General features: G+C 38.8%; 1 protein-coding gene across 1 annotated transcript; it reads left to right on the plus strand.

The window, feature by feature from the left end:
* The first annotated feature begins 41,754 nt into the window (after positions 1 to 41,754).
* LOC149282206 (fibroblast growth factor 12-like) lies at positions 41,755 to 104,565 on the plus strand. Its single transcript, XM_089498481.1, has 5 exons — positions 41,755 to 41,953; positions 59,761 to 59,871; positions 62,558 to 62,661; positions 96,254 to 96,452; positions 104,447 to 104,565. The coding sequence occupies exons 1-5, from the start codon at positions 41,755 to 41,757 to the stop codon at positions 104,563 to 104,565; spliced, it is 732 nt and encodes a 243-aa protein (XP_089354607.1).
* Positions 104,566 to 144,179: the final 39,614 nt, after the last annotated feature.

Genomic DNA, 144,179 nt, shown 5'->3' on the forward strand with positions numbered 1-144,179 from the left:
TGTGTCCCTTAAAGTTTTGGTTTTAAAAGAACCTTAACATGGAATCTAAGTTCTAAAACCTAGAAGTACATCTCATAGTTCTGTGGTATAAGGATTGAGAATAAGAAGTACTATTTTTATTTACTCCATGGAAATCTGGTATGTCTACCAGTCAATTAAATGAATCTTTTGAAATTCTGTTTCCATAAACAAGTGTAGAATTAGGTCAATCCAAGACTATAGGGTCATAAAGAAAAAGAAAAAAAAATGCATTTACTTATAAATGTACACTGTATTATTACTTTACCATCCGATCCGACAACATAGAAAGATTCGGATTCTAGTTTATTACCGGTACAAAACCTACACTATCATTGTTTTAATAAAGCATACTAAATAGGACATATACTGGATTTTTTAAATTGGATTTATTGGTCTGACTTGTAGCCTTTTCCTTCTGCGTATTGTATGTGTAGTTAACTGTACATGTTCATTTCTGTATGAGTTGTATGGGGAGGCATTCTTGCTTCTACCAGCTGATCCCTGTGAAGTGAAAGCTGGAGCAGCCTGTTGTCTAGATGCTCAGGCTCTATAGAAGGAGGCAGGGCTAAGAGTAGAGTCAGTGTTTTCCGGCTGACGTCCTCACAATGATCTCCCCAGCTCTGCCCTTTTTGGCAAACTGCCTTCATTGAAAAGTCCCAACATGTCACGTTTGATCAGTTTTTAATCCTCTGATCTCGATTGCTACTCGCAAACCAAACACCAGTCCATGTCACGACTGCAAGACAACCCGTGCACTGGGTGATGAGCTGCTGACTCCTTCACATTGTGAGCCTGTCAAGGATTCAGAAAAAAAAAAGTCAATCAATGAAGATTCTTGGGCATTTCCTTAAGAAAGGAGTGCATATGCTGCAGTGTCTATGTGGAAATCGCTTGAAACAGAACAAGAATTCAAGTGGTGAGTGAAGATGCTGAAGTCTTCTCCCGTACTATAGCTGCTTCCCTGTTACTGATTCATTCAACAGCTCTGGAGAGAATGCATTTCACTTTGATGCTTCTTTACCATCCATTAGAAGCAGGCCTGCTGGTACTGCCTCATTTACACATTCATATTCATACAGCAATGAAACCAATCAACAATTCCATTATGTGTTTATTGAGTGAATGACCATTTTACATTGTAATTGGTGCTTAACTAAAGGAGATAATGTTGAACCGACAAACTCAGGGATACATCTTAATCGGGGATAGAAATGCCTTAGTTTTTTATAAGTAAAAAATGCACAAAGTAGTAAATGTCATATTTATGTATGTTTTGAACATTGAGTAAAAAATACTCCCTTTATCAAAGGCTTTTTTTTGTCTCGAATGTGGAAGCTGCTGACTTTTAAAATGATACCGTCATTAACCGTAGATTTCTTACTTGCTATGAGAGTTGAGAAGGTACCGTGTTTTAATACAAGAATTCTGCACCTTTGAATACCCATGGGTTTAAGACTTTTAACCAAGGCGACGTGACTTTAGGTACTTTTATCGTACCGGCAGAAAAATGGCTTTCTTTTGTTATTGAAATAAAGCGATATCTGTATGTATCACAGTTACATTTCAAAGTAATCGCAGAGAATGATTCAGGACCATGGACAGATCATCACCATTTCCATATAAATGCCTTCGTTATTTCGTTTACTTTCTGTACTATTTGTAATATACAAAGCTTTGCTCTGGAGTACGTTGCCTAACCCAGCAAGTGCTAAAGATCCAGAAAACAGTCTAATGATCTCTTACGTGGTGAGTGAGTGTGGGATAGGTTGTAGGGCATAAACTTAAAAGCATATAGAACAAGAATGTTAAGTAAGCATGTATGTGATCGAAACTTTCCACTGCCTGAGCTGAATAATAAGCCATTTGTAATATGTTTTGTTGCTGTTATTATCACTTTCAATAAGTAAGCTTTTTTTAATTGAGACTGAATGTGTTGGTCTCTTGTTTTTATATACTGTTGCGATATGATTTTATACTATATGGTTTATGTGAGTAACTGAATCAGGCATATGAATTTATATATGGATTAATGTGTGCTCATGGTATCTACAGAATTTTGTGCTCATACTTTATATTGGTGCAGTTTATTAAATGTATATCATATTATAAGAAAGGTAAATACAATGTGGTTTTTTTCCTAATGTGTTACTTAAATCATATTTAAGTAAAATAGCATGCCTATTTAAGCTACAGGTTATTTTAGCTCCCAAAATCTATTTATAGGGCTTACATTTTGTCTGAGAGCGCTTGCTGTTCATGAGGTTGTCTGCTAATTTCCTATACACATTTTTGATGACTGTAAATGAATTGCATACTGACCGTGTGGGGGAGACCTCATCACTCTTACAGTTAGTATGTATAATGTGAAATTCACTGCTGTGGTTAGATTTGCCCATCAATATCTTAGTGTGAAAGTTGAAGTGGCACTGAAACTTTTTTTTCAAAATGTCATTTCCCCCCGTACGGGTGCCTAAATCTCAGCAAGCTTTGTTTTGCTTTCCCCACTGCATAGGGCTTGAGATATATTGATGTAGAAGTGTCAGAGAATGTTTCAGGTATTATGGTTTTCAGTGTTAGAAGGAGTAGCAGTGAAGCATGTAGTGAAGCACATAGCTCAGGCAAAGACCTATTGGTAATATATTCAATTAGTAGAATAAAATAGGAAATCTGACTTGGTTTCAGTAGGATTACAATTTTAAAAACAGTAAATTGGACTCTTCCTTAACTGCTCGTCAAAGTACATTTTTGAATTCCGTAGTGGAGAAGTTCCACCAAGTGACCTGTTTGCAATAAATGTGCACGAAGATCTTGTGGATTTGGGGTATTTTGGTAACATCTCTAACATCCAGCGAGAGCCACATGAATAAAATGTAGAAGATTGTTTTAAGCTTAACAACATTTGTTCTTGACTTTGCTGTATTCTAAGAAGACTTTTATTATTGAAAGAGTTCCTTAAATAAAAAAAAAAATCAAACATTTTGTGCATTGTGCTATTGTTATTTTAATAAGATTAATTGGTTGATCAGTGCTGAAGAGGAGTTGTTCACTTGCTGTCAGTCACTTGAAGCGTTAATCCTTTACATGATTTACTCTTTGAAGGGACAGTGTTATAATGAATTCAGCATAGCCACTTGATATTTTGGTAAGAATAAGAGGGCTAATCCCCTTGCTACTTTAAATCGGTGATTATAGGGTTTTCTCCTCACATATACAGTACATAATCCCTTTCTAGATTGTTATTTGTGCAGAATCCTCCTCATCTTTTATTTCTGTAAATCCAAATAATGATACATAAATCATTAATAATAATAACGCTATACGTTTGTTACATATACACCATGCTATATGGCAAGCCAATCGGAGATATGCCCATCAGCATGAATATGGCTGTCATGGGGGGGGGGACTTTCCATATGTATTTTTGAAGAAGGATGTACGGTGCACTTGAGTTTCATTCCAGGTCTCAGAACGTGACTTCCTAAGATTCTTTTCAGTCTGGGCTGATAACCGCACTGCTCTAGAACATTAAGTAGCCCATTATACATACTCGATATTCTTGTTCATACAGGCAGTGTTTCTAATAAATCTCCCAATGGCCATGATGTCGCTTTAGTTTTGACTTAATTGCATTTACTCGGCTGTCCTAAATAGTTAGGAGAAAAAGTGCAATGCAGATACTAAATATAGAAATGATAAAAGGTTTATTTATTTATTTTTATCGCTTTGCCCTTACTAGCTCACTTGGTAATAAAATTACCCACAACCTGTTGCAGTTGCCCATGTTCCTTTCCTGATAAATCCAATTAAAAAGATGCAGGAAACTGAGATAGAGATCTGTAGATGCTAATAGCGCATTTTTCAACTGAATCACAGGAAAATGTGTATATGATTACAGTTGGAAGAGTGGATATTTCAGCAAAAGACTACTTTTTCTTAAATCTGCCTGAAGGTAACATTCTGTAATAAATTACAGAATAAATTAATAAATGTGGGAGCTCTTGAAATACTGACCTTCCAGACATTTCGACCATTGAAAGGATGAATCAGTGTTCAGTGCTTTACACGGCAGTGAATTCGAAATAAAACTTTTTTTTTAAAGTTCAAAACATTTGCTACTACAGTGTATTCATACAGCGACACCAGATTCCTTACTGTTCTTACAATAGGAGAGAGTAAAAATTAAAACAATCAAAAATGGAAAATACGCAATAATATTAACATGTTAACACATAGTGGTATAGAAGGAAACAATGGTCCTGCTATTGTAAACTTACCAGTGTATATCTATATTTATCTTAGATTATATAAACTGGTAGTATGTTTTATGTTTAGACATCATTGGCTATGCTCCATTCATTTGGGTTTATGTGGAAAGAGTAGTTTTGTTTAAAAGTAGACAGAGTGGTGCAATCACCAAAGCAATCAATGGAATGGTGCCCCTTATTGCTCCATTCTTAGTCTTTTATACATATCTCAATCTCACTTGTGTAGTGTCAGAATATAATGTATTATTTTTTTTTTCCTTGGTTCAGATTAAGGCTACTATTTAACTGCAAAGACTCGTTTAAAACCCCATTCAGAAAAATATTAGCACTTAGTTCTCAGCTGTAGAGTAATGTGCCAATTTGTTAATAATATTTCTAGTTAAGAAGGGCATTTCGGAAGTCACAGTCACATTGCAGCCCTCTGGCATGTCTTTCCAAAAATGCCAGAGCTGAGATGAAGAACGCAGAGATTAAGGCAGAGAGGCTTTAATAATGTATTTTATTTTAGGATGTATATGATAAATCTAAAGGTTACCTAATTTTCCCCATGATAATTCAATAATGTGGACCTTTGGAATATCCTGTATTTGCCAGGAAATGTCGGTAGGATCCATATGTGTTTAGGACCCTGCGGATTTTGTTCAGACACTTATGAAGTCTTTGCTTCAGCTCAATACTTTTAGTATATCCACCAAATTTTTGGCCAAAGTGCTACTGACTATGCCAGAGGTTACAAAGATGTTAAGACTGATCCTGGAAAGACTTTCTGACTGTAGATACCAAACCATGATTATGCCCAGGTGAGTAGAAACCAAAACTTGGGGATTAGTTTGCATACCTCCTAGGAGGATATATTTTGACTTTTTGATTTATGAGAATTATTACCACGCAATTGCTAGATAAGTGTTTCAAAGGTTAATGGTCCACGTTGGAGAGCAAACTACTAAACACCCAATGCTTCCCTAAATTTATAAATAATGTATATGGCAAACAATTAGGTGTTGTTTTGGTGTGAAGGCCACATTGAAATAGGTGTGAACAAACATAAAGAAATCTTTTAGATACATGGTGAACAGTTGACTGTGAAATGTGGGAGTAGCAATGGCTACAATTAATTTACACTAATTTCAAAAAGTCACAAAAAAGTCTTATTGTGGTTTTCATTTTTGTTTCGTTTATTTTGTGTACAAAGATCAGGGATTGTACACTCATTTTTTTTTCTGTTCATTTTTGGTATGCCATATCATTTCTCTGTCTTTCTAAAGTTATGTTACCCTATATTTTTGTTTGCATGTATACCCTCATGCTAGCCCTTGACATCCAGTTACATATAGTGTGCTAGTTCCCATGGAAACAAGTGGATATATTTTAAATATCAATATAAACATAATAAACAAAGGGAAGATATTTTTTTTTTTGCAAGGACATAATGAAATAAAAAAAGAATGTTGTGAGTTACCATAGAAATGCAGAGCTCAAAGTTAGAGGCTACATAAGTCGTCAACAGAGATCAATATATTATAAATAATTCAAGAAGAAAAGTTCAAATGTAAAACATTGCATACAAAAAAATATTCACATGAGATTATTGTTTAAAAATGTAATTCACAGATAAACTGAGCTGAAACACCAACATAACTAACCATTATAGAAGGCACAAAATTGGCTGGGCCGCCCATCAGGATCTATATTTAAATCACTGAGAGTTCTTCAAAAGTTTAACTATGCCTTAAACAAAAATACCCTTTTTGACTATTTAAAATTTTGGGTGATAACATCGTATCAGCTAATAGCAGGATTGGTCCATCTTGATATGACCTTGTTTAAACTTTTAATCAGAGTCAGTCTGTACTGTCTCTCAGTGGCGACTCTAGAAACAATATATAGGGGGGGCACACAAGATATCACAGTCAAACTGGGGGGGTATTAATAATTCCCACCATTAAATCATACCACTGAAAAAAACATACCGTATTGGCTCGGATATAGGCCGCCCCCGTATATAGGCCGCACCCTAAAAGTTTGGTGCTTTTTTAAAGAAAAAGTTTTTTTCTTTAAAAAAGCACCAAAAAAACCATGCTGCCACTCTGTCCTCCCTCCCCGAGATATGCTACCACTGTCCTCCCTCCCCGAGATATGCTGCCACTGTCCTCCTCCCTGCCCGAGATATGCTGCCACTGTCCTCCCTGCCCGAGATATGCTGCCACTGTCCTCCTCACTTACCGGAGCAGACTCCCGGGTGTCTTGCGGGGCCGGCGGGGGACATCTACGCAATACGCGTATATAACTTCCGGTGCCGGCACTGGATGTGCCGGCACCGGAAGTTGTATACGCTTATTGCGTAGATGTCCCCCGCCGGCCCCGCAAGACACCTGGAAGTCTGCTCCGGTAAGTCGTGGGGGGGCAGAGGTAAAACGCATCGTGCGGACGGTCCGCACGATGTACTTAGACAACATCCCGTGCCGGCACCCCCCCCGGGGGAAGTGCTGGCAGGGGAGGCTGTCTGAGCGTATCGGGGATCAGGATGCAGGTCCCCTGCACCGCTGCGGGTGCTAGACCCCGAATATAGGCCGCACCCCCACTTTAAAAACTTAAAGTGGGGGAAAAAAGTGCGGCCTATATTTGAGCCAATACGGTATATAATGTACTATGGAATGATACTTTTGTTATTGGACAATACAATACTTGATCATTCAACATGGGAAGCCTGAAGCCACAATTTAGTATGACTAATCCTTGAAATAAATAATATAGAGTAAACAACACAATACCTTAACTTTTCCACTACATGATTTCAGGGCCTAATATTAGACCCTGCTGCCGATATATATAAATATTAGATCCTGCTGATGAAATATATATATTAGCCCCTGCTTCCCATATATATTAATATTAGCCCCAGTTGCCGATATATATCTTAATACTAGTCCCTGCTGCCGATTTATATATAAATATATATATATATATATATATATATATATATATATATATATATAAATATTAGACCCTGCTGCCGATAGCAGGTATAGATCAACACATTAACACACAAACCCAGCTTTGGATGTATAGATCAATTGAAGTTCACTTGTGATCTCAGCACTGAAGGTATATATCAAATAAACAGAATCAGACATACAAATCCTGTATTTGCAGGTATACAATAATAATATATGAAACGTAGCATTGCAGGTATAGATCAAATAAATACATGGAAACAGCATTGTAGGTATTAATCAACTGAACAAGACATACAAACCCTGTATTTGCAGGTATACATAAATAATGTATGGAAACATAGCATAGCAGATATGGATCTACAGAATAACACCCAAACCCAGCTTTGCAGGCACAGATCAATTGGAATTCACATAAAAACTCGGCATTAAAGGTATATTAAAACCCCCTAAATTACAGGCATAGATCACAGGTTGCACACCCCAAAGTCAGCCCTGGCGTCCACACTGCCCACATAGAACCTGGCCAGCACACAGATAACACACACAAGATTTGCCATCTTTGTCCTCAAATAGCCCAGCGCAAGTCAACTTTGTCCCCAAACAGCCTGGCCTGTGTCATCTTTGTCCCATATACACCCTGCCTGTGCCATCTTGGTCCCCAAGGCTCAAACATCCTGCTAGTGCCATCTTCGCCTTTCCACAATTATACATCTATGATACACACAAACACATTAACTCATGCTCTCCCTCATTCAGACAATTCATCCACACATTAACTCATGCTCTCCCTCATTCAGACAATTCACCCACTCATTAACTCATGCTCTACCTCATTTAGACAATTCATCCACACATTAACTCATGTTCTCCCTCATTCAGACAATTCATCCACACATTAACTCATGCTCTCCCTCATTCAGACAATTCATCCACATATTAACTCATGCTCTCCCTGATTCAGAAAATTCATCCACATATTAACTCATGCTCTCCCTCATTCAGACAATTCATCCACATATTAACTCATGCTCTCCCTCATTCAGACAATTTATCCACATATTAACTCATGCTCTCCCTCATTCAGACAAACCATCCACATATTAACTCATGCTCTCTCTGATTCAGACAATTCATCCACATATTAACTCATGCTCTCTCTGATTCAGAAAATTCATCCACATATTAATTCATGCTCTCCCTCATTCAGACAATTCATCCACATATTAACTCATGCTCTCCCCACGTCATATACCGGCGCTCAGCATGAAACACCGGCACACGGAGGTAGAGGCCTCATGGAGGAGACTGAGGGGGGCTGAGCGGTTGCTAGGTGCCCCTCTCTCTCCTCCACATCAAAAAAAAAAAGCGTTTGAGGCTGCCCGGGACTTAAAGTCCCATTGCGGGACTGTCCTGGGCAATCCGTTGGGTGGTTCCAAATTCAACAGGGGGGGGGCAAGGAATAACCTAGTGGGGGCAATTGCCCCCCCTTGCCCCCCTGTAGCGACGCCACTGGTTGCCAACATTCCCTGGGTTATGTCAGTTTTGCCCCACCCACTTTGTGCCAGCACATCCCCTCTTTAACTTTTGTTAGAACACTAAATAAAGAGGAACTTTAGCATAATTTAATAAATATGTCAACATTATCTAGAGTTTATTTTTGGTTTTCAATCAGTAAAAATTTTTTTTGGTTACTTAAAACTGGAGACCGCATGTCATGTGTGTGTATAAAAGGGGGGGGTATAGGTAGCATTGCCTACTCAGCATTGGCTGTACATGATTTTTATTACACCTGCCCTTCTTTTTCAAAGAACACACATTTTTCTCACATTAAAAGCAATAATATTAAACTACATGTGATTATACCCCCTTGCACATTTAAAAACCTGTTTGATCACACCAGGATGTTCTGTGTAATTGTGTGTAAATGGCAATGGGTATTTGCTGTGAGTGACAGGGTTTTCCTGGGATGTTGCGTGGTTCGTTGTTCTTCAATACTGTCTCTTGCATTTGATGAGTTAACAAAGTTGCAATAGTTACGCCAAGTGAGGTGAGATAGTTTTAATGGCAAGGAATAACCAAACCCACCATTAGGGCAGGGAACTGAGATGGGTACTCACACCACACATATACACACACACATGCACATACACACACATGCATGGAGAGACCTGGGAAATTACCTGATTTCACCCATAATCTCCAGGTGAAACTCTGCTTCCCCAGTGTTCCAGGTTTGCGTATTCAACCATTCCCTGGGTCCCAGTATTTTGTCACATAGTATTATTATTATTATTAATATCTTATATAGCACCAACAATTTACGCAGCGCTTACTACTCCGACAAAAAAGTTTGCTAACTAGAGCAGAAAAGTTACCAAAAACCAATTGGGGCAAATATATAATATATGTTGACTGTGACATAGGAGCCATAATCAAATACTGAAAGTGGAGGAAAGGAGCAGTCTAGGTGGTACACGTGATTCCCATCACATTTCTGTTTCTGTGTCTCTATGAAAAACCTCCGCAGGGCTGCGGATCTGTGCTATAATTGCTCTGTGAATAAGCTGATTTTGTTCTATGTCAGATGCGTGAGTCATACCTCAGTAAAGAGGGAACCTCAGGGATACTGTAGATACAACAGGTTGTCATGGTAACACTTGTTTTCTTACTTGAGCCTGGTCTCCGGAGAAATAAATTATTCACAACTCAACCACATAAGTAAAAGGGGCAGAGCAAGGGGCATATTTATACTGTTGTTATGTAATCAGAAATATGACAAGTGTGTGACTTACTACCCTTGAGTCATATTTTTTAATGCAGGAGAGGCACCCCTGACCTTTGTTGGACTACAAATACCATGATCCCCTGCCTAAATTTGTGTATACCCATGGAGCAGAGTGATATATGAGTTATTCTTCAGCTCCATCCATAAAGCGTCACATATACTCTAAACTGAATTTGGTGCAGGGTACGTTTTAAAATGCATGCATTGAAAATTTAGGCATAGCTGCCAACAGCCCTAATAATATTACAAAGGATTTACCTCCATTATATTCTGCACTGTATGTGTTTGTGAATTCGGCTACGGACCACAGACCACAGACCACAATAAAGCTATAACAGCTGCTTTTATATAGATCTGGATTGAGCCTCATTTCTTTGTTCCCGTGATGACCTATTAGACATTGGCTTTGGGGTAAGCTCTTATTGTTTGTCTGCCTTGTGAGGCTAATGGCATACTGCTGTGGGACTGAACCAGCATATATTGTGCTGCAATATATTTCATGATTATATAATATAATTCATAAAAACATATAAACACAGAAGTGATCCATCTGTGGAGTAAATGCTGCGTTTAGGCCTCGTTGCTGTAGACACTTTTACTTTAAGTAAAAGTGCAAGACTCACAAAAATAAAAGGTTTCTGGAGCAAAGTGTTCATACTCTCTATCCCATTTGGCTTAGTTTTGATCTTCTACTTTAATATATACTCTCGCTTATGTTATATTTTGGTTAAACCTTCAGTCTTGTTTCTATTTTATTGATTACATTAATTGTGCTTTTATTGCTATAACATGGAGTTCTTTAAACCTCTCATAGTATTTTTGGGTTGGAGGATCTGGTTGGCTTCACTCTCACCAGGATGTTCTTGGAAGGTTTGATGGATATGGACTTCTGCTGGATCTCTTATTCTGATGAAGTTTTGCAGATGTTTTATTTACATGTTTAGTGTTGAAATCAACTCTCGCAACAATCAAGCTCATTTTCGCAGGGATGCAGCTGCAAAAGACTGTGGAGTCAAACCATTCTTGGAAGCTCTGTTACCATTCCATTGCAGAATGATATAGCAGGAACATAGCCTCTGCAGGTACAGATGATTTTCATATGATAGCACTGACCTAAGGCCACAATTGGCACTCAGTGGGACTTATGTATGAAACGAATTCTGGTACGAAGTTTTAAAAGTGCGCAATAATATGCTGTTTGCTATTGAAAAGATCACTTTTTAAGAGGTCCTTTGTTATAACCCTTGCTATTCCCCCTTGCTAGACCACCAGCAAATTCTGTAAGCTGAACTTAGTGACACGCGTGGATAGGGGCTATTTGTCCAAATGTAAGTACACTTAAAGTACATAAGTACAAAATTTTGGTTTGATGTGTTCTACTTTTGCTAACTAACTATGGAGACAAAAATTGAATAATCTAGACCAAAGAGTGCAATGAACAGAAGAGAACTGTATTGCAGTTGTGGCATGTTTTCCTATTTCTATAGAGAAGGAAAGTTTGTGAATGCTTTTTTAGATGCTTGCTCTTGACCATCTGAGCGTATTCATCAAGTTTAAAACACAGTCAGACTCTTGGTAGCCTCTGATAACAACACTGAACCTCTCCGCTGGGGATATGGAAGCTGTTGCTAAATTTATGTCGAACCACCCACAAGCTTCAATCATGACTCACGGATGTTGTGTATTCAGTTATCCATTGGAAATCATACTGAGTTATAGCTGCCGAACGGCACTTTTTCCCTATATTGAATGGCAATATTGAATGAATGCCAATCATTAAACCAGTCTTTTATTCAAGAGGCACTTCTATGTTCAGTATCCATTGTGCATCTACAGAGTGGGATGTCTGACAACATATATATATTGTGTTTACTGATTACATTGCCTATTTTGTATTTGTAAATTAATTTTTGTATTCGTCGTCTGGATATGCAAGGCCACTTTTTTTTTTTTATGGTCGGGCATATCCTGCTGGCATACTGCGGCACCCAATCTGCTGCTGGAGTGGTAGATCTGGTCAGTGTGGGGTGCTGATTTTATTAATTTATTTAATTTATTTATATTTGTGTAATAATATAACAATATTTGTTCCATTTACAATCACAGTGGCAATCGATTATCACTTGATAATGTTTTATTTAAAAACGTCCCATAGAATAGGCCTATCCATATAATGCTGGAATGGGCCACCCCTTACTAAATCACGAAGGAGCCAAACATGGTTCCCCCGTGGCCCACCCAATGGGGTTAACCTAAAGGGTGTCCCAAAATTTTCTGTTTATGTATAGTTAAACTTTATTTAACAGTATGATTACAACAAGAAACAAAATATGTCTTTGAAATAAATATATCCCACAGCTTTGAATCTAAAAATAGGGTTTTTTAAAAGGAGATTTGCCTGGAGAGAACAGACACACAGAAGGAGAAATGATCAGGGGTGGAATAAATCCAGGTTGATTAACTTTTCATTCTGGCCTTTTCGTGCTTCATATTAGCCTAATGTGAATGCCTTGATTCCATGTTTAGGTAAATAACAAATGCTTCAGATGGTTGTTTCTAGGGGAATGAACAATTACCCATATGGGTAAAGCAGTTTCATTAACTCTTCCTTGCTGTAGAGGATAAAACACTTTGAAGGCAGAAACAGACACAATGGAAGGATTGTGAATGAAGGAAGGATAAGGAACAAGCATCTGTTGGGGTGTGACAGGTGTTTTATAGCCTTCTGGGGTTATGTTCTATTGTCCTATCTGGAGTAGTAGCACTACAGGTGTGTGTGTGTAAAGGGGGGGGGGGTTTGCAGGTAGTATTGTCTGCTCAGGATTGGCTATACATGATTTTTATTATATAGAAAAAAAAGTGTTGAAAACCAGTGTGAAGTGAGGTATATAGAGAAGAAACAATGATAAATATACTTTCCTTTTATATCACTTTACCGGATACCCAGCTGCAACCCGTACAAAACACTCTCCAGGTGTTTCAAAATTAGAATAAAGATCACTAGGGGGCGCTCGTGTATACCGGTTTCAAAAAATAAAGAGTGAAAACAGAAAAAAGAAAAAAAGAAAGAAAAAAAATGATTGCGTAGTATTAAACACGGGTAATATATGATTTTTATTATACCTGTTCTAAGAACACTCATTTTTTTGTCACATTAAAAGCAATAACATTGAACTTTGAACAACCAAGTGCTGAATTTTGATTTAAACACTATTTGCTTCAGTGATACTTCTGAGACATAGCGGATTTATATTCCAGGAGGCTGCCTTCTGATGTATGCAAGTGATTTATTTATTTTAAGCACACACAAACTTATTATCAGTGGGATTGAAAATCCTTCCATGGCTTGAACCTTGAAATCCCTGCCTAAACCGTTAGCACAGCTGGCTATAGATGCTGCGATAAGTCAGAGAGCCCCCCATTGGATTCTCTTCCACATCTGCTTAATGTGAACTGGGAAGGGATTGGACATTTGCTCATTCAGGCTGAATTTAAACATTGCATTGCTCTATAAGTGGGACAGCGGTGTCTTTTTTTTGTCCACATTTCTTCTATATTTAGAAATCAGGTCACATTATGAGCATTTCTGGCAACAAATAGGCTGTACTGAAATGTCTCCGAACTACATTGCTTAATGTAGTACATGGTCCGTTGCTCCTAAGATTACTTTTTTGAGTATTATAAATCACACCTACAAAAGGCAAGTCCTAGTGTCCTATTCTGTACCTTAATAGACAGCTCCTTAGTTACATTAACCAATGCTTCCATAATGCATGAGAATAGCAAAACCAAGGCAATGTTGCCCATTCCTTCAAGTCATCTGTCTTCGTCTTAAACTTCTCTGATAGACCCTTAGGCCACGGGGTAGACAGAATGCAAACAAGCAAAACATTTCTTTCAGTGTCATACAATAAGCTTTAGTCTTCTGGAACAATGCTGCCTGATTAGTAACTACTCCAGAAATATCCATTCTTGTTCTCCTCTGGCAACTCCAAAAGTGATTAGTTTGCAGTCTCTGACACTTTGAAGTTCTGCTCCATTCAGGATTCTCAGCACACAGCCTGAATCCAAGCAGCCTCTGCAGCTGGAAACTCTTCAATCAGCTCATTTTATGAAGTCCAAAGATCAAATACTTTTTCTGAATGTTTCTCACCATCTGGATAACAAAAAAAATAAAAATAAAACTTTTCTAAGATTGTGTTCTGGTACAGAAAATTTAAAGTAGTAGACATATTTAAAGTGGCTTGGTCGAGAGATTACACAGCATTCATAAGAGATAATCGTGTAAAAACGTATTTAATATAAAAATATGGATAATAATTTGTGCAGGAACATATCCTTGCCGATAGTATGATCAGGCACCCAGTGCACCGCTGCTCAGTGGGCCGGTTACAAAGGAGAATTCTGATCTCTCCAGTTGGCCCATTCGCACAACGGAGGACTGAGCTTCTCCTTCTGTACCAGTATGTCTTACTGTGTGTTAGTTATTGTCAAGTTTGTATAGTATTATTTTTTATGTCTCGTATTGTAATAGTGCTATGGTATATGTATAGTGATCAAAGCAATACTTGCTTAAAAAAGCAAACAAAAAAAAACAACTACTAAACTTATTTCTACATCTGTGGTCCCTCACAAGATGTAAATTACAAATGTCAATCCTCTGGTTCAATAAGTGAGGCTAGAAAATGATGTAGATCTAATATGAACATTATTTGGAAAGGACACAAACAGCAACTGAGGGGCGATAATAAAAAGGTGTCAGGGTCCGGCGACCCGACGCGGCACCTTACCTGGATGCCCGCTACCCGCGGGCATCGGATCCAGCACGTCTCCTGCTTCCTCCTCTGTCTGGCTGGCTTCTGCTAGGCGCGCGGGCGTGTGCCCTGTTCTAACTTTATTGTTCCCCGAACACTGTTCGCGGGAACTCGCCGCTGTAGCTTCCCACTCGGGGGCGGAGCTTCCCCCGAGCGGCAAGTTATTGTGCTTACCTGCTACATCCTGAGTGCGTCTTCCTAGTGATTTACCGTGTACCTACCTGGCTTTCCTCTGACCACGCTCCTGCCTGACCCTTATCTACTAAACGGCTCGTGATTTTTCTGTGTACCTACCTGGCTCTCCTTTGACTACGATTCTGCCTGACCCTTCTGTACCTCGTTGCCTGCTCGTGTACCATACCTCGGCTCCTGTCCTGATTGTGATTTTGCCTGACCCTTCTGTACCTCGCTGCCCGCTCGTGTACCGTACCGTGGCTTATCCTGACTCATGACAGCTATCACACAATCTTTTCAAGAGATGCAGACCAGCCAACATCACCTTCGGCAACAGATGCATCAACTTCAGCTCCATCAGGGAGCTGCATCTGAGGCTGCCGTTTGAACCAGCCATTCCGCTTCCTGATAGATTTGCTGGAGATTGTACCAAATACCGTACATTCATTACCTCCTGTCAAATCCTGTTTAATTTGAAGCCCAGAACCTATGCTACGGACTATGTTAAGGTTCACACAGTCATCGCTCTGCTGGCGGATGAACCTCAGATATGGGCACACAATTTGATCCACAACCAAAACTCGGTCCTGGATTCCTGGCCTTCTTTCCGTTAAGCTCTTGACACCCTCTACGATGACCCTTTTAGAGCCTCTTCCGCCACATCCACTCTAAGAACCCTTAAGCAAGGGAAAAGACCAGTGGAGGAGTATATCACCGAATTCCGTCGTCTTGCTATTGACTCTTCCTGGAACGAGGCTGCATTACACGACCAATTCCGTTGGGGTCTCTCGGAGGCCGTAAAGGACGAGCTTGCCCGTACTTCTATCCCTACCGGTTTGGAGGACTTTATTACACTTGTCACCCAGATTGATCGCCGCCTTCGTGAAAGACGAAGAGAACGGTTGGCTACCACCTCGCATTAAGGTTTACCTACACCATATCGTCAGTTTCCGGATGTTTTTGAGAAGAAAAGGGCTGAGACTCTACCCCCGTTTAGGCCTTATGACTGTCCTATCGAATTGTATCCCGGTTCAGCCATTCCCTTTGGTCGGATCTACCCGTTATCGGAACCTGAACTCGCTCTTCTTAAGGACTATGTCAAGGATAACCTCGCCAGGGGATTTATCCGTCCTTCCACATCTCCGGCGGGTGCTGGCATATTTTTCGTACACAATAAAGATGGCAGTTTACGTCCGTGTGTTGATTACCGTGAACTTAACAATATCACTGTAAAAAATAGCTATCCTCTCATACCGGAGTTACTTGAGCATGCTCGTACGGCTAAAATCTTCACCAAGATCGACCTACGGGGTGCCTACAACCTAGTGAGGATTCGTGAGGGGGATTAGTGGAAAACCGCGTTCAGGTGTCGCTATGGCCACTTTGAATACCGAGTGATGCCCTTTGGACTTTGTAACGCCCCAGCCACGTTTCTCATCTTTTCTGCCACCCTGTAACTTGACAGAGAGCATGTACGTCAAGTACTTACCAGATTGAGAACTCATGGTCTATATGCTAAATTAGAAAAGTGTTTTTTCGAGGTGCAAAGCGTGGACTTTTTGGGATACATCCTTTCACCAACCAGCATCCAAATGGACCCCAAGAAAGTGGAGGCCATCCTCCATTGGCCACCACCTACGGATCGTAGAGGAGCGCAACGATTTATTGGGTTCGCTAATTATTACCGAAAGTTCATTAGAGATTTTTCCAAACACATACAACCCATCACAGCTTTGATCTCCAAGACCACTCCATTCATCTGGTCAAAGGCCGCTCAACAAGCATTCAACTTTCTTAAAACCAAGTTCGTCTCCGCTCTGATACTTAAAATGCCTAACCCTTAAGTTCCTTTCATTCTTGAGGTTGACGCCTCTGACTCTGCCGTAGGAGCTGTTTTATCCCAAAGACAGGCCACCGATGAACAGTTACATCCCGTGGCCTATTTCTCACGTACTCTGTCCCCCGCCGAGAGTAATTATTGCGTCGGGGAATGAGAACTATTAGCCATAAAACTGGCCCTTGGAGAGTGGAGACATCTCCTGGAGGGCGCCCTGCAGCCAGTGACTGTTTACACTGATCATAATAACCTTGAATATCTACGGTCAGCTAAGCGGTTACAACCTCGCCTGGCTAGATGGGCTCTGTTTTTTTATTCGTTTCCAATTACACATCACCTATCGGCCTGGTTCACGTAACATAAAAGCTGATTCTTTGTCTCGTATGTTTGAAGCACCCATAAAAGATCCCGCACAACAGGATACAGTATTACCACCCACTCATTTCATTTCTCTTGCACACAACCTTTGGAACTCCGTACGTGAACACTCGGGGGTTAACAACTCAGAGACATCCACTCTACAAAGACGTCAAGGATTATACTACCACCAGGGTCACATCTATGTTCCCCCTGAGTCATCATGACTCGCCTCTTGCCGGTCACAGGGGAATTCATCAGACCATAGACTTAATCCAGCAGATGTTTTGGTGGCCGGCTCGTCACAAGGACGTTTGAAAATATGTCGCCTCATGCAACTCCCGTGGTCATGCCAAGGAAGCTCCTAAAAGTCCGGCAGGCCTTTTACAGCCTCTTCCTGTGCCCTCTAACCCTTGGACAGACATCTCAATGGACTTTATTACAGATCTCCCACAATTGGATCATTTTACCACTTTGCTGGTGGTTGTTGACCGATTCACAAAGATGGCACACTTTATCCCTTATAGTCGCCTTCCTTCTGCCACCGAGACGGCCGCCTTGTTTATTAAAGAGATTTTCCGACTACATGGATTACCTGAAAGAATCGTCTCCGACCGTGGATCACAATTTACCTCTAATTTTTGGAAGGCATTTTGCACACAACTTCATATGAGCCGTAACCTATCCTCTGCCTACCATCCTCAGAGTAATGGACAAACGGAGAGGACTAACCAGGCACTTGAACAATATCTTAGATGCTATACTACGTATTTACAAGACGATTGAAACCAATACCTACCACTCGCTGAATTCGCTTACAATAATCACATCCACCGCTCGATTAAAACGTCTCCTTTCTTTGCCTCATACGGATATCATCCCTCCATGCTACCAGGAGCACCGATCCTCAGCCCAGTACCCTCGGTTGCCGAACATGTTAAGCGTTTGTCAAAAACTTTCCTACATTTATGCAAGACGTTGGTTGAGGCTCAACACCGTTATAAATCTTTCGCAGATCCTCACCGGAGAGCAGCCCCATCCTACCAACCTGGAGACAAGGTTTGGCTCTCCACAAGACATCTTAAATTGACTTGTCCTACGCAGAAGTTGGGTCCCAAGTTCATTGGTCCATTTACTATTGTGCGACTTATCTCCTCCTCAGCAGTAGAGTTACAATTACTGTCATCTTTGTCCGTTCACCCACTTTTTCATGTATACTAAGTTAAACCTTGGGTCATGAACCCATTTCCCGGTAGACACGCTAGTCCTCCTCCTCCGGTCATCGTCAACGATTCCCCTGAATACGAGGTTAAGGAGATCCTGGATTCACGTTTCTTTCGCAACCATCTGCAATACTTAATTCGATGGAAAGGCTATGATCCTAACGAGGACTCTTGGGAACCTGCCGATACGGTTCATGCGCCCGCTCTGGTTTCCTCCTTTCACCGTCGGCATCCCGATCGCCCTGGTCCTCGTAAAGGCCGGAGGCCTTCCGTTAGGGAGGGGAACTGTCAGGGTCCGGCGACCCGACGCGGCACCTTACCTGGATGCCCGCTACCTGCGGGCATCGGATCCAGCTCGTCTTCTGCTTCCTCCTCCGTCCGGCCGGCTTCTGCTAGGCGCGCGGGCGTGCGCCCTGTTGTAACTTTATTGTTCCCCGAACACTGTTCGCGGGAACTCGCTGCTGTAGCTCTGGCTTTCCTCTGACCACGCTCCTGCCTGACCCTTATCTATTAAATGGCTCGTGATTTTTCTGTGTACCTACCTGGTTCTCCTTTGACTACGATTCTGCCTGACCCTTCTGTACCTCGTTGCCTGCTCGTGTACCATACCTCGGCTCGTGTCCTGATTGTGATTCTGCCTGACCCTTCTGTACCTCGCTGCCCGCTCGTGTACTGTACCGTGGCTTATCCTGACTCAGTCTGGGCCTTGTCTACTAAGTGCCTCTGCCTGCATATTGAGCTCTGTTTCCCTAAAAGACATCCTTCACGGTTTTTTCCTGACAAAAGGCCCCCAACTCAAGACTTATTGCTATGTCCCGGAGAGAGTTTTTGAAGATGATTTTTTAAAATTACAATAATTGTTTAAAGCTAATTGAAAGAGTGGTACCGCAAAAGGGTTGCACTTTCTCACATGTTAAGAGGACATTAGAGCTTTGGAGGTTGCTACAATTTAGGATTCTGTTTTCCATCATTATGAGCCATAAAAAATTCAGTAGGCAGATTGATTGTAAACATTCCAAGTATATTTATATGTACGAGCCAACATTCCGCGTTATGGATATGTTGTTCATGTGACAAAAGATTTTATCATTATTTTTTTTTCCTGGCTTAAGAGAATTTCTGTTCATGAACATACTTGAGATTTGTAAGGTCCAGCAAATCATTGTATAAAACAGGTTTAGGATTGTCTTGGCTACTGTTATCTGCAAGACAAAAATCCAGGCCAAAGAAGGAAACAGTAACAATAACGTCAAACAAATTAAGTAGTTTAAATTAAAATTAAAAAAAATATATATCATTTTTGTCTACCCTGCATCTTTCACCACTGCCATTAGTGGAGATGTGTATCCAAAGCACATGAGCACAAGCATCAACAGTATTGTACAACATAAGAGAACTGAATCTAGCCAAACCAGTAGTAACAGTACTTTAGCTGGGTTATCACCACTCTGATAAGGATATCGACTTATCACCCTATTTTTAATTATGGCCTTCGCATATCTAAAGGGTTAACTAGGCAAGGTATGATTATTATTATTCAAGCTATCTCAGCAGTGCTGTCACTGCAGGGCAAAATGTCACCTTCTTATACCATTACCTAACTTATTTACCTAATAAAAATAAATAAAAATTCACAGTCTATGGAGAACAACATGTTCATAAATAAACTGTTCAGCAGGGGTAAAAGAGAATCATAATCCCTTTATTATGAGCAGACTAAAATGTATCTGTAGGTATAGGCATATTTTAGTTTTTCCTGTTTCTTTCTCTAATGTGACAGAAAAAATATATCTGTCCCAATGTCTGTTGTATTGGGGACTGAGAGTGCTGGGATTAAAATGCTGTGCCACATCTTTGTATCTCACTTAGATGGTAAAGATTGTAAACTTGCGAGCAGGGCTCTCTCCACCTAATGTATCGGTTTGGCTTAATCTGTCAATTCTCGTCTTGTCATACCCCTTGAATATATGTATTGTATTAAGAGCTGCATAAATTGTTGGCGCTATATAAATAAAGGATAATAATTATTGTAATAATAATAAAACAGAGGTACTTAGCAAGTCAAATGTGATGATTGTCCATCAAAAGTTCATACATTATTATTATTATTATTATTATCTTTTATTTCTATAGCGGCGACAATCTACGCAGCTCTTAATACAATACATATATTCAAGGGATATGACAAGACAAGAATTGACAGACTAAGACAAACCGATACATTAGGTGGAGAGAGCCCAGCTCGCAAACTTACAATCTTGAGGGAACGGGGTGACAAACATAAGGCACAGAGAAAGGGCGAGAGGGAGTGTGGTGGTTGTATCAGTGACAAGGAAGTTCTAGCAGCTAAGATGGTGGGGCTTATCTGAAGAAGTGGGTTTTGAGATGTTTCTTGAATGTCGGGAGGGAGGGTGAAAGCTGAAGGTTCCTTGGGAGTAGATTTCAGAGATATGGGGCAGCCAAAGTGAAATCTTGTAGACGGGAAAAGGAAGAGGTGATAAGTAAGGAGGAGAGCCTTAGCCCATGGGAAAAACGTAGGGATCGAGTAGGAGAGTATTTGCTTATAAGGGCAGAAATGTATGGAGGAACAGTATTATTGAGGGCCTTATATGTTATTACCAGGATTTTAAATTTAATTCTAAAGGTAATTGGGAGCCAGTGGAGGGAGCCCTCTTCTGCTTTGTACTCCAATGGCTGTGGAAACAGGCATGTCAAATGATTATTAGCTAAGGATTAAAGGGTTATTATGAGATATATGACCAAAAACACAAGGTGATTTGCAGGTTGCATTGAAAACTCATTTTCATCTATACTTTCTGGATGAAAGCTTGCATGCCATTTGCTTATGATAACATCCTTTGCATAATGATCAAACTACAATGCTCACTGTGCTCTCTTATGTATATCTCTTTCTTTAATGGAAACAACATGAGAAGTTTACAGTGATAAAAAAAGCAAGTGACTATGTATCTGATGGGCCTCCAAAATGCATAGTTAGTAGACTTGTGCATTCATATTCGGGCGAACATGAAAACAAGACGAAGGGTGCTTTTTCATTGTTCAGCCCAAATACCGAAGAAACGAACATGGCGGCGGCAAAACGTACACAAAGACACACAACACAAAGAATCTCCCTGGTCCCTTCCCCATCTAGCCTACCTTATTTGCGCAGCATCGCAGGGGTTAACGGGAACGAAAATCCGTAGGTTCGCGCGAGTAGTTAAAGTGCCGTGCAACTATTGGTCACTTGCAGGGGCCTCCTCTGGCATCAACCAATTGGTTGATGCTAGAGGAGGCCCCTGCTGGCGACAAATAGAGTCGTTCTTATGGACCTTTAACACCTATTCCCTCCCCAGGCCAAGTTTCGGAGTCAGGAGTTAAAGATCGGTGTGAGCGACTCTATTGGTCACCAGCAGGGGGCTCATCTGACATGAACCAATGAAGAGCAGCTGCTCCTAAGGACCTTTAAAATCCTGGCACCAAAGCGTTAGCCCCGTATTAACCCCTTCTAAAGAAAAAAAAAGAAGAATGTACACGAATATTCTTCACAGTAAGCGCAATAAGAATTGGTAATTAATTAAGTAATGCTGTTGAAGCATACTGCTGCTTTCTAGCATAAGAGGGCTGGTTCCATTTTTTTATTGCAATACCTAATCACACTGGGCCTTTGTCCCTATTGTGTAACAAAGTCAAATTAGTTGCGCTCATTGCTGTTTTCATTACAACTGGTTAAATCTGCTGAAGAAGCCAATAAAATGTTTAAATGTTCTGTAAAAGGAAACAAGCACTTTGGTGAATAAAACGGCAATCACATCTTCTAAAATTATAATTAAAAAAAAGTATTGGAGTATGTGGTAGTGCGTATTTAATAGAGTAACAGTTTCTAGGAAAATGTTTGGAAATTATCAACATCTCCCTGGAAAAGGGAGTTGATTTTCTTGAAAGTGTGTAACAAACAATTATTTCACTTAAAAAGTATTACCACATACAGCCACGCTGACTTTTTGGTCTAATGCTGATATCTTGAATAGCGTAAATTATAATGAAACCTTAACTCTGAACATTGTGTTAATTCTTTTTGTACCACTAGGTGGCGATATTGTGCTTCAGGTTTGACTGAAGAAAATCTTTCCTTTTACACGTTATACATTTACAGTTATAAACATACTGTTGTTTTTAACTCAGAATGTCCCGGAATATATGTATATTTTACTAAACTTTAATTTGGAACCTTTGTTTCAAAAATAAAATACAGATTGTTCACAAAATGTTCACAATTCTGCTTTGTTTTAGATATCATTTGGAAGAGGTGAGCATGCATAAGGCAAAATTTCTCAATATTGGTTTACACTGTTATCCATGGCTGGGTTCTTTCCTGGCTTCTAAAATAGACCTACATAGATTTGCTCAGTTCTGCATACGAAACCCTACATCAATACCCTACCTATACCAGTCACATCATGTTCAATACACGTGTCAAGGATTGCCTCACATGATTAGGCACACCACTTTGCCAGTCTTTCAGTGTTATTCCTGTCACATAAAAAGAACTTTTATCTGCTGAGGGGCACTTGGATCAACTTGCACGCCAAGTAAGCTTTTACTTGGACCCTCCCATTAGATAGCAGACTTGTGCTGGGTCTGCATGCACATAGAAGTCTGCTAACAAAGACATCTCGATCTGCTTACTACCTTATGTTGCAGAGCGCCAGGAAATTATCCCGGAGGCCAACATTAGGTGGTGCACAGACTGCAAACGAGGAATGGTTAATTTGCTGATGGCAGACTCATCTAGACTATGGAGGTACTAGGGTAGGCTTGCCCAGGGTCATCATCAGGCCGGACTGGGACAAAAAATAGGCCTGGGCATTTAAGACTGAGCAGCCCATTTTTTATTTTTATTTTTTTTTGTTAAACCAAATTCTGACACATTTAATATACAATTTCTTGTTGTCTATTAGTTATATTTCAGACACTGTAATCAATTAGCATTACATAAATATATAATAAATGAATCATAACGTCATGCAATTTAAAAAGTGCTATATCTTTAATGAAAGATTCAAAACAGTAACTAATTTTTTACCATTTAGTTGGTACTTAGAAAAAAAACTAGTGGCAGTGTGGCACTCCTTGGGCCTTGGCTGGTCAGATCACCGTCACGACGAGTGAGTCTGTCAGTCACAGACTCACAGCACAGCACAGCAGGGAAGAAACTCAGACCTCAGACCACCCCAACTGAATTGTGGCGCAATGTGACTAAAAAAAGTCATCATACACAGGACCCCTGAAGCCACAATTTAGTGCCATAATCCTTTTTAATAGGATACGCAGGTTGAAATAGAGTAAATAACACAATACCTTTACTTTTGCTCTCACTGATTTCTGGGCTTAGAATATTTTGTCCTGTAAAGTGACTACAAATTCAGGAGGGCGTTTTATCTCTGGATAAGTAAAAATGAAATAGTTAAATTTATTCCTACAGAAAGTAAAAGGCCAGAAAACAGATGACTAAATACACACTAGGATACACAGTGTGTAACAAACAGAAACAAAGGTTGGAATACAGCACTCAGTAGTGAGATGGTGCACGAGCCAGGGTACCACCAAGTCCTTCAATAAATCCACACCAGGACAGGCTCTGCCACCCAGATACACACACAGGAACGGACTCTGCCACACCGACACCCTAACACACACACAAGGACAGGCTCTGCCACACTGACACACAAACACCAGGACAGGCTCTGCCACACTGACACCCGCATCCGGATGGTTTCCACCGACAGTTTCCCTTTGGTATTGATTTATGTGATGGCCGCAGGTGGACCTCTTGTGTATTGATGCCGCCAGCCCCCACGTGTATTTGTGCACTCCAGAGAGCCCCCCCAAACACATACACCAGGACAGGCTTTGCCACACTGACACCCAGACACACCAGGACAGGCTCTGCCACACAGACAACCAAACACACACACACACACACCAAGACAGGCCCTGCCACATCGACACCCAAACACACACACCAGGGCAGTCTCTGCCACACTGACACCCGCATCTGGAGGGTTTCCACGGACGGTTTCCCTTTGGTATTGATTTATGTGATGGCTGCAGCTGGCCCTCTTGTGTATTGATACCGCCAGCCCCCACATGTGCACTCTAGAGAGCCCCCCTTTGTGTATTTATGCCCCCAGCCAGCCCCACATTGTATATTTATCCCACCAGACAGCCCCACTTTAGTATTGATTTATGTGATGCCCCAGCCAGCACCCGCTTGTGAATGAATGCCCCCACACACTTGCGTATTGCCCCCAGCCAGCCCCACATTATGTATTTATGCCAGCCACCCCCCTTTAGTATCAAATCAGACTCAGACCTGCCTAGGACCCAGATTGGAAAAATCGGACTTGCCATCTTTGCGCCCAAAACAGCCTGCCTGTGGCATCTTTGTCCCCAAAACAGCTTGCCTGTGGCATCTTTGCCACCAAAACAGCCTGCCTGTGGCATCTTTGCCCCCCCGAACACATCCATGCTATCACATACACACATATTCATTCACTTGTTCACAAATATTTATCCACTAATTCAGATAATCATTCACTCATTCAGATATTCATTCATACATTGATACTCATTAATTCCCTCATTCAGATACTCATTTATATATACTCATTCACAAACATTCATTCACTCACCCCTTCACAGATACTCATTAATTCACTCACTCACTCAATCTCACATACTCCTTAGATGTTAGGGTCTCCCCTTCAAGTGATCAGATGAGCCATTTCTGTAGTGCAGGAGAGACTGCTGGTTAGCTTTTAAGTGATCAGGCAGCAAGCCAGAGAAAGTCTTTTACATCCAACAGAAAGTAAAACTAATATATTAATATATCATTAATATATTAATATTATTGCTTGCTTCCATGATAACAGACTGATGGGGGAATTAAGGGGCAATTACAGTGTTAGTTCATGCTCACTGTTCCATCAAGGTTGAAACAGCTGTCCATGAGTGGCTATCTGGTTTTTGCACCTTTTTTTTTTGCACACATTAGCAGTAAGGGATCCATGTATAAAGTGGATAAAGAGGCAAAATAGATGATCATTGTTAACTTGATTTGCATATACCTACCCCAAATCCTTTGCTTTTTAGGATTTCTGTGGGAAAGTCTTTAGGCTTGTCTGGTGGAAGGGGCGTAACCTGAAACCACCAGGCCCTGATGCGAAAATTTCCCCTGGGCCCCCCAACTTGAACAGCTAGTCTGTACCATCATTGACCCTTCCCCCCCTCCTTCCAACATAAAACGTATGGAACACACAAATTACACAGTTACTCATGCTCACCTAACGCTCTCACCCCGCTTACACATCCATGCTCACACACACAATTACACATCCATGCTCACACGCACACACACACAAATCCATGCTCACACACAAAAGTACACATTCATGTTCACACACACAATTACACACCAATGCTCACACGCACAATTACACATATATGCTCACACACATTAACACAATTACACATCCATGCTCACACACACACACATACGCATCCATGCTCTCACACACACGTACACATTCATGGTCACACACACACAAGTACACATCCATGCTCACACATACACACATACACAAGTACACATCCATGCTCACACACACACACAAGTACACATAAATGCTTACATACATACATATACACACACACACACACACATACACATATAAATACATCCTTAAACTGATAGATTAGGGATGAAACCGGATTAGTAATAGTAATCAGGACATCCGCCGCGTATAAATTAATCATAGCTTCTGCCAAGCCTGATATAAAACCTTTGATGCTATCAGTATTCCTTATATTAATGGCACAGGGCTCTATGGACAGAATATAAAGAAGTGGAGACAGTAGGCATCCCTTGCAAGTTCCGTTCCCCAGGGGAACCACCCTGCACAAATGTTTGGGCATACAGTTCTTGCCATAGGGTTGTCATATAAAGACAAAATTGCTCTATATATCCAACCTTGTATTCCAAACTTTAGCAACGTGCTTTTTAGAAAGTTACAATTGACTCTGTAGAACGCCTTTTCTATCACTTTTCTTGTCCCCACCGTAATATATTTTGTGTGTTAGTCTTACCATTACATAAGTGATGGTGGGTAAAAGGTGATGGAAACCCTTCCACTTAGTCTTAAAATGCTAAATGTTGAGGGGGAATTCTATTTGTCCACAAGGTGGCAGTGTGGGATGACTAATACCATTTAAAATGTAACATCTTTGTATCTGTTAGACTTGCGCATTCTGATTGGTATGATTCTCAATTTTCACAAAATTGGCCAATATCATGAATTGGTACAGATCTCTGAAAATGAGGAGGGACCGCCAAAGGAGTAAATGAAAATGAAGCTAATCAAATAATAATGCAAACATAATATACAATTTTTTTTATTATTTGCATTTACATTTATTTTATTTTTTGGCAATTCTTAATACTCAAGTCCAATATTAAGAATATAAGTAAAACCTGAATCAAGCCCTCAGCACAAGGCATGTGCAAGTAAGTAAGGGATAGTGAAAAATATGCAGGAACCCAATAGCTATCACATTAAAACACAGCAGATGAATACAAACTGGGAGCTTTAACAAACTGCTGTTGCTGTTAAAAAACATCCATAGGAACATTTTTAATGTCAAGGGCAGATTGAATGAGATCACTATGATCAGTGCAAATACACTATATATATAGTAGAACATCATTGTAGGGTTACCATTATCAATTTCTTCCTAAGCACAAATACACATTTCAAATATTAATGACTAGTAGTTACTGCCCCATACAGAATGGAAAGAATCACAAACGCTGATGTAACTACAGTGGTCACAGCTGCAACAGGACCATGCCTCTAAGGGGACCGGTGCGATCCCTTCAACCTCTTCTTCCTGTCCCCCCCGTGCCGGTTTATAATTGTTTAGAAAGGGCCCTTCCGACCTGAACCACACCTATCCAGGTCAGAAGGGCCCTTTCTAAACTATTTTGAACCAGCTCAGGGAGACAGGAGCATATCGGAGTCACGTAACATCACTGGTGGTGAAACTGAGGCTGCCCGGAGAGGAAGCTGTGGGGGCAGAATGTATATATATATATATATATATATGTGTGTTTGTACAAATGTATGTATCGATATAAGCATGGGTGTGTGCTTGTGTGTGTGAGCATGTATATGTAATTGTGTGTGTGAGCATGCATGTGTAATTGTGTGTATGTGTGAGCATGTAGGTGTTTGTGAGCATGGATGTGTAAGTAGGGTGGGATGGAGTGTATGTTATTGTGTACGAGTAAGTGAGTGTAATTTGTGTGTTTGGGGGGGTTTCTAGTTACGCCCCTGGACACAAATGCTTAAAGTTCCCATCAGTATTTATGTCACTCAAAATGTGTAAAAAGAGGCGCCATTAGATGTGATACACAACATAATAGTACATGGACAAATCCCATGCTCGCTTATGTATAATGGAATATTAAAGTAAATGGCCATGTTGTAAAAGTATAGTATGCTATGCAAGAGAACCCCTCAACAACATTGAAGATGAACTCTATCATTCCCTGCTTTACTGATTGCAAGAGCACTAACTGTACACAAAAAACTGTGAAATTCTGTAGTTATAGTGCAGTTTGTGGTGTCCTTGAAACTCTTACAGTATTTTCGAACAAATCAATCATATATTAAAAGGACCTTGCTTAGCACTTACACAACCGTATCTGTCTTCTCCTCATTCATTATCTGTATCACTTTGGAGGCGTTTACTGCTCACTTGATGGTGTTTGCAAGTATTCTGACTAGCATTATCTTCTTTTTGTAGATGACATTGTTTTATTTTTGTGTTCTAGACATAGTATCCTTCCTTACTGAACATTAGCACCAGTATTCTGCAGTTTTATAGACGGGCACCTTGTGCCCTGTGACAGAACCTGCATTAGCAGATGCCTGGCCAACATTTTTGGCTGTCGTTCAGCCAATAACAAAATGAGACAGCTAAGCAGCAAGTGTCCCCTGCTCCTGTTGCTTTGATGGATATGTTGCTGTCGTCTTTTTGACGTGACCCCGGAAAAAGGTCGCTATCAGTCTTTGGAAATCTTGTAGCTACAGTTCTATACCTTTCCATACATAAACACTGATACACCCAATGACAGCACAAGCTCAATGAATTCTGGATGAATACAGCATTTCCAAATCAGACAAAACTCTAGTGTGACATGTTATGGGAGTAAAACAAGTAATGCAATGATTGCTGGTTTGTATCTGACACTGGCTGAAAGCAAACACGCACATTAAAAGGTAAACCCGCAAAGAAAGTCACCCAAAATATCCCATTACTGAAATCAGTGGCAGCCTTCAGATCTGCAGATAAAGGAAGTTACATAAAACCAGGTTTTGGGCAATTCCAACCTACATTATACAGCACTGTATTTTATGTTCAAATATTATTCCCCGAGACTTTACATGGGATCACTTGCTGTCACAGCTTTTGACATAACGAAAATCATTTGTTAAACTACCTAGAGTTTGGGTGTTTTTCTTGTCAGCCTGTATAGTTGGCTTAGAGATATTTAGTTAAAATGTTTACTTCAGGAAAACTAAAGTCTGTGTCTCAAAATGGGACAACTGGAATTATATAATCCATATTCTGTTCTGAAGTTTTCTCCTCTTCTCCTCACCAATTAACAGCCTTCAGAACATAAACATGAGTCATTTAAAATATGCTCAACATCTTTTTAAATATAGGACAATATTGCTTTATCTACCATAAAAAAAACTAGTGGTTACATAATTGGTAAGTGCTATTTAGTTTGGTAAAAATAACTAAATGCAATTTAAATTACTAAATGCAGCTTTCACTTCTGTGGTGCTCCTTGTGGAATCCATGGATTCCAGAGTATTCTTTGTCAATGTCCTTTGGAATGATTTTTGGCCATTGTTGGTCACACTAGGTGGGGCAGGACTCCTGGGCAGTGTTGTGGGTTAGGGGCTGTTGGACAGTGTTGTGTGCAGGATTGGGGAAAAGTTGTTATATAATTGTGTGCAGGGTGGGGGAGGGTCTCCTGAGAAGCATGGTGTGGCGAAGGGCTGCTTGACAGGGTTGTATCTTAGGTGGCAGAGGGGTTGCTGTGGACAGAGTGCCTGTATTATAGTGTTTTGTCCAAGGGGTAAGGGACTGCTGGACAGTGTGTTATGGTATCAAAAATTGAAAAGAAACAGAGAGATGAGAAAGAAGAGAGGGGGAGAGAGGAGAGATTTGTGAGAGAAGAAAGGGGAGTGAGGTAGAGTGTAAAGAATGAAAGAAACAGAAAGAAGAGGAGGGGGAGAGAAAGAAGTAAGAGGACGAGAGAAGAAAAAAGAAAGAGAGAGAAAAATGTGTGCATCATTCTCACAGACAATGCTAATGGATTTTTTGAAGCAGGATACCTGCTGTTTCATATGTTTAGAGGATGCCAGTGCTATGTTATATTCCACTCATCCACAATGTGTAAAGAAATTATAGAGGTATATTTTAGCTCTTACAGTACCAAATGTGCACACTGGAATCCAACACAATGCATTTCACACGTTTCTAGAACTGAATGAGTTAAAATAACACGTTCAAATTTGAAAAAAAATATTTCGGGCCTTCACGTGACAAAGGTATAAATGCAGATTTTAGGTTGCTGCTTAAACATGTTGAATGAAAGACAGACCTCAAGGACAGAGGGACTGTAATTCTCGTAAATGGAGGTGGTGGAGATTCCAATCCTCACTGAACCAAAGTAGGAACGAGACAACTACGGCAACACAGTCTCGGGAAGCAATGCGAATTTATTAAAGTGCCGTAGCCTCAGTTGGACAAACTGAGACGCCTCAGTGCTTAATCATGAATGTCATGCCCCGAGGAGGCCAAGATTTATTTTCCTTATAATCTAAGGCTAACAACGGAGACCTACAACATTCTTGGCTTTATTATAAGCTTCCATTAAGAATTGATGAGAATACCCTCTAAAAATAATATTTGGATCAAATCTGCTGCTCGCACCTGAAGCAATTTGAGCAATTTCTACATAAAAATGTCAAAACTGTGCATTCCCCAAACCAGTGTTGACTGGAGATAAGTATAGCATGAGCAGGGAGATCTGCTCGGCCGAACACATCTCCAGCATGGGATTTGGCAGGTGGTTAAAGGGGCAAAAGCATATGAAGAAATTCTGCCAAACCTCCCCCCACATGCATTCGCAAAACTGGCAATACAAAAATTTAAAGGGAACATGAAGCTGTCAAATGTATTAAAGTGCATATGATGGGTGGACTGTCCCTTTAATTCCTCCAAAACTAATCTCTAAAGGAAAAAGCTACAATTGTATTTTGGCCTTTTAAATTTATTTTTTTCTCCTCTACCAACATTTGAAATATATCAGAGAATGTTTCTTTAATAGGCTGAAAATCAGAATGTGGTTTTAATCCTGAATTACATTTCGTTAAAGATGAACCCACTTCATTATAAAAAAAACATCTAAAGCACCACGTTTACATGAATTCATAAAAGAGAATGGAGGGCCACATATTTAATCCTGAGAATTATCTGGGTCATTTGAAGTCTTCATTTTATCTTTACCAGGCATATCTAAATCAAAAATTATCTCTCAATGACAGTTTGTCCTGACCATCTTTAAGACTCATATGTTTATCTTTGGCAGTAGTACACACGTCATAATGTTTCCTCAATACCATATTATGTACAAAATGGTTTATATCAAATATAGTATTAAACGAATCAAATGTTTCATCAGGACATTTTTAGTAGAAGTTTAGTTGTGCAGATATAAGTTGATATTTAGACATGTTTATAACATCCAGCGATGCCATGGTGTCCTTTCTCTCATCCAGTGACTACCTCCCTCTCTTGATATTGCTGTCCTGTGGGGTATTTTGTACTGTTTCTCCTCTCTCTGTTTTGTTTTAACGTTACTGTCCACATCATTCAAATAGACACTGTCCTATTAGCTTGAAAGTGATTGTTGGTTAAACATAAAGGAATATGAAGAAGAATAACCTTAGTCAAAGGACAAAAAGGTATCTTAAGCAAGGAATTCTGTGCTAGAAAAGGACACTAATCTAGTTTTTTCTTAAAAATAGATAAGTTATGAACAGTTAAAGGTCTGTACAAGCGACTTTAGTGGTCGTTCGTACGGACTTTTAACTGTTGTAGCAGGGAGACCAGTAGTCTCTGCCGGCCAAGTTCCTGGGAAAGGATTTTAACAGTCTGTATGAGCGACCCTATTGGTCGCCAGCAGGAGCTCGTCTGCCATCAATCAATGAAGTACAGGTGTACTTCATTGGTTGATGGCAGAGGAATTCCTCGTACGGACATTTAAACTCCTGGCACCAAAGCTGCTGTGTAGTCCGTACCATGTTAACCCCGTATTAACCCATTCTAAAAAAAACCGGACAAAACGAAGAAAAAAACAATCACGAAGAACGCACACGAATAATCGCCCGAACAGAAGACAGGAACAGGCGAATATTTGTGGAATACGAAGATTTTTCCCCCCACGAACACGAAGACGAACACAAAGAGTTGGCCGGCGCCCAAGTCTAGTTATTATTATTTTTATCTTTTATTTATATAGCGCCAACAGTTTAAGCAGCGCTAAAGTGCATTGAGTAAATAGATACATACAGTAATAATAATGGAAGTCACTAAGAACAGTAGAGCCAGGCTGCTTTTCGCATAATAAAATGAATTCCATATTCCATAGAAATAGTACATGGTGGGTATTATCTGCCTCATACTATATGCTGCACACCTGAATTTAAAATACATTATACTCTTAGGAGTGATAATCTCTATAAAAGCTTTATGGATGCTAAAATACAACATTCTCCACATTAGGAAGTTCCAAGAAATATCAGTGTTAATACATGCAATGGCTTTTTTTTTTTTGCCTTTAAGCCTGCCTAAGGCTATGTTTCCAGACATCTGCTGTAAAAGAGGATGTTTATGGGGAACACAGCCCAGTAGTGTTCATTCTTTAATAAATATCTATTCTAAAAGAAGTCTGATAATCTTACTTCTGAGTTATTGCCTAGGGCTTTACATTTGAAAAGCTGCATACTGATAAGGTTTATTTTCTAGCAATGTCTACTTTTAGATGACTAGCCTCTATGAATACTGATCCTGACAATTACTGTAACAAACCTTGCTCTAGAGTTGGTTAAATTACACAGTGCAAGTTACATGGGGCAAGGACGTTCTGCACTTATTGTACCTTTTTAACCTAAATTTGAGCAATTTATATTATATAGTCACTTTAGATTTCTCAGCTTTTCCAACTGATTTTACTAAAGCCAAAAATAGAAGACTATGCATTTTATTTCAATAAAAACAATCTACAAGACAATGACAATAGAATGTCACAGAAATCATTGTTCCAGACAGTGTGGCAACTGAACAGGTGAAAAGATAAACTATAGGCATAAGCGAGGATTTGCTCAACAGTGAGTTGGTTAAAGTCCAAACCACTTCAATCATACTCGAACATACTTCATGACAGGCATCATGTCCATAAGGAATCTAGTGATGACAATATAAATTCCCAAGTTACACCTGTCGGTGCCTTTCTACTTAAAAACACATGTCCACGCATTGACTTCTTCAAGATGACACTACCACCTGGTCATCTTAAATTCTTAAATTATCAAAACCTGGTACAGGGCATACATTCATGTAGATGTTTTCTAGTTGTCTTGTGATTTGTTCTTGATGGAAATCACATGAATCTGTTTTAGAGTGTTTGCCAATGAACACATATGTGTTGGTTATAACAGGAGGCACAAAGACATAGATAGACCCGACTTCTCTTGCTTGACACAGAAGAAGACATTACTGGAACCTTTGATGGTAGGCCCTGGACAAATGTCCCATATGCCTTTTTTTGTTTTTCCATATGACCTTGGCTTTACATGACATGACCACAATTCAGTGCCTGCTTAGTTTTATTGGAAAAGATTATATTTATAACTACACTGTTATATAACTAAAAAATAATGCATTGTCATCAGTAGAAAATCCCACTAACACCTAAGCAATTCAACACACATCAAAACAAACATCAACTTGACTGTAATGAGCTTCTGCTGTGGTAAACTTTTACAATTGATTTTGTTAAACTCTCAGTAGTTTAAAGGTGAAATCAGCAGATTCTGTGTGCCACTATGTTATCCACAGTGCAATCATTTTGTGAGAGCATTTCTGCTCTAGGAGTTGAATTGTTTACTTGTGGTTATAATTTTAAAATGTAAGTCTAGCTTTTTGACTTGTAATTGAATAAAAAAAATAACAAATAATTTATATGAAAAATATTGTATTTTAAAGGAGCATTCATCCCTATTTGCATACCAATGTATATTGGTGTCCATCAAAGCAGCCAGATGAGGACTTAAATGAGACAGAAATCTAATTTCTCTACTGTATTATCTACCTATTTTTGTACTAAAAACAAGTAATTTTCAATTACAACAAAATAATATTTATAACATTTTATTTTTACTTAACTTTTTTAACAAAAGTATTATTACAAACAGGTACAGTGGCTCCCTGGATAATACCCTAATCAAAGATTCTGAATTAGGAATGCATCCTCCAGTTTGCATGCAGTAAAATCCACTTGAATCCAAGCAAAATGGATGCAACATGCATTGAAAAATAAAAACTAGACTGGGGACTAAACCTTTCTCTTAAGAGAAATGACAGATGACTCCACAAGGCATCAAACTGTCTACTAAACTGTGGAAGCTACTTATGATTCAGTGCTGATTTGGGTGAGCCAATATAAGAAAAAAAAAAATAAGTTAGCCATGTGAAGGTGGGCCAGCCCTAGCTTGTTGCAAAAGGGGAAGGGAGTCGGTGGAACCTGGGCAGGGTGGGCATGACACCTCTCCCCTACCCAGACAATTAAAGCACTAACTTGGGTGTATCACCTTTTAATGTGTCTCCCTTTTTAAAAAAAAGAACTAGCAACATTTAAAAACAACTTCAAGATACTTACACAAGTTTTGTAGCAACTGTATAGTGGCAATTTGTACTTGTTTAGGTCTGTCATATAGGTCCAATCTACTATCGAGCACACTAACCCTTTATGATACTGCCTTGCATAAGCAATAGAATAAATAGATAAATAGTCTTTATCTTTACTTTTATTGGGAAAATTGTGAGACAAACCCCTGTACTCTTTAGTGTTACACTGTATTACTGTACACTACACCCCATTTAAGATCAACCTGATGAGTAATCCAGTTGGGTTACCTGGTCACCTCACGTCTATGAGAACTCCTTTTTCATATCAATACTCTGATACTGTTTTGCTTCTCCATGAAGATGGAAGGTAATAGTCACATTCTCCAGTTGTCTCAGCTGGACCTGAGTACACTTGAGATGCAATAACATGCTCCATAAAACATCTGGTTTGGGAGATTCATCATTGCCTCTTGAAGTCAAGAATGGAAAGACATGGTTGGGAACTTTAACCGTTGAAAAGATTGTCAGGGAATTAAAAAACACGAAAAGCTTATTTTGAAATACTAATCAGACTATTTCACCAATGTTTCATGTGATATGACCATTTACACAGGATGAGCTTTGTTATCATACATCATCTACAACATATAACTGAAAGTTGAGTTGAAACTTTCAGAGAGTCAGTTGGCATTACGAAGAAATAGTTGCACAGCGCCAACACAGTTAACGGCCTATTTTATGATGCCTAGTAAGAATGGCGTGTTACCCTGTATGCACTTTTCCCAGTACCGTGAATAATTGAAAAATCTGCTTGAGCTGCATGTCCAGTGACACGGAGGTAACCTATGTGCTTTCCTCCTTCCTTTAGATGTTCTGTGCCTAGGGGAGAAGCATGTTTCAATAAAGTGTTACTGCATTTAAAAGCATAGCTTCATAGATTTGCGATGGTATAAAGTATAATATGTGGGCAGCATCTTGAAAGCACTCAATTAGGGCACATTCATGACTTATAATATCATCTGTTAGCATTTAGTGGAAAAGTAAAAGACTTTTTTTTATAAAGCTCTATGAGTTTGATGTGCTTTACCAGGGCACACAGCTCACAATAAAATAGTTAGTTTGTCAGACAAAGTAGACTTTAACACTGCTCTGGGTGCTACTTCAGTACGCAGGGTAGGGGGTTATTGGATTATGAAGACCATTCAAAATATAATATAACATAGTATGCTACAGAGTCATATGGTGAGCAGCTGCGGTGGCACTTGTCTGCTTTTCTCATTTGAAAATGCATTTTCTGAATTCCCGCCTGTCACATTTGCTAATGCTGGTGATAAACACGAGGCGCTTAGTTAAAATTCCAGTAACTCGTTCCCCTCGTTCCCTTGTCATCGGATTCATCATCACATAACTGTGGCAGGGAAAGCTGGCTTGAATCGTCCATTTTCCTGGAATAGATCCTCTTTCCTTATCCAAATCTATATATATTTTGGAGAGAAAAAAAAGTGAATCTCTACAAGCAAAAAACCCTTATTGAGTCATTCTTTGAACAACTTGAACATTCAGCTGCTGTGAAGTAGGGTGTGATTAAACTGAGTGATTTAAAAGAAATTCAGAGTACATATACTACATTATTTATTGAAAAACTTTGTGTGTATATACATATCTTTTGCATTGTTATCTGTTGTGTTCAGGGAGAGCATGTATTTTATAAAAAAAATAGTTTTTTGACACATATACATTAATTTTCTTTCTCAAGTGATTTCATTAGGTTAGTTGCAGAATGCCATCAGTGGCACCACATTTAAGAATATTAATATAATTCCATGTTACTTTATGTGCCATTGGTGGCAGACCATGGGTGATATGCATTGTGCCATGAAGACGCCATTTTGACTTTATCCCTGAGTATGTGCTAGGCTGTTATGTTCCACATTTATATAACCCAATTCCAGCTCTGCTAACTGCCACATACGGTATAACACTTGTAGTCCGGCATTGAAGAGGTTAACTACACAAGAACAAAGTAAAAAGGCAGAGAGTTTAGTGCTTAGCTTGTTGGTTTGCTCACAATAAATTGAATACCTTGTATCCAGACTGTTGTGTTTGTTACATTGTGTCTGACAATAAGAAGCCAGCTATATGGCTTCTACATGAGCAGGCTGTTAGAAAACCTAAATAGAGCAGATCCGAGTATCCAGCTGGCAATGGGCTTGACCCTAAATTGGTCAAATACTGGTCACTTGGCAATAGTGGATGGCTTTGCATACCACATCCTGAGGTGCGCTGATCTTGCTTATAGACAGGAGGTTGGGATTCAATGCCAGTGCCTGTCAAAAGCTGAATGAACCTATTGTGTCAATGGCGAGACGGCAGATCATTTTCACAGATAAAAGAGCCTGACTTGATGAGTCTCCAGAGGGGTATAATAAAATCGTTTGGTATCCAGAATTTGGGCATTCTTCAAGGAGCACACATCAGTAGGGACACAGAATATGGCTCAATAGAATCTTAATCAGACCTTGTTAAAACCATTTCTGCCTGTGTCAGCAGTAAAGTTGTATAAAAAATTACCAAGTTACCTGTCATGGTTAACTGATCTCGTGCAATCAGAGGATGGGGTGACCTGACAGCTGTCAAAATACTGCTTAATACGTGCCTTACGGATTATTAGACATATTGAAGAGGAGTTACTTAATGAATCCACCTTTTAACAATATTTCATTATAGTATCCTCCCAAAAAGGAGCAGGCATTTTTAAATTTCCCTTGGCTTTGATTTAATGAGAAAACTTCTCAAATTTTTGCAAAAGTCGGATAAATGTGAACTTTAAAAGGAAAAAAAAATATTCACATAAAATAGAAATTAGGGAACTCTTGCATTTTAAAGTCATCTTAACGGGATAGTCGAATCAGGTGGTCCATTCCATTGGCCCCAGATTTTTCTAGATGGAACTAAAAATGTTAAGTGTGTATTTTATTATGTATACATTATGTTACATTATACGGTGTTAATTGTACATGAAATTTTGAGATTAAGGCTATTATGAATCCAACCTACATTTCAGCCTATTTAGTAATAGATTCAGCTTGGCTTCATGCCTATCCCATGCATGTTCACATTCTGTTACAGCTTACGCCTCTACCACTTCTGCTGGCAGGCTGTTACACTTATCTACCACCCTCTTAGTAAAGTGAAACTTACATTATTTCTAAGCCAATGGCCATTTAGTGTTAGATTATGACCTCTTGTGCTAAGATTGATCCTCCTTTGAAACAAACATCCCTCCTATACTTTGTTAAATGCCTTTATGTATTTATATATTTGTTATGTATTGTATTATTGTATATGTGTTATGTATCACGTTTCCTCTCTCTCTTTTACTGGAAGCTATACATATTGACATTACCAAATTCAAATATTCATGTTTTGTAGAATACTTGTAGGGAGTCTTCGAGTTCCTCTCTGGGATTGTTCTATTGTAGAATTAACTGTATGCCAGAGAACATTCTAGATAAGTCATTTAGAGGTACATGTTAGCCTGGTTATACTTCTGAACTGAACATAATCTATTTTCTTTATGGATTTATTTATGGGGGTCCTTGCATTAAATACAGTCAGATGATCATAATAATAATTATAATTATTATTATAATAATTATACATTTTTACAGTATGACCCCCACTGTAGTTTTGGGGATGTAAGTGTTGATTAGTTTTGTAGTTTGACACTGCCCAATTCATATGACATCTGTAGACATTTTATTACATGTATATTTAAAGGGTATGAAAAAAACTAGAATTGACAGACGAAGACAAACCGATGCCACTGGTATCTATCTCAGGTGCGCAGGTGGATTTGGTCATACTGGTCATACTTAATAATGTTTGAGGTTTTACCACTGATGATAACTGAGCATACTAAATGGACCAAGAGATCTATAATTTGACACCAATTTTTTTTTGTTTACTAGGCAACAGCTCTCCATACAACAAGAGGTTTATGTGATTTTTTATGATATGATCTGCAATTCATTTATTATCTCATGTCAGTGTGTGAATTGTCAGTCATCCTAGACAGGGCAACTTGCTACGTTATATTGTTGCCCACGCGTGTGTCATACATTCTGAGGACTGCAGTGTGACTGTGGTTTGAGTTAACATATTAATACCCCTCATGAACCCACCAATAACTGCCCCTATCCCCATCTAAACCAACAGATGACTGCTGCAGCGACCTCTGCCTCTAGAGTGACTATTTGTCCCATGTTTAACGGGACAGTCCTGTTATAAGTGGACCTGTCCTGCTTCCTAGGCAATCCTATTCTGGGGCAATAAACTTTTCTACATTAAAAAAGGGATCAAATGGATTATACACACATGGCATGCACACAGCCAGTCACCTTGGCATTGGCTCATGTGAGTGTTTCAGGTGATCTCCAGGGAGGTCCTTCTTGCCAGTGACTGCCTGCTTTAATCAAAATTTATACCAAATGTAAACAGAGGGACATGACAGCATTGAAGCTGCAGTATTTTCACCAGGTGTTTTTTTTGTAAATGGGCAGTAAATGGATATGATAGTACTTGCTCTATGGGACATTAGTCCCTTTTAATAGCTTCATATTATTATGCAGTGTGCAGGGTTTTTCTCTTTTTATATATTCCACCTCCAACCTACTTGATTCTTCTAAGTTTGGAGTGTTTTTGGATATCAGAGTTTTCTAGATAACATGTTGAGGATAAAATAAAAATTAGAATTAATTTTCTGCAGTGTCTTGGGTCATTTCATATTCCATATTCATGCTTTAAAAGCAAAAATCACTATAAAAAGTGAAAAATTTAAATGAATGTTTGGGGGTGTAAGTATTATTCACTAAAATGACTAAATATTCCACTATGACTACAGATATACAAAATTACATTTAAGACTTTAATAAAGCATATTTGAGTGACTCCCGTTCCAGTGTAAACTGCATACACGCCATTGTCCCATCCTCTGCATTGCTTGAATAAATTAAACGTAAGGTTGAAGATAAAGTATTTACCTGATACGTGAGACATGGAGTCCATTTTATTTTGTAAAATTCCAGACTATGAGTCTCCAAAGGGGGACTATGGGGAGGGTGGTGGGTTTTTTAACATGGTCAAAGATGAAACCGTCAAAGGAGAAAAGCATGGAAATCTCTATTAAATTGTTATGGTAACAAGGCAACAGAGGGGTTAATAAAGGCATGGAGGTACAGCAGGTAGACATGGAGTAAGAAGTGCTGAAAGTTAAAATTTGGGCAAGCTTGGGTGCATTAAGTGGCAGCAGGTAAACGGTTAATATTATAAGGGTATTGAAAAAGCAGCAGAGATGAGGTTAATAAAGGCATACATGGGACAGACGTGACATGGTTAACATAGGCATGAAACAACAGAGAGATAATGTAGCCGTGAAAGAGGAATTAACAAAGGCATGTGAATGCAGCTGGTATGCATGGTCAAGGAGAGGTTAAAAAAAAATCCTAAAAATTACAGCTAGTGAGTTAACTGGGAAAAGGAGAGAAACCGTGACAGGGGAAAGCAGAGACCGGGATAGGAACACTTTAGTCCCAAGTAGCTTGCTTCTTCGGAGTGCTGTAGCCAAGCAGGGCTTTCTGTGACCAGCTGGAACTAGTCTGGGAGAGCTGCTCTACTTCTGGCTATTCCTGCAAGACAGTGAGAAAAAACATTAATTATACAGGGACAGGCAGCTAGCCTTGGCTGTATTGAGTCTTTGATTATTCTAGTGCCTTAATCCCCTCCCTTGGATCTCCCGTCCTGAGCGCTGGTCCATTCTGCAGCCTATTGTTCTGCTATTTAGGCAACAAAATGAGATAGTACAGAAGCCATTAGGAAGGTCGTGAGGGTTAAGCAAAGCACAATGTTGCTCACTCCCAGTCAGCTTCTTGCCTTTTCTTACACAGAAAAACCCCACACGGGGGTTTCCAGCCTGAGAAGCCAGGGGACAGATTGGATGTGAACTGCAGTTCCTTTGGTCTGCCGGTGAGAATTTCTCATCCAAACCTCGATCACGTAGGATTGCGTAGAGAGGAGAGATAGCGGAGACAGGAAGAATGAGAGACACGGGGACGCTGCAATACAACAAGCTGTAGAGGAGCTTCCCATGCAGCAATGCCTCACACAGGTCTTGTGGCTGCGTTCTCTTCCGAGTGGCTGAGCCCTGCGGACCTATAAAAGCGTGGTGCTCCCCCACCTGCAGCTTGTTGAGTAACGCTGTACTTCCAACATCAGTGGGTTCTTTAACCCTCCACCACGCAGGGTTTTATGCTGCCTTTAACATGGTCCTTTCATTGCTAGGTTACAGGGACCCTTCAGGATTTAAGAACCGAGGCCTCTTGGATGGTCTGAATTCAGACTATAAGTTGGATTTAGGACAAGCACGGGGGTGTTGTGCGTTCTCCCCTAAATGAGGAAGTTATACCATTGGAACTTGGGACCTCCCCTGCTACATCGGGAACTCCCCCTCCTCCGATAAGTTGTGGGTTGGTGTGTGTGTGTGTGTGTGCATAATGTGCCTGTGCTGGCTGACTTTGTGAGAAGGGTGACACTGCCACACGCAGGCTAATGGATTTCTTGTAGCGTTTAGAAGATCTATGTGTGCTAAATGAATGACAGAATCGCTCGGGATGTTTGATCCCTGCTGGGATTTGTGACACACACACTTCTGTGACCTGGCAGCGACAATTATAAGGGATGCATCATGCCTGGGTCTCGATTGTGCAATAAACCAGCCGACTGTTTGATATATAACAGGAAAAAACCGTGACCTGTTCGTGGGATCTGCCAGGATGAAGCTGCAGAATTCTGTGTGTTTCTAGGACTGAGACACCCTCTTCTTATATAAATCTCTTTTCACCATCTGCTGGGACCTGTTGTGGCTGAAGTCCCCGCACCTGAACCTTTTTCCGACAGCATCTATGCAGCATTACCAAGCAGGGGGACACACTGTGGAGGGTCCCAGTGCAATGGAGAACTCCTGATCATACAACCCCCTATCCTGGATGCTGATTCAACAATGGCTAGAAAAACCTTTACAGAAGATTGTATCTATTTTTCTAGCTTGTTTTACCATTAAGGAGAGGGTCACTTGGTGACTTGCATTGACTTATTTATACTCCGATATAAAGTGATTGGTATTTTTTTTCTTTTTACTTTATTGTCAGAGGTCCTTGAAATTATAGGACCTCCCTTAAGACACTGACAATATTCCGGGGGGCTTTAGAGGAGCCATGGCTGCGGCGATAGCCAGCTCCCTGATCCGGCAGAAGAGGCAAGCCAGGGAGAACAACAGTGACCGAGTCTGCACGTCCAAACGGCGCACCAGTCCGAGTAAGGACGGACGGTCACTGTGCGAAAGGCATGTCCTGGGGGTCTTCAGTAAGGTCAGATTCTGCAGCGGAAGAAAAAGGCCGGTGAGGAGAAAGCCAGGTCAGTGCATCATAACTCCAACCTTGAGTGTGAGGGACTCTCCTCTACCTATGGTGTGTGGGAGAAGCCCTCCTTACTTAGTAGCCAGACATTCCCATGGTGTGTGATAAAAAAGGCATCAAAACTTAGTGTATGATTGTTTCCCATAAACAGCCCTATCGTTTAGTGAATGAGGGGTACAGTATTAGCTCATACTGCACAGGGCGGTTGCGTGCTTCACTTTTACAGGACCTTTATTAATGAAAGATTCTGTCTTGATCTTGCAGAGTACATCAATGACCTGCCTGGAATCACATTTGACACCTGCTCAAACCCTTCTTTAAATTTGCCACTTTTTCCCCTTCCCCTAGCTGTAATAATCTAAAATATACATACAGTACGCAGATCAGCTTCCAACATTTTCCATATAGATAATTTGCACTCCCTGTGTATGGATGTTAAATTCCAGTTAATTGCACCCTTTCACAACATTCTCTGGGAGACAGCTATACTGTCAGCTACCATATAGCACAGGCAAATCTAATTGCTTCACTATTAACCCTATGCATTCACAATCTATTCATGCTTTTAAATGTACTGTATCAAATAGGACACATCTATGATTACAGCTAATGGGAATAGCAATAATATGTGTGTGTGTAAATATATATATATATTCATACACACATAACCTTTACACTTTTAAAAATAAATAAATAAACTGCATTTCTTATCATTGCAAAATGAATATCTAATATTTCAATTGAAGTTCCTTGATGGTAAATTAATAGTTATTATTTTTACAAGCATATGAAATAGCCAACTGTACTAAAAGGTAACAGTTTTTTTTATATTCTTTTTGCTCATTAGATATTGTACCATACACTGCTTACAGCATTCTTGTCATAATTCACATATATCTTTAGTGTTAAGAGGTTTTACGGAGAGTAAATCACTACGTACAGAGCTGTTTCAGCAAGTTTTGCACCCATATATTTAGGGGCCGTCTTTGCTGGTTGATGTAATTAGGAAGATGAAGCGACTTGATGTCATCTTTAATTCTAGCTTGTGAAATAAATCCTAAATCTTAAGTAATGAATGTGTAACTTTAAAAAGCAGTACTGGGAAACATTACAGTTGTAAAATCCATGACAATCCTCTACACCCACAAAAAAAATATTTTTTGGGATACACTATATATGTTATGAAGTATAAATTCGTCAAAGTCTTTATTAGTCCCATTTAGAGCCAAGGCTGCATTCATCTTACAAATACCCTGTGCATACACATACCTGCAAATACACAGGAGAACCCCATATATCTCCTGTTCTATCTGTTCTATACTTTCATTTTTAGGAGAGTCTATGACATCATGTACAGTTCCGCCCCAAAATACGGTATGTGGGTAGTGTTGTGATGTGATGTCATTCTCTGTCCATGTAATGGCATGAATGCCATATTTGTGCCCTATTTCCCCCCAGTTGTTTGGACTTTTACTGTTCAGGGCCCCTTCTCGTGGTGATAAATTAATAGGGGGAGTGCTACCCTAGGCCAAGCCAAGAACACTAGCCCTCTCCAAAAGTCTTTGTAGTGTCAACTTATACCCCTGTTTAAATGAGACACTGCCATGTTTGAGACCCACGTCCTCAGAAAGCTAAAAGAGTAAAGGCTACATATATTGCAAAATTGTATTTGTGCCAGACTGTTTCTTTAGCTACCAGAAAATGTATCTAGCATAATCCGGGTCTTTGTAGAAATACACAGTTATATATTAATAATAGTGAAAGTGAGAAGATTAGAAATAAAATTAACTACTGTCACCTTTAAAATGTGCTTTCTGATTAAATATCATCACATTATCATGCAGTGAGTGTATCCTCTTCGCTCCTCTATGCAGATATCTCGTTTTAATAACTGCATCGTACAGAGTGCAGCGGTATGACATCATACCTGTGTTCATGAGCTGTGTTCTAGACAGTCCAATGGAAGTAGCAAGTTGTAGACATCTTTGCCAGAGATGCACAGGTCTCTGCTTCTGATATCTTGCAAGCAGTTTGCTGCCCCTCAAAGCATTATGGACTAGACCTATAAACAAGACTGCATCCCATTTAGTTCTAGTAAAGGTTAATGCTAATGCTACAGCATACAAATACATTTTAGGCAATGCTATGCTTCCAACTTTGTAGGAAGAATTTGGGAAAGCCCTTTTCTATTCCAGCATTACTGTACCCCAGTGCACAAAGCAAGGTCCATAATACATGGTTGGATGAGTTTCATGTGGAGACACCCACAGAGCCCCGACCTAAACCGCATCGAACACCTTTGGGATGAACTGGAATGGAGATTGCAAGACAGACCTTCTCATCCAACATCAGTGTCTGACCTTACAAATGCTCTACTGGATGAATGGGGTAAAACTCCAACAGAAACACTACACAAATATTGGGGAAAGCCTTCGCAGAAGAGTGGAAGCTGTTATTGCTGCAAAGGGGGAGCCAACTCCATATTAAAGCCCATGGATTTGGAATGGGATGTCCAACAAACTCATTTAGGTGTGATTGTCAGGTGTCCGACTACTTTTGGTCATCTACAAACAATAATGTTGCTGTATTGTTTATGTTGTTATTTCCAATATTACTTGTTTTCATAAAAGAGTCCCATTCTTTTAGACATGTGTGTTAAAAATGAGGCAATGTGCATGTTTCTGAGTGTAGGAGAGTTAGCTAAACTTGGCTATCATTCAGCTTAAAATGTAGTTCACTACTGGGGATTACCTTCCAAGTGTCCCTCTCCAGGAGGGGCAATTTCTCTCTTTCAGACCCAAATCATTCTTAACTTTCTTGTCCTTCTGTCTTTTTTTTTTGTACATAGAAATGTGTGGGCAATAGACATAGGTAAGGGTCCCTCATAATGTTTGGATTTGTTAAACTGTAGTAAACAATCATATATTAAATTATGAATTGGGAATAAAGTAGTGGAGCAGGCTTTGGTTATTCCAGTAGCAGCTAGAACCTTGGCAAGTCGGATGGCGATTAGTTTGCAACATACCCCCTAGTTGCGTTCCCTAGTGGGTCTTCAAGAAATAAGAGACATAGCCCGGTGTGCAGTGTCTACTCTGTGCCTACGTGAAATGTAGTTTACTTAAAGCAGAGGCTATATTTTTGTACTTGTTGGCAAAATACATTTGGCTCTGGCAATCTTGGTTAAGGAAAGTGTCACCAAATGGCAAAAAGAAATTGTAATTATTAAGTATAATGCCAAAAAATGTCATTCTCATATGTTAGTTTAAGCCCGAGTAAACATTGAGTTGAGAAATCTCACACCAGCGAGAAAGCGCTGTTATTAAGCTCACTGTGTGTTCTTTAATTTACCCTTTCTGGTAAATTACATTTGTTGAAAGCAGACTATTATTACACTAATTGAAAAACAAAAAGTACAAACTATGTCGTTTTGATTAATTGATTAATTCAGTTATGCGTTAAATCCATTTATTAAAACTACTTATAGTTTTGTTTGCTAAAAAAGCTAAAGTCCAGTCGCAAATGGAGTTAAAACCTGCATAACTGATTTAACATGAGTGGAGTGTGCTGAACTCCTCTCCCACATCCTCACCGTGAAACCAATCAGCACAATAACTTAATGGGGAGGAATAATCATACATATACGAAGAACGGGAAGCTAAGATGGCTGCCCCTTGGATATAGACATAAGATGGATTTATGAATTGGTTATTTTAATTGGTAAACATTATTACATGGGTTTATTTTGTGTACTGAAACGTAAAATGGATTTGGGGAAAGTGACAGGTCTGCTTTAACAATCTCAAGAGCTGAGCAGATGACAGATCCGTTGCCACTAATGGACTGCATATGAAATCACGAGTGAAACATATAACTTTGTGAAATCTGATATCAGGGGGAAAAAAACAAATTAGAGCTGAATATACATTTTTTTACCTATGTATAGAAAATAATATGATGTACATTTTTTTTTACAATTTTTTTTTTAGAGAGTAAAAAAAAAATAGAGAATTAAAACCTACTAATAAGCATTATATGTATGATTTACATACCAAGACATATTTAAGGGAAAATCCTACAAGATGAATAAATGTTGTCTATGACTGTTTATCTTGAGTAGATCAGTAATGGGGTAACCCAAATAGAGACTGGCTGATGGTGATGAGAATTGTAGTCCAGCAATAAAGAAAGGACTACAGGTTGGATAAAGTACAGCCTCAGCTATTTTAAACTTTCATGGGCAAAACGCATTTAAGTGGTCATCCATGGCTACCCACACACCCTCAAGGCCAAGTTTATAACCTGATTTAATGGCTTCTGCGCTCAAGAAATAAATGTTAGATGCCTCTGCTAGAAAGATGTGATATTTAAACTTACAACTTATATGTTAGGTGTTGGCCTTCCTTTAAAGTTTAAGTAGTGCTAAAACGTACCTGTCTCTATCTACCCATCTATTATCTCTCTGTCTGTCTGTGTGTGTGTTTATAGACGTTAATATGTCTATAGACATAATTCACAATACGTGGACCAATAATGCATTGCTGGATCCCCTGGACCTCTATGTGTTAACAAAGAAGCCAACATGTTACTCTGAATCCAGAATGATGTTCCCTTTAATTAAACATACAAAGCTGGATGTGTAAACGAAGTATAAGTCACAAGTCATCATACAGGATCTTTTTGTGAGTTCATATACAATTGCGGCAGCAACAGGGAGCAAGATGAAAGCTTACGGCATTCCAAAAATATCTTAATAAATCCGATATATACCCGACGTTAGATCACAGCATGTCTACTAGTACCTAGCACATTATATGGATAAAAAAACGCACGAGGTGAAACTTGTCCCCAAGGGACTGTATTCTACCTAGATTTAGATGCATTTTGTGCATTTCTAGTTTTTCACTATTTTAGCACATTTATATCCTGTATTAATTTTATCAATTGTTGATAATGGCTTTTTGCTGGTTTTTTTTTTTTTTCCATTTTACAAAATTGTATATTTTTCTAATTTCTTCCAGGCTTTCTCATCTTAATCAACGACAATGTTTTACAACAAATATTTACAACCTTACACCATTACATACAATACGCATTGTTACTATCATTAGTACACTTAGTACAACAGCGTTGATGTAGTAGACTTGGGGGGCAAAAAACACAAAAAGACAGAACAACGTATGTATGAATGACTGGAAATGACTGCTTTGTGTAGCCTCTGAGCACCAGGCTGTTACTGAAGAGGCATCTCTGCTATTAAGTGGGGCACTTGATTTCGACGATTGCCTGCCTCTTGTGTGTTGTGTGTTGCCCTGCAGTGAAAAGGCTATAGAGAGAAGCTGTGAAGGAGATATTAAGAGGGTGTTCGGTGTTCAGAGACAGAACGTGTCGCCTCCAAATAAGACGTGGACTTGTCATTTAACCCCCTCCTTTTGTCTCTGCAGGAAATATGTGAGATAACAGTTATTGGAGGTTTATGCACAAAAGTGGTGCCTTGCAGGGCGAGAGGACAGAAAACCACTGAGAGCACTATAATACTCTCTAAGACGGTATTACTTTCATTACAGTGACAGAGCTGTCCAAAATTACATTATGCATTAACTGCTTGAGGATAAGATCTGGCCAGTCAGCGGGATGAATAGTAGTTCTGCATCAAATCACTTAGGATCAAGCAAACAAATCCTGAAATCCATGTAAAGAAATGACAGATAATGAAACACTTTCCATTTATTTGTCATAGACACACTTTACATACATTTGTTTTAACTCTATTAACTTTATTTATTTATTTGCCTTCACGTGACAGTTATCCATGAATTGCAGTCAATACAAAGATTCATGCCTGTATTCAGTAATAAGACACTATGCCCTGAATATTATAAATAGTGTATCTGTTATATCTATAAATTGTAGACAAATACTAAGCTAACAAAAAAAAAATTGGCACATGAAAACGCATGCAAAAGAATGGTTAATGTCACAAGTGTCCCCTTGAGAAGGTGGCATCCAACCCTTATAGTATCATAATCTATTCCTAACGCAACATCTCCGGGGCAGTTCCAATACGTCTTCACATTTCGCGGTTTATTCCTATAGCGTATTTTGAGTATTTTGGTTGGCCTTTCGGTAGCATAGTTGGACCAGTTTGTCCATATTTTATCAAAGGAATACATCGTATTAGATACCACATGAAATACGTGTTCCATTGTGTAGATATGTTCCAATATTAGGACATCTTTAAGATAGGGTGGTTGCTCATTTCTCCACCATTGAGCAATATCTGTTTTACCTGCCAACAAAATATAATTGCGAATTACAACCGAGGCAAAGTATATTCTTCAGAAACAGACTCAAAAAATAATTTTTCAGCTCAAGTTTGGTTGATTTGGGTTGTCTACTTAATAATATCATAAATCAAGACTCTCCTGTCGGGCAGGACAAACATGTATGTATAAATGTGCCCCTTTTCATACAGTTTATCGGCTTTGCATATATTTTAATATGTGTAATACAATGTGCTTCCATTATAACATGTTCACATTATAGATCCTACTCTATTTACTGTAAAAATAACAATGCCTGTAGTCATATTTTGCTGAAATTAATTTTATCTATAATGAGCAAAAGTACTAGTTTTTGTTCATTTTTTTCCCTACCACCTGCTCAATAAATATGAAATTTATTTAAACCTCTCAGAAAGCTTTTTGTTCCAAATGGATAAGAAAAGGTTTTTGATTATTAATACTGAACAGTGGGGTTATATGGTTCAAAAGACAATTCTGGTCATTTATCACAACCACTGGGGACAAGAACAGAATCATTTTTTTTCTATAGCTTTTTAGCACAGAACACATTTTGTTATACAATACAAATCGCAAATACATTTTCTAGCCTTGTTTAAGTTGTTCTGTAACTGTTTATTGTAGGAACTTATTTTACATCGTGAATACCAATAGAAAATACGTTTATATTCTGTAGATAACATTCCACATACTTTATTGGAAAGTTCTATTTAGGAGCACCTTTTTGGTCATTTTTAGATAGTACTGATTACAAATTATTACATTTGGATTGCTTTGCATGAAGAATTTTGTCACATACTAGATCTTAATAAATATGGTCCACCTATCATCAAAATTCTATGTAAAGGACATAATACTGTGTTTTATATTACGAAAGCTGGTAGGGGACCCTGCTTTCCTTATGTGAGCAAGCAAGTACCTTCAAGAGAGAGAAGCACCAGAGGCATTCATTTTACCTAACTCTATCTCTATGTATAAAGCCATGCCAGTTTTAATAACTTACCAGTTTTGCTGGGAAGGACATGAAACCAAAGTCCAATTTGTTGCAAAATTATTGAACCCTGTGCCACTAAATGTTCCATTTACTACCCTCCTCTCACACATTCCGAGCTGCTGTCGTATGCCCTAACATACTGCACAGACAGCCCTGGAGTGCACCTTGGTGGCTTATACGCAGGTGCTGAATAGGTCAGTATTGCCTCACCTATGATGCCCTCGGGGACATCTTTCCCCACCACCCAATGACACTTGTGGAGCTCCCTTACAATGCTTTTATGCTCATATTGCCCCAAGGAACTTTTAATTAGATCACTGCGCCATACTCGTGGTGGGCCGTGTAGGTGGGCACTCACCTGCAGTTGGACCTTACGAGCAACCATAGCGCTTCACATCCTCCCATCTCCCATCCCTTAAAGGGGTCAGAGGGAGAGATGATATGCTCAAAAATGCTAACATTCTTTCAGGCGATATCAGCTTTCCTAAGTAGGCTACACATGGAGTGAATCCATCTGAACGTTTGTGGTCCTCAGTCTCCATATAAAATGTTCTGATGGGTCAGATAGGGTGGCACCAGGGTTAGGCTCATTCTTAGCATGGCTGGGTGTAGTGACAAGAGTCCCCACATCTGCAAATATTTCCAAAGCATGTATGTGTGTTTTTTTTTTACTTGTTGCTGACCAAAACCTATAGTGCTACCCTGGTGTATGTATGGTATATAAACTCATATGAGGATAGCAATACCTCAATCAAGTGTATAGTCACCCACATCCCCATATTTTCTATCATGTAAAAAGTACTGCCAATCTTCATAGGCACCTGCAAGTATACCCGGAACTGACCCTGGGCTATGTCAAGCGTATAGTATTACAGAGATTGTAATTTTTTAATTAAATTTTAGATCTTAAATTCATCCATTCCAGACCTCTAATGCTTCTTTGCTTTAGGTCAGAATAGTGATGAGACAATTATATATGTTCAAAGATTAAATGTGATTTAATAAAACATTATAAGGATCCTAATAGTGCAGAGAAATATGGTTAGCAACCAGTCACTGCCAGGCTAGGCTCTCACTGCCTGCTATCACCGCCTTGATGTATGTTAGTTTTATAAATAGTTTATATCTCAGTAATTTTCTGTTATGCTACTTCTCTGTCTTACAAAATGGCCTGATTTTTACTGTAACATTTTAATGGTCAGAGTAACATGGTGCTTAAATATCTTTCACTTAAAAGCTTGATTGCGGTTATAACTCATAAATCTTATTTAATTAAATGAGTTAGGGGGTTTATTTACATATATATATATATACGGTATATATATATATATATATATATATATATATTTGCATAGTTTTTTGGATTTTTTTAAACAAAGGCACTTAACCCCTTCAGAACATGGAACATATCTTCATTTTCATCACGATGAATAAATGAATCCAACATGGCTTTCACAGTTTGCTGGGCTTGCGGCTGTTGTGCACAGTAGTTTCACACACATGAGAAGGTTTATTTAGCATCACTACTCATGAATTTGAGCTTCCGTGGAAGAGCTAAATAATACATTACATTGAGATGCGTTTCACTCAGCCACCCACGCAGAAAGCTCCACTTTCCCGAGTTTGGTCCCAGATCTCTTTGCAGTTACTTTCAGCATCTTTGGCAGCCTTATGCTGACAGTTTTATGGATGAAAACTGCATTTCCCAATTAAGATTGGTATACAAATGAAAGTCTCTTGCCGGTACCTGTTATGTTCCAACACTAAAGGTCACCACCGACCTTTGACGTATTTAAGTCGTTTTCCTGTAAAAGAAAAACCGATAAAATAGCTTGTAAGTCGACACGTTAATAAAAACAAAACAACTCACTGGTAATTGTTTTCTGGATTTAGGCCCGTATTAGTAAAACATCTTATTGTTGCCTAGGACTTCAGATACTATACAATTAACCCTTAAAGCACCCAGTACATTGTAAGCTTGAAAGAGCAGGGTCCGTTTCAACTCTACTAGTACGTCTAATGTTAGTTATTAGAATAATAGCTTAAATAGTGTTTTTAAATATTTTCAAACTAGAAATATTGCGTTGCAGTGGAGAGGAAAGGGAATCATAATTTTATATATATATATATATATATATATATATATATATATACAGTCCAAAAATAGTTACCGGCACTCCAGGGACTTTCCAAATATTTGGAAAGTCCCTGGAGTGCCGGTAACTATTTTTGGACTTTATATTATTTACTGCTACAGCTATTTGGCACCGGGCAGAAACTTGGCATTTGGAGTGCAATTGTTAATTTTGGACTTTATATATATATATATATATATATATATATATATATATATATATATATATATATATATATATATATATATATATTTGTGACCCCTCTCAAAAACTACTAAATGTCTTATAGATTGAGGAATCTATTCGCTTGGTTAATTTGATTCTGCACAGCTGTACCTTGACTGCAAAATGGACATTTTTACCACAACAGAAACATGACTTTTAGTGAAATAAAATTATGCTTCGAGTGTAGCCAAACATTGAACATTGAAATTATGTTGGTTGTGCTTACTTCAGCCAACAAGTTATTTTCTAGCTATTCTTCTGCATGACATTGATTAAGCAAAGTTTAGTGTTCTGGTCCCCAAAACAATAACCGAACATCACTACACCTTTAATGTTAAAAGCAAGGGACCTCATAATGAAAGGGTAAACACTTACTGAAAGGGTTTCATTATTTGCATCAAAGAGCCCTGATTTGTAATCCAGGCAGCGTAGTGACCTTCATCTGCTTGGTAGCCTATGCACAGTTTAATTTCTGCAGGTACTGATGATTCTCTACAAAATTGTGTATTTAAGGACTCCAAAAAAGAGAGAACATTGGTTACACCGAGAACAAATGCATATTAGATCAAGTTCATTTAATCAGCATTTAATACAAAAGGGACTATTTTGAATTCTCCGCACTGTGAATTAGTGTGCTGCAGTATGTAAAGGTTCCAATTACTTGTATGAAATGGAGCAGTTGTAGGAGTCATATGAGTTTTCTGGGTTAGGGATAGTTATTTCATAAACAGCCTTTGTTTAGATTGTTTTAAAAAAAAAGATGTATTTGAACAATCGATGTCTATTTAATAGAGTACCTGTGTTGATTTTTTATATTTTTGTATACCCTTAAGAAGTCAGCAAAATTAGTCATGAGCCACTTTGTATAATGTTTTCAGGAATTTCCTGAATTAACATTAATCAGTTAATGGCTCAGATGGAAGATATTCTCAATATTCACTATTATAGGACCCGAAGACAAACTTTGCTCACTTATCATATGCATTCAAACAGATGTTCCACCAACAATGCTAATTTTCTTAATCTCCTCATGTCCCCGTTTTTCTTAGTTTCTTCACAAGATCTGCATTCTTGCGAGTCAATGTTTGATAAAAGTAAAGATTTAATATCATAAAGCCTATAGCATTCTCAAGCATAAGTACGGGTGGGTTTTTTTTTTAGAGTGAAAGATCCATCTGTTTGCTACTATTTCAGATTTGTTCTACCATTGGGTAGCACCTTGGGATCCGAAATGGCTTATGGCTTAATAGGCTTTTTTTGTTGATGATGTTTTCATAGCATGCTACTCAGATCAGTTGTACAGCTCTGAACAAACCCATACATCCAGAGATCGTGCATGCTGGGAGCTGCAGTTTAACCTCGACTGGAAAGAAGCCCTCAGCCTTCGGAGGTGTAGCATACCATAAGTAAACAACCATGATGGAAAAAAATAAAATGCAGTGTTTACTTGGATCTGCAGGGATTATTCCAATAAATAATAATTTGAATAATACAATATATATATATATATATATATATATATGCACCTTTTATCTAGTTTTTTAGTTTTTAAACTTTTTTTATTGCTTTCATTTCCCAAAGAGTGCATGCAAAAATAGCATTAATTGTGCAACAATAAAAAAAGAAAAAGCTCAAGGTGAAAAATACAGGCCTTGAGGTTAATGGAATATTGCCGCATCAAGGGGACGCTGTTTATCGAAGGACCATGCTGATTTTGTTTCTAGCATTCACAGTTTTCAAGTGGACTCATTCTGTGTTCTCTCTTTGTGGAGAGGTCAACTAATTTAGTGTTATTGGGAAGGAAAACATACATAAAGACTGAATGGAAAAAATGTGTACTGCTGAGACATGAATATTCTTCTTATTTTAGATGCGTTATAGGGCTGGATTGAAGCATTTGGAAATGAGAGTCATTTTAGCTATATGAGGTATGGCAGGGTAGTTTGCAAGAGAGTTGTGGTTTTAACTCTTTCACTATTTATTATGTAGGTCCAAAGGTGCAGAATGCATAATTTAAAGGGTAAGTTGATTTTGGAGATATTATACAGGGCCAGCCAAGCACTTGAGCTGAAACACAACTCTCCCACATACTCTCATGTCAACTGTCCCTTTAGTAGTGTGGATTAACAAGCATTCAGTAAATGATGATGTTGGACAGACAAGGGGTCAAACAAAATGAAGGCTTAATAATGGACGTTATAAAATTCACAGAGCAGACCCTTGAGGACTCAAGCTGCCTTATACTAGAGTTACTTACTCATCCAACATGATGGGAGTTGTAGTCAGATGAACTGTTGCTAATTCATAGCCTAAATCGACAATGAATACCCGTTCAGAAAATGTGATTGCTGCCAGGAGAATTAGTAGCAAAGTAATGAGATTTTTCCCTTTTTTATTCAGCCAAATATAATGGACTGGATTCTAATTTCTAAAGTAATAAATACAGTATATAAATAGTTATATTTCTAATTCATTCCACGGCTTGAAACAGAACAAATTGAGACAAAAACCAAAAAATAAATTAATCCAGTACAGTTACGGAAACAGGCAAATTAAATTAATTTAAATCCCCATTTATTCTGAAAGGCCCCAGATCATTTGAATACTGTTTGATATACTATTTAGTTAGTTGTTAAAAGAAGAAAAAAAAAATCTATTTAGAATGCATACATATTGGTGTGTTTCTGTAAGTGACCCTAAAAATGTATATCACATTGCGCAGTTAATGTGCTCTGGTTTTATAGCCTCCATGCTGTTATTGTGAAAGCATATAATCCATTGTACTGTTTATGTTTCCCATACAGATTCTATTAAGGCAGCATTTTATGCATTGTTAACACAGGACTGCCTATGTTTTATAAATGTAACAATAGATAAGCTTCTTATAAAAGTAGAGCTTTTATTGGTCATATCGGTATTCCATTTAAACATAACCAGGGACTTCTAAAGGTTGGCTACCTGGAGCATTCCCTTTTTCTGGGGGAGTAACTTCATGAAGGTGTGGGACTAGCTACCAAATAGTTATATAGTCTTTAGTGGATGGGAAGGGCCAGGGAGTAGATAGGTCATACCACTCCCCTGCCTGGAGAAAGAAGAAACTGATGCCCCACTGCCTAGGTACCTGCAGGCACCTGAATATTAGTGTATTCAGAGATTCTGTGACACTAACATCAGACTTTCCAGCAGCAAATAGAGTTAATATTCAGATCATCCCAGATCACTAATGGAGGATATGGTGCGTGAGGCAGATATCATGTGACATCTCCCACTGGGATATATCAGACTTTGATGAATTTGGTTCTAGACTGTTATGCTGACTATCTGAATAATGACAGCTTTGAGAGTCATATTCTCTGGAAGTTTATTATACTGCGCCCAAATAAGTTAATGCACAGAGCAGGTGTGAATAAGCCATCTGTGTTGTCTAATTGTGTTCCCAACCACATTTAAAACTTTAATAGATTGTAATATTGCACACCTGTATAGTATTGTAAGTTGAGTGCACCTCAAATTACATATTAGACAGCACATATGAGTTCTACAATGCCCCTGAGATCCATTTTCTTCCATGTCTCACCATTGTCCCTCAGACTGAGCCCAGATGCCACAGAATTTTTCACGCTGCTTTTCTGTGCGATTAGAGAGAACACAAATATGTTTAATGTAAGTTCTCCCAGTCATTATGACTAATTTCTTCTCTTTTAAGCCCACATTGTTTTCATAATGGGGTCCATTATAATGATGTTCTCATGTTCTCCTTGCTTCTCCCTGCCCTTGCTCCCTATGTCTTCTGGACCACATCTTGCCGTGGCAAGATTGGGTAAAAGACATCCACATCACATCTACACAGTCATTTCCAAGTCTGTATATGGTTGATATTGAGACATAATTGATGTAACCACAATGGTGCGAAATGCAATGACTTTTTATGTGCCACCAGCAGTGTGTATAACAATCAAGTTACACGAGATTCACTTCAGTTATGCTCTAAACCATGGGATTACTTCACATTTTGGTCTTCATACCCTCCCTCTACTGGCTTATGCACAACAATGACCCTTATTGGCTTCCTGACAAATAGCAAAAGAGAAAGCTGATGTTTGAATGCAGCCACTTCCAACATTATTTTATTATTGGAAAATTCAATCAAAGTATCCCTTGTCATTATAAAGTAGTCTGTCACAAGAATTCCTTTTATTTTCTTGCAGAAAGTGTGTCTTTAAATTCTGGGTGATCTGGGTGAAGTCACATACGGACTTTGACCACATTGCCTGGGACAGTGAATTTGGTTTTAGTTATGAAAATACCTGGGAACCTTTAGGCTCCGGCTACCCGGAGGCCCCCCTTGCAGGATGCGGCCAGGACTACCCACTGACGTTGCGGGCGGTCCCCCCGACGTCAGTGGACATTCCTGCTAATGTTGTGGGACACACTCACCTTTAAGGCAGGAATGGGTGGGGAGTAGAGTGTGTCAGGACTCCACTCCGGCGACTCGGGTAAATCTGGGGAACCGGAGAAGCAGCGCTTCTCCCAGAGTCTCCAGGCAAAATCTGTAGAGTTCCTAGGTATTGTTATGAAGGTAAACTTATTCTATCAGACAAGAGCTGTATCTCCCAAGTGTGAACGCTTGCTAACACTAAAACTGAATGCTATCCCACACTGTTATTAGAGGGGAAATTTATATACTTTTTTTTAATGTAGATGTTTACTATTAATTTGCCTTTTCCATCTTAATTGGACTAATTCTTTCACTGCTTTACCAAATCAGTTTTCTTTTTCTTGCTCCAGTAAAGTCAAAGCAGTTAATGGCCTGTTTGAAATATTATTATTTTCGATGGAAGGAGATGGTAGTTTGAATAGAGTCATACATCTAACACCTTGTGGTAGTTCACATAGAGTAACTGTGAAACAGAGTGACGTATGTAAATTGCAGATGTGAATGCTAATCGCCCTTAGCCATGTTTAAACACATTTCAGGTTTATATGCACATAGACGTACACGCACAGAGAACTCATGACTGCGGAATTGCCTGGTGCGCCTTGCTCTTACCCTCATCCCCCTTAGAAGACCTCACAAATACATTTGACTTCCGCTAATACAGTCATGTGAAAAAAGAAAGTACACCCTCTTTGAGTTCTATAGGTTTTAGATATCAGGACATAATAACAATAATTTGTTCCTTAGCAGGTATAAGATTTAGGTAGAGACAACCTCAGATGAACAACACATGACAAATCTCTCTTCTATGTGTGTTTTGGAAGCTCTTATTACTTAATTTACCATTACAATGCCATAACAACTGGAAAATCAACAACCCTGGCCCCTAATGACTTGAGCACCAAGAGCAAAGCCGTGCCTTAGACAGCCTGTTTCTGCACCATACTCAGGCAAAATAACCCAAAACCAGTCAAACCAATAAACAGGGCGGGCGGATGGGAAAATCGCTTTATAGGGTGAAGTTTTGGGAAAAGAGGGAGAAAACACAATACCACCTGTGGTGTTAAACCACACCACCCACTATAAATTCATTTTTACTGTGCCCTGTCTACTGATCTATGCTTAAATCTAAGTGGAATTAACCCATTCCTGCCAAACATATGTGCGCTATCCTCCCCCGGTCATGCCACTTTTCTTGGGAATTTACCGCTTATCCTTTCTTTCCACTGTAATATTGTCCTGCTAGGATATGCAATTCAGGAGATGTTTTTAGGTGTAATAATTAACAGAGCTCTCACTCCATGGAAAGCAGTCTCTCCACTTTGTATGCAGGTCTTTGGAATGAATGTTTCAAAACAGTCTAGGGGTTTGTATTGCACAACATTGAGTTGCCCTGAGGGCTTCGTATTGTCATTCAGTTTATGATTTAATCCATGTGATTTCTTCCTCACTGGTGGAATGGTCAATGTCTACTATGGGCAGCAGATATCTCAAGCTTATGCTAGAGGAAATGAGGGTTTTCATTGCATAATATAACTCAATGGCCTTTCTGGATGAGACTGTGCAACGCTATAACATGAGATGGAGCTAACTCAAGTACTTCCTAACCTTTGGACCACTGCTATAGAGTAATCACTTGGACAACAATGGTCTGTATCCTATTTTAAAAGATGGCTAATCAGATCAGATATGCATGAAGTTGGTCTTAAAGCAGTATGGAGAATGGATCTGGTTGAGCTTTCATTTTACGTACATAAAAAGGTAATCTTAATGAACAAATTTAACATGAAGAAATTAGGGAAATGCTCTGTATTAGATGTGTTTTAACCTTTTACGTGCTGTGCAGCGTAAAGCAACATGAGACTTTCCAGTGTGCGCTCAAGCTTCACTGGAGTCCACAGGGTACGGAATGTGGGAACCCTTATACCGTATTGCTACGGGCCTTTTGCAGCCTGACAGAATGTGTTTAATAATGCGGAAGACACACACCACAAGGGATTTTGCAAGGCAGAGAGAACATCTGTCTTTAGATCCAAGTGATAAAAGGAGGTTTGCCCAGAAGCATTTCATAAATACAATTGTGCCACATTTTCAGATTTTCACTGTTGCACTGCCAGATTGTAAAATGGAACAGATTGCCAGCTAATAAAGCCAATGTAACACATTTACAAAAAATGAAGGAACACAGGAATAAAATAACAAGTAAATCCAGCTTACTGACTGGTTATTAGATATTAGTAACTAGGGTCTGCTAACATTTGGAGGATATTATAAACATTTTATTTAAATTCCTAAGCAGGACTGAACGCATGTATACAGAATCTAGGGGCCAACAAGAACTGTTAGGAGCCAGCTTGATTTTCTTTCAGTATACTGGAAGGAAATATCAATGTGACCTCTAACCCTAAATTTTACATTTTTAAATTTAACAGATCTGTAATAAAGGCCAGATCTTTGACTGTACTAGCCAAAATAACTAGGGGCCAATAACTATATATATTGCCTCATGCCATCAGTGGCATTTATTACATCATATTGTGCTCATCCAGTGCTTGACGATTTCCATTCTAAGCCATATCATTGTCAAAATGAAGCTGTAGAGCATAATAATAAGTTGAAACATTATCTATTTATAAATAGATAATTAGATGCATATAAATGAATAATACCAGATATCATTAAATCGTCAAACAAAATTGTAGCTAAGAACATAATTGCTCTTGGCTAGCTCATTGGAAGGGTGTCGCAGCTGTCCCGCTGTAGCACAAGCTTCTTGTCGGTCCCATAAGCATGGTTATAGTTTTCAAACCGTGTTTAATAGACTCAATGGGTTTCTTATGTAAATGCCCACTCTGGTGCAAAGTGGTTTATATAGCAGTCACTGGAATTGGGCAATAAGCAGGATAACTCCATTGTCTGATTTGATGACACAATTACTTATGACACTTTAAACAAGAATCCCATTTTGGCATGTGACCCTTCAACATTACCTTCTCCTTGAAAACTGTTGTAATGCTAATATATTCTTTAATCAGTTGGTATATAGCAGCAGGTCTAATTAGTCCAATTGGTCCAGCAACTTGATGCCATCAGGTTTTTAAAAAATACATATACAGACCAAAATCAATTGATTAACCCTTTGTCTAGAAGTGGATTATGTCCATCAACCCCATTTGGTGTTTGTGTGTGTGCGAGTCTATGTGTGTTCTTAGTAAAGTCTTTTATCCAATTACCATATATTATGCCGTTAATGATAATATTGGATTTCACATTTACATGGATCATAAAGGAAACTCTGCACCAAAAAGGGTTACTATTAGTTAAAATAAATAGCTTTATAGATGGATGTGTGTGATACACAGAACTCCCACATTACTAGTACAGTTTATAAATGGACTCATTTTGTTTGCACTCCATCCTTACCATTGCAAAGCAGATAGAAGAGAAGCAACGGTTTCATTACAAAAGCTAAATTTGACCTTGCCGGAGACTGGAGGCTCTACGTCTATTTGTTCGCAGTAATTTGGTTTACAATTTTCCGTGCATGCTCTCTCTTAATACAATTGCACCTCTTAGAATCCCATATGGAAGGAACTAGAGGCAGGTGATCCAGCCTGCCATAATTAGCTCATTCAATCACTATCTTGGCCACTCAGCATTTTTCCCAACATACAGTCATAGAGAATGTTTCAAAGTGTTGTATTTATTTTACAGAACCCCAGCTGAAAGGAATTGTGACAAGGTTATTCAGCCAGCAGGGATACTTCCTGCAGATGCACCCAGATGGCACCATTGATGGGACCAAGGATGAAAACAGTGACTACAGTAAGGAAAATCACCCTTTTAAGCCCAATTGTAAATCAAGTTCATGGCCTGTTGAGTTTCCTATCAGAGCCTTAATTTAGCCAAACATCAGAAATAAATTAGGGCTACAACAGCTGTTTAGTATGAGCATGTTCATTACTAAGGCAGTGTGGTTTTTTTTTCCTAATAGTACACTAAGAGGATGTTTTTCTTTACCATTAAAGAATGGCACCATAACAAATAATATTAAATCAGACCACTCGCCATATGTGTATATATATATATATATATATATAAACACACACACATATACAGTGTATATAAATGCACATAACTATATATTACTATATATATAAAGGGAAGTCAGAGCACTCCTGATTGTTTTCTAGCTGTGGTGCACTGGAATGAAAACATGTACAAAGGAGACAAAAAAGGGCAAATGAGATTTGCACAAATGAACAGATACCCATTTCAGCCTTTATCGAGACACATAAATATAAATATACATATTGCGCAAACAAGTACATAGCTATGGTGTATTATATTTACCGCAAACAGCTTGATATTATGTAGTTATGATTGGTTGGCACCATACCTGGGAACCCTTCATGTTTGACCTGCAGTCTCCTGGTCTTATTCTTCTTCCCTGGATCTCCCGTTTTGTCTTTCTCTGGGCAAAACAGTAGCTGGTGTCTGGAGATAGCCCTGTCCCTATGTGCAACATGGCCCACCCCGTCATGAAGGCACTCTGCTAGAAGAGGGCGCGCTCCAGGTAGCCCAACCCTAGTCGGGGGGGATGCATAAGTTAGACTTGTGAGTGAGGGTCTCCACAGGAGACATATAGAGTCCCAAATACCCCTTCCAAATACATATATACTATGTTATTGGTATCGTATTGGTGAAATACAAATAATGCAATACTTTGATGCCTACACACAAACCTTCCACGTTACACAAATGCTTTAATAATTGTTTTATGCATTAACATGTGGTTAGTTTAACCCTATTATGCTTTCATAATATTTCTCAGATGTAGATATGTATCTGTTAATTCAGGGAGGTGCATGCAGTATAATGGCATTGGGATGTTGTCATACCTTGTTGGGTATTTGTGCATATATATAAAAATGTATACAAAAAACCTATGTTGAATACAATGTACACATTTGACAAATCTCTATTTTGCCAAAGCAGCTTGTAGTCATATTTAGGTATATTTGTATGTTTTTTTTAATGAAAGCATATAGTTGACTCATGATGTGGAAACCAAAACTCAGTGTGATCAGTATTCATTTTGTATTTAGAATGAAGCAGTCAACTAATATCACACAAAAAGCATTGTATTGCAACCTCTTAGCTATTATGTCTTGAGTAATATATTGCCGGTTTACTGTTTTCTGAGAAGTGGTAGTAAAGAAATCGGAATTAGTATGTCATTTTCTTTTCCATGTAAGAAACCATTCTATCAATACAAAAGAGAAAATAAGTCTTTATTGTCACACAGTAGACTGTAAAACATTATAATAAAGCCCTTCTTTTTCTATTATATGGTGTATTATCTTGTTACAACCTTACTTTCATTATGAGCAAGGTGACAAACTATACAAAAGACATCAAGGAATAATGGAGTGCAAATGAGTGTCTTTTACGTGTTTGCCAAACCAAAGAGACACAGCTGTTCAATATAGTGAACCTCGAGACTCTTCAAATTGGGTTGTAGTGTTTAGACTCAAAGATAATTAACACATGTCACAAGTTTAATTATTGTTAAAGATTTCTATTGCTTCCAATATGGTCTTCGATTACAATTAATATATTTCTTCTACTTTCGACCATCACCTAGTAAATGATGAGGCATAAACTGTGTGTTTGACAAACCAATTAAAAAACCGCAATTAAAGTTTTGTACGCCATTGTTTGTTAGGTTGTGTAGTCCAGGTTGTAGCCCTTCTAAACACAGAAAACAACTGTTTTTTTATTAAATAAACTGAAATATAACATTTTACTGTGAATTCAACCAGTCTAGTCTGCCCATAGTCTTCTGAGACACCTCAAACCTTACTTGGTTCTTAGCTTAGAGACTGTGACTAATAAGGCCTCTACAGTGAAATGTCTTCATACTACACATCTTTAAATGCAGTTTGTCTGGATATGACATCATACTGGGGTTCAGCACCTTGTCCTGAGCTTTAGGGGATCAATAAATAAATCTAAATATATATAGTGCTGAATTAAGACCCTATTTGGGCCCCTAGGTGCTTACCTGTTACTTTACCTCTAGGTCTCAAAAAGAAACATTCTTTATGCGAAGCGGCGTTTAATTTAATTCAGATTAGTTATTTATTTTGTTCCCCTGCATATTTAAAGAAATAATGAAATACAGTAATGAAATAAACTCCAATACTATTATGAGTATGCTCACAAACTATTTGAAAACCCCTCACAGTTAATATGTACTGTTGCAGGTAAGGCATTTGCGAAATACCATGAAGCAAGTTTTTGAGTTGTCACCAATGAAATGGTTTAATTGAACGGGTTCCTACAGTATGGTGATAAAAATGCTCTTCATGCGGTCATTTTGCATGCATACCACTAATTAAACAGTTTGATTGATTGATTTTGTTTTGTAGATCAATAGAATTAAAGTAGATTGAAGGGCACTGACCCTAGAAAAATAAGCTAATTTTCTATCTTTCTTCTATCACAGCCCTTTTCAATCTAATCCCTGTGGGTCTACGTGTGGTTGCTATACAAGGTGTTAAAGCAGGACTCTACGCGGCAATGAATGCTGAAGGTTTTCTCTACAGCTCAGTAAGTTTGGGAACATTTTAACCCCATACCTTTGATTTATCCAGATTTGAGTGCTGGTGCAGCAGTTTCAAGTAATTAACCCATTAATTCTTAGTCTGTCTTCTTGAAACCCTCATATTAGGTGCTTTCCAATGTTGGCATATACTGTATCTCTTTATAGTTGAAGGAATGGATGCCTCCTTAATGCTATAAAAGCCCAACATCTCTTCTCAAGACATCGCTAGAAGACTGATAGTAGAAGATATATTTTTAAAAAACACTGCCAAATTATCAGTTTATTAGGTGTCTGAAATATTTATTGAAGGGAGACATAATGTTTTACAGAAAACTGATATCTCCAAAATATAGCTAGATTTTATAACCAATATACCAGTAATTTTCATGTGTACAATTAACTTTTTTTATTAAAGCAATTAAAATTTAAACAAAAGTATATTTTCCAAGTTTCAAAAATGTAATCAAGATGAAGAAATGCAGGCACCTTGACTATATCACACAATAAAAAAAACCCGCCTATTAGTCAGCTAAAAAGTGTGGTGTGGCTGATCTCCAAAACGTATATTTAACAAATGTTGCCTCGGGCATTTGGCAGAAGATAAAGATGGCTTTGTGGTCATTTTGCTCCAATGTTGGAACTACATTCCCTTAAAGGTAACCACTTTGATCATGTCTGGAGTCAATAAAACAGTGAAACATTTGAAAGCATAACACAGTAATGTGACATAAGTGTGATCATAATACAGTATATGTATCCCGACCACAGAATAAGAGGTACATGCTAGAAATTTCTATTTGTAATGTCACAGTCATTTTATTTCATGTTGTTTTGGATTACGTTGAATTAGTTTCCACATTTAAAGTATTTAGAAAACTTTTTAGACTACTAAAACAAATCTGGATTACAATATTTCACATAGCAATGCTACGAAACGTATTTTGACATTATAATTTACAGTGGAGGGATTTTGACTCCAAAACTTTATGTTTTCATCTAACGTACAAGGCATATGTATATGTCCAACCTAGATTTTCATTATATTAAATGAGTTAATTAATATAATGAAAACTTATTTCTAATCCTGAAGACCTTTTTAGAGATTATCCCAGTATATCTACTTGTGTAACTTTGCTTATGTGACCTATGGATGACTGTGCGTGTAATTGATTACACATCGAATATTAATTTATTTTACTTATACAATGTAGAGTTTGAAGCCATTTCATTAAGATTTTATGGCTGTATAATACCCTCATACCGGCAAACATTCTAAGGAAAGGCAGATTTGGGTCCCAAAGAAGGATACTAGGGAGGACTGGCAATACATTTGTTCTGACAATATGTAGATAGTATCAATGAAAGTATTTATGAGAGGAACAACCCCCTCTGGGCCTAACTTGCACAGAGGCCTCTTCCTCATGTATTCATGCGCTGGATACACTCCTACTTGGAAGAACAAGAGAACTATTGAGGTTTGTACTGGCCAAACATAAATTGTTCCGGTGTAAATGGGATGCTTGCAAGGGAGATCTCTTGTCCCCCATGCAACCCACTGGGACTCCGATCAGCCAGATCGGGACAGTGGCCAATCCCCCCTTCCCGGACCTTCTGTCCTAGGCAGAATATGCCGTGGAGTAGTTTGAGAGTAAGGACATTTAAATATGTGTTTATTGCAAAACATTGCGGATCTAAGATGCATGAAAGTTTCATGCCTGGACTTGAGCATTTTCCGGATCGTCACATGATTTTCTTGGCATCCTTTATTTTCCACTTATAACACCTCACAATCAAGAAAATAATGTAAGATCTTGAAGCAAGAATTGACTTGCTGTGCTGTGTTGTTGAAGTTGTTTACCTTCTGATTTGCTGTAGTTTAAAAACGTGTTTGTTTTTTTATTTACTTACGAAATCATATATTTTTCTTGTCTGCAGAGGCAATTGGAATTTTTATTTATTTAAATATCTGTGTTTTTAATTAAAGTGAAATTCATTATCAGAAACATTCTTGTTTTATGTGGTTCAATATGGCTTGGAATCCTCTGCCCTTTACATGTCACATTTGTGCAATGATTGTGGCACAAGGAAAGAGTTCTTGAATTGACGAACCACAGAGGTTGTGGATTTGGTGTTCATATCTAAATCAATTAATAATAATATGAATATATTGCTGCAGACCAAGTCATTGACCAGCAGCCTGAGCTTAGATAACAAACTTAGTGGGGAAGTGTGTGGCTGATAAGGGTAGATCCACATCAACTCTAGGATTAGAGGTGGGCAAAAAATGGCTGAAAATAATGTGCTTTCCTACAGAGTTCCCAAGGCCAGTCACATCATGTGCATTATGACTATTATGTCACATAAAATTATGCTTACATCACAGAACACTCACTATTAATAGACAAATGTCTATGAGCAACTATTTAAAAAGAAAGTTACAAAGCTGCCTGCTTACGCTACTATTAAATACACAACCAAAATATATGACCTATTAAAAAAGTCCCCCTTTTTATTACTAGTTCCACATTGTACTTATTTTGCTTGCCTGTCATAGAGCTAAAGATGGTAAATCCCTGATATATAATACATGGCAGATATAAAGTAGTGAATAATTAAATGTGTATATGAGCAGTTGTTCCTGGATTGGACTGCAACTTTAACAGCTCAGTTGCCTTGAATAGATGTAAAGATGGATGAACCAGTCTTTTGAGAATATTCATAGGTTATGCGAGGAATAGGAAAATGTCAAAACTGAAAAAGATGTAATGAGGCAAATACAAAGTCTAAAGAAATAAAATTAATATCCAGTAAGAATTCCACATATGTGCACCATAACAAAGGAACAGTCAGCAGCACAGCTCTTAGCATTAGTTTTAAAAACTATAGCTTATACTTTTGTCTTTTGTTTTTTTTAATTTTTCAATCAATGTATCAAGAGCTATTTGGTTTCAAAGTTGGGGCCGATTTTCATTATGGGAACTGAGATCTGTTTTAGAAGCTGCCCCCACCGGTATAAAGATTGTTTGGAAAGCAAGTAGGTCCATCATTTGGTATCGTCTAGTAAATTAGAGACTTATGTCTAGAGTGAGAGAACAAGAGGTCATAATCTAAAATTAGAGGGTCAGAGGTTTAGTTGTAAGTAGGTTTTACCTTACTTTAGAGGGTGGTAGACAAATGGAACAGTCTCCAATCAGAAATGGTAGGTGATAATTCAGTGAGGCAATGTAAAAATGCATGGGATGGGCATCAAGTTATCCCGAATCTAAGATGAGACCAATGACTGATTAATTGGTCAGACCAGATGGGCCAGATGGTTCTTACCCGCCATTAAATTCCATGTTTCCATATTTCCATTCTGTATGGGATTGTGCTGTGCCAAAAACATCTACCAGGTATTAAGGATGCACCAAATGCAGCAGTACTCTGTTATTAGCTCTTACCATATGAAATAAAGCAAAATGCAAGTGATTTTACATTGAGACTAGTGATAAGTGCTGTATGATCACAGCTTTGCCTTCCTTGATCAAGCTAATTTAACACTTCTGTTGGATGAATTATTTTTACTTTCTCAGCCTTATGAGGTGTGTTTTAGCACATTTACAAAAATACCAGAGCTTAAATTCACCCTTTAAATCACTCACATTCAATGTCACCACTCTTTTTCAGGTAATACACTGGCTGTGAGGATCTGGGGACCCTTAATGTCCCAAATCACTCTGTCTGCTTTATTAAAGGGAAAGTTTACCGTCCCTGACTTCCCTTCTAAAGAAGAATGCAGATTAAATGAAATTTAGTAAATAAATTAAAACACGCTTACTTGATGTATAAACGTCATGCAGCTGCAGTCATATCCCCCTCTGTGGTCAGATGGTTCTTGCCATGTATTGGCTGCTTAAAGTAGTCAGTCAATAGCAGGAAAGTGCTCCCATTTAAATCAATGGGGAGCTTTCAGAGCATGCACACGAGGGTCTGACTGTCACCTTCTCACAACGTTCTCCAAGCCCTGCAGCTGTCTAGGGATGAGACTATCATGTGCACGGCCTGACACATCTTGTGCACGGGAAATGCAGGAATACATGCGGGGGGAATGCTCCGGAATCCCCTCACAGTTTCGCAGACGGGACACTATGAAAATATTTGTCTAGTCAATATCCCTCATAGCAACTAACCCTACCAAATAGAAGTACCCTTTGAGGTAAATGTGCCATACTAGGTTAAAAGAAACTGTGGAAGTTTATAATAATGTTAACAAAAAAAACCACATCCAGGGGTTGATCAGTTTGCTAATAGTTGGGTTTCTGCCCTAACTCTGTAACCGCTCTTAGTCTAGAAGTCATTTTCGATAAAAGGCAGCTTCTCGGAGCTGCAGTGTTGCTTCCCGTTTCGGAGATGCTTACATTGCTTGCATATCCTACATACACTAAAGCTGCGCCATTGATTGGTTTGCTTCATTTGCACTCAGGACATGCTACGTTTCTGCGGTAAGATTGCTAAAGTGAGATTACTGCAGGCTTCCTTTATTAATGTATTGTCTGTGCTATCTTTGTCGGTAACTCCACTTGTTATACATTAAGGTGAGCTGCCTGTGCTGCTCTGTCTCCCGTTATATACAAGGCGTGCGTGATCTGGGCTTCCTAAAACTTACTAAATCGAGGGAAATTGCAGCCTGTTTGTTTTGAATTTGTCCTGATTACAGCAATGATGTGAGGTGACTGGCAGCATTTCGGCCGGGAGGTGATTGATTGTTACCGAATGTGAACACTTTGCATCGGAGTTGTAGAAGTAACGTGCTTCCGCTTCTTTTGAGCCTTTCCATAAACAAAAGCAGACATGTAGGTAGAAAATCAGATTAGACTGCAAGATTTTTAGCCATAACAGGCAGAGTATTCGACACTACAAGAGACAAAAATATACCAAATTTGAGCTACAGCCGGCTCAAAATTCTGCCTGTGGTCAAACCCACAGGCAGAATTTTGAGCCGGCTGTAGCTCAAATTTGGTATATTTTTGTCTCTTGTAGTGTCGAATACTCTGCCTGTTATGGAGAGTATCATGTCTTTGCATTTTTATGTTAATGAACAAATCTTGATGATTGTCAGATGTTCTATCATTAATATGAAACATAGTTAAATGGACGTTATATATAAACTACAGTCCGTCCACAGTTTTGTTTATCTTGATGACTACTAAGTCATGTTATATGACAATTCCAGCTGAGATCTCTCAGGGTAATGCAATGGCTAAAGTGCTGCGAAGGTTGAGAACCCACAATAGTTTTACTGTCCAACTTATAGTAATTTGTACTGACTTTCAATAAATTAACTTTTGATTGACATCTCAAGGAACATAAAGGGCGGGATGACAACTTTTATTCTTAGTGGCAAGAATAGCCATACGGCCCAATAATACCGGTATATCTGAGCAAATCCCAGGTAGTCCTAAAAATGGTGTTTGTGTCTCTTTTTTTCATCCCTGTGCATGTTTTGAATTTTGAATACTAAGTCTTTGTGTCACAATGGTCTGCTAAGCCCAGTCTCCATCTTTTTTTGTGTGGAGGTGTTTAGTAATGGATTTGTATTTAAATACTGTATTTGCTCGATTATAAGACGAGGTTTTTTCCAGAGCAAATGCTCTGAAAAATACCCCTCGTCTTCTAATCGGGGTCGTCTTCTAATCAGACCTCAGACCCCACTTACCGGTGCTTCCTGCTGTATTGCCGGGGCAGCAGGTTGACGTCTACGCGATCCGCGTAGACAAAGTCTGCTGCAGCCGGAAGGAGGTGTGGCTAGCAGCGGGGTTGTCTGCGTCCGTCGCGGATACCTTCCCCGGTGCGGATACCCGCACCGGTGCGGGGAACTCTGATCTCTGACAGCCGGGGAAGGTATCCGCGACGGACGCAGACAAACCCCCGCTGCCAACTCCACCTCCTTCCGGCTGCAGCGGAAGGAGACGTCAACCCGCTGCCCCGGCAATACAGCAGGAAATTGGAAGCACCGGTAAGTGTGTGTGTGTGTGTGTTAAATGGGGGCATAGGGCATTTCTGGAATGCCTTATACCCCTATATGCCACTCTGGCACTTATGGGGTTAAAAGGCATATTATGGGGCAGAGTGGCATATAGGGAGGTATAAGGCATTTCAGGAGGCAGAGTGGCGTTAAAGGGGGCATTTAATAGAGCACTCTGCCTCCTGAAATGCCTTATACCTCCCTATATGCCACTCTGCCCCATAATATGCCTTTTAACCCCCTAAATGCCAGAGTGGCATATAGGGGTATAAGGCATTTCTGGAGGCAGAGTGCTCTATACAATGCCTTTTAACTCCCTTAATGCCACTCTGCCTCCTGGAATGCCTTATACCTCCCTATATGCCACTCTGCCCCATAATATGGATTTTAACCCCCTAAATGCCAGAATGGGATATAGGGGTATAAGGCATTTCTGGAGGCAGAGTGGCACATAGGGGGCCAAAAGGCATACCATGGGGCACAGTGGCATATAGAGGGTTAAAAGGCATATCATGGGCCACAGTGCCATATTGGTGTGGCAAGCCTGGGGGCAGATGTGCGTAACTGGGGGACAGGTTGGAAAATACAAGGAAATAAAAACAAAAAAAATATTTTTCTCAATCATAGCTTTTATTTAAAAAAATAGTTTACATGAATTAACATTTACTGGTAAAACTTTTTTCCTTTAGGGTCGTCTTATATTCAGGCTTTTTCTTTTTTTCCTTAAGTTAATATTCAGATTTTGGGGGGTCATCTTATAATCAGGGTCGTCTTATAATCTAGCAAATACGGTAATACACTGCGTTGCATTAGCCATAGTACCTCTCAGTTTCACTTTGATACAGATGTACCGTATATGAAATAGGTTGTTCCAGGTATTGATGGATATGCCATTAACCCCTTTGGCAATCCAGTGAATAATAGGAAAATCATTGAAACCCCATCAGCTGAAATGGAATTTTTATGACCTCATAAGAAGGAGTACTGAGATCAAAGTGATTCCGGTGTAAATGATGCTGATGCAGCATCCTGTGCAAAGGTGTCTGCTTTATTCTGGATTATCAAAGAGAAAACATAAACCCTAACAGAACAATGCGTAGGTGGGAAATAGTCCATTAAATCACACGGGCCTTCAGATTCGCATGAGCTGAGTGCAAAACATTATATCCTTCAATGCTGGAAAGGACGCAGTGTTTGGTTCCCTGATCCCTGGAGTAAATGAATAAAACTTTAGACCATGCTAATTACATTCATGATACACTGCACAGCTATATAAAGCACCTCAAAGTATTTCTAATGAAGATAGCTATTGTTATTATTTATTGATTTATATATCTCCATAACGGACAAAGAGGGCATAACAAGTAGGTTATTCCTCCAAACCACAGCTATTTGCTTTACGGGAGATGTTTGGCCAAATACATCTTGTGACGTGTGACCTACTCACTGCCATCTATCTCTAGGGCTGGCTCAGTGAGCACTGCAGGGGTATTAAGAGACCCCTTTTGCATGTGTGGAAACTGCTTCTAATGATTTCAGTGGCAGAACACTTTCCTGCCACTGATTGGCTGGTTCAAGCAGTCAATCATTGGCACAATATGTCTGACCACAGAGGGGGCGGGTATTCTACTTTAGCCCTGGGGCTGCAGGTTCTCCCCAAGATAAGTGACATCTTTATTTTTTCCAGCAGGTAAACTAATATATATAGAAGTACTCACAATGTTCATCACTAGAGTGTCTCTTCAACTAAGCGCCCTCTATATATACCTTCTGCTCAAGAACTACGAGGCAGCTGACAGAATAAAATGTATGGATATCTAATACATTAACATTTTGCAAAATGTCATTGTCACATTAAAAGACGTTTCAGTAACACTTAAGAAATGGTGTGTTTGAGACGCAAACTTTCTTAACTGAAAAGGAACAGATAATGCATTTTGAGACTCTTAAGCAGTTTTAATTGCTTTGTGACAGATCCTCTTCAAAAAAGAAATATAAAATGTTTGTAAAAGACAAAATTAGTGAAAAAGTTGTCAAACTTGTCACTAACCACTAGAGGACTAGAAATGTCAGCAGAAGAAGCAGGAAAAGTAATTCTGTGTCTTTTATTTCAAATATCTTTAAGAAAACTGCCATATGGTACCTTAGAAAATATTATAAGCAGATAGGCAGTGTTTATGCTCCATCGATGAATGTCAGGTTCATATTTCTTGACTGTCACCTTAAGCAATCTATCATTAAAGGGACAGTCTCATCAGGTAGGATCATAGCCTTTCAGTCTAGGAAACTGACATCAGAAGGGAACGTATTGATCCTCATTGAATACTAGAGGCATTGGAAAGCTATTGAGGACCTCAAATGTAAATATATGTTAAATAAAAACAAATTGACATGACCGCTTTGTTAATTAATACTATTGAACAGTAAAGTCAGCAAAACTTGTGTTGACTGGAAAGAATAATTGATTTAACATTTTGTTTTCTGGGGAGGGGTATAATAAATTTTAACAAAAAATCACGTTCCCTGTCATGCAAAACAGAATTGATTATGTAAAAAATTGCTACTGAGTGCATGTGATTTGCCACATCTGTAAGTAAAGTATGTTATTCATTTTAGGGACATAGTCCTTACTGCTATCACATTTAGTTACATGGTATCTGTCCAACTTACACAGTATAGTATAGTATAGCACTTAGACAAACAGAACCAAACTAAAATGTAAAAATTAGATATTTATGTGCACATCATCCAGGTTGCCAGTCCTGAAATTTGAGGTCTTTCACACCGACCACCTTCAGCTAAACTGAAATGATATGCAACAACAACCATCACCCTGGCCACCCTTGACCACCCTGGCCACCCTTGACCACCCTGACCACCCTTAGTACAATCAAACAGAACGAATACCTGTCTTAACTGAACAGCATTGGCAGCAAAATCACAAACACTCAACCATACCCGTCATTCTCAGCCACACTCCTGTAGGCTTTATAAAAATAAAGCCATTATTTTGTTATTTCATAAATAGCAAGGCTAAAAAAACCACAAGGCCAACACAAGGATTAAACGTTTCCAAGAAATACCTCATTACTAAAAGTTGCTTTCCAGGTCATGGCCTTCTTTGCATATCAAGAAATATGAAACCAGGTATTTGGGTGCTAGAGGTGGGGGCCTGACATACAAGCAACATTCCCACCTTAAAGCATATTTTACTCAGACGAGATAGAGTCCGTATTTAGGTGCTCATTTTCATTTCTACAAACTCATGGAACAATCACTATTTTTGAGTCTTCAATTGGAGAGCATGCTCCCTGTAGATATTCATTCCATTTATATTAGCATTATTGATCAAAGTCAGAATCATTTGTTATCCTTCTTTAATCTTGATTTGTATGCCAACTTTTAAACTACTTTGCGTCTAGCATACAGAACCAGTAGATTGTCTGCTTCATTCACACAATGTACATTAACCCTTAAAGATATGTTGCATTGATATTCTAATGTCAGCCCACACAGGACATTATAGCCAGGCAGATACAGGCCATCTGGCATTCTTGGCAAATGTCCGGTGAGCCTCTAGCAGACAGTGTCGCATACTCGCTCGGCCTACCGCTTCATCTGCAGATTGGGTGCTGCAGCAAGCAACCAGTGGCTGTATATGTCCGGCTGCATGCTCAGTGTGCATAAAAACAAAGCATGCGGCTGCGCATCTCCAGCAATCATGCCATCGGGTGGCCACTGTCCTTAAAGCGCCAGGGCTTCCTGGTCATGGCCAGTCCAGCTCTGATTGTAGCACTAATCCTGGAATTAGTCTAGGTGATTTACAGCTGTCCAGTTCCCCTGTAAAGCTATTATCACAAATATCTTAAAACCAGCTTGAAATGTATTTCTGCAGCAAGAGGGCCGCTCCCAGAACATGCAATTTTTATATTAACAGTTGAATGAAAAAGACAAAAATATTCAAAGATATACGGGGATAAGAATTAGGATTGATGATCATCTGTAATGTAAAAAAATCCCCTTAAAAACTGGGGAAGCTAGACAAAATCTGAGATTCAATTTACTGTTGAGCCCTTGGGAATGTATACTATTGTGCAAATATCTGCTCCCATCATGTGCGACACAGTATATCATTGCGCAATAATTCATTGAATGACAGTCACATTATTGATTAACTGATCCAAGGAAAACTGCTGGGAAGTAGTGATGTGTTTCTTTTTTTTTTCTGTTGATTTATAATGAGTGTGTGTTTCCCCCCCTGTCATTTTTTAAATGTCTATTGATTAGCAAAATAAATGTCCCTGTTCAGGCATCTTCTTAAAAAATAAGGAAAATGATATAGGCGTATTGGTCCAAGAGAAGATGGAGGCATTAGTCAAAGTTGATGCATTTTATTGGGCGAACCTAGAAAAAGCTGTGGAGTCACGTAATCTTTTGGGACCTCAGCGCTCTAGTCTTCAGTTTTCTATCGGAAGGTGTTATATTTGAGATCCTGTGAGCTCATTTGACTCTACCTTTGTTTCTATGTTGAGCCAATAAAAGGTACAACTGGTGAAGACGCCTTTAAAGTTAAAGAGAAGGATAAAAGGGGTAATTTCTCTTACCATAAATAAAAGCCAATCAATTTATTATGCAATTCATCTTTTCGTTATGCATTAAAGTGGCAAGTTAAAAGTAATTAAAATAAATTCACTAATGGGAGTGACATGACCCGTCTCTAATCAATTAGTTACAATTCATCATTAGCTTATTGTTCAAATAAAACATCACTTTGCATGTCCAAGGCTGATGTTGGAGATGCAGCGTATACACTTACCCTCAGCTTACTAAGCAGAATTTTTTTTGTGAAAATGATTAAAAAAATATTTCCAAGCTATTCTTAAATTCCAGGACATGATTTTCATTATAGCTGAGCATAGGTTTAGACACATTTGCAATTAAATGAGAAGCAGCCGCCTGTGAAAAAACCAAATAGTGAAATAAAAATCAGAAGTGTGTACAGTAAAATCGCTCCAGGGACAATGTAACTCCTAGATTGCTTCCAGTCTATAGTATAGCCGTATAGCTGTACAACCAATCTATCTAGTGACATGGGACATTGCAGGATAGATGTGTTTTCCAAAGGACATTGAATAGCTTCCAATAGGAATGGACTGGGGATTAAAATCCTAGCCCTAGCACTTTAAGGCCAGTGGCCAATAAATAGTAAGAGTATGGATACACAGCTGCGTGTTACGCTCTTACACTTTTGCAGCCGCAATAAAGAGAAGCGGAAAACGGCGATCTATTGAAAAAAACAACATAGGGTAGTTAGGTTTAAAATAAAAATCATATGGGTTAATTGGGGCTGAGTATCGCCTAAACTCTAAAGACACCAGGGGGCTTCCTAAGCAGGTTATATTCTTTGTAACTTGTCTATGTATGAGACAGAACTATTCCACTTAGAACAGGTGTCAAGCTTTGTGGTTTTTTTTCCCCCACGTAGCCATCACTCATTTCTGCTCACCTACTGTTGGAAAGCAAAGGCAATTTGGTAATTACGCAGACAATATGGTTTGCTTTCTGTTTCATCACTTCTTTATTATTCACCGGAGACCTCTGGCTACAAATAATTTTACCAGATGAACGGAAACGTAGAAAAATAAGTTGGGGACTTGTGACTGTCAAGTGATTGGGTTAATGTGTCTCGGGTCAAAGTTTTTCTTAGAGATCAAGGAACCTGCTTTAAAAAATGCAATATTTCATGTTATATGTAATTTTTCATATATACCCTTCATGCAATCAGTGCATTTTCTTGCTCGCCACTACATTCTTGATGTAAGTGTTGTTGAAAAGCCCGATGTATACTTCATCTGAAAGGGGACATTGGGAAAATGGTAGTTACATCCCATAAGAGACCCAGTGTGATTGCAATGCCAACATAAAAATGTTGCTTAAATTTCCACTTGTACATGGAGACAGGACATAATTGATTGATCATTCATGATCCAGCATTCAGGAGCAATTCCCTGAGTGCGCGTGCCGCCTGCCAATGTTTCAGCCGTGGTGTTCAGCCAGTCAGAACCGCAGAAGCAAGGTATTCATCAGACGGGCTGATCACTGCAGCTGTTGCTATAGACATTGGCACTTAACCCCTTAAGTACCAGGCAGATTTTATTTCCCTCAATCATTTTGTTTTCCCAAAGTCTTGACCGGGACATTTCATGATGAAACGACCACAGAATCATCGCTAACACGAACACCATAATAGTTTAATGAAAAAACATTTGCCTTGCATTTTTAGTTCTTTCTTTTCCCATAGTGTCCTTGATGTTTCGTTGTATTGATTTGCAACAGTTTAGACTGTTTAGTCAAGTGGAATCTGAAGGGTAAAAATGATTGATTTTGAGCTACTAGCTACCTATGTATACGAGAATGCGCAGCATGAGTTTGATGTATTGAACTGGCTTTGTTATTACGATCATACCATGTTTTATCGATTAAATACCTGCTTGCCAATGTACTCGGTAACACATTGGTTGCATGGGTATTACTGGTGGGAATTTTTAATTTATATACATGTTGCCCCAGTTACATGTTTGACTTTTTATCAGCTTGTATTGTAAATTCTTTATGGATCATTACAGTATTTATAGAAGGGATTTCGAGGTTCTGGATGAGAATTTCACTGTGAATAGCAGTTTCTTTTTTGGGGATTCTCTGTCTAATTTACAAATATAACACACTTGTGAATAATTCAATTAATAGCAAGTAAATGAAAATAGAAAATCGGGAAAAGAACAGGTAAGATCTGAAATAAGTATTTGTGAGTATGATTGCTTCGAGTACTATGACAGTCGTGAAAGATAACTTAAATCACCAAATAATGCCGTTAAGCAAAGTATTCCTGGCAGCCTCTTTTTATCAGAAATTCTCCTACTGTGTATCGACATAGCCAGACATTTATGGAGAAGCCCCTTTAGATAACCATGAGAAATTCAATACAGACAAAATTGCTACCCATTCCAAAGATTAAGAAGGAGACATAGGTTTCATCAATGGAATTGGAGAATATTTTAGTTAAAAAGGGGCAGTGGTCCATTACCTAGTTTAAGAAAGGTAGTGGGCGTCTGCACTTTGTCCTTTCTCATCAACCTTTTTAGGTGTTGTGCTTGTGCTTAAGGAATAAGCAGTTTGCTAAAGCACAGGGTTAAATGGACACTCCAACCATCACATGATGGATGGGAGATCTCTTTAAATGTTCATGGGGTCCCCTGGCAAATGAATTTGCCCCTGTCCCCCAAACACGTCTCCTGCCATGTTTTCTTACCGCTTGACAAACGTAGCTGAGGGGTTCTCATGAGATCCCTCTGTGCAAGTACGCAGAAAATGATCCCATTGATCTCATGATGTACTTTACTATGCATTCTTGTTTGTCTTCCTGCTTTATCAGCAGGACATAGACTGTCCCTTTAATGTATATTTGCAGATATTAATGTTACCAGATGTCAGCAGTACACTTCATCTGGAAATCTTGTAACCTATGAGAAAAACCTGACACCTACATGTTACTGTTGGGTGCTTTCATCTACACTTGAATCTTGTGTTATCAGCAGATCTGTCTTAGTAGGCAACCAGTCTTTATTAAATGTGTGAGCTCTCGCTAATGTCAGATAATAAGGGAAGCAAATCCTTACCGCACTCACTGCGATGTTGCCGACTAACAAGATTTGGTGAGCACTAGGGAGCGTCTTGTTTTATTTATTTATACTTTTATTTGCAAAATATATTCCAGAAGGAACCAGAACGTGTTAATAGTGAATATTACTGTAATTTCTTAGTAATAAAAGCACTATAACAGGTAAGACTGCATTGTTAGTATTAAATATTTACATAATGTCAAAATATGAACCTTCCACAGTCTCCCCTTTGGTAAAATAAAATGTAACTAATAGGGAATCCTGATACTCACACAATATATATATATATATTTATGTGTTAATGTTGAGCTAAAACTCCATGAGCATTAAAGTGCTTAATGGGGAGAAATATATTACCCCACAATGTGGAACGACAGTTGTGTTCCCTCTGGACTGTAGCCAGATGTCAATGTATTCGATTACATTTTCTTTAATAAAAGGGAAGAAAATGTTCTTCTACTATGCAAGTTACTAACTTTATTCATATTCATATTTTTTCGAAGCAGGGTAGATTCTTTGATGCTGGCACTTATGAAATCTGCCTCTCGTGAATTTTGTAATTAAATATTACCAGCCATGTACAAAAGTGTTTGTCATAATATGACTGGCTTATTCATGTGCAAACCTGACATCTAGGATTAATAGTGCCTATATAAATATAACATGCACATAATTGAGTTCTGACTTCACACAAGCATTCAGATCCACAATATGGTAGATGCTAAAAGATGGAGACATCAACATAAAAGTTATAAAGTTTTTCGCTGTTTTTCTTACTGTTTCCATTCTTACATTCATGCCAGCAGATTCTGTAGCGTTATTGCAATAGGGAGAGAGGTAAAAATTAACAATAAAATTAGAATTATCAATATCCAAAACCTACAATAATTTTAACTCATGTTAACAATTTTTAATATTTTGTTTCTTAATTGGACTGAGAGCCTGAGAGTAGATACAGTGCATACATGTTCTAAATTGCAACATTTTATACACAATCTGTAAAGGGGTAGCTGGATTTGAATGAATAAGAAATACAATGCAGAACATCCAAGCACATATTTCCTGTATGGCAGAAATTAGGTAACTGCTGCAGTAATGCCTTTTACTACAAGTGCACAAGACCTATTTATAATGAATATGTGACTTCACACCAACTGGTTTTAAATGTTCTTTTTCTATGATACTGTATCCTGACAGCATGGCAGACATGGGATCTAGACTGAGGAAGACATATAAGGGGGCTGCTGCCCTTGACCCGCTCTGATTAGGTAAATGCGGGCCACCTCCAGCCTTTTTGCATATTGTACTTTCAACGGTACATATGCACAATGCCCCCATAGACTGTATGGACTTACATAGTATGTGTTATCTGCACGTGTTTGGTCGACAAAGCTAAATGGATCGGCAAGATGTTTTTGTACTGATTTACTTCTGAGCTTGTCTTGTCCCTTAGAATGCATGTCTGTCTCTTTCCCTACCTCTGTGTTGAGTTACCAGCCCTATCCTGGATCTATATATATTGCTGCTTGATGTGAGCATCATGCTACTTTTAAAACGTAGTAATTTATGAAGCTTCTATTGAGCAGTTATGTTTTTATTGCTTTGGGATGCCATTGTGGAATACAGACTTTTCTGGAAAAACATCAGTAGTATCCAGGCTATTTTGTGTTGTCCTTCAGTCGTCCTTCGGTGCGTATTTTGCTAAAATTCCGATGTCAAAGCATTTGGCAGAAAACTGAGAAGTGAGTCAAGAATCTAAAATGGGCTACTTTGCCATAAAAATATAATCTAAAGTCCACATTGTGTGTCAGGGAGTTGGTTAGATACATTTTATTTTCTAACAGGGCGAAGCATTTCCAATTTCTCAGACTACAGTGCAAGGATTTCAGTAACTTGTACTGAGCTTCAGGTTTAAGCTGTATTGTTATTTCAGTACATTATACATACATTTCATAGAGTTAGAATACTTTGTCTTCATAGCAAGCCTTTATCTAAGATTGCCCTATAGCTCCTGCAGAGAGGTGAGGTATAGATACCGCTTAACTTTATCATTAATATTAACAATCTGTACAGTCATTCAGTGGGTTAACAATTGTCATATACTAGTGCTACATTTACTTTGTAGAGTATTGCATGCTTACCCCCCCTCCATACCCACAGGCACACGTATGTTAGTGTAAGATATTGTGTATACAATTATGTATGCCTACTCAACACACACTGATGATAATACAAACTTACACTAACATACATGTACTCCTACTTAACACACACTTACACACTCATACTAACACACACCTTACACACACTTACACATCCACATTCATGCTTACACACATACACATTCTTCCGCACATACACATTAATGCTCACACACACACATATACACATTCCACATTCATACCTTACTTTATTCACAGTTTTTTTTCTAGTGTTTACTTACCACAGGTTACGTGACCCTGCAGTATTCCTGTCTCCATGGGCGACCAGGCCAAAGTTATTTACAAAGGGACGGTCCGACAAACCCTAGGTGACAGAGGACTTAATAGTATGTCCGGTGATTTTTGCACCAGTGGGGACGTTTTCTTGCCAGTACACGGAGATCAGGGTGTGGTTAGAAAACTTGGGGTCTACCCAGGAGCTAGCATCTCTAGATTCCAGCTCACTAATCTGAGCGCAGATTACATCAGAATAGTGGGGAATGAAGAACCTCACAAAGTAAAAAGGTTTCCAGAGGGTCTGTCCAACCTGTGACCAGCAGTAGTCATGATTAAAGTTTAAAAAAACATATAAAAACATTTAAAAAGAGCTAACAAAATAAATAAGTGAATAAATACAATTTAAAAATTCTATATAATTAAAAACTCCATTGATATCACTAAGACATCATAAGGGGTATTATCCATTTCCAAGAGAGATCCCTGTGGTGTTTAAAGATCTCAAAATGATAATATTAAAAAAATGTAAATTGAAAAGGCTCACCTAGAGGGTAAAGCGTTGTGTCACAAAAGGATTAAATGGAATGTTAGACCAATAAAAAGGCATTATTTGATATTGCAGTATTCATTATTTTTCAATATATACTCTACCGGACAGCTATCCCAAGCAACATATTTATTTTTTTACAAGAATAAAGAAACATGTCTCTCTGCCTTTGGATGTGGCAGCAGGGGGAACTTGAATAGTACACAGTATGTTCATGTTTAAAAATTACATATACTTAATATGTAGCTTGAGGGTTTGACATCCTTAAAGGGTTTCTCTCTCAAACCGTGACCTGTCCTTGGTGAATTCATTTTTTCTGTTTAAAGATAGTGTCATTATACAAGGCAGTAGCATTTTGCATAATGTATTATGTAATTTATTGTTTTTGTGCTGTATAATTTGTTGTCTTTAGTTCTGTTTGCTTTTCTTGTTTAGCCAGTAAATCTTAATATTATGTGAACTGCGCTTCTCAGGGCTTCCTTTAATGCTCAGGTACACAGATTCCTGCACATCGCCATATGGTCCACATCCATCAACTCATCCAACTGAATCGTCAGCTTCAATACCTTCTCACTACTTTAATATATCTGCCCTAGGGATTATTAAACTATTTAGTGTTACAACAACTTAACAGCAAATTTCATTTGGTTGCAAGTGCAATATTTTACTAAACTATAAATCATAAAAGGAGGACTTGGGAAAAGTTGGTTTCCTAGTGGAAAGATTTGAGTCAACTTGGATGGTTTACCTTATTCAGTCCTACAATAAAACACATATGGCTAGATATGTATCTGCTAATCATTAATTAAGCTGAATATCTTTTAATGTTTTCCTGTCTTCTTAGCTTATTAACTTAGTATATGCTAGAACCCTAAAATTCATGGTCTACAAATTCCTTGTTTAGTTATCTGTGCCCTACCAAAGAAATGTTTGTATGTATTAATAATGTATTACTACAGTGTATTCGTAAAGTATTTTGTAGATCCACAAAAGTTTTCAAGACCTCAGACATCCTTCTCAGTTTATGAGCAGGGACTCTTTGAGCTTTGTGAATCTGAGGACTCTAAACGGTATCTCCTTTGTTGTCAATATGGAACTCATCCACCAGGGGGATAGGGGTTGCACCAACAATGTGTTTAAGCAAGAACTTCTGCATGTGTGTGCAGTAATCCGGCTTCCCTTACTGACTAAGCATTAAGCCTACGACACAAGGAAGCTCCTATGATGCACTTGCATCTCCCATGGACACACTGACCAGTTTTGTATTCCACTAAGGCAGTGAAGCAAAGTTTGATGATTCACTGTTCCCTGGAAAACAAAATAGCAAGACTGTTCTTTTATTCAGGCTTTCAAAGGCTGCAGTGATTTAAATGATTACATATAAAACAGAAAGCTGCTATAGCTGTTCAGGGATTTCTGTAAATCAATAATGGCCATATAATTAACGTTGAATATTCACCATTAAACAAATAGTATCAGGCGGGATTTATTAAGCCTGTTATTAGTTGTTAATTTTCTGAAGATTTATTTTGGGTCTCGGCAGCCAAGTGTTATTTGTTCTCTAGCTACAGTTTTAGATTTTGACCATTACTTTTATTTTCAGTGACAGATTTTGTGCTCTGTTTAGACTCCAAAAGACATAGAGCCTGCAGTTCAATGCAAAGATACTAATAATGAGGCCTATGTAAATGGTGATAATAAAACACTCACTGCCGAGTCAAGGGCATTATTAATTCAGCCATTGTCTAGTTCAGATGCTGATGAGAGACCTTTTTTCCCCCTGAATGATAAAGCATGTAGTAGTGGAGGTGCAGAGGTAATTGGTAGAAATATTGATTAGAACTGTACTGTGTCCTTTAACATTAACTTTTTTCCCTCTTTTTAGTTAAAAGGGGTGTCCTGATAGCAGAGAATAAAATGGTAACAGTGATGGAAATGGGGTTAAGAGGAAAAAGTGCCTAGTCCTGAGATTATGTTCGCCAACAAACTTCCTGGCTTGAGTGAAGATGTTGGAGAGGGTAAGACAGAAATAGTTTACCTGGGGCAGACTCTTCTTTCTAACACCCAGGAGAACAGCCTCCAAGCCTACAAGAAGATACAGACAAATTGTTGTGGTGCTGGATTCTGTAATTTGGCCATTTAACATTGTGTCTCATGGAAAGATGACCTTTAAAGTAAGGGGTGGTAGGCCTAGGAGTACTTGTACATGGACTGAAAAAGGAAACTAAATTCGCTGAATGGTTCTTATTTCTCATCAAAAAAGAAAGTGTGTTTCTATTTTTTTAATTCATAATATAGATATTACTGAGTTAAAAAGGGTACAAAGAAGGGCTGCAAATTAAATTAAGCGGACTGAGGCATTTTAGCTAAATAGGATTTAGCGAATTAGAAAAACAGCATCTCAGGGCTGACCTCATCACAATGTAGAAATACACTTGAGGCCCATATGAAGCTGTCACATGGGAAATCTTGGACCCGTGAAAGAGGCTACTAATTAAGAATAGAGGAACCATGGTTGAATGTTAAGCAAAAGGACATGAAACCTAGGGAATGCACTGCCTATTAAGGTGGCAACAACCAAGAATTGCAGAGGATTTGAAGACTAAACCAGATGCCTTATTTGTAAGTGTATTCAGGGGTAAAATACATTTATTTAACCTTTGTTTTATCCAAGGTTTATTCTGGGGTATTGTGGCTAAACACAATGGATTTTTTCAGTCTTACTAACCACAGTACCTAATTGTGATAGCAGAGGCGTACCTAGAGTATTTGGCACCTGGGGCGGATCCTATATGTGGCACCCCCCCCCCCAGATACACTTTAAAACTGCATAGCTTCTACCGTTATATACCGGCGAAGACACTGAAGGTGGTACAGCATTACTATTATCATTATATACTGAGGCAGACATTGACGGTGGTACAGCATAACACTTATCACTATATACTGAGGCAGAAATTGACGGTGGTACAGCATAACACCTATCACTATATACTGATGCAGACATTGACGGTTGTACAGCATAACACCTATCACTATATACTGAGTCACACATTGACGATGGTACAGCGTAATCCCTATCACTATACATTGAGCCAGACATTGACAATAGTGCAGCATAACTCCTAACACTATATACTAAGCCAAACATTGATGTGGTGTAGGCCTACCACTTCATTGTCTGGCTTAGGGATGCACCGAAACGAATTCTGGACTGAAACTGAAAATGCAGCATTTACCCGGCCCAAACCGAATATGACCCCCCCACACCATAAAAAAAATCTAACACTTTTATTTAAAGTAAGTAACACACCAAAATAGGACAAAACAATTAAATAACAATATATATATATGATTGTTAACAGCAATCACAGTCCTGTCATGCCCAGGCATTACCAGATTCCAGGATGTACTCACAGACTTGGCATGATAGAAGTATGATTGCCCTATCTACCCCTTCTCACTCCCTTCTCCTTATCTACCCCCTATCCCCCGTCTCACTCCCTTCTCCCTATCTACCCCCTCCTAACTATCTACCCTCTCCCTCTTTGAAGTTCACTTACTTTTCAGGAGTCCTGCGGTGGGGGTGCAAGGCCTCTGTCTCCCAGCTCTGCCACTGTATGGAACAGTATAGAGTGATGGGAGTTATGATGTACTTTACAGCATAATTATATAATGAAAAATACATTGGAAATGGTACAGCATAACACCCATCACTCTCACACATTTACCAATCCACACATACTAATCCACACACATACCAATCCACCCATATACCAATCCACACATATACTAATCCACACATATACCAATCCACACATATACTAATCCACACACATATCAATCCACACACATACCAATCCACACATACACTAATCCACTCTCACTGTCACTGTCATGCTTTCCTACCTTTCCTCTTTTCTCCTTACAGCTCCTTTTCCTCCTCTTCGCTCCTCTCCTTCAGTTCTTCTGTCTTCTTCCGGTTCAGAGGGCATGGACAGCGGTGGGCGCGGCTTCAGTGTTGTGCGCCGGGATCTGACAAAAAACCCCGGCGCACAGCAGCTGTTGCCGCGCAGATCGCAAGGGAGCGGTATCGGAGGTCTTTAACCAGGGGTCTGTTAAAAACCTCAGATACTGCTCCCTTGCGAGCCTGCTCCTCCAGCAGCGGACATTACTGTCCGTCTCTGGAGGGGTGCCGGGTGCCGGCAAGTTGGCACCCCCCTGATGAGCGGCACCCGGTGCGGACCGCCCCCCGCTAGGTATGCTACTGTGTGATAGAACTACTGAAATGGTAGGGATAATGTAAGATAAGCAAGTAAAAAATAATAATTGTTATACTTTTTTATTTAAAACATATCTTTTCCCAAATCCTGCATTTTGAAGCTCCATACACTAAATAAACCTACATAATTGTGTATATATTAAAATACACTTTATGTTGTAGATGTAGTCCTTTTCTCGAAAATCTGCATGACTTTCACCTTTAGGTTGCTCAAGCAGGTAAGTTTGGGGTGAATAGAAAGGAGATAACTTGAGGACAAAACAATTACTATGACAGAAATGAAGCACCAGATGATGGTAGAAGCAAAGTCCATGTCTTGCCTGCTCCTGTTGTGTATTTATTGAATAGTAAGCCACCTAAATAGCTCTTATAGCTTCATGGGAGATGAATTGTAAATTCATAGTTTTGACAGTCACAAAGTGCACTTAAACAATGTGATCACTTTACATAAACTATTGATATCGGTATGAATTTGTTTCCATTACTTGATAAGTACATGTCACAACAATTATTACTTAGAGGGATATTTGTATATGTGCCTTTTTTGTTAACCAGCTGGAGGTTTTTTTGTACAAAGCATTGTAGTCATTTTCATAATGAAGATATATATATATATAACTGTTTGATTATATAGCTGGCATTTGAATCCCCATCACAAAACTTTCCCATAGTAAAATCACAGAATTGTCATTCTCATGGTTCCTTTTATTTTATAATAAGACGATGTTTCTTAAAATGATTCTGGAGGTCTACAAAAAGCTTCAAACAAGAACAGGTTTATTTTCTGCCATAAATTAGGGTTGTATCACAAGTATCTTTTATGCCCATAGCTAAATTCTGAAAATCTATTGATGAAAAGTGCGTTTGAAGATTAGTCAGAAATGTGTCTGATAACTCCTAGTACACTGCATTTCACTTCTAGAAACCCTGAAGGTGAAACGCTGAATGTAAAACGAAATAATCTGACATGTTTGGAGTCTGACTAGTGCGTTCTGCATCTTTGTGGCTCCAGGAGGCGTAAAGTGGGTTGCACAGGCAGAAAAGTTTTAGTTCTTGTTCTGTCTAAAGTATTAATAGGAACACTGTAATGAATTTATGCCACAGAAAAAGATAGTTTTTATCACAAGGTTTCAACTAGCAAACGTCTTTCCAGGCCTCACTGGACACTTCACTTTGGTCGATTCACGAGTGTTTGGCTTCCTTTGCCATCATTTTTAATGGCGATTAAAATACTTGCTGAGACTAAATGTGCCGCAGTTTCGTTTTACAGCTTGGTTGATACATTATGAGTTGACGCTGCTGAGTGGCCTCAAGCAATAGTGCGTCGGAGCTAACATATTTGTAATTGTAAGCAAAGGGTTTATGGACCAGTTAAAAGGGACATCACTGTAAAAATGTAAACAAAAAAATTGCAGCCACATTTGTTCTAGAATATTTTTACTATATATATTGCAGAAAAGGGTGCCAATAATATTACAAACCTGGGAAACCCTGAAATAACATATGAAACATTTGAATCGACAAAAGTATGGTGGACAGTTTAGTAACCATGTCTAAAAGTGGAGTTTTGCAGTTTCTATTGTGTAATATCAAATCTTCATAATTGGCAAAATGTATTAAGTAACAAATGTTATAAGATAACCATTTGTGCTTATGGAGTCATAAATGCTATTGTATACAGAGATGTGGTAGTTAATATAATAATAACATACTCCGTAGGTAAAGACAGGTGGGAATTAATTTCCTTAATATGAAGAGTCAGAAGAGGGACTAGTTTTGGCAAGTTTAGTGAACCATTAATAGGCAAACGGTGTGCAAATCTCTGCTGTATGCAGAAGACAAATAAAATAAAATCTATAGCATAAAAAATTACGAAATCTAATGTACTTGATGTGTGTAAACAAAACATATTGAGAGATAAATACCTTATAGTTAGGAGGGAGGTGGCAAATGATATAACAGCCAGAGATGGATCATTGCTGTTAATGTTAGTAGCACCCCGCTGGTTAAAGATAATAGGAGGAAGCTCTGCAATAGATGTAATTAAAACTATAAAATAAAGATATTGCCATAAGATAAAAACAGAGAATAATGACTGGGGGGGGTTACAATAGTGTTACTTAAAAAAATATGCCTTTTATATCCATTGCATCTTGATTGAGTTACCTTTATGTTTTTATAATTTTCCCATTGCAGTGTGTGGGAGAATTGCTGTCTGCAATGATCCGCAAGAAATGGTAACTTGGCAAACCTTAAATGTGGGTCCCGAACCGTATCTGCAAGTGTTTCCGTAGATCCATAGAAGTAGGTCTTGTCATCAAGCAATGCTGATAGTAAAGCCACTTTACAAACAATGGTAACCGTAACATACAGCACGTATTATTTAAATAGCGAAAAAACAAGCTTTGACGTCCATGGCATGTTTTGGAATTTTCATATAAAAAATTACATATATTTCATACACTCCAAATGAAACTGGCTATTCTTTGAATACTGACATTGCGATAAGCCTGATTTGAAAAGAAGAGAAACTCAGGGCATGGTGTGAAAAATACTCAACGTTGAATCTGATTATTGTTTCGTGTGCCTTGCTTGCTTCAAGTCATATATTTGCTGATTTTGTTGTTGAAAGGTCAGTTAACCCCTTTTGGATGGATTAAGCAACAGAATAAAGGTCAATGTTGAACATATCAGACAGGGGGCTGCATTAAACGTGTGATATCACAAAGCTCCAAAGAACATTAGACAAATGACAATTTGCTTTTGCTTTAAAAAGAAGCGGGTGTACACCATTACTTTAAAATGAGATTAGCACAGTTTAATATGAACAGATATTTCTCCAGGAGGATGTATTGTATTCCATGCCACAAAAGTAATAGGAGGCATAATAAAGTTAATATGGAAATATATATTCTTAACTGGGGTGAGCTGATCTACAGGAATTTCCAAAAGCGTTTAAGTCAATAAATAGCTAGACATTCATATATAACCAACCATCAGATTCTCTGTATTTGAACCAAGCAGGAAGATAATGATAAAATGAGAATGGCATATCAATAACATCGTAGTCATAACAATTGAATACTATGTATGAGATGAAGAACTTAGCGGATTTCTCCGCTTTATCAGTACAGCATGATTGATTACATAATATCCATCCAGGCCTTGTGCTACCAAGGAAAGAAAAACTTATACTTGAAAACATTAATCAAGAAAGCACAAGGTATTACTGGAATATATATTCTGCAGATCACAGTGCAGGGTCATACACCGCAGATATAGTTACATAGTTATATAGGCTGAAAAAAACTTTAGCCTTTCCCATATCTGTTAATTGCTGTTAATCCAAAAGAAGGCAAAAACAACCAGTTTGTGGCTCTTTCCAATTTTGCAACAAACTAGGGGAAAAAATACCTTCTTGACCCCAGAATGGCAGTCAGCTCTCTCCTTGGATCAAGAAGCTGTTTCCCCATTTTCCCCAAGTTAAAAATTATACCACAATTTCATTATTAAAAAAAATATTTTAGGTATTTGCCATTTAATTTAAAACTGGTTCTCTTTGTAGGGTTTGGAAATTCAAAATTCCATTCATTGACATGACCCTATATTTTGTAATTATAGTTCTTTAGGTGACATGGTGTGCATGCTTACCATACAATTGATTGAATCTCATCACACACAGCTCAACATTGAAAAGCTAAATTAAAAATTAAAATTATTTTCTAAAACACAGATAGTCCTTGAAATGTCTAATTGCCTATTTATTATTATGTAGAAAACAGTAGGATAGATAATTGAGTACAGATGCCTCTCTTTGAACAAGTGGTATATTTGGACCAGGTAGCAGTTGAACTATCTGCAAATTAAATCAAAATAAAAACCCTAAGAGACAAGCAAGACATAAAAGGAGAATCCTCTCTCAGCTGAGCATTTAATTCAGGAGTCATGTGAGAAGCAAAGAACAGATTTTTTTTCTCTTATACTTGGCAGAAAGAATGAAGCAGAGAGATTTATTGAGAAGACAATAAAATGATTTGGGGAGAGAAAGCTGGGAATCCGCAAGGCCAGTAAACAACCGACTGCAGTAGTCTGAAGAAGAGGATAAGGGATGCGTTCGTATCTTTCTTGGATACCAACACAGGAAATGTTTTAATCCGAAATATTAAGAGTGGCTAGAAAATGCAGTATTAACCAAATAGAATTAGTTTGAATATGATGCAAAAAAATACATACAGTTCCAATCTCTGAAAGAGTTGTGAAGTTTTCTGTACTTTTATTTCTTACAGTAAATTAACGGCTAAAGGTGTTATGATGTGGCGTTTGCTGGTAGAGTTACTAGGTACAGGACCAAGGTGATAAATTTAAACTGCATATCTGCTTTATAGCCACCTGTACTTCGGGGCTTACCCTGGCACTCTGAGCCATTTGTCTATTAAGGACAGCAGTGAGATAGAAAAGTATCAATCACATAATGAAAAAGTATTACTCTAAGATTTTGGACTTTGACATAAAAACAGATGAGTTCAGGAGAGAACCTGAAAGGCGTAACAGATCATTTTTATGCATTGTAAAGTTTTGAGTAGCAGTCTTTTTCTCCCAGCACAAATGGCAGAGGTTAACACAGTAATGGAATTTAAACATGCATGATTATAGGGGTACTGTGTATATATATCCTGAATATAAGGACCATCCATTAATTAAGTGTTGCCTGTTTTTTCCTGCGTTAGAAACTCAGACTAGATGGGCCAAATGGTTCTTATCTGCCATCAAATTCTGTGTTTCCATTCATTCATCTTGGAACCAGTGTCATGTTTCTAATAAGTATAATTAAGGGTGCTTGTCTCTGGGGTTTATTCAAGGTTACATTTACTTAGGTCAGCTCAACTGATTTGGCTGAAATTGAGCAGCTTATCTTATCGCTAAAGTAGACTCAGCTGTCGGCTCAACCACTGTTCATGTGTCCAAAATGGGAGTGCAATAACATAAAGGAAAAATCAAAATTGTGTGATATTTGCACTTTTATATTCTACATCAACCACTGTTCAAGCAGATTTGACTCCCAATTTGCATTGAGTTTCTATGGAAAGCATATCTTAACTTGGAAGTATTGTTGAAAAAAGGACTCCGACTCAATAAATGTAACTTGCCTCCTCAGTAGGACAACCCTTGCATCAGATACCCATAAGACGCCATACAACTTTAAAGATGGAGAACTAATAGGTTTACCCAATACTCATCACTCAAAAACTAAAATGGCTCATATATACCTGCTGTTGTTACTTAGTAATGTATATCATTCCTTGCCTAGAATTGTTATTTTTAGACTTTTTAATATACATTTTGTAAATTTTCACTATGCAGTGCCTGCTGTTACCATATATTTCTGTCCAGCACAAGCAAAATATTTTGTCTGGATAATATATTTCTGGGGCAATTTTAAATCTTTTCATTAAGAATGCTTTTTAGAATTGAACAAGCTGTTCTAGAGACTGTACATGTTGGGTTTGCATAAATGTAGGTTTATCACATTTGTGAATATATTGTATAAAACCAGGCAAATGGAATGTATTGTTTTATACTCTCAGTTTGATATATAAAGGGTTGGTCACCTGCTTTTTAGGATCTAAGCCTCTTTGAAGAGCTAGTTTGGAAAGCCTGTTTATTTTATGGATTTCCCCCCAGAAAGAAATATTCATGGTTAAAAGAGCTAGAACTAGTTAAGCAAGTGATCTACTGTGGTTAAAAATAGTCTGCAATGAAAGTCACAATCATGAAAATACACACAAGGGTGCTTTGTAGATAAGAGTGTCCTTCTTGCCATGTCAATACATTTCACCACGTCCATAAGCTTCTCAGGGGCTCTTCAAGTTTGTTGAAAGCTGCAGTTCAGTGAAACAGTTTAGAAGCCTTGTTTTTAGCAGGTTTTGTCCAGAATTACAGATTAGACTCTACCAGGTCCTTAATTAAATCAACAAAACAAAGTTGGTAGCTAAAACCAGGTTTTGTGAAAAGACAGGTAGACCTGACTAGTGTTGAGCATACAAAACCTGTTGGAAACTGGAACATGCCCTTTCTACTCCTGGACAGTCCTTACATTCAAGTCTAGCATTTTTTGTGGCAGCCATGTACAGTACCATTTGTGCACGTCATTAGTACATACATATTATACTTTCTACCTCATTGGAAAGCAACACCTATAGTTTTAAAATGAATAAATGTGTGTGCATCTTGAAAATATCATAGTCTTCCAATAAAAGCAAAATGATTGCTTCCTTTACTTCTCTTAGTCAGCTTTATTCATATGTATTCATTATCCATTATCATAATCAGGTTTTTATAATAATCATGTGGTTTTAATTTAAAGTGCCAAAAGGGGTCTTTTAAATGTTACAGATCAAATAAAATTATACAGCGTAGGTTATTAGAGAGTGATCAAACCTCATTCCACTTATTCCACAGCCATGTACTAGTTTGATATTGTTTGTCATTATATACAATATATGTTCAAATCATTTTTTTTAAAATATACCGGTATTATTTTTTTTTTGTCCTTTGTCCATTTGTGCCAACGTATTTTAATTGGGTCGCCAGTGAATGAGGATCTTAGCCTGAGATTCTCAAGTGATTATACCTGTATTTAATAAAGTCACCATCTGGTGGAACGCAACAGTTTTCAATTAGTGAGCAGTTTCTGTAAAGTAATAGAAGAACCTTTACAAGCCTCACATATAAATGTATTGGTTTATTTAAATTTATGTTTCTAATCTATTTGCATAATCTTCCAGATAATTTTATGGAGTGTTTTTCTAGTAGATAGAGCCCTGTTGTTGCTGGTCCCTCTACTTCAAGTTCTCAGAGTTTTTCAGATGTACAGCTCTGGAAGTGTAGTCATTTGTGGTCTAGCGGGTAGAACTATGGAGATCTGGCCTCTTCAGGAATCATGTATCAGTACTGAAAGACCTTCCTTCTCCCTCCTGCTGATCACTACCTATCTGGTACAGATCTGGTGGACATATAATAGCCGAATCCTCCACAGACTCTACAGTTATTGTATTCATTAAATGAATATTAAGATTATGGCTGCAATATGTGAAATATTATGAAAAAGCCCATCTCCTAAATTTGCTATGAGACTAGACTTCTTGACACCAGCTTTGCAATATTTTGTAGTACATAAAAAAAAAATCCTCATTTAGTATCTTTAAAATATTTTTAGTTTTTGTAAGCTGAAAAAATAACATAATTACCCTCTTTTTCTACATTTCCTTCCTCTAGAGGGCTATAAACATTATTTATAGTGCTAGGTGTCATAAAAAAAGAATGTGCAATCTAATTTTGTGCACAAGATTCTTTCTGATAACAAACCCATTAACTGGATTCATAAAATGCGCACAATGATGTTGTATGTCTGGAACATTTCACTATGAAGGAGAAAAAGTTTATACAAATCTCCAGAAACCATCAACCACCTTGCCACTGGACTCAGACATTTAATTGGCTTTAGGATCATAAACTTGCAAACTGCTCTATGTTCTGAAGGTTTTATCCCTCCCAAGCATGAAAAAGCCTAATGGAATTACTGTACACTTCTCTCAGCAGTTCTACGTGATATAAAGTAAAAGGATGCCGGTAAAGGAATAAAACATAATTCTGAGCAGCCCAAGAAAGCGCCAGAGAAGGTGGTATAATTTCTGGAGATTATTTTAAAAAGTGAAATCAATCATAATCAGTTTAAAGTACGATCTGAGATCAAGGGACAATCAGGGCTCCGTTATTGAAAGGGTAAAATAGCTCCATGTGGTCTATAAATGATCTTTTAATGGTTCAGCACATAACCTCTGTAGGTTGGTGCCAGGCGAGACAGTAAAGAATGTAGTATTTTTTATCTACAATCATATCAAATTCTTGGCAGATTTCATTTAAAAAAGAATATTGTAGTTTTATACAGGTGAGCAATATATCTGATATTCCTCAATGTGGTGAGGGTTAACTTTAGTCACGCAATATATCTGATATTCCTCAATGTGGTGAGGGTTAACTTTAGTCACGCAATATATCTGATATTCCTCAATGAGGTGAGGGTTAACTTTAGTCACGCAATATATCTGATATTCCTCAATGTGGTGAGTGTTAACTTTAGTCACACAATATATATTTAGATTTAGGAGTAGGAAAACAGGAGCAATTCAAAATAAGTCTGAAAAATTGCTTAACGATATCCCGGATACATTCATCGTTGATTTTTTGTAATTGGTATCCAAGTGAATATGTTTTGGTTTAGGAGGTTTCCTCTTTAAATTTATTTGATATTCTATAAATCCACAATGAAGTGCCTTCCCATAAACGTAAATATCTAAATTCCTGTGCTCTCAGCATATTTGAGCGCCTCAGTCTTTATTAATTACAACTGCTGTACCTAAGGCACAGAATGACCTTGAGATTCCTTTGTCTCTAAATTGTTCTAAATAAGGTTTTACTAATCAATACGAATTCAGAAGAAATATTAGCCGTCAATATTCAAATCCTGGCATCACTCACTAGAGCGGTGCTTAATCCTTTAATGCTAATAAAAGATCAGTAACATTTTTTTATACTTTTCTCACAGTTTGCAAGCAGGGAACATACATAGACTCATTTGAACCCTAACTGAATTACATACAAATTCTCTTCTCAATACTTCTTTCTGTACTCAAAATAGAAAACCAAATCGAGATCACTTCTTACATTTACAAAATATGTGAAAAAAAGAGACAATAAGACAAGAGAGCAGAGTGATAAGCGATGAAAGAGACAACAATACAGATTGATGAAGCAGAGGGATGTAAGGGTAGGGAGAGAAGAAAGCAGAAGCAGAGCAGGGAGAGAAAGGACAGAATAGAGATAAGGAAATATAGTGAAATGACAGCAGGAAGACAAGATTGGAATGATGAGAAAGCAGGGAACACTTGAAAACTTGGAACACCTCATATCATCATCCTTATCACCTTCCTCGTTATGGGTTATGTATAAAGAGGTTTGTTCAAATAGCTGAATGAGTTGCAACGTTTTGGCTGGATTTACACATAGCAAAAAGGCTATTGTCCACCCTGTGCTGTTGTGGCACAGACCTCCATTCCAGCTTCTCCATGACCACCTTAAACTTGAGTGCAGAGGGTGCACTTCGGGCATGGTAGGCAATCTGTCCCATCCTGAACCCTGCCTTTGGCTATACATCCCCCAAAAAAGCATGGAGATTGGAAATGTTGGGAGGGTCTAAAGTAATCCAAAAATGTCTTATAGGTGAGGCATGTTTTGTGTGAGTGGTGTCTAAGCAAAAGTTGGTGGAACATTCTTTCTCATTCTCATTTGCGAATTGGTCTGCAATCAAAAGCACCATACAATTATGCATAATCAAGAGCTCCAGTCCAGAGCACAAAAAGAGGTATAACATTGGTGGATGTGGGCAGTGCTGCTCTTCTGCCTCCTAAGGCACACCTAAATGTGGGGATCTGGTCGAACTTGTGGAGAATCCAGCCCTTTGTGTAAGATGTGTAATACCTCCAGGCAGTATAGACTCTATACATACAGAGCTTAGTGAGATAGCATGACAAGTAGTGACCCAAGATAATTTTCCATCAGAATAACATATATATATATATAAAAGGGAGAAAGAGATTTGGTTCACTACTGCAATACTTTTATGAAATTAAGTTGCTGTTTGAATTAGTACCTGTAAGCTCCACCTGGAAACGTTAGCCTTCTCTTAAAATGTGCAGTAAATATTGATAAGCCTGTCATAATAGCATTATTACTCTGACTAATCATTCTCTTTCAAGTGTCACTGTTTCATCATACTGTATGTCTCGCCTGTATTTTTTCCATTCTGTGTTATGAAGTTGAAAAAGTCATTTTCAGTAGGGTGCCGTCTTCGTGGGGAAAAAATCTTCGTATTCCACGAATATTCGCCCGTTCCTGTGTTGGGTTCGGGCGAACATTCGTGTACATTCGTGTAGAAAGGGTTAATACGGGTTTAACGCAGTACGCACTACGCAGCAGCTTTGGCGCCAGGATCTTAAAGATCCGTACCAGCAACTCTATTGGTCACCGGCAGGAGCCTCCTCAGTGTCAGGGGTTATGAAGGCAAGTTACAGTGGAGTCCGGAATGCAGGACACGAGATAGCCGGAGTCAGAGCACATGAATCAAAAAGAGCTATTTAGTAGCCAGGGTCAGGAACAAGGAGGTTAGCGGAGACCAGAATCAATAGCCAAGGTCAGTACACAAATATCTGAGAGAGACGTTTAGTTGCCAAGGTCAGGCTTCAGGAGGTCAGCGGAGTCCAAGGGTATAGCCAGGTTTGGTACAGGGGAATACAGGAAGATAGAATTCACAATGAAACATTTGTACTCCGCACAATAACTGATCACTGCTCAGTGCTGGGTTTTAAACTTGTCGCTCGGTGGACGCCTCGCGTCCGTGCGTGACGTCATCCGAGCGTGTTCCCGCCGTCTTCATTCGGGGAAGCATAATGTTTGTTGAGGGCGCGCGTCTAGAAGCAGTCACGCAGGATGCAGAGGAGGAAGCTGGAGGTGCGAGGCTGGATCCGGTACCCGTGGATAGCGGGTACTCAGGCGAGTGACTTTGACACTCTGCCATCAACCAATGAAGTGCACCTGCAGCAGTTGGTTGATGCCAGAGGAGGCCCCTGCCGGCGACCAATAGAGTTGCTTTCACGGCCCTTTAACGTCTGACGGCGATCCTACGGATTTCCGCTCCCATTAACCCCTGCGATGCTGCGTAGATAAGGTAGGCTAGATGGAGAAGGGACCAGGGAGATTAGTAAAAGAAGATGAACACGAAGATTCTTTGTGTTGTGTGTCTTCATATTCGTATACGTTTTGCCGCCACATGTCTGTTTCTTTGGTATTTGGGCTGAACAACGAAAACGCATGCTTCATGTTCGTTTTCATGTTCGCACGAATATGAATGCAAAAGTCTAATTTTCAGTGTGAGCATTCATAAATCACTAAATGATTAATCAAACCATTATGTTCCATTAAGAGAGAAACAGTCCCTCACCAATTCCAACTTGTTTGCTGTGCATTATATTTCAGTAAATCATCTCTTTTTCACTTTAATGTTTGTACAATGGCAAGGTGGAAGATTTATCCATTTGAAAGGAAGCGTCTGTGTACTTTTAAAATTATGGTGGCAATATGTATTCCAGTGCTTATTAAACTTTTGAAAGCAGCCCATTTATTGATCTAAAATAATTGTGCGAAGAGCTGCGTCGCCTTCACAAGATCTCATAAGGTCTCACCTAATAAAACACAACATCCTTTGCTTTTTTTTTTCCAGAGCTGGACAAAGTCTAGCTGCTGGCAACTAGAAAGTCCTAGTGTCCTGGAAGTCAGGAAAGAAACCAGAACCAACAGATCTGTGTGTATTGGGTCACCACAAAGAGTATCCCACAGTGATCGTATCCTCCTGTAGCAAGGGTGCTGTAATGAGGGGGGCTCAAAATAGGAATTTCATTAAGCAGGTTTTGCCACCATTTGCCACAAAAGTCAACTTCAGTGTGGTGCAATACCCTGTTAATCCTAAATTATCATCCTGAGGAGGTGTGGTGACCAAAACCTGTACAAACTGCCCTCACAGTTAATACTTTTCTTGCCTGCAGCTGATGTATCAGGAAATGAGATTGCAACCCATTTATTTATTTATTGGTTCGTCTGCTTATTTCTCTAAAAAATGGGTAAAAAAAATTGTAGTAAAAAAAAAATTACATCATCAATATAACAGAAGGACAATTGTTTTAAGTGTTATTGAATATTTAGTTAGGACGAATGTGTGATTTTTATTAATTAATTTTTATACAGTACATTAAATAATGTTACATCAACAGTATATAAAGTATCTGCAAAGCTTTGGATGACTGAATTTGCCTTTCAAGGTCTAAGCTTTAACATTGCATTAGTACAGTCTGTGACAAGCATCGATATACAAGAATTTTGGGAGTAATTGTGTTTTTCCAGCAAAGTTTTAACTCCAACTAATGCACTGGGACTGGTTATCAGTTTTCACTATACATTATAAACAGCCAACACCAGTGAACTAGACTTGTGAGATATCTTCATATTCTCCTCACCCATTGAATTATACATTTTGCAGGGCCATCTCAGCCCTCCTTGTTGGAGAAACCTGAATAGGCCCGGGGTTTATCTCTGCCCATAGCATATCCATATCGACCATAATCTTTGTTTTTAATACTATGGTTATGTGAAGCTGTTTGTACAGCTTACTTTCTTAACCCCTTAATGACAAAATGCATTGTTTTCATTGTCCTTAAGAGGTTAAACTTACGTTTATGATTTTGAGGGCCTTAAACATTTCCTACTCTATGGCATAGTTTTTTGTTGGTGAAATAATGCTTGGATACGAAATGGTCAATTAGGTGTGCCAAAATATACTGGTTTTAGGATACATGTATTAACCCAATATTGGTAGCTTGTGTTTCTAAAATCTATGGAGACCATTTTTTTCAAACAGATTTTTCCGTCTTTGAACTGAAATATTTAATTATTATTTATGGCTTATCATTTGTGTATGACATCTTATACTATAGAATCCCCTATATGCATTATTTAATGTGTTTATTCCTTTTCCCCAGGATATTTTTACCCCAGAATGCAAATTTAAGGAGTCTGTATTTGAGAATTACTACGTCATTTATTCTTCGACGATCTATCGTCAGGTAGTATCTGGACGCCAGTGGTTCCTGGGACTTAGCAAAGAAGGTCAAATCATGAAGGGAAATCGAGTGAAAAAGACCAAAGCATCTTCACATTTTGTACCAAAACCTATAGAAGGTGAGTTTTTTTTATATAGACAACCCGCAAACTGCATCTCTTGAAGGAACGGTCATCTTTACATAATATTTTGATGATTTAATTTGAAATCTAAACTCCAAACAGTTGCTTAGTGCCTTTCAGACTGTTAAGGCCCAACTCACCAGCACCCCAGGCCATTCGGCATGCATCTGAGATATCGACACAATAGGTCACTAAAATATTTAGTGATGATAGCAGCCACCATAGGGAAGCACGCTAGAAGAGCATGAAGCTAACTCCCAGTACGAGTGCCACAGGTGCACGCATGGACAATCTGTCAGGAGTTTTAAAGAACAATACACCATTTCACATACAGTTGCCACACTGATTCTTCAAAATAATGGAATTCCCTTGACTTTAAAAAATATATATATTTTAATGATGGAAATTATATAACTTTTAATCATTAAGGGCAAGAAAACCGAACGTGGGCACCACATGCAGAGGATGCTGTTACTATTCCATATACTTTTTGTTCTGAACAAAGCAATGCTTAAAATTTTTAGAACCTGTATTTCTAAGTTACAAAGCTTCATTTACTTTTGGTTAATTTGCTTTTAATAGTAACCAGATGACACCTGTACTGTATGTAAATGTAATTGTGCTTTCCTATAATAAATAAAACACATCACTAAATCTAAACATAATTGTACAGACCTTAACTAATGCTCAGTATGACAATAGAGAGATGCTCACCAAGAACAGACAGCTGCTTCATAGCCTGTCCGCCGGTGCGTCCCCACTTGGGAGCATTTTTCCCCTGTAATGGCACAAGAGAGCTACATTTTGAGATGCTCCCAAGTGGGGGCACACCGTAGGACAGGCTATGAAAGTCTGTTCTTGGTGAGCATCTCATACTCTTTTTGTCTGGTAATTTTCTGTATGGAGAAAATATAAAATTTAAACACGTCATGTAATTTCATTACAACGGTAAATAAACATTCTACATTCAATTTACAGTCATTTCTTTATATTGTGTCCAGATCTAGAACGGCTTGGCAGATTCCAATTTCTTCCAGCGCTATTGCGGTCCTGCTTTTCTCTGGACAGCTATATTTTCGCATTTTGTCAGGCAGGTCAATACACGAGAGTCGCATTCAAATTTTTTTGGCTGCCTTTACACTGTATAATATAATGTATTCATCATCAAAACTCCCACTGGGTTCTTGCCTGTTTCTTACTCAGGAGAAATTACAAAAACAGTTTTGATCAATCTTGACTTTTTTTGCACAGGGAATCCTGGCAACCAGTCTGGGTGGTTTTGTTTTTCATATTTCAGTTTCTCTTGTGCATGATAGCAGAGGTCCCAAATCTCCTAGAAATTCTGTGAGTCTCCCGGAAATGCTGCTGTTTTTCCCATATCCCTGAGGCAAGAATATGTCTGATGCACGCGCTCTCTCAGTACCTCCCTACCTTCTCCACCAACCGCATCTGTGTCCCCTTCTTCACATTTTGGCCTCTCCTTGTTCTTCTATCTGTGTCTCCCTGGTATCGGCTCCAATACCAGTCTCCCTGAAGCCTATTTTCTAAACTTGGGACCTCTGTGATAGCTGAAGTAAAATGTCTCCAATGCAAATTCACAAAAGGATTAAGCTCCTTGACTTACAAGACTTGCTTTTGGCCAAACACACCTGCTTACCAGTGGGGAAAAAAAGCACAAAAGTCAATAGGGCAATGTATTATAAGAAAAATAGAAAGAATTTTTAAAACTACACACAGAATATTTCCAAGCTACAAATCCTAATTATTTAAACTGTTTAATTTTCATTTTTTGTGTGTGGATTTTTTTTTTATTAATTTCATCAGATATTAACATATGGAGAATTTGAAACACCATTCCAAGAGAAGACATTATGTTCATGGTTAGAGATGGAACACATTCACAAAAATGTATTAACCCCAGAAAATACCAAAATAACTATAACATAGAACTCCATGTACTTGGCTGAACAGCTAAATTCATATTTAATATTTTTATGTAATACTAGATTTTCCCCTCCTGAGTGGCAGTAGTAGTGGCATACTTCCTGTGGCTTGCAACAAGCAGGAGAGAGGGAGGGCGATAAGCAGCGGCACTGCCTAAGAGTGGTCCTGCTTTTGCTCATGTCCCACACTTCCTACCGGATATATACATATATATATACACACACATTTATGGTTGTGTAAATTTATAGTAGTATAATCAAAAAGGGCTTTCTAGTGATTAATTTTACTTTTGAACTTTGATTATCTAACACAACATGCCGTTGGCACCCAGGAATGATGACTGCTGATAAAGGGCCTCTGTACGTTTATAAAGTTATTGCATAAAAATCAGCCATTTCCAGCTACAATAGTCATTTTCAACATGAACAACTTCTACACTGTATTTCTGATACATTTCATGTTATTTATTTGACAAAATTAGCTTTTCTTCCAAAAACAAGCAAGTTTCTATGTGACTTTTAAACAGTTGTGGGTGTATCATCACACTTCTGGGATCCTTAGCACAGTCCTCTAGGGCAATAAGAAACAAACCCAATATAAGCCTCTCTAGCTATATGATGCTGGCCCAGACTGACCAGTCTGAACACCCACTAACTAGATGTCCCAACCAGACCCAGCTAAGCCAGGCTCTGTAAAACCTCCCCCAGACAGCACACAAAGGTCTAGGCAGGTATTGCCTTGTTTGGCTCAAGGATGGTCTTCTTTAGGGCCTCTCCTTACCCTGGGAGCGCAGGGGAACTTCCTCTCCACGCAACAGTCTATCTGATCTTCTGGCTCCAGGGGTTTTAATGCCCATTACCTGTGCCTGATGCCGGCCCCATAGGAACCTTGGTCTGGATCCTGCAGACCTCTAGTCTCTTGGAAAAGCCGCCATGGATTTTCCACTAGAAGGGGTAATGGAGCATTGTCCCACCCTGCATATGCATGACTTGTATAGCACCTGCACCCAAATGCCAAACAAAACATCTACATGGAGTTTAAAGAATCACATTATGTATATAATGTATATGTTCTTTGAACTTTAAACACAATAACATGAATAACTTTAGTATATAGAAGTATACAATGCAGAATCTGGAATAGTGATAGCTCAGCTTTAACACAGTCCTTTATAGTGATATTATTGTGATGTGATTTCTCACATGTTAGCCAGATGTAAAAGATGTTGCAGCATCTTTGACTCTTGACTTATATATATGGTCTAACAGTAGTCAATCTACGCTAAATTCTAAATCCCTAACGTTTATTCCATATTCTATAGATTGCATTGTTTCACTATGCAAGCTAACAGAAATAAAAGCTTTGCATGATGACCCAAAATGAAAGTTGCTATAAAGAAAGCTAGCTCATATTTTTACTGGTAAAGGCCTTCATCTACAGCAGCGTTTAATATAAATGCTTACAGGCTTTGTCTCATCTTTATTTTCAGTAGTAGTATTTTGCCTTACATAATTTAGATGTTTGCACTATTTGAAGTCATAGCATCTCCACTGTGCCGCTCTCCATTTTACCTATTTAAACAGTTTGGTATTGCCAAACAAGCATGAAAAGCAAAGTGTTGGGAAATTAATAGAGGCCACTTTTTCTATAAATCCCAAATGTTTGGAGCTGTGAGGTACAGAGGTTTTTGCATGGTAAGTGACATCATAGTGTGCGAGGTAAGGAAGATACTGCTCGGCCTTTTTATGTTCTGGAAATACAGGAGACTAAAGTCACCTCGTTATCTAGAAAATGTATATAGGAATAAATGATGGCCAACAGCTATTCATTTTATTTATTCTTTGATTATTTTACATTTTTTAAGCACATTTTACTTTATTTTATTCATTTTACTGCATATGAAAAATAAGATGAATTAATACAAATTACATTTTAATATGTTTACAGTAGTTTTTTTCGAATACAATACAAACAGATGTGAATATGGGACCATTTGGTATGTAAATAAAATATTATTTAGCAAAAGAGCTAGAAAATATCAGGCATCTGTACCAGATAAATACTAATCATGAAAAAAAATACACAATTCTACCAAAATATTTTGAAAATGGATAGAATTTGAATCTCTGGACTTTTTTGGGGCAGCATTGTGGAAATTTCCAGATTTTACTGTTTTACTTATTTATTTACTTATATTGGAGATGGCACTAGAGTCTCATGAGATGCAGTAAACTATCCGCCACTTTGGCTGTAGAAGTGACTATGTTCTTCTCCCTATGAGTGTCCTGTTCACAAATACCGTGTGCCAACTATGTTTAGCATTGTATTAATGACAACACAATATATCGCATGCTGCTGCGTGCTACAACCCCTGAGATCTCATTATGTATAACTATAACTATGCAGTTCATGGGCTCCATACATTAATTCCATATAGAGCATAAACTATTTTCTGTAATGCTTATTAAATTCTGAGCCTAGTTTAGGAGAATAATGTAACAGTCTATCTTCTATTTATCTTATATTTAATTAATGGATGTTTTAATCACTTGAATTGCTGTGATCCCTTGCAATAAGGCATAAAGGGCTATTGCAAATGTCCCACATCTATGCTGTCAAGGAGGGCCACTACTTTATGGTACCTGACATTAAATCCAATGGTATACGTGTTATATAATTTCTAATGTTATTGAATCATCGAAACCTCCCTGGTTTAATAATTATTTAATTTTACTTCCGTATTTGCTCGATTATAAGACTACCCTGATTATAAGACAACCCCCCAAAATCAAAATATTAATTTAGGAAAAAAACAAAAAACCTGAATATAGGACTACCCTATAGGAAAAAAGTTTTACTAGTAAATATTAATTCATGTAAACTAATTTTCATATTTAATAAAAGCTATGATTGAGAAAAATTTATATTTTTTATTTCCTTTTATTTGCCAACCTGCCCCCCCCAGTTATGCACATCTGCCCCCAGGCTTGCCACTCTGCCCCCAGAAATGCCTTATACCCCCCTATTTGCCACTCTGCCCCATGATGTGCCTTTTAACCCTCTATATGCCACTCTGCCTCCAGAAATGTCTTATACCCTCCTATATGCCCCTCTGCCCCATGATATGCCTTATACCCCTATATGCCACTCTGGCATATAGGGGGTTAAAAGGCATATCATGGGGCTGAGTGGCATATAGGGGGTTAAAACTGCTAACAGCAATCACACTCCTATCAAGCCAAGGCAGCCAGTAAATGCTGGAACCTGTGGATGATAGTAGTGTGATTACAGCCTCCCTATGCCATGCCACCCCCCTCACACATCCATGCTATCACACACACACACTCATTCACAAACATTTAAATACTCATTCATTCCATACTTGTGCAAAAACCCTCCCCCACCCCCTTACCTGAACTGCAGATCTCCCACTCGCCGACTTCTGCAGGGGTCCGGCTGTGCGAGCAACTTCTCTGGCCCCGCCCCCAGAGGAAGGAGGGGGAGGCAGAGTTATGTGAGGACTGTGCTAGCTTCCTGTTCTCCTGGACGCTGCTCGCGACCAAAGCCCGGTAAGCAGCATGGCCCCAGCAGAATGAGGTCTGATTTGAAGACGACCTCGATTATAAGACGAGGGGGATTTTTCAGAGCATTTGCTCTGGAAAAAACCTCGTCTTATAAATCGAGCAAATACGGTATATTATAAATGTACATTATAATATAATACATTTATTATTATAACTTGTACATTTGTATTATTAAATGACAATTATAATTTATATTATAAAATAAATGACATTTATTATAATTATAATGTTATAATAAATTAAGTTTATTTTACATTTTGTCTGGGAACACTTAACTGTTACATCACACAAAAGCAACCACTGAAAATGTTTTTATCTTGTTTTGATGTGAAGAAAAATGTCTATGAGGATAATTAGTATCCCCATGGGATTATTACATTTTCCATCATAGTTAGTTTCAAACCATCATAGTTGGGTAACTTATCACCAAAAGTTGCTGTTTTGGGAATTTATGTTGAGCCAGTGCTCTCAGAAGCCTGTAAACCGTTCTTTCCAAACACAAGATGTGATTTTTGAGACAAGCCAGTAAAAACCATACATTTTAGAATGGGAACCCAGGCATGCTCTGTCCAATGGCATATTGGCCAGCATGAACTGCTACTTTGAAACATAAGCTGTGAAACAGGTTAAGTTCAGGTGCTTTAAAAAAAATATTAAGCAAAAAAACAAACAACAGCATGACTAATCTTTAAAGTTTTATTCTGCTATACTGGACATAAACACCACAACCTACCTATTACACAAAACCAAACTTCTGCACTACCTCAGTAACCCATTGTGTTCTATTACAACGTGAAACGATCATGTATTACTTTCCTTATACCTTAATGCCTTTCTCAATTACATAGAGACTGTGTGTTACAAAGTAGCATAAGAAAGTGGTAGCCTAGCCCCATGCCCTCTAAAACCCACGTGCCCCTCTGGCCATGTGAAATGCTGTGTACAGAGATATAAAAAGCATTGGTTTCAGGTATTGCCAAGACCATACATAGTGCGTATAAAACGCCAACATTTCATTGACTGCAAACTCACCTGCATTTTAAGCAGCGGGACAGTAAGAAGAAGCTTTCAGTCAGCAGATCCTTGCATTCAGCGTAATTGCATTTAAAAGCTTCTTGGTATCAAACAGCATGTAGGAAAGTAAATGAGCTCATTGAATTTTCTGATACAACATATTGGTTTTTCTTTCCCTTTTTATGGGAAAAGCAGATAGCAGGGAAACCCTGATTCCTTTGTTCGAGTGTAATTACTCATTCAGTATACAATCAATTCCCTTGGATAAACCATTAGACTTTTTCATGTTCCTATCTTTCCAGCGCAGTGAGTCTGCATACCGTATTTATTCACATTCGGCTGATGTATGGTTGTGTAAAGAAGCCCTCAATAGGCAGTGTTGAATTTATATATATATGCTTTACAGACAAATAAAGCATTTATTTACAACATTTAAGGCAGTAGTTCATAGTATCGCAAAATATTAATACCCTGACACACAGATCAGTACATGTATCATCTTTGACGACTGCGACATGACACCCTCCATAATTACTTTCCTGAGGACTAGTAAACTGTATGATTAAAAGTGAGCTGAATAACTACTTTGCTCTCTTTCAATGTTTTGTTACCTTAAAGGTCTTTAAAAAGACTTTAAATGTTACCTAAAGGGTTGCAGATCAAAATAATTGTTTGCAAAGATTAAAAAAAAACTCTTATATCATTGTTTTTTCTTTGAGAAGGTGCCCAATCTTGTTTTAGGATTTTCATGTCTTTTAGAGGCTTTCCTTAAAGATGTTAAAACTATAGTCCTGTATTTTAATAGGCTCTGCAATGATAGTGATTGATCCAGGCTTTTTGGGGGGTAAAATTGTGAGTTGGGAAATGCCTTATGATGCATTGGAGTCAAGGTGAGCAACGAAATGTATTTCTCAAAGGATTTAAAGATGCAGAAGTAATGGTAAATGTTACTTTTTGTGCAGTAATCTCTCTATATCTATGTAACATATAACATCAAACATATAAGTAAGTGGCTTGTTCCCTTAACGATTGAAACAGCAAGGCTGCATGCTTAAATCTGCCATATACATTGCACATTCCTTATTTCATAAACTGGAGAGAAGAGGATTATTCTCCATTATATTCCCGTTTTTCCACATTTGGTGTTAAGGCCAGGTCGTTCCTATACAAAACTGTTATGGTAATGTTCTTTATTAATGCTCAAGACATATATATATATAATGATAAAAACATTAATTCTTGGGTTAGATTGGATTTTTCTCCTCTGTGTCTAAAATTCTAAATAATTCTGCTGTTTTCTACTTGTGTAAATTTCTTAGATGACAGAGTGAGATTATATGTCTTAAGGTGTTTTGATTCATTAGGTGGAAAGAACAGAAAATGCTAATGGGACCAATGAAGTTTGACCCCTTGCTTTGCAAGAACTAATTGTCTTCATTTGTTTTACAGTGTGCATGTATAGAGAACCATCACTGCATGAAATTGGAGAGAAGCAAGGACGTTCAAGGAAAAGTTCAGGGACACCAACCATGAATGGTGGGAAAGTTGTTAATCAAGAGTCAACATAGCCAAGACACAGCAGTGTCCCGACAGCGAGGCCTCATTAAAGTCAGAAGTTAAACATATGAACTGACAAGGTTCTGTTGACTACAGTTTTTGAACTAAAGCATTTTTCTCTTTGGATAGGACAACAAAATGGAAATTAAATTGCCCGTGCAATACTTTGCACCAACCAGAGCAAAATATGAAGAAAACCCTTTGAATCTGGATTCCATTCACATTTTATGCAAAGTTTGCTGTGTGATCAAATAAGTTCCCATCTCTGCATACAAAAATAGAAATAAGAAAAGAAAAACAAAAATATGAAAAAACAATAAAGATATTACCTTTAAAGAAAAGTCGTGCTGGAAAATAAATGTTAAGTAATTTAATTTTTCTTTATTTACTAGATACCTGTAAGGTTAAAGATGTAAAACAATATGTTAGGTAGGAAAAGTTTTTGCTTCAAATATATGCACTAACCTTCAGTATCATATTAGGGTGCTGAAAATACACACATTTTAGAGATTTTTCTTAGTTTGAGTACTTTTCCCCCAAATGCTCCTTCCTAATAGTTTTGTCAGTTTGAGGTGTAATCACTACTTTTATGAGTCTTCCTATCTATCGGTCTTCCTTTCTACTTTATCGTCTTCCCAGCTTTTTATCCATACATGTATAAGCGTATCTCACACATGCAGCATTTTACTCATATTAAATGTACTTTGAAGCATGAGCTCATAAAAAGCACAAAAAAACTAATTATATACATGCGAGGATTTGACAGGGGCTTTTAGCAGACAAAAAAATAAAACGAACATTATGAAATCATTGTTCATCTTCAAGAGGTGATTTCACAGCATGAGACTGGAAGACAGCAAACATTTGTAAAAAGGAATAGTTTGTAATATCGGGGACCACAGCTGGTAAGGCTTGTCAGCTGCATTTTTAATGGTACATATAAAACAGTGCACAACATTCAGTGCCCTGAATTTATCTGAGATATTGCCTTATAGATTTTGAAGTGACATAACTATAAGTAATATGGGTAGACATTAATTCGGTTTCACCATTTATTGGATTACACTATCTGTGTTATATTGGAGAGTTTAGCAGACAAGAGAGGACAAACAAAAAAAGCAGCTTAACACCTACGTTTATTCTGATTGGTGGCTGTTTGTTGGTCAATTGCTCTGGCCAATCACATGCTGTCTTTTGCTATCATCAATATTTTTATGCTGAAAATAACAAATTAAAATACTACAGTAAAGACTCCTCACTCATACCTAAAGCCAAATTTATAATGCACAAATGTTACTTAGTAAAATCATTTATCTGTGATAACCCAGGAAGCTTATTCGATTACGTCTGCTTTTATGGTGAAGGTTTCTAATGAATATCATTCTTTCTAAAATCAAATTTAGGGGTGTGTTGGTAATAAAGATTACCTAGTACAAAAGGTGCTGCTTGAGATTTGTTCAGCCAACTGCAGATAACTGCATTAGGAATATAGAAGTCTATTCACTAAAAAGGAAGTTTACTGGGAGAGTTCAACATATCAACTCACTGATATCACTATGCAAGATAGGCTTATTGAGATTTTCTGTTTATAACTCATAATGATATTGTGAAGATCTCTCCTACAAACATCCACTTTAGTGAATAGACCCTGTAGTACTGGACTGGCATAAATGACATTCTAATAGTTTGTCTGTTGTCAATGTAAACCAAGACCAGAACAACATCCATGTCCTCCTAAGGCCCAAAGACCACAAAGTACTTAGGAAGATATGGTTAGGTCGTGGGTGAAAGTATGCAGAATATGACTTGATGGTGGAACAACTAGGCATTTGCCTGTTTTGGGACCTTAAGAAAAGTGGTGGTGTGGACAAAAGCCTAATTTGCTCTTTGAGGAGGAGAGTAGAGCACACAAGAGAAAATTAGAGCTATTTCTTCATTGCATGTGTTGAATCAATAAAACCATGAAGGTTTTCCTACCTGTAACTGTTCCATAATATCCCCTTCTGCATAATGTAATATACTTTAGCTTGATTTACAGAAGCTTTGCAGATAAATGAAAATTCATTTGTCATTTTGCCTAATTTCTGTTGATGAAAAGCATTTATTTAATGCAGTCAATTTTAATTTAAAAAGAGTCAGGGGATGAGCAGCTTATACAAGAACATTCTATTTTTTTTCTGAAAAGAAAATGTCTCCAAACATTTGGATTTATGAGAAGATATCAAAAGGAGAGAACAATTTGTCCCAAAATATTTGTTTTCATTCTGAAGGTTCTTGATAAAAGCTGCAAAAATGCGATGAAACTTTGACCAATAATTGGTGCATGTATCAATAAATGAATACTTTTAAAATTGTACATCTTAACCATATATATATGAAAAATTTTAATTTTTTCATAATATCTGAAAAAATTGACACTTTTCAGATGTCAAAATGGCATCAAGTAGTACAGCTGTGACTTCTATATTTATAAATACCTTTTGATCTGAGCTGCACATACGCAGGCAAGGGATTCATATGTGAATCATTACTTGCAAAAAAATGAAACATTTTCTGTTCGAGAAGCATGAGTCAGATGCTTGCTATGGTCAAAATATTGCCAATGTTAATTTAAAGGTATAGTGTGAGTGAAATCACGTGTGACTTATACATCTGCCACCCCTACAACATGCACTTTCTGGTAGTCCATTTGGTGATCGGTAGGGAAACAAAATAAAATACAGAATCAACACTACTAAAAATTCTCACAAAAATAAAGGTATATGTGACGCACTCACAACGAGAAAGCCAATGGAATATTTCTTTGAAGAATAAAAACTTTACTAAAAACGGATGCACGTATAACACCTTTTCATTTTTCTTTTATAACATTATATTAAACAAAGAATTGCATCAGTTTCACAGGCCAATATAAGTGATAGTGAATTTCAGTTAGAGTTTGGTAATTGAACAACTGAGAACCCTTTTAACTTGTGAAAATGGAAACTCTTTTCTTGTAAACAAACACCAAAGGAATAATTTCTATGAAATAATGAGGGGAAAAAAGCCTGCTACTTGTCATTCATCGATGGCTGCTGTGCTTTTCTCATAAGCTGTTTACTAGTGTGCGATAAGTCTAAATGTAAATATGTTTTTTTATATATATATATATATATATATATATATATATATATATATATATATATATACACACACACACATACATTTATGCATACATATATACAGTATATATATATATATATGAAGAGTTGCTAGAGTTGGATGAAGATTCAACTCTAGCATATGTAGTATCAGTATGGAAGAATGGATTCAATTCTAGATCTCAACAAAAATGTAGGCAGTTGGGAAACAAAGGTGATCAGCAACACGCAAAAACTGATATAAATTGTGGCTTAGCGTTATATATATATATATATATATATACTCATATAGTATATAGTACTAGTATATTTAACAAGAAAATGATATAAAACAGGCAAAACATGATATATAAATACTCATACACGCTTTATTTAGTTATTTGATTGATAAAAACAATGTCATATTTGAAAATAACCCTTTCAATGACCTTGTAAGACAGAGAATGGATTATAATATTTAATGTTCTAAACACAAATGTACTATTAAATAAAACAGTTCGAAAACAGCAATTTCTGTCATCTATCTCCATGAAGAAAGGGGGAAGGTTACATAACAGCAAGACTCAAGAAGCATATCAGGATGTTAGACGGAATGCAAGTCAGTCTAACCCAGAGCGTTGTCTGGAATCCCTATTCTAAGCAAAAATGGACAGATATCCCCGAAATTTACCTGAACAAAACAGGAACAAGCAGATAAGCAACGCACTCACTTGATCGTATCGTAAATCATATCCACATGCGTTCAATGTTTTTCAAAGTTTCAAAATGTATTGATGTTCACAAAAACATAAAAAAACTGAGAGCTCAGAGTCTCACGCCTTTCGCCTTAGCAGCTTAATCATTGACAAGACTAAGAACTGAAAATTATTTTACATTTTTGCGGAACAAAAAAAAATGGGCAGACTAGATCGGACAAATGGTCCTCATCTGCCATAAAATCTATGTTTCTATTATTTTATTAGTAGGCTCTGGTCTAATTTTGAACTGGGTACAGCAAGTCGGCAGCTATGTGTATACGTATTTATCCATCATTAGTTTATCACTACATTCATGTGTACATACCGGTATGATATCTCTGTTATTCGTAGTAAATGACATCTCAGTAAGTGTAATAATTAAGCCACATAATATGCATCATACTTTGAGAGCACACGTTCTTCATCAATATACTTCTTTAAGTGTCTTGTAAAATCTGTAAAGTAGGCTTTATTGAAGATACTTTCTTACACTCAGAATTACTGCAGCAAATGTAAAAGCTGCAAGTGGCTGAAATCCTAACAGCTCACTTACAGTATGCATTTGTCTCATTGCAATGGGGAGGATAAGACCAGAGTGTCTGCTTGTTGTCTTAGTGCCATGAAATTGTCAGGGACATGCTGTCCTTTGTAAATACATAGACAACTGGCATGAGTCTGTGGGAAATTATGTAACATAGATGATCACAGCAAACCACCAGAATATTGTGCTGAAATGTGTGCCAAAGTTTCCTAGCATGATAGTATTTTAATCAATGATGTGCTTATGGAGGTTGCTGCACTTGGTCAGCCCCACATCTACAACCTCAGCTGCCCCAACTTATCTTGCTGAGAGAGTCATCCTGCACTGCATGTCTTCTATTGCGCAGAGACCTAAGAAATAATGCCCCCCCCCTTGTGCTCTACATAAGATTCTATGGAGATCTACACAGACACCCATACTATAAATGGTCCAGGGGTACTATCGACTAGGGAGACAAATTTCCCAATAGTAAAGAGACTCTCTGGACATGCTACCCTAGACCTAGGGCAGGTAGTCCCAATATAATATTTTAAAGCTTTACAGTCACAATTTACTCAAAGAAAATTAAACAAGAAAGCATGGAAAACAATCAAGAAAAGGATGCCCAAGAAACAGACTGGAATGAGAAAATTAAAATAGCATTTTTATTAGTACTAAGTAAAAAGATTACTGATGCAAATGGGACTTCTCTGGGGAACCGAAAACACTTACATTCTGATTTTTTTTTTTTAATTCCTTAAAAGCTAAACTCACATACTTATTTTTCCCAGTAAGCAACTTTGTTTCTATCATGCCTTTACATTACCATTCAAACGACCAAAAAGGAAATTTGTGTTTATGTTGAGTGTGGTTTGGCTGCACAACACTTATAACATTTGTAGATATACACAAACTGAATACATAATATAACCCCCCATCCCCTTTACAAAAAACTCCACAGGGTACACTTACTATAAAAAAAAGACCATGGGATGGGCATAAATCATCTCGTCCCCATGAGAAATTGTTATTTTACTCCAACATGCAACTCAGATAAATTAGATTTGGAGTATATTTCCCCTTCAATTTCTTAAAAGTACTGAAATGGCTGTTTACTGACCCCTGTTTGTTAAGTATGCATTGATTTAATTTTCTGCTCACATGAACAGAAAAGGCTATGAACAGTTATTCCAAGCAGATTCAGCAACTTGGTATGAAATCACATCATTTGGAAATAAATCAGTAAATGATCATCTCAGCTACAAAGTGGACAGCAGAAGCTATAATTAAGTGTACGTGGTTCGCAGACGTAACTTACTTTTGTGTAAATTCGGAAGAAGGATATGAAAAACCAAGTAAAATGGAGGTGTGTTTTCAATGACCAGATTAATATGCAGTTGATAGATTTGAGTCATGAAGTCCAGATATCCTTGGAATGAGAAAATATATTTCACCAGAATCAGTCTCAGAGTACTCTGCGCACCTATACTATAACATAAGAGCATCTTGAAGCACTGTGTACAAGAGGCGACATGAGGAACCAAAAGGCATGCTAATGAGCTTCCAGGCACAGCTTCTAGGCATAGCTTCTAGGCAGTGTACAGATTTGCTAAAACCAAAAACACAGGCTTGTAGAAGCTACAAAATCATTTAGTGTTGCATTATTTTAGGAGGATTTGTGGCACTGGTTGACTGATTCAAAGCATATTGTGCCCACAGTGCCTTTTGGCCTAGACTAAGCCCAGAGGACAGGTCTTGAGATGTTATTGTCTATAAGCACTAAAGTTAAAGGTTCATTCTCCAAAACCATGAAGTTCAATTGTGTCAACTTTTTTATTCTTGTTTTTCTAATTCTTCAAGCATTGCTGTTTTTTTGGTGTTGTTTATTTTCAATAAATGAACTAATAAATGAAGACTAATTGTTGTGGATAGTAGGAAAGACTGGGTGCCATATGTTTGGCTTCCTAACATCATCAAACAACCCACTGAAGCAGTTTTAATGGAATCCTGCCACACCAGGACATCAAGTGTGAAAACTCCTTACAGTTTTTTTTCATTTGTCTTCCAGAGAACTATAGATATATTGCAACCAGATGACCACATTTGCCTATTTATATTTTTCTATACCAAACACATATTATATATTGCCTTTTTAAGGAAGAGCAGAGCAATATTTTGATATTATATGTATGTAGGTTTGATCATTTTGTATATTTCTATAGTTAAGTTAATTATGAAACCTTGCCACTAAGCACCTGAAGTAGGGAAATTTCACTATTCTATGTGCAGCTTTATTTTGTATTTGAAAAAAGAAAATCTGTTGGAATACTACAGCACAGTGATACATTTTTGACTTAGAACAAAATGTGCTTCTTCGCCATGGATGTAAAAATCGGACATTCGCTTGAAATATGGATTAAGTTTATAGAGGGAATAACTGGAACAAGTTAATCAATATCATTTTTGTCAGACAAGATTTAGAATACAGATACGTCCCAATAGATTTGGTTCCAGAAGCCAAAGAGATGGACATCACTTTCATTATTTAGTTAAGTGCATTATTCTTGTTTGGGTGCCGTTGAGTTTATCTGTTCGCTCTCTCTTTGGTTTCCTCGCTAAGACAATTCAGAACTCAATGCCCATTTTTCCTCTTTCTTCACTTGGAAGAGAAATAATAGTTTGCTGGAATACACACAAGCACAGTACATTAAACAATTCCTCATGCATTGGTGATGAGCTGGGTAAAGTAGGAAAGCTTGAGACAGCTGAGATCTAATCAGTATTTATGCTGAGCATACTACTTTGCACAGAACATATTACCTGTGCTTTCAGCTCTAGGTTATTGCAACAAATACATGGACAATAGTTGGAAAACACACTATAAACATTTTTTTTCCCCCAGATTACCAAAAGGAAACCAATAATCCAGTAGTGGTTAAATATGAATTTAAATTAGTTTTTTTTTTATTATTCACTTCTTAATATAATTGCCTCTAAAACTTTCTCTTTAAGCCATTTAAAATTGCATAGGGTAGAGCGCAGGGACACTCTTACAACATGCTAGTTGGGTTTGCAATTTAATTCCACTATAATCTTATTTGAGGATTGGGGAAAATAGCAGAAAATGGCTTAATTTTGGATAAAGGCAGACACTGTTGAGTATAACTTTGAGTAATTTAAAAACAGTACATAATACACAAAAATAATAATAAACTCTGGGAATTCTAGTGGTTGATCCAAACCACTGTGAAATATATGCAACGTATTTACTCAATATTTTCCAAACACCATGAACAGAAGCACAGAATAAACCATTGATTTTAATCCACAAGTCTTTCTTCGTCACCTTTTCATTACTCTACTAATGTTGCTGTATTATCCAAGACGCTTAATTCTTTCTCCTAACTTTATAACAAAGATTTGGTGAAGACAGATGTGACAGCTCTAATCTGACTGCCTTAAATGAATAATGATGATTTTAGCTCAGCACTCCTATACCGACAAGATACATTTAATCAGTAAATGGTCTGCCACAAAAATTACCACCAACCTAACATTCCATTTATCCAGGGCTTTTATGTTAATAAGGTTAGAAAGATGAATTTTTATTACGTAGTGTTTGCTTATGACCTTTAAATTGCCTTTGATTCTTTATGAAAATGTGTTGAACATCAGAGTATTTTCCCCTAATTTATTGACCTAAATTGTTAGTTAATCCATTACTTTTACTGTTCCGTTTACCTTGAGTAAATTCAATTTTTAGCAACATATTTCCATATTAGAAGGTCTTTTGGTGACAGAAAAGGGGTCATTATCTAACACTGTACTGATTAAGCACAATCAAAAGGATGCAACACATGTGTATAGGGCACTATGATAAGGGGCTCACAGATAGGAGAAGACTGGCACCTTCTCACCTTCTTCTGGAATAAGAGTCTACTATAGCCAGAGCCTGCCTTAGTAGTCTCTGGATTTGTTGTTAATGTTTCCCTTCCATTGTTAAAACGTATTTTCATTTAAATAACCAGATACAAAAATTCTCTTTTGGGGCCTAGGCTCCGTTTTTTTCTTGAGGATGACGATTAATCCTTTGACATTGGATTGGATTATGGAGCAAATATATTATGTTACCAATCCTTAGATTATTCCATGCTTTATCACGTGTCAACCACAATATGGCTATAAACAGATTAATTCATATCACATAAACCATATGGATAATGGATATTACCAAATTAATTCATACCCACATCAATTTGTGGATTGCAGGAATCCGGTAGAACTGTGCTGAGAGAACTGGAAAAGTAGTCAGCACAACAGCAGATTCATTGTAGTTTCATTGTTCTCATAAACCATTCACCTAATGGTCTTTCATTTGTAAATGAGTGCTTATGTATCTGCAGCTCTGTGTGGACAAAATGTAAAGCAGGCCCTGGTAAATTTATTGCCTGACTTTTTTTTTTTTAATACACTGCTCCATTTTGCGAGCATTATTATTTGAAAACTACATTTCCAGGACTGACAGCATTTCTAATGTTTCATTAAAATGTTTATGGCAAACATTAGCTCAAGCAATTGTCTGTTTCTTGTTATGATCCAATTACTCTTTAATCAGGCAGTACTGGCAGCAGGGAGTCTGTGTTTCACAATATATTAAGGGCTGGGTATCACACAGCTGGTTAAAAGCTCCATTAGAGTTTCACCAGCACAGGGATTCACATAAAATGTTGAAAAGTTCAATCTAAACAGACATGTGAAATGTAGACTAAAAAGGCTAATTTGTAACACAATCGTTACACATTAACCTAAAATGTAATTTCAGATTCCATTTCTTGCTGATTTTATAGTTGTGAACACTTAATAAACCTATATAAGAGTGTTTACAAATTTAAATAAGCAATATATACGTATTTGAAAACCCATCGTTCAAACTAGTGTAAATAAAATGTACCATTCATTTGTACAATTGTCTGAAAACAAGTATGGGGCCCCAACCAAACAAATCAAAACAAAGGAGAAAGCTCTGAATTTTTTGTTTGAATTTTGATGAGTTTTCGTTACCTTCTCTTGCACAATCTCACACACTCTCTCAATGTCTACCTACCTTCCCCAACAACCACTGCTTTGTCTCAGCTTATTGTTTTTGTTCTGCTTCTTGTTCTTCTCCCAACTCACCTCTTCATTATCCTGGCCTTTCCAGGGTTGATTCTGCAGTGGAGACTCCGTGCACACCATATCCCTTGATTGGAGGATTGGGAGAGAGGTTGTCCCGGTTGTATGAGCGGAAGTTCAGAAACAAGTCTTTGTGGATCCATCTGCATTATTCATCAGAATCATTTTTGTTTAATGCACGCAAGTCTAACATAGATGGTCTCTTGCTACTAAAACAATTCTTACTTTCCTCTGTGACTTAGGCCAACCATATTACCCTCCTCTCTTCCCATCAATAGAGACTGACATTGGGATTGAATCCCCTGTCAGCTTTAGGCAGTCTGGATTGCAAAGTATAGAACAATCAAACTAATTACCATTCTACATTGCAACATGTCTGACAAAATAGAGTCTTGAGTTCTGAATTACCCACCCTGAAGAATGCAGGGATCCTGTGCCACACTTTGCATTCCAAGGTCCTTTTAGGTGTTACCTCCCTTTTGATGTCACATCCATGAGAGTACGCTTCTTATGTAGCCCAGATCTCCATAAACTCTATCTGTAGCATTTATAGTATGCAAATATAAAGCAAATTTGTTCTGGGGTCCCCAACATCAATTTCTCTTCTTTTGAGCTTTGAGTTGCAAGACATAGCTGACCTATCAGTTTATTAATTGGTTTGTTAAGTGAATTAAAATTTGTCCCAGAGAAGGAAAGTCTGTGTTTAGATTATTTTGAATTATTAAAGAAATATCGATCTTTAAGTTTATGCTTTATATGGGTATGCACACTAAATGCGGAGTAGGATGACTGTTGTGGTCGTGGCCTGTTTTATGCAAAATTATGCTAATATTTAAATACACAATTTAGACAAAACACATCTAACAATAAAACAATAAATTTGATTCAGGAATACAGTTAAATTATGTAAAGACGAATACCAACAGATGTTATAATATACTTTATTAATACCTCTAGCGGTAAAAACAATATATCGAATAAGGTTACCATAACAAAGTTACAGACAGTCAACAATTATATTCTAATAACATTGTAATAACATATGTACTTAACTTCAGAGAGTATCAGCATATCAAATGACTCCTTTGGTGTTCAGTTTCCAAAATGGCTCTAGATACCAGGATCATATAGAAGACTTTAAAGGATTCTTTCAGTAGTTGTTTTCTAATTCTTAGTTACAATACTAGGCACTAAACTAGCCCAAGATGGAAGAGAAGCTATTTCATACTTTTCTCTCGCAAACTTTCACAGCTCCCTTAGCTTCTGCCATGCTGCTTCCTTCCTGTCCTTCCAGTCTCCTCTGCTCCTCCCCCTTCTTCCTGGAGTTCCTGATATCCCATTGTTCTTGGTATAGCCCACATGGCTTTTCATGTAGGTAGCCATTATCTATGGTCTTAGATAAACAACAGATGTACACATCACTCACTCTATAGTGCTACCTGGTGGTAGAGTTAAGGCACTTCTTAAACTAATTGGTATTGTAATGTATGCCACAGTTAGGGGAGTGGTTTATCCAAAGGGAGATACAGATATTGCGTCTGTGACGTGAATCACTAATAATGGACAACACAATCCATGTCCACTACAGATGACCCAGACCTGCATACATTGTAACATACACAAGAACAGCTGGGGTATATTTTTAGCTAGATAACCTTTGAACATTTTCTCCCCAGGTCTTCCTACATGTGGCAAACTCTGACTGCAACTGCAAGTAATGGAGCCTGGGGTAGTGGACCAGAGCCTAGTCTGGATTCTATTCTATGAAAACAGTTGGCTTTAAAGAATGTTGGACTGGCTCCTGGTCTTTTCAGAAGTCATCCCCATAAGTAACATTTAATTTATAGATATCCAGCATTTAAATTATATATATATATATATATATATATATATTGTAGGGAACAGCTCACGCATGGGGCAGCAATGACAGTATTCACACAGGTTTCAAACGTAAAGCATGTAGGCACAGAGCACCTTGTAAACAAAACAAACTCTAAGCCTGTCTGGCTCTAACTAAACATCCGGATACCTCTCTACAAGCCTAAGGTCTGGCACAAAGCAAAGTAACAGGTTTTCCATAGGTAAAGCTTCATACCTGGTGGGCTGCAGTGCTGGCTGTAGCTGCTCCTTCACTCAGTTTATCCTCTCCCCTTCAAACCTAACAGCCCTCTCTTTTAAGGCTTCCTCCCCAGTAATGAGCTTAGGAAGCCTCACCTGAGGGCTCCTGGGTTTGCTACCGTGCCTGGCTGAGGAAACCAGGTGAGATATATATCCCATCAACCACTCTCCCATACACTTTACCACAATATATATATATATATATCCGAAACAATTATAAAAAAAAAAATTAAGCTATTATTTTATGCTGAAATCACTACTTCAAAGTGTTTTTAAGCTGTATTTAGCATTTACGCTTGGTTAGTAATAGAGGATGAGAGCAAGAATGTTAAAATGCTATAGTTTAAATAATGTAACAGACATTCTTTTTTTATTATAAAAAAAAGCCTTTTTTTAAAAGTCATGCTAAGACTAAACCCTGTTCGTTCTGGTGTGCTTCAAAAATGTTATAGTACTGTGTGATTGTTTTGTGAGTGCAGGGAATATGCACTAAGGCAGTAGAAAGCATCTTCTGAGTGCCATGAAGTGTTTAAAATGAGAATTGCTAAAAGATATCAACTCACTGTGACATTATCCTTCCAAGGTCAAGTGCTCAACACATCTGTGCTGCAGAGGCATTAGAAAGGTGTTGGGCACCATTAACTCTCTGAGCAATGCTTGATAAGACTGTGCTGGAATGCCATATTTGTGATGGATTAACTACCCTGACAACAAGTGTATAGTATTTAATTTCAATTATAAACGAATATCACATAGCAAAGGAATGCATACATATATAATAAAAATGAAACATAATTTTTTACTGAAGACAGACTTTTCCGTTGGACTTATAAACACAATGTAACTCCTGCAGACAAAGCAAAAGCATTGTCGTTTTTTGGGGCTATATTAGATATTATTATATTGTGTGTTTTGAACTTGGGGGAAAAAAAAATTGAAAATACCGTAAATTTTATCTAGGCATACACTATCCAATGTAATATAATATTTACTGTGGTTATATTAAGACACACACAGGTGGTGTCTAAGGTGTGTGAGCAGCTACTGGAGCAGCTTCATTTGCACTTGGGCTAAGATGGTCCAATATGGTGCCCATGCTCAAAAAGCAGAGCTGGAGTGATCCTGCAGACTATTTTTATTATTTATTCTTTTATATAGCACCATCATAATCAGTAGCGCTGTACAATGGGTTGACAGGGCATAACAAGAAGTATGTGACAGAACAATTTGACTTACAGAGACAACAGGTGAGGAGATCACATTGAAGGTTGCATATGTATGCAAGGACCAATTTGAATATCATTACGAACCAGGATAAGCCATGTATTGAACTCAAGCCAGCTCAACCAGCTCTACATTGGATCCAATGTAATGCAATATTTACTGTGAAGCAGAGGTTCTGTGGGCCTCAAACTTCTGCTGGGAGGCACATATCCAACATCCCCTCAGTAATGTTAGTCTTCCTTCATTAAGTAAGACTTAATTACATTAAATAAAAGTACAAATCTCAGGGGGTCTGCACCTGCAGAGCAAGATCCGAGGAGACCAGAAACCAGCTGGAGAAGGTAAGTGAGCAGGTGGGGGGCAGATACAAGGCAGGGGAAGGGTGTAGGGGGCACAGACAGGACTTTGGGACACTGAACAAATTTAGATGAAATAATCTCCCAAATTGTAACGTGAAAAGAGAAGGAAACTTAATTTGTTGTTCTTTGATACAAACAAATAATTTGTCTAAAGTAATTTTGGCTTATGTTAGTGCATAAGCTCCAATATACAAACATTAAGGTGCTTTATACATACAAAAAATCACCACATTATTCTATGTGATATAAAATATAGTATAAAAAACACAATACATTTAAGGAGAAAAACATTATAATGATAATAGTATTACTACTACTACTAATAATAATATGGTGTATAAAGATATACAGTATGCAGCTAATTGTTGATAATAGGAAATATTAAAAATATGTAGGATGCATCAGCTAAACCCATATGAAATGACAGGGCATCTAATGTTTGAATTAACAGAACCTTAGTCTAGATAATGTCCGGACCTTTTTTTTAATAAAAAAAATATTATAACTTCAATTATACCCCATCTGCGGTTGTGCATATCTAAAATGTGATCAATTGATTTTGCCCCAAGCTATAAAATCCATCTGTAATGTAATAATCTGTGAGGTAATATTCCTGCTTAATTATTTTTTATTGCAAGTTGTCCTTATTACCTAACACCAGTCCCCCCTCCCCCGTCTGTAAGTGAATCGAAACTATCCAAATAATTTAAATTTGCACTGTTTCATGATAGAAATGAAAAATGTGTAATTTTAAAGAAAAATGCTTTGGACGCTTAGTATATGTTGTTTCGTACAGTAATCAATACAGCTTAAAACCATTAGTTCCGCGTGGGAGCTGCCACAGTCTGCCAGAGAACATATAACCTTGGGAATTTTTTCATCTATATTGAACACATTTGAAAAGAAGCGAAAAACAAACAGAAAGGAATTCCAATTACTGAGAACTATAAAAATTGTGAGCAATACTGACCAAAATAAACATAATTACAATTACAAATTCACAGAAGAACCAAACTAAAACAATCTACAGGGTCATTATTTCTTATCTAGATGTAATTCAGCTAACAAGGAACCAATGCAAAGTGGTTGGTTGATTCACTCAAAAGTAGTTTGTACAAACTTCCAAGCTACAACTCAAAAAGCAATGCCAATATGCATTAACATGTAGGGGGCTCTCAAACTGAGTTTAGATTGTGAGAGTTGCAGTCGAGGTCAACTAGCCATCTTCTTACCTGGTAGGGATTCAAATCTCCTCATGTTTCTACAAATCGGATAGGTAGTGAGGAATAGGGTATCTTGCCCCATTAAACTGTATTAACCACCACATCCTACTCAGATATGGAGGAAGGGCAGGTGGTAAAAGAGCTCCTACCTACTTATATTTTTATATCCCTTACTCCATTTTTTGTATTTCTATTTATTTTTGTAATTTTATTTTCAACTTTCACCTCACCTCTTCAACTCAAAAGCAACTTGGGCTTCAGATTTTACCCAAATACAATCTCTCATCCTCCTAATTTGATGGCTATAAAATAATACAATAGTTTATCTTACCATGACTACATATACTGTATCATGTAATGATTTGGAACAGAGAATTCACAACAATGTTCTATGGTCTTTTATGCAAACACTAAATTGCATGTTCCAATAGAGAGAGAACATAAAAAAGCTAACCTGTCGGCATCTAACGTTACACGTCTGTAATGTGTGGAACTGCTCTTTTCTGATAAAAAAAAAAATAAGTAAAATTATATTTAATATACACATAATTCTTTTCTTTAACCTTGTTGATTTTATTTTGAATTGTTACTATTTTCTTTATATTTATAATTTTCTTTCTTGTGGTATATATATTGTGCATGTAAAGTATTGTTTTAATGGGGAAAAATAGATTGGGGGGAAAAAAAACCCAACCAAAGATATGAGAGTCATTTCACCCATCTAGTCTGCCTGTCTAACTTTACGTAGGAAAGATTTACTGTGCTTACAAAAGATTTATGCTTATGCATTTATTAATTTAATTCCCTCTTTGTATTATCCCCTAACTGCTCAGTTATCTGACTTGATTTTCTGTTTAGAATTCTTATATGCCCCTTTGATGTTTTTAATTAGCCTAATCAACCTTTGGATGTCAGAGACATCTTTGAATTTGGCAAAAGATTAATAAACATAATAATGAATCTCATAATTTTAAAACTTACAGAAGAAAAATGAAACCAAAAATTTAAAATACAATTAAAAAAAAAAATTCCGCTATCAGTCCACATTGCAATGTAAGTATTCAAAAAATAAAAAAAGAAGCATTTATTAACTACAGAAATAAAAGTCCACTGAGCAAGCAGTAGCTGGTATTCATTAAAACTATAATGTCAGTTTAAACAAAACTTGCACCATCTGTTCCACCCTCAAATTACACTTGCAAAAACAAAGTAAATCACTCTAGCACCATTAACAGTAAAACTGAAGACACAGTCATCTGAATAACTTAAAACCTGAAGGTACATCTGCAACATGTTTATTCCCTTTTGCATTTTTTTGGCTTTTGAATGCAAGATGAAGTCTGACAAAATCCAAGGGCAAACTATTAAAATAAACAAGAGAGTTTAAAAGTAATCATGCTTAACTGAAGACAAGCAAGAATACTGATGGATATTACCCTAAATTGCAAAGAACATATTGTAAAATAATTTGTTTTTACTCAATTCAGCCTATATAACAATACAAGACTTTAATTAAAATAAAAATATAATATTACATTTTACTTTGAACAACAATTTAAGTTGTTATACAAATGTCCATTTCCAATTTGAAAACACGTACAAAACAGAGAGGGTGGTTAATGCAATGGCAACTGAATTAAAAGGGATGATTATCCACACAATGGGTGACTAGTCCAATTTGGGACAACAGCAACCGTAAGCAGAATATAAGAAACGAGAGCCTCTGGGGTATTTAATTGTGATGAGAAAGTATTTTAGCGTTTTATTTATTCATGTTTTGGTTGGTCTTGCCACAAGACTATTAAGTTTAGTAATCTATGCTTTATAACATATATGTGATTTATTGCACTACCTAATGTTTTTATGAAAGTTAATTTTATATGACGCATAGTTAAGTGGCATTTTTACACGACCCCCAAAGTTTAGAAAAAGCAGCTTGTACTTTAGAAGTTACTGGCCATGCTGGCTTACAGACTCCTGAAATACCAAATTTTTAGACTGAATTGCTCATTAGCGAGTACAATTTTAGAGTGCAGTTTTATTTCAGCAGAAGTCTAGATTTTAAACAGGCTATTGTATAGAGCTCCGTATTATGTTATTGGCATATAGGTTTTAGTAAGTTTTTGTTATTTTATAATAATAAAATTATTAAGATTTTATTGGATGACAGGAACCATGCATGATAGGTACAAAAATATAATTAAGTGTAATTAGTGTCATTAGAGATTAAAAATAGAGGCATTTCTCTATGATATGCTGAAAACCTAAAGCTGTTTTCCAGAGGTTCATTTTCATGAGCATACTACTCAGCCCTTTCCTATTAAACAATTATACATCTATATATATATATATATATACCGTATTTGCTCGATTATAAGACGACCCTGATTATAAGACGACCCCCCAAAATCTGAATATTAACTTAGGAAAAAAGAAAAAGCCTGAATATAAGACGACCCTAAAGGAAAAAAGTTTTACCAGTAAATGTTAATTCATGTAAACTATTTTTTTTAATAAAAGCTATGATTGAGAAAAATATTTTTTTTGTTTTTATTTCTTGTATTTTCCAGCCTGTCCCCCAGTTACGCACATCTGCCCCCAGGCTTGCCACACCAATATGGCACTGTGGCCCATGATATGCCTTTTAACCCTCTATATGCCACTGTGCCCCATGGTATGCCTTTTGACCCCCTATATGCCACTCTGCCTCCAGAAATGCCTTATACCCCTATATCCCATTCTGGCATTTAGGGGGTTAAAATGCATATTATGGGGCAGAGTGGCATATAGGGAGGTATAAGGCATTTCAGGAGGCAGAGTGGCATTAAGGGAGTTAAAAGGCATTGTATAGAGCACTCTGCCTCCAGAAATGCCTTATACCCCTATATGCCACTCTGGCATTTAGGGGGTTAAAAGGCATATTATGGGGCAGAGTGGCATATAGGGAGGTATAAGGCATTTCAGGAGGCAGAGTGCTCTATTAAATGCCCCCTTAACGCCACTCCAGAAATGCCCTATGCCCCCATTTAACTAACACACACACACACACTCTCTCCCCCCCCTCCCCTCCCCTCTCCTCTCCTCTCCTCTCTCCTCTCTCCCCTCTCAGCCCTCTCTTACCGGTGCTTCCAGCCGGGGCAGCGGGTTGACGTCGCCTTCTGCTGCAGCCGGAAGGAGGTGGAGTTGGCAGCGGGGGTTTGTATGCGTCCGTCGCGTATACTTTCCCCGGCTGTCAGAGATCAGAGATCTCTGACAGTCGGGGAAGGTCTACGCGACGGACGCAGACAACCCCCGCTGCTAGCCACACCTCCTTCCGGCTGCAGCGGACGTTGTCTACGCGGATCGCGTAGACGTCAACCCGCTGCCCCGGCAATACAGCAGGAAGCACCGGTAAGTGTGTATGATGGGGGGGGGTGAGACAGGAGGATCCAGGTCCCCTGCAGCGGTGCGGGGGATCTGGATCTTAGTCTCCTAATCAGACTCTATTTGAGGTCTGATTAGAAGACGACCCCGATTAGAAGACGAGGGGTATTTTTCAGAGCATTTGCTCTGAAAAAAACCTCGTCTTATAATCGAGCAAATACGGTAGTTAGCAGTAAAATTACTTTGTAACTAGGATGGAGGCATGATAATCATAAACGATTGTCCTTCTTAAATACCGTCCATTATTCAAAATATTATATTATTTTCCAAATTATTTTATCAAATGGTCTGCCATCTCCAGCAGCTGAAATGTAATTGGAGCAGCGTGGTCAATGGAAACATGGTATAAACATAAAATAGCTATGTTTTTATTTAAGGACATTAGATTTCAAATACAAAACCTGTTATATTCTTCTATGTACAGAAATGGCTTCACACCAATTCTATTTTTTTGATAAAGTAATTCTAGTGGCTCAATTTCTAGTTGTATACCGGCCAAGCATCTTGGTTCTTGAGAGACTCAAGCTTTCACTAATCATTCATACTGCATAGAAGCCGTTTACTGGCAAAATAGATGCACAGTGTTCCTTTGTGCTGTCTTTGTTTGAGAAGCCACTTTCAATCAAAATGTTAGCATCTATAGTCCAATTTCAAAAGCTTCATGTAATAGCAATTGACACATTGCAGGCACCAAACTAAAATAAATTGGTTGAAAGTGAAAAAATCAGGGGTTCATTTATTACACATTTAGACATTTGGGCTAAAAAAAAGTTTATTTGAGTACATACAAAGTTTTACGGATGATATAGCTATAGAAAAGTTGTACAACACATGCGACTGAACACAGGCTGAAATTGGACTATAACTGGACAGGTGAATATATGATGTCTTTTCATGGACTGCTAGCCTTCTTCACATGCATGTTTGGATTTCACTTGTAAACCAGCTCAAGGATGCTGTCCTTCACACCAGCCTACCTGCTGTATCCACTTTGTAATTCAATAAAATTTTAAATCATTTGGTGATTCATCTCTCATTTGAGATTGATGTTTGCAATAACTGGTCTTGGGCTCCAGGTCATAGGGCTTTAGAAATGTCCTCTGATAAATAAATAATAGTTTTTTTATGCCTCAAATTGATCAAATGCATTAAGAATACCCCATTGAAAGGCCACCACCTAGATTCCAGCAAATCAACTGCTTTTATAATACAAAATAAGTTGTGTGCGCAAAAGGCGCTGCTAGGTCTCCAAAAGTCTAAGGCTAGAGTCCGCAGCAGATTGGAGTCCGCTTTGGGAGTTGTCACTGCGCACACTGTACATTTACACACACAAATATTTGCAAAAATATTTATTTTCAGCAACTTCTGTGAAATATGCAACCAAGTCCATCCAATTTTTACTCTATAATATGTACATAAGGACACCCAGATTGCACCATCTGGAATTGCTCCGATTGCATCCACAGGATTTATCCCACACTTACATTGCACCCACGGTGGTCTCATCTCATAGTCTCAGGTTTCCTTTTGATCTTCCCCTTTCTCTTTATCTCAGGTATTTAGTGGCTTTCTTCTTTTTCTTTACCTCTCCATTTTCTGTCTCTCCCAATTCTCTTTATACTATTTGATCCCCCTTCTCTTTAGCGCTCCTTTGCCTTTCTGTTTATCTCTCATCCTCTCTCTCTTCTTCCCTTACTCTTTATAACTTCTCCTCTTTACCTCACCTTTCTATATGTCTATAAAAATGATAACACTCAAAATGTTGTAGGTAGTGGCCACTCTGAATAGAGCAGAACACTGCTCATTTGATCCACATCAACTGTAGACCCATAAGGTTCCTGTGCTCCTTACTCCAGACCCTGACACTCAAGAAGATAAAGGAAGCTTAGGAAATCAGATATCTTCCAGAAGACTTGGTAAAAGGTTAGTCTTTTTGGAAGTCCTCAAAATTTCACCAGGTTCCTTTCCCTCCACAACACTAGAGGAAGCCCATCACTGTGTGTTCTGCTCCATTCATAATCAGTGGTCACTCATTTTTTGCCATTTATGTGTCACTTACCAACAATCCTGTCCAATGTCACAACAGATTAGCAATGTATTAGCTGCACAAGCGCAGTGCCTATTTTACAGTGCAACATGTACAAGTACAGTGGCCAGGCCTTAGATTAGGTGGGCAAATGGTTTGGGGTGCAGGTACATGTAAGGGAAGAAAATAATATATAGTGTAAAGAGTATAAATTCTAATAAAATAGGTGATGGTTTGGTTGCACTCACAAACGTATAAGATGCTCCAGGCCCATCAGAATATGTTGAAAAATATCTTTAATGAATCTTCATACAGAATCTGTAAAATAAAACTGAAAATAGTGCAGTATCTTCAATAAAAGCGATTGTGGCTAATAAAAATGCACTCACAGTTAGTCCATGCACAAAGTGCATATAAAAGCGTTAGGTTAAAGTCCACCAAAACTCGATCAAAGGAGTGTCCTGTGTGATCCTTCTGACGCGTTTCGCCGAATAGGCTTCCTCAAGAGAAATAAGTTTGGTCGGTGTTTGCTCTTGTTCAGTATCGCTGTTCTTTTATATCCCTCGTGTGCTTGTATTGTCGCATTCTCTGACGTCTCTGATATGGTCGCGTTCGGATGTTTCCGGATGTCTCCGGTTATCTTCGTATGTTTGTTTTTGGTTAATAAAGTTGCGGCTCAGAGCGTCAGTCGACTTGTCCGGCAGATGTTCCCAAAAGAGGGATACCATGCAGATCCACCGTCGATGTAAAGTCCCGGGGATCTGCTGTGTTATTTACTCGGTGTGAGTGAATAAAAGAAGAAAGGAAGAAAGCTGTCTTTAAACTTTTCTAGATGTTTATAGAAAGTATCAATATGTAGAGTTAAAAGAAAGGAATAATGAATATAAAATTTATAATTTGAATCTTATCTATATCAACTAAAAGAAGTTTAATACATATGTATATAAGGTGGTGTGACTACAAATAAAAAAAGCCTCATTTATATGAATGTTTTGTGTTTTGACTCCTTCCTTTGATGACTCACAGAGTTAAAGAGATTACTTATTTTAGAGTATAAGTTTCATTGAACAATTATAAATAATACGTTAATAATTTGGGGGTAAAAAATACCCTTGACTTCACTATTCATTATGAAGGGCCAGTTGACAAAGTTTCTCCTGCAAGAAGGGCTGAACTGGCCTTGTAAAATTCATAATTCAGTAGGCGAGGAGACTGCATTATTGTCCATGGTGTAGGGGCCAAGGATTATTAACAAATAGGTCAAGGCCCTTGGTGTTGGGGTTTTACCTTGGTATGTTGCAGATAAACAAACAGGCAGGGCGCAACATACACATATACAAATAAAAACTTTACTTGCCAGCTTTATGTTACAGTGCAGTACGATTTTCAGCATTTATTGTGCTGTTGGGGGCCATATTTTTAATCCATTCTGGCCGGGAAATAGAAGTGAAATGAGAACAGCCCTAAAGAAGCTCTAAAGCTACTTTGAAAAGTGAAAGCATGCACCAAATTGGCCGGGGAAATTTCTTTGTCCCAAGGTCATTGAAAATTACTTTCACTTGTATATCTTTTAAAAAAAATTCACTGTCTCTTAGGAACTGCATGGAAATTCTGAATATGAAGCATTTAATTTCCTAATTAAAATGACTAAATGATTGAGAATATACACATAGAATAGGTACATTATAGGTAACTGATCTAAATTTGCAGAGAGAACTGTGGGTTCCTTAATTGGAATGTCTGTCCTGGTAGCATGTTTGTCAAATAACAATCCTCTTTCTCGCTGTGCTGCTTCATTAAGTATTAAGGAGGAAGATCGAATGATTCAATAAACAATTGCTAGTATCATCTTTCACCATGATTGTCAATTGTTGTTAAAAATGCTCAGGAACCTCAGCTAAAGTTTGCAACTCTCAGATCAGTTATTATGGCTCTAACTACTTTTATATGCTGCAGCATTAGATAAGTAATTTTCTCAGTGTTATCACTTTTACAAGTTCACTTTGTGGGATTAAGAAGAGGAAAGATAGAGAGAGATATCAAAGATTAACAGAACCAATCCATCACTAGAAAACTTCTACATAGTGATCTAGGTCACACTCTTAACAATAGTATACTGCCATTGTGTTATGTCTGCATGCTAGGACACATAAGTATCTCAAGTTATTTGAACAGAAATAGCTTCTTGATCCTCGAACAAACTGTTATCACACTGTTTCACTTACAGAACTGCATTCACAGCATCAGGTCAAAGACCACATGTGTCCCAGAAGACAGCATGTGCCCAGAATCAAACACACAGAAGCTTCCTCAAGCACTAATGTATGTAAATAATCACAAAAATGTCCAGATAGTGAGGGTAACGCCTAGGTCCTCAAACTAAATTGAACAGAACCAAACCAAAAATTCCTGACAAATGAAATTAATCAGAGACAAATGTATATTATTCCACGTAAATACAAACTTCAGCTAGGTTTTAAAGTGATCATTATATAAAATACAATAGGAAAAAATCTGCTTTTCTCATATAGGTAATTGCATAAATTTATAAGTTTCCTAGAGTCAATCATCAAAAATACACAAGGTGATCAATGTTATCTGGAGACAAAACTACAGAAACAAGCATGTGTATACCATCAAAAACAACAATTTTCTCTGCTACCATTCAACTTACCTAGTTTAAGCTTGTCCACCAAAATAGTTACCAACTATTTCTTCAAGGTCCACAATCTCTGACTTCTGAGTCAATTTGTTGATGCTTTTTTACATTCCCCTTCAGTGTATACTATGTTCCGGCAATCAGTATCCAGAAATGGTGTGCTAGACTATGTGGATGATTTTTCTTCAATCAAATTAGTTCAGTGTTTATATTTTGTGTTGGTTATAGTTCACATGTCCAAAGAGTAAATCTTGGGTTACTTGGGATTATTTGAATTAATGATTTGTTGTCAGTAATTTCAGTAATGTGATTGGATCAACCTTTTGTTTGTAAAATTTGACTTGGACAGTTGTAGACAATGTATTTATACATTGGAGACAATCTCCACCACTAACTGCTTTTCTGACATCCTTTGTCAGACAGTCAAGAAAAAAACTCTTGACCCTGTCTGAATCTGAAGGACTGGAATCCATTTTGCAGAGTAGTCGCTTGACCTGTGAATATCCGCAGAGTGGTCGCAAACCCACTACCTTCCTTGTGGAGCAAGACAGGCAGCGTAGGGCAGGACCTGATCAGCAAAAGGTTAATAGGTCCCAAATATAGAGTTATAGTGCAAGTCAGGATCAGCATCAGGTAAGCAGATCTTAAATACATAGTCTTAGTCCAAACCAGGGTCAGCAACAGGTTAACATATGTAAAGTCAGAGCAAAAATCTGTTGATGAATTCCAAGCAACGATAGCCGGGTCAAGACCAAAAAAAACTGCCTGGATGGACAAAGGAGCCAGGGAAAAAGAGAAGGATAGCGATAAGACACAAAATATCAGCCAGGTTGCAGTAACCAGCACTAAAGAAACTGAGCACCTTACTAAGTGTGTCGGTGTCTTAAATAGTATCTCAGGAGTTACGGGGGATCTTAGGCCAAAATTCTGTGCAGGCCCCTTTAAGAAGACCTCTAGACCTGAGAACTTTCTGGCTCTGGATACGCAGAGCCCTCCCTTGCAGAATGCGGTTAGGGTTCCGCTGACATCAGCGGGCGGTCAAGCTGACGTTGAGGGACACAAGCTATTGTTAATGGGAAGGTGGGCGTGGGGCGTGCTGCCCCTTTGACCCGGAGTTTCCCCATGGTGACCCGGAGAAGCTTCACTAAACCCGGGAGAGTTTGCAGTTATGACGGGCAAGCGTGCGTTATTGACACTGAGACTCACTTGATGCTTCTGGCACCAGACGGTGAGGGACTGGGTCAGGATGGTGAAGGATCCTTACCTACCTCACTGCAGCCCTCACTGCAGCCCTAGCTGATCAATGGAGGACCCAGAAGGGTCTTCATTGAAGTGCTGTTCTGACATCCTTACCAAGTGCTCCATTATGTCTTCGTAATTCTTACTTCAAAGCTCAGAATGCACTTTTTGTTCTAGAGATCTTTAATATCGGCTATTCTAGATGTTTCTATAAGATTAACAACCTCAAAGCAGTGAAGAACATCACAGAACATTGGACTGATTTGAAGGAAACCAATCACTTTGTAATGGTCTGAAAAACAGCTTGTTCTACTTTGAGAAAAAATCAAGAGGATAATAAGTCGAATTCCGGTTAACGAGTCTTGAAATTAAAACAAGTGAGTGTTCCCTATTAAAAATTGAAAATTTGAGAGAGGCTACTGAAAGTGGTACAAAGCCCCTGCAACCGTTGACTACTACCTTTTTAGGGTTTCAGATCATTTTATTTACCTCCACATGTGGAGTACAAATTTGGCCAAATTTTGGGAGCATATGGGCTACTGACTAATTATTAAACTCCATTGCTGGACATGCTGGTTGACAATATGATACTGAAATGGGATGCTCTTCTTTTCAGTAATGGCCAGTTATTCTTATTATTACCTTTTATTTATATAGTGCCAACAATTTACGCAACACTTAGTTAGGCTGTAGCTATTCAAACCCACAATGCAATGGCCTGAATATCTCATGTTTTATAGGGTAAACCACAGTAATTTTTTTTTACTGCTAATATATAATATATAGTAATTTATAGTTAGACTTAAAACAACAATTTGACATTTTACGCTCCAGTGATCACTGGCTTCTATTATGTCATTCAATAGCCTATTGTAATTTTTTGTAATCGTCTGTTCTAATTTATCTTTTTAGAGAGAGAATTTGACACAAATATTTCAATTTGCGGAAAAACTGTATATATGTTGTGGAGCACAGCATTGAACTTCAATAAATAAATCCTGCAGTATTATGCAATCCTGAGTGGTAAAGTTAACCTTAAATTACTTATTTTTCATATGAAGCAAAATCAATGGGTTTTTCCTTAGACCTATCACATAACATTCACTCCAGATCCTTTATATTCTAGTCACAGAAGAAGGAAAAGCCGCATTGTCAGCTGTAACTAGGATAAATGTTACCAAGAGCGCAAGAGTGTGTAGCAAGTCAAACTTGACTGAGTTACTATGGACTGCAAAAGCAACATATAAATTACTTTCCCTTCCTAACTGGCAGCACAAGAGGGGTATTACTGCCCCTGTGAACAATTAGGACAGGTGGAAAATTAATGATTTACACAATTAAATAAGCAATTAACCCCCTTTACCCCACCTATAAAGGGAACTCCACCCCTAACCACAATGTGCTTTTTTCTGTCCTTTGGACATATTGGGACAGGTGGTGGTCTCTGTGTGAGACCTTGTGTTAGCTTGCTAACCTTTATTTTAATTTTTTTCAGGTGCCCTCGTGTTGGATTGTGTATCCTATTTTTATCTGCTGCCCTGCTGTGCTGCAGGACGGCCTCATTTCACCCAGCATTATCTGTGTGTTTGTGCTGGATCTATACCTGACTGGTTTGGATGTCTCCTCCCAGCTGCTTATCTTCATGTCTGCTGTTCTAGGCTGTGATGTTGTGGAGTTTCTCTATGCCTCCCTGTACTCGTTTTAGCTGCTGAGGGGGAGGAATCCATTTCTTTTCCCTCAGCAGCAGTAATAATCCCATAGAAAGTTTGTTTCTTCCGGGGGCGTGGCTTCCTATTTTGGCTCTCTGCCAGTGTATATTAACCTGTTAGTGTCCTTTAGGCTGTCTCTTGGTACAGCTATTAGTTAGCCTTCCTAGAGTCTCCTGTCTATCTTTGGCTTTGTGTGTTATCCTTCCCTTGCATTTTCAATCTCAGGGTAGGTATAACTAAGAAGATTTTTATGTTTAATAAAACTCTTTATATTATTTTGGTCATCTCTTTTGCAGATGGCATTCCATACTCGAGAGGATCCTGCTCCTTAGGGGCGAAAGTCCACTGCCAAGCACAGGCATTTTACCTGCCGCGGGTGTGATACACCTCTAGAGGATGCTTACCCTTATAGTCTGCTCAAGTTGCAGAGATCCCCCTGAAGCAGAACCCAATATACGTGATATGATGATTGGGTTAAAGATTTTGTTGGATCCTCTATCAAGAGATTTGAGGATACACTCCAGATAAAGAGACCTAGGGCCCAGTCCCCTCCTAGGGTGGCCCCTATGTCTGAAGACGCTTATCTCACTGTAGATGAGCTTGACTCTTCTGAAGAAGAAGAACCTGCTTCATCGTTCTGGTTTCCCATTTAGAAAACCCAACGGTTACTAAAGTCCATCCGGTCGGGGGACCAGGATGTTGACCCTAAGGAAGCTCCAGAAACCACCTCTAGAGGGCAAAGGGCCTTCAAAGTGGATGAGTCTCTCATTAAGTTAATGGAGACTGAATGGAAATTCCCGGAAAAAGGTCCGGTTATCACCAAGCGGTTCAAATCCGCTTAATGTAGACCAGCAGCGCCCATGGGGTCCTCCCCCTAAAGTCGATATGGCCATCGCCAAGATGTCCAAGAGGACAGTGGTACCGGCGGATGATGGGTCTTCTTTACAGGATGCCATGGATAGGCGCGCAGAGTGTTCCCTGCGCCGCAATTATGCGGCTGCTTCTGCCTCAGCTTCTGTGGCTATAGCCTCTAGTGAGGTTACTCATTTTCCGCGCAAGAGACGATATCTTGAAGCAGTTTAAAACGGCTCAACTGGCTGTGGAATTCCTTTTGGATGCTGCGCCTCAATATCTGAAGCTAGCCTCCAAATCTTTGGCGCTATCTGCTGCTGCAAGGAGACCCCTATGGTTAAAACCCTGGAAAGCGGACAACGCCTCAAAATTTTCGCTTTGTGGGTTGCCTTACGAACCTGGCAAGCTGTTTGGCAGTGAGCTGGACAGGATCATGGAGGGCCTTTCTGACAAGAAAGGCAAATCCCTCCCCCAGCAGGCTTCTAGAGGGAGGGGCAGACAGTCCAGAGGATCCAGGTCCCAGGGACCTTCTAGATCCCAATGGCGTCAGGGGACTCAGAAGAGAGGAGCAGGTCGCTCCCGCGGGTCCTATGAGAAGAGAAAGGACGTCTGGCGTTTGAGAGTCCGGAGGTAACCCCTCCTCCAGTGCTAGACCCCCTGGTGGGAGGTCGTCTATCGTTTTTTTTTTCTGGAGGCTTGGGAGAGGTCCATACCAGACCTCTGGGTGTTAGATGTAGTCCGGTCAGGCTACAAAATAAATTTTGTTTCCCTACCTCCTTTGAATTTTGTTCTGACAAGGCTTCTCGCGCGCGAGAGGCACAGAGTCCTAGAGGCATCTATCCACGCCTATATACAGAAGAAGGCGTTGGAGGAAGTTCCTCCAGAAGAGCGTGGATCCAGGGTCTTTTCGCCAGTCTTCCTAGTGCCCAAGATCACAGGAGACTGGCGGATGATCATAGATCTTCGCTATTTAAACAAGTTCATAGGGAGAAAGAAATTCCGCATGGAGTCCATCCGCTCTGTAATAAATATCTTACTGCCGGGAGACGTGATGGTCTCTATAGACTTGAAGGACGCTTACCTTCATGTTCCTGTTTGCCAAGCCCACAGAAAGTATCTGTGTGTGGCTGTATCCCTTTGTGGCGAAGTGAAACACCTTCAGTTTGCTGCCCTTCCCTTCGGAATCTCCTCTGCTCCTCATACCTTTACCAAGGTTCTAGTTGTCGTGGTAGCAATCTTGAGTCTAGAAGGCCTAGAAATTGAGTGTGCTGATCCTTTTGGATTGTACATAACTATTTGGTCTTCAGCAGCACCCTCTTATAATTAATGATGGTTCATGTGAGATATTAAAGAGCTATTTATATACATAGCCTGAAATTAAGTATGGAATGAACATAGAAAGCTGTGCAAAATAAAATAAAAAAACACCACAAACCAAATATATTTATGTAGTTGACTAGCGTATTCCATATGTCTACCATTTTGAAATCTTTTGGCATTTCCAAAGGCAAATATTTCTACGTGCACCCAGTGTAATGACATGCTAGGTATCCCATTTCTGGTGGAATGAGAGGTTACAAGTAAAATAAATGCCCCAGGAGGAGCATTTAAGCTCAAAAAATGGTATAGCATATAAGCAATTACTAGTCTATATTTTTGTATTTGGTTTCCCTATCCTGGAACATATCTATGGTATATTACTTTCCCATGGTCAGTCCCAACATCTGGACACGATGTATGATTATATATGCATATGACAATACCTTCTTGTATTTTAAATATTTGGTTTTGTAAAATGGTTTTATTACAAAAGTTTTTTAATAACCCTGGTTGTCACCATTAACCTACCTCCCTACTGTAACAGCCCTTTGTTCAAAGTGATAAAAACATGCGAGAATACTTCTACTTTTTTTACTCAAGCGACAACAAATTGCTACAGTCCTGGTATTATTTAGGAAAAATGTAATCACATTCAGTGCATACGTTTTGGGGAAAAAAACAAGAATATTGTTGCTACCTTTTGTAAGCCAGGAACAATGAACATTACCTAGGTGTTTGCTGTTGTAATCTTAGCATCAACTATATACCAAAATAATGCATTTGTAGCGGTGACTACATGTATTTAACCCTTTCAGCTGGAGACAGGTGCAGATGTTTAAAGTGCTTTATTGCATTCAAAGTTAATTTGCATCCCTGGTCTCCGTTTGTGAATTATGACATTATTGACTACTGGAATATTGTACTTTTTTTCATCTTGGTTTTGTGCTATAAATTAGATTAGCAGCATATGCTAAGTCTTTTATCTCTTAACATATAAAATTCCAAAAGTGGGATGTGATTTATGGTAAGGAAGCTGAGTTTTTGTAGGTGAGTTTTTTTATTTTACACTGTGAAGTATGTATCTTCGGGCCCCAAATCACCTTTGCTCCTCATTTCTCCCCCTGTGTACCTCTCTTCTAGGAGCTGGGGATATATATAGTGAATACATGTTCAATAATATAAAAAATACAAAAACAGAAAAAGTTCTTAAATTAATATATAAAGACAATGTAGTATTCTTCTTCTAACATCCAATTATAAAATGTTGTATCGGTATTGTACTTAATAAATAACCTCACTGAGGACACTTGGCTATAGAGCATTATCTACACTAGGCACCAGAAGAAAAAGTTGTGATATTGTGGTATTGCAGCCTTCTTAATTATTTTAATTATTTATTCATTTATATTTTCAACCCAAGTGACATTATATATATATATAGAGATATTTATATATATATATATATATATATATATATATACACATAGATACATACATGCATTATATGGACAAACGTATTGGGTCACACCTTTCAATCAAATTTTGGGAGCATATGGGCTACTGACTATTGGCACAAGTGTATAAAATTAAGCACGGAGCCCTGCAGTCTGCATTTACAAACATTTGTGAAAAAAGGGTGGTTCTGAAGAGCTCAGTAAATTCAAGCATGGTACTGTGATAGGATGCCACCTTTGCAATAAGTCAGTTTGTGATATTTCACCCCTGCTAGACATTCCATCTGTAAGTGATATCATTGGAAAATGGAAGCATTTAAGAACAGCAGAAATTCAGCCAGGAATCGCAAGACCACGTAAAGTCACAGACCGAGGTCACCGAGTGCTGAGGCGCAAGGTGTGTAAAACACTCTGCGGAATCCATAGCTGAAGAGTTCCAAACTTCAGCTGCCATTAATATCAGCCCGAAAACTGTGAGGCAGGAGCTTCATGGAATGGCCCAGCCACAAAATCTTGTGGAAAGCCTTCCCAGAAGAGTGAAAGCTTTTGGGATGTCATAAAAGTCCCTGCTGTTGTAATGGTCAGGTGTCCCAATACTTTTGTCCTTTTAGTGTATATAGGTATGAGTCATAATAGAGCACAGAGTAGTCTTTCTGCAGAATTGAGTGACGGACCCTTTAGAGGCAGAGCCGCATGTATATGACAATCAATAAATGTATGTTACTCTCCTCTGGGAGGGCCAAAATCCCACAGGCCCAAAGCATTCATAATTAATTTCACCATATAATTGTCATTTTCATCTGTCAAACCTTTACTTATGCCTGTGGCAACCAGGAAGCTATATACAGCTATTTAGTGCCTTTGAGGCATAGGACTGACAGTGAAAATCAAAATTGACTAGAAAACATTTAATCTTTCAACAAAGATTAATGCTGGCAGGCTGTCATTTTTTTATCTGTTGATTTCCGTATATCAAGAGTTAGAGGCATTGATAGGATATATTTTCCTAAGACATTGGGATACTGAAATTATTTTTTTCCCATACTTCCCAACTGTCCAAATTCTGTCAGTCCAACAATGTTGTGGGCTGTTCTAACCAATGGCTGCTCACCGGTGATATTACTGCTACATACTATGACAGTATGGCATTACAGAATGTTTACAGCTATGTTGTAACTAGAGATAGTTGCAATGTAACCGATGGCTTTATTAACAAACCAAAGATGATTTCTGAAACTGATATTCAAGTATTGTGAAAAATCATAGAGAATGTTGAGTCTTTACATCAAGAAAGATGAGCAAAGTAGATAGATCAAATAGCGAGAAGGGAGAGAGAGGTTACACAGTGAGAAGGGGAAAGGGGTAGATAGTGAGAAGGAGGAGAGGGTGTAGATAGTGGGAAAGGTGAGAAGTGTGAGAGGGGGTACATAGTGAGAGGGGGTAGACAGTGAGATGGTTGAGAACTGGGAGAGGGGGTAGATAGTGAGAAGGGGGTAGATAGTGAGAAGGTGGAGAGGGGATAGATAGTGAGAAAGGGGGAAGTAAGAATATTGAAATAAATAAAGATGAGAATGAGTGAGATAATTAATGAATTAATGTGTGGATGAATTGTGTGAATGAGTGAGACAATGAATGAATGTGTGGATGAATAGCTTGAATGATTTGTGAGAATGCATTAATGAATATGTGTAAATGATTTGCGTGATTGAGTAAGAGAATGAATGATTGTGTGAATGAAAGAGTGACTACATTTTTGTGTGTATAATGGATGTTTAAGTGATTTGGGGAAAGGCAAAGATGGCACAAGCAGGGTGTTTATGGGACAAAGATGGCACAGGCTGGGCTGTTTGGGGATAAAAATGTCTTACACAGGGCTGTTTGGGGACAAAGTTGGCTCAGGCTGGGCTGTAATCTGTGTGTAATCTGGATGTTGGTCAGGTTCTATGTGGGCAATGTGGATGCCAGGGCTGGCCTTGATCTATGTGTGCAAATGCCCGGTGTGCCCGATGGCCAGTCCGGACCTGCATACAGGAGAGATGTGACCATTAAACCAGGCCATGGTGCAATGTATTGTGCTCTGTTTATTGTATGTTATAAATATCCATTGCAAAACTGCCGTATCATTACATAAAATTTTATCTTTCGCCTTACAAATTCCTTAATCTTTAAATACAGGGTGCATGTCTCATAAAAACACTGTTAAAGCTGTATAGTAGACATTTATATGTACTTACTTTCAACAATTGTTCTGGTCTCTTAACGTTTTCAGCACCAGAAAGAACAATCAAATATTGCTTTCACAATGCTTTGCTCATAAGCCAAGTAATTAAAATGTTAATTGTGTTTCCAGTGTTTATTTTAATTTTTATTTTGGTAAACCATTAAGCAGCCATAATGACATGACACTAATTGAGATGAAATGACTTCATTGGTTGATGGCAGACGATCCCCCTGCTGGCGACCAGTAGAGTCACACACGTCCCTTTAACTCCTGACGCGGAACTTGGCCTGGGGAGACCATTGGTCTCCCCGCTCCAAGAGTTAAAGGTCTGTACGAGCGACTCTATTGGTAGCTGGCAGGGAGCTCCTCTGCCATTGGTTGGTGGCAAATGAGCCCCATGCCAGCGACCAATAGAGTAGTTCGTACAGACTTAAAATCCTGGTGCCGCAACTTGGCCGGGGGAGACCACTGGTCCCCCCGCTCCAAGAGTTAAAGGTCCGTACGAAAGATCAATTGGTTGATGCCAGAGGAGGCCCCTGCCGGCGACCAATAAAGTCGTTCGCATGGCTCTTTAACTCCTGATGGTAAACCTACGTATTTCCGCTCCCATTAATTCCTGCGATGCTGCATTAATAAGGTAGGCTAGATGGAGAAGTGACCAGTTAGTTTAGTAAACTTAGACGAACACGAAGATTCTTCGTGTTGTGTGTCTTCGTCTTTGTATACGTTTTGCCGCCGCCATGTTCGTATATTCGGTATTCCGGCTGAAAAACTAAAATGCACCCTTCGTGTTCGTTTTCATGTTCGCCCTAATACGAATGCACTAAGTCTAATATGGACTCAGTTTGGAGACTTTGTACAAATTAAAAAGCTTGCCTGCGCTAGACCTACAACTGATGTCCTTTAAAGTGATGGTAGGTCATTCTATGCTCTAAGATCTACAGATGAATGTGAAAGGCTTATCCCATGGGGGAAAATGCCTCTAAAGCATTATATATGTTATTTCAACATTTTTTTCATGCTGTAATGTTTTCCCTCTATAAGTAGCCCTGCAGAATGCTTCCTACACTCAACAAATATGCAACTTTTGTCAGGGTCTTAAAACCCAAAGGAATAGGGACAGAGATGATGGATGAAGGCGTGAAATATATTTGTCATGCCACGGGGAAATGAATTAATCAAATGCCAAAACTGCTAAAGACTATGGGAAGCCTTTAAAGAGGAATAAGCCAGAGTAGGTTACAATCTCTGACTTATCCTAGCTGAGGAAGTAAGTAAATATCAACTACTACACTGGCCATTCTATTAGGGTAATAAAACATGTAAGTTAAGTTTACCTTATACATGTTGAAGACTAAAAAGCGAAATGGTATTGCAAAGATACGTTTAGAACCACCTGTCTGCCAAAGGACACCATTTTTGCCTCTCCAAAAGTTTAGCAGTTTCCTCTTTACCTTATATGCTCATAGTCTTAACATGGCCAAACATTTGTACTTGTATGGGGCTCTGACAAAATTAAACTCTAGATAGTCTATGCTGGAATGTGACATAATTACATAAGGAGTTTTAAATGTAGGATAATGCAATATTTTAACAGTATTTAATTTACCATAACCTGTCTCTCCTTATTGTATAGTAAAGCAAAGCTAGGAATATTTCATAAAGAAATATAAATATAGCAGATAATTAGAGCTTTATATGGAGATTAAGAAAAAGAAAGGTGGGGATGGGTCTCCCAACACTCATAGAGCAACTCATCTGCAATTTAACAACACCTTGTTATCTGTAGGATTAGTTATTGAAGACAATGCATTTGTATTCAATGTGTATGATGTATGTATAGAGGGCATTTGCATCAGGATTATACAGTACAGAAAAGATTCAAGAGACTAATGAGACAATTTATTATTGGTAATTATGTTCATAATCTTATTGGTGATTAAAACACACTCATGAATTAAGATACATTTATATCAAATGATCTAGGAGCTGGAACCCATCTCAGCAGCTCATGGTAAATAAATTGGAGAAGAGACCAGGCTGTCATTTGAAGGTGATGGTAACAGAGTTAATTTCTTGTCACTTTAGCAATGGAAGTACTTCCATGACCTGATTCATAATACAAAATGTTACGCGCGCCGCCGCGGCTCCCTCTCCGGCTGCTAACGCCGGCTCGCCGGGCATCGGCAACCCCACCTCCGTCCCGCACGCGGGTTGCCGACGGGTTACACGCGCCGCCGCTGTACGTACCTTGGCCGCTCACGCTGGGTCCCCCGACGTCGGCGGCTCCGCCTCCGGTGCTGCCGCGGTCTCTCGGGGGGCTTGCGGTCCTTCTTCGTCGGGCGCACGCACCCGCTCACGCTCCAGACGCGTCGCCGCGAGCACACGCCGGGAACACGACAGAAGTGCGCCATCTGGTGGTGGTTCCAGATAGCCCACCTAAAATCAATTTAGGGCGCGACACGCTCTACGGCGCGGCTGATGACGTGAGTGTTTCCTTTTCTATTTAAACCCCATTTGTTTGCCTTGTCTTTGCCCGTTCTAAATGTTCTCTAGCGTTGGGTGTGCTATAGGTTTCATTCTATTTTGATCTCTGCCTTGTGTACCGACCTCTTGCCTGTTTAAACGACCACGATTCTTCTCTGCCTGCCTACGAACCCGGACCTGTTTACCGTTTTGCACCTGATCTACCAGCCCTGACCTTGGATTGTTTTTGACCTTGCTGCCTGCTGTTGCCCTCGACCTCGGACTGTGTTCTGGACTTTCTTTAGCTGTGCTTACCTGCATTGTTGGATCCCTCGGGCCATACATGGATCCCGCGGATATGGCACGGCTGCAAGCCCGGCAGGATCTCCAAGACCAGCGTCTTGCCACGCAGTCTACACAGCTCCAAACGCTGGAACAAAAGGTGGACGCCATGACCGATCTTCTGCGTTCTCTGACCGCCCTCCCGTCGGTTCATAGGGAGGTCTCCCACGAGGGCATGGGGGCTGTTGCTAGGTTCCCGCTACCCGAGAAGTATTCCGGGGACCCGAAGGAATGTCGCGGATTCCTCAACCAGTGTATGCTCCACTTCCGAAACCATCCCCAGGCGTTCCAAACATCATCCAAGAGGGTATCATTCATCATATCCCTACTTAAGGGTGATGCATTGCTATGGGCCTCGCCTCTGGTGGAGCAAGAATCCTATCTGCTTGAGGACTGTCCCGCTTTTATGGAAGCCATACGAACTGTTTTTGATGCTCCGGGTCGTAAGGAGACCGCCGAGTCCTCTCTGCTTGAACTCCAGCAAGGCCGTAAAACCTTGGCCCAATACACCGTGGAGTTTCGCACCCTAGCCCATGAGACCAACTGGGAAGAAGGCGCCCTCAAGGCCGCCTACAGAAAAGGACTCAACGAAAAAATCAAAGACGCCCTAGTGTACCACGACACACCTATGGATCTCGAAGAGTACATCGCCCTCTGTCTCAGGGTGGACAAACGGATCCAGGAAAGGACATCAGAAAACAACAGAGGAAAAAGACCTGGGTCCTACACTCCAGGCCCCACAAGACCTTCTTCGTCTCCTCTTCCGTCCGTCTCCGCTTTGGATGAGCCCATGGAAATAGGAACCGTCCGCAAACTCTCAGAGGCCGAGAAAAGATACAGAAGAATACAAGGACTCTGTCTCTATTGTGGTCAAGCCGATCACCTGTTGCCTACCTGTCCTCTCAGACAGGTAAAAGAGAACGCTTAGGGATCACAGGAGGAAGCTCCCTAAGCGCCGTTTCCCTATTCCTCCCAACACACGCATGACAGTACCCATAACGCTCCGTTGGGAGAACCACTCCGTGGCCACACGGGCCTTCCTCGATTCCGGAGCGGCTGGCGTTTTTATGGACCAGCAATGGGCACTGACACATCGCATACCACTCCGCACCAAGGAAGCACCCTCTCTGGTGGCTTCTGTCGACGGCTCTCTTTTGGGAACAGGGATCGTCACTCAAGAGACCGAACCATTGACCCTGCAAGTAGGGGTCACACACCAGGAACGACTCACGTTTGAGTTGATCAAATCACCTCACGCCCCTCTTATCCTGGGATATCCGTGGTTCCGTCACCACAACCCGATCATAGACTGGCAAAGAGGCGAGATCCTATCATGGAGCCACCAGTGTCACAAGCACTGCATCATACCCTGTCGACGCCTCAATCTCATACTCGAGATCGCTCCTACTGACCCCAGGTCTCTCATCCCAAGACACTACTGGGACTATTTGGATGTGTTCTCCAAAAAAGACGCGGAGAGACTACCTCCACATCGGGCCTACGATTGCGCCATCAACCTGTTGCCAGGCTCCGATCCACCACGGGGCCGCACCTATCCGCTGTCTGAACCTGAGAACAAGGCATTAGAACAGTACATCAAAGAAAGCCTGGAAAAAGGCTTAATTCGTCCGTCCTCATCCCCTGCTGGTGCCGGTTTTTTTCTTCGTGGCCAAAAAGGAAGGCTCATTGCGGCCGTGCATCGACTACCGGGGATTGAATCGCATCACTATAAAGAATCGTTACCTGCTTCCCCTCATCACAGAGATCTATGACCTCCTAAAAGGAGCGAAGATCTTCACCAAGTTGGATCTCAGGGGTGCGTACAATTTAATCCGTGTCAAGTCTGGGGACGAATGGAAGACGGCGTTCAACACCAGATTCGGGCATTACGAATACACCGTTATGCCCTTCGGGTTATGCAACGCACCTGCTATATTTCAGGCCTTCGTCAATGACGTTTTCAGGGATATGCTCCTGTCCCACATCATCGTGTACTTAGACGATATCCTCGTGTATTTTCCTACGCTTGAATCCCATCGACTTCATCTGAGGGCCGTGTTACAGAGACTACGGGAGAACGGTCTGTACGCCAAGGTCGAGAAATGCGCCTTCGAGAAAACCAGTCTGCCCTTCCTTGGATATATCGTCTCTTCCGACGGTCTCCACATGGATCCGGCTAAACTCGAGGCCATCACAGCATGGCCTCTCCCTCGTACACTCAAAGCCATCCAACGGTTCCTTGGCTTTGCCAATTACTATCGGCGCTTCATCCGGAACTACTCCGCCATAGCGGTTCCCATCACCGCCATGACAAAAAAGGGAGTTGATCCTACCCTATGGACTCAAGAAGCCAGAAAGGCGTTTGACAACCTGAAACAAGCCTTCATCTCGGCTCCTGTCCTTCTACGTCCGGATCCAGCAAAACAGTATCTCCTGGAAGTTGATGCCTCTGAAACCGGTGCCGGGGCTATATTGTCACAACGCAAAGAACAAACCACAAAATACCATCCCTGTGCCTTCTTCTCCAAGCGCTTTTCCGCAGCCGAACAAAACTATGACGTCGGCAACCGTGAGCTCCTGGCCATCAAAATGGCATTTGAGGAGTGGCGTCACTTACTAGAAGGTACCGAACAACCTGTGGTTGTTGTGACAGACCACAAGAACCTTGCATACATTGAAGGTGCTAAACGGTTATGTCCTCGCCAGGCACGGTGGTCGCTCTTTTTCACACGTTTTAACTACTACATCACCTACAGGCCAGGAACCAAGAACATCAAGGCTGACGCTCTATCCCGTCAATTCGATTATCAACACGATCGGCGCTGCGACGACCCCATCATACCCTCCACGCGGCTCATCGCCAGCTTGTCTACCCACACGATGAGCCGAATCCGTATGTCCCAAAGGACCATCCCGGCCAATGAACGTCCTCCTCCAGGTCGTCTCCATGTGCCTCCCAAATATCGCACGGACGTCCTTCGCTGGGGTCACGATTCCCTGCTGGCGGGTCACTCTGGCTTCCGGAAAACGATGTTCCTCATCCGTCGTTCCTTCTGGTGGCCGTCCCTGGCCAGGGATGTCCGGTCCTATCTCGCTGCCTGTCATACATGTGCATGACAGAAGTCCCCCCGGACGCGTCCACAGGGTCTCCTGCATCCACTTCCCGTTCCTACGGCTCCCTGGACACACGTCTCTCTGGACTTTGTTGTGGATCTACCTAGGTCCCAAGGAAACACCACCATCCTGGTGGTTGTTGACCGCTTCTCCAAGCAGGCCCACTTTATCCCTTTGCCGCGCCTGCCTTCCTCTATGCAACTGGCCGACATCTTCATCAAAGACATTGTCCGCATACACGGTCTTCCTCTACACATGGTGTCCGATCGAGGCACGCAGTTCGTATCCAGCTATTGGAAACACCTTTGCCGTAAGCTCGGCATACAACACCACTTGTTGTCTGCCTACCACCCACAGACCAATGGGCAAACGGAGAGAACGAACCAAACCCTCAAGCAATACCTGAGGATGTACAGCAATGTCCGTCAAGACAACTGGGCATCTCTCCTTCCACTCGCTGAGATGACGTACAACGGGTCCCTGCACGAATCCATCGGCAGTACCCCGTTCTTTGCTGCGTTGGGTTACCACCCGGTGATCCTGCCTCCTCCGTCTTCTCGTTCCTCCTCTACTGTGCCGGCAGTCGACCGTCGAGTGGCTGACATGCGGAAACATTGGAGTTCCCTTCGCAACGTTCTCTCCAGTGCCCAGCATCGCTGCAAGCGAGCGGCCGACGCCAAACGATCGTCTCCCCCGGAATACAAAGTGGGTGACAGGGTGTGGTTGTCGACTCGCAACTTCCGCTTGCGCCAACCGTCCAGGTCCTTGGGACCCCGTTACATCGGGCCCTTTCGCATCAGTAAACGTCTTAACGACGTGTCCGTGTCCCTTGACCTCCCCCCTACCATGCGGATTCCTCGTTCCTTTCACGTCTCCCTGCTCAAGCCTTACGTCTCCAACCGTCACTCCATTCCATTCCGGCCTCCTGCTCCGCTTGTCGTCCGGGGCCATGACGAGTACGTCGTCGACCGGATCCTCGATTCCCGTCGCGTGCGGAACGGTATCCAGTACCTTGTTGCCTGGAAGGGGTACGGTCCTGAGGAGCGGACGTGGGTGCCTGCTCGCTTTGTTCACGCTCCCCGTTGCGTCGCTCGCTTTCATGCGCTTTGCCCCCTTCGTCCCGCTCCGTCGCGCTCCTGGAGGGGGGGTACTGTTACGCGCGCCGCCGCGGCTCCCTCTCCGGCTGCTAACGCCGGCTCGCCGGGCGTCGGCAACCCCACCTCCGTCCCGCATGTTTTGATCTCTGCCTTGTGTACCGACCTCTTGCCTGTTTAAACGACCACGATTCTTCTCTACCTGCCTACGAACCCGGACCTGTTTACCGTTTTGCACCTGATCTACCAGCCCTGACCTCGGATTGTTTTTGACCTTGCTGCCTGCTGTTGCCCTCGACCTAGGACTGTGTTCTGGACTTTCTTTAGCTGTGCTTACCTGCATTGTTGGATCCCTCGTCTACCTGACCGTAACACAAAAAAAGCTCTAAACAGTTAGTAGTTTGCCTACTAGCTACAAAGAGGTATCATCTATATATATATATATATATATATATATATATTTACTCACAAAGTCCATTGCACACCATTCCAAATTTCCCAAGCTTGGTGCTAGTAACCAGCAGTTTCCATATAAAGCACTTTCAAAAGATGGTCAGCACTCCAGGTCTTTAAATTAACAATTTCTCTTTATTCAAAGTCAAGAGTCAAGTCGACGTTTCAGTCATTGTCCTGAGGAAAGTCAGCAATGACTGAAACGTCAACTTGACTTTGAATATATACACACATATATATATATATATATATATATATACACACACACACAGAACCTCTGTGTCCGCCACAAAGAATTCCAGCGTCCACTATTGGGATCTGGTCACGCAACATTTTTCTGCCTACTTCTTACAGTCTTTTTTCCCTTTGATCTCTCTTTTTCTGTTTCTGATTCATGTACAAAAGGCAGAAAAAAGACAACAGAAAGAGAAAAAGAGAGAGGCTTGAAAAACACAGAAAAAAGAGAACTCGATGCGGATTAAGAGATATAGCAAAAAGATTTGTACAGGGACAGGTTGGGGCTTCACAATAGTGAGTTGTGTATGACTGTCTGTGAGTATGTTAATGTGGTCACTATGTCTGGGTATGTTGGTTTGTGTCTACGTATCTTAGACAGTGTGTCTGGGTATGTTAGTGTGTTTCTGCTTATGTCTGTGTTTGAGTATGTTAGTGTATGTGTTTGTTAGTGTTGATGTCTGTGTGTCCAGATGTATTAGTGTCAGTGTGTGTGTTAATATGTCTGGTTATTTTGCCAGTGTGT

The sequence above is a fragment of the Sceloporus occidentalis genome, unplaced genomic scaffold (genome assembly GCF_023333645.1).
Source record: "Sceloporus occidentalis isolate IW3139 unplaced genomic scaffold, rSceOcc1.0.p SCAF_121, whole genome shotgun sequence".
Taxonomy (NCBI): Eukaryota; Metazoa; Chordata; class Lepidosauria; order Squamata; family Phrynosomatidae; genus Sceloporus; species Sceloporus occidentalis.

Coding starts and splice junctions, on each gene's coding strand:
- LOC149282206 (XM_089498481.1), top strand. CDS start 41,755: ATGGCTGCGGCGATAGCCAGCTCCCTGATCCGGCAGAAGAGGCAAGCC. Junction 62,662..96,253: donor AAGGTTTTCTCTACAGCTCA/GTAAGTTTGGGA, acceptor CCTTTTCCCCAG/GATATTTTTACCCCAGAATG. Junction 96,453..104,446: donor TGTACCAAAACCTATAGAAG/GTGAGTTTTTTT, acceptor TTTGTTTTACAG/TGTGCATGTATAGAGAACCA.